This window comes from Pleurodeles waltl, chromosome 1_1, assembly GCF_031143425.1.
Source record: "Pleurodeles waltl isolate 20211129_DDA chromosome 1_1, aPleWal1.hap1.20221129, whole genome shotgun sequence".
In the NCBI taxonomy this organism is placed as follows: domain Eukaryota; kingdom Metazoa; phylum Chordata; class Amphibia; order Caudata; family Salamandridae; genus Pleurodeles; species Pleurodeles waltl.
In genome coordinates this window covers 865,289,192-865,433,370 of record NC_090436.1, presented here as the reverse complement: position 1 = coordinate 865,433,370, position 144,179 = coordinate 865,289,192, and the positions used below count along the sequence as shown (strand labels likewise).

At 45.2% G+C, this 144,179-nt stretch overlaps 1 protein-coding gene across 4 annotated transcripts; it reads left to right on the top strand.

The window, feature by feature from the left end:
- Positions 1 to 66,716: 66,716 nt before the first annotated feature.
- On the top strand, positions 66,717 to 139,606 carry QNG1 (Q-nucleotide N-glycosylase 1). Of its 4 annotated transcripts, none has more exons than XM_069229798.1 (7): positions 66,752 to 66,818; positions 71,989 to 72,178; positions 73,509 to 73,593; positions 77,564 to 77,907; positions 116,237 to 116,496; positions 118,628 to 118,823; positions 139,112 to 139,606. In XM_069229798.1, the coding sequence occupies exons 4-7, from the start codon at positions 77,571 to 77,573 to the stop codon at positions 139,342 to 139,344; spliced, it is 1,026 nt and encodes a 341-aa protein (XP_069085899.1). In that variant the 5' UTR covers positions 66,752 to 66,818; positions 71,989 to 72,178; positions 73,509 to 73,593; positions 77,564 to 77,570; the 3' UTR covers positions 139,345 to 139,606. The 4 variants fall into 4 exon arrangements, with proteins under 4 accessions (XP_069085887.1, XP_069085920.1, XP_069085899.1 ...); XM_069229809.1 differs by lacking the exon at positions 66,752 to 66,818 and adding an exon at positions 66,855 to 66,995; XM_069229786.1 differs by lacking the exon at positions 71,989 to 72,178 and having other exon boundaries at positions 66,717 to 66,818.
- The last annotated feature ends 4,573 nt before the right edge of the window (positions 139,607 to 144,179 follow it).

Sequence of the window (144,179 nt, the reverse complement as noted above, 5' to 3'; positions counted from 1 at the left end):
TTTGTCCCTACCAAGAATGTTTAATGTCAGGAGTTACCCACATTCTTTTGTTTTTAAATAACTACTTTCAGGGGCTTTCTGTCAGACCTGTTCATCCATTATTAGTCTACTGTAGTGTCATTTACATCTTGCTTCTGCCCACCACAACATATGGAATGCGGCAGAACGTAGGCCCACTTCGACCATTGACTTACCTGACTGTGAATAACGTTACTTTGCTCATGCACAGTGTGCACTGTAATGCTCATTCAAAATGTGAAAAAAGGGACTCCCTGTACACGCTTAGACAATGGGGCAGGGAACACAAAATTAAGTATCAAAGGAAAATCCCCCAGCCAGCCTATAAAATATTAAAGAATTAATCCAGTAGACCAATAGTTCCCAAACTGTGCACCTCGGCACCTCGTGTGCCACCAAACTCAGCCCGGGGCGCCGCGGTCACTACAAAACTATCAATGCTGCATACATTGTTCCGCAGTGAAACTTTGCAGATCGTTTCAAGGAACTGCAGTTCCTATGATAGCCACTAAATGCCAATATAAGCACACACCTCCAGACTTGGGAACAGGGGCTCTAGTTGCATCATTGTGATTGCTGAAGGACAACTCTATTTCTACTTATCTGTATTTCCCCTTTTGTAATCCAGCTCATCCAGACAAAAAAACAAAGTTTTTCAGAAGAATGGTACCCCAGCCCTACACACTCACGGTGACTCAGTTTTGTATTCACTGTTGCACTCTCTCAGCCTTGCCGGAGTACTGCTGATAGTTTACATCAGGACTCTCTTTTGAAGTAGTGAAACATGCTGGTGTCAACATGTTTTTATACATTCAGTCCTGTGTTTGTAATGGTCAGTCTGGCCTTTTAATTACCATAGTTTTTCAGGCTTACTACTGTAACAAATCGTGTGATAATTTTGATTCCAGAATGCATCTAGTAGAGATTTACATGTATCCTCTGGTAGTGTACAGAAACAACAAGCTGTCTGGATTGGATTTGGAATTTTAATATATTCTCTTTCCCTTCACGGTGAACAGATGATGCATTATCAATCATGATATAAGGTGTCTGCTAGAAGGCTGGCAAATGAGCATTGCAGTATCAGAGGAAAAAACACCTGTTCAGCCTATCAAATTTTGAAGAATTAATCATTGACTCATATTCAAAAGCCACATTAATTTATGGACTCATATTCAAAAAGTCACATTGATTTATGAAGTGTTATGTAATATCATTGAATCATGAATGAAGGACATTGAACCAACCAGATGAGGTGGCTAGAAAAAATGTTTCAGATTAAAAAAACACATTACACATTGAACTGTCATGAAATACTAGGATCAAATATGTGATGAAAGGAATCTGTAGTAATGTACATTGATAATTTAATTGAGGTCATGCTAATAAGATGGATGTCAATCTGGATGTCAACCTGTATTTTTCCATGTATGATGTTTACTATTGTGTTTGTGACTGGTAGGAAAGAGTGCAGTGTGGTGTGAGATGTGATTTTGTTAGTAGTTTTTATTTATCAGATATCCTTGTTAAATAAAAATGTGGTGATTTATAATAGAAAATGTGGATATACTATATTAACATGAAGAGATGTAGTAAATTAATATTCAATGGTGAACCTCTAAGCCTCGCTTTGTTTCATAATTGTTTAAGCAAAAAAATGCTGAGACCTTAAGTAGTAGAAACACATCATGAAAAACTAAAAAACTCTTGTGCTACAGATGTGGGTCAAAACTATATCTGGGCAATAATCCTAGTTGTCCTGCATTAGGGTAGAAGGGTAATAAATGCATGAAGATAGGACACTTCCACAGCATATGCAGATCGTCAAAGGGAAACCAATATGGTTAAGCTGTAAGAATGACTGCAGTGGATGATCTGGAGGTTGACATGGTCAATAACTTAGTGTTGACCATTGAAAGTGAGAATGTGGATATTTCTTTTAATAACACAAAAGGACGATGGTTGGAGTGCTGAACAATGCAAACACTCACCCCCAGTCACAGATCTGGGTTTAATCCATCATTCTTTTGCTCACCATGCCTCCCCAGTTTGGACCCAGCCATACCCTGAAACTGGGTCCCAGGATGCTTGTTTCCGGTCCAGGGAGGACCTGGCTTGTCAGTTTGGGCTGGACTGTTCCCATGGGGAAGAGGGTCAAGACTGATTTGCATATGGCTGGTCCAAACTAGGTTTGGCATGGTGAGCAAAAGAACAATGGATTACCCAGATCTATGACTGGGGGTGAGTGTTTGAAAAGTTTAAACACTCCGTCCATCATCCTTTTGTGTTGCTAAAGATATTTCTTTTAAATCACTTTTAGGCATAGTATTTAATGGAAAAGTCACTTTAGAACTATATTGTCTGGTATAACATTCTATAGGGAGAAGTTTGGTCACCAACTGATATCCATCCCAAGGCCTGTGGACGGCAGGACATCAATATGTTGGGGTATTTCCAAGCTACCTTAAGCCTCTCCGGTCATACCATTTCAACTACAATATATGTTGCCATCAGAGGATGGGGTGGTGTGATTCAGGCACTTTGGGCATCATGTTGAAACCTGGTAGTGCCAACCTCATTATTTTGGGTGAAATGCCTGTTGCCTCTATTGATGTCATAGCTGCTAATCAATGTGATGATGTTACAAAGGTATTGGACAAATACCTAGATATGTTTGAATCCAGAGTCGGATGCGTTATAGGGGTTGAACATGACATTAAATTGAAACCTGGAGCTATACCTTAAAAACACAAGGTCAGGCAAGTACCACTCAGGGATTAAGATAATTGGATAAATTGTTGAATAAGATGTGCAAGGATGGGCACCACCTCACAGTAGGTCGCTAGTATAGTTTTGGCAAAAACGAAATCTGGAAAATCGCACCTCTGTGCTGATTTGCATTCCCTTAACAGAAACATTGTGGTGGATTGCCACCCTTAGCCCAGGGTACAAAAATTGTAAATGACAATTGGAGGGTCTAAACTTGTTTCCATCATAGAGCTCAAATCTGCTTATCATCAAGTCTCCCTAACTAAAAAAATCACAAGATTTGACAACATTCGTGACACTTCTGGTGCCTTTAAATATTTGAGATTACCTTATGGTTTGGTGTCCCCCACAACCGTGTTTCAAAAGCTTATGGGCACATTGTTTAAAGGCGTCAAAGGTGTTTAGGATAATATTTTAGTTTATGTGAAGGCTATGGAGGAAAATAAAATTTTGTAGTGTGTCCTTGGTATTCTGAGTGAAAGAGGCATGACTGTATCGAAAGAAAAGTGCAAATGTTTTATGAGAGAACTTGAATCTCTGGGTCACGTTATCAGAGTTAATGGTATTAAACCCAAAAGGGATCTCATTGATGCCACTGTCAATCCCCCACCATCCACTGATAAAGATTCTTTGAGATCGTTTTTGGGTTGAGTGAGTATTACGCTCATGTTGTGAAAGAATATGCCAGCAATGTGGAACCATTAAGATCTCTAATTTATAAAAAAAAGAGACTTTTGAGTGGTCCATTGAACAAGATGATGCATTTCAAACAGCCAGGGACATGATTCTTTCTGTTCCTACTTAACAACCTTTCTCAAGTAATGAGAAATGTACTGTGGTTGTGGATGCTAGCTCGGTTGGTCTTGGTGCTGTTCTAATTAAGTCACACAATGGCATTGAATGGACCATAGCTTTCATCACATGCACTCTAAAACCACTGGAACATCATTACAGTACCGTAGAAAGAGATGCCTTGGTATGTGCATGGGATGTAGAGAAATGTAAAACCTACCTATGGGAAAATCGTTTTGATCTATTAACTGATCATAAATCCTTGATTTTTCTCATGTGTGGGAACAGCACTGGTATGGCATCTTCCAGACTAGTGCGGTTACTATCCAAATTGCAGGAATACAATTTCGAAATAAAGTACATCTGTGTGGAAAATATTTCTGAGCAGATTGTCTTTCACACATGCCCATTGGAGACAGTTGTGAGAAAAGTGCCAGTCAGGAAGAGGAGCGTGTAGTTTCAGCTGTAGATGCATATGCACTATCTCTAGGATGCGGGAGTGAAAAGGAAAGGATTGACGCGTATGAAAAGTATGATGTACTGTGTGAAGCTAAAATATATTTCACACAAGGTTGGCCACTAGTTAGGAAGTTGCCCAAAGGATTCATTCCTTTCCTGCATGTTTCTGCGAACTATTGTTTGAAAATGGAATGCTAACCAGACAAGGTTTGTTTGTGTACCCTCGGCTTTGAGGGAGAGACTGGTAAATGTGGCTCATGAGGGACGTCCTGGAATGTTTAATACAAAAACCTGTTGAGAAAGTAGTATTGGTGAAGAAGTATAGATACGTTGGTTGAGCAGTATGTAGACAAGTGTACTGAATGTTTGTTGTCACATGAGGACTGGAAAGATAGCAAAGTCAAACCTAGTGTTAATCATTTGCCTGCTAAACCATGGTCGAAATTGGCTATTCATTTTTCAGGACCTTACAAAGTTTGGCAGCGTGACATGAGATTTTTAATTGTTCTCCGAGACTATTACACCAAGTGGTTTTGTTATGTTTTCCTGTGCCCAATACAGACAATGTGATTGATTTTTTTAGATAAAGTATTTACTAATGAGAGAGTTCCCCAAGTGCTTGTTTCTGACAAAGGCAGAAAAGTGCAGAGTTTTTTTAAGTAAATTTGGCATAAAACATGAAAAGACATCTCTTTATTTTCCTGTGGCAAATGTTTTTTTGGAGCATTCAAATTCCTCAATGGAAATGTGAAGGTTATTCAAACTGCTCTAGCATCTAACATAGATGTGTGTAAACACTTGAGAGAAAACGTTTGGATCTACTTAACTACACCCCATTCAGTTACAGGTTTTTCACCTTTCTTTCTTCTTATAGGTCCAGAAGCAAGAGCTATTCTTACACCACAGTGGGGTAGTGAGTGTGATGATTTGGTAGGTAAAGCTATGAGTGGTCATTCTTGTGTGGATGAACGGGTAAGGAAGAATGTTGAAAGTAGATCAAAACAATGTTTTGGAATCAAAAGAAGTGCTAAGTCAAAAAAACACTCAATTTGAAGTTGGTGGGTGGGGATTAATCCGTAAACCCAAAAACGTTTGTAAATGGGAATCGATTTATTCAGAACCTGTTCTGATTGTATGGGTTTCGCGCACAGCTGTTTTTTTGAGAGGTAGAGGTTGGTGGAACAAAGGAGCTGTTGTGCAAGTGAAACCATTTCAAAAGGAGTTAATTGAGAAAAAAATTAAACTAAGCAAAGACAATCATTATTTGACTTGGGATTTGAGTACTGATAGCGAAGTGCCTAATTTTAATACAGACGTGTTTCAAACACATCAACTGTGTTGTGAGAATGTTGACAATACTGGGAATGTAACAGAAGTAAGTTCTAGGAAAACATTTTCTGGTGATGTTATTGCATAGTAATGATAACGTTGTGTCTGTGTCTTCAAATAGAAGAGCTGTACCTGCGAAATTTCAAGATTATCTATTTTATGGATCAAATCTGTTTATTGATTTTGGGATGCGAGAAACACATTACACAGCTGTGCGCCTACAACCTCATTGGCCGGCAGCGTATATGCATTATCTGTCACACAGTCCAAAATAAAAAGGGTCCAGTAGAGAGTGTTGTTATGGCATGGGCTTAAATGCATTATTGCTCTTCTCACATCAAACAACAATAAAAAAGAATGATTATCACAAGAAGGAAGGAAACCAACAGGAAAGAAAGAAAAGGGGAGTAAAAGGACGAATACTACAGAAAAAAAACAAGATAAAGCAACAAATCTCCCCTCATCAACACTCAGCGAAGTTCCTCCCTTTCGCCCTCTCAGGCTCTCCACCCCACTGTCCACCAGGGCCCAGGACCCATAACCCTCCCAGACAAGTCCGACCGCTTCCACACCGGTCAGGTATCGTGTAACAACCACAGGACCTTTAAACATGCAGGACAGGTGAGTTTGTTAAATTCAGCGGATAGAATCTGAATAAAGTGTCTCCACAGAGCAACCATTTCGTCTGCCCTCTGGCTGGCCGCCAGTATTAATTTCTCCCTCGCCAAGATAAACCAGAGTTTATGAAACCAGGAGGTGTAGCTCGGAACCCTGTTTGTGCCCCAGAGAGCGAGTATCACCTGGTGCGCCGCATTGAGGGCCAAGGCGATCTGTCGACCCCTCAAAGAGCGGAGGGGAAAGGTGAGAGGGTTGGGTAGGCCCAGAATAGTATATGTCGGAAGCCTTGGGATCTCTGTGTGGAATACTCTGTCTATTTCATCAAGGATGCTATTCCAGTATCTTGTCAGCTTAGGACAGTGCCACAGTAAGTGAATGAGTGTGCCCGTGTTTCCGCATCCCCTCCAGCAGAGCCCAGATTTAGTGGGGTCCCACGCGTGTATCCTCGCAGGGGTGTAGTACCAGTAGGTAGTTATCTTATAGGCTGTTTCAACCCCTGGTATATTGTGAGCTGTGTGGTGCGCCCTGAAGTGTATTCCCTCCCACTCCTCCTCTGTCAGTTCTCTCTCCACCTCGTTCTCCCACCATTTCTGCCCTTTAGTTTTGGAGTGTGGTGTGGCCCCCTCAGAGATGCGCATAGATTTCCAAGATCAGTCGCTTGTCGTCTTTTTTCCCCAAAAGCCATTTCTCGAATGCAGTGAGTGTTCTAGCTACTAAGGGCTTACCCTTTGGTTGGAGTACCCAGTGTCGAACCTGGTAGTATGTCAATCAATCTGCTTCCGTTAGACCATAGGTCTCTCTCAACTGATCAAAGGGGATAATACCGTCTACATCGAATAGACTCCCCACCCTTCTACACCACCCATCATGCAGATGCTGAAAGCCCTCTGATTTCAGGCCGGGGGCGAAATCGGGATTCGCGTATATCAGTGTCATGGGGGAGGGGAAAGTCGTCAAGCCACATCTGGTTGCCACCGCATCCCACACCCAGAATGTCACGCCAGTAATAGGTAATGAGTATAGCCCTATCGCTCTATGTCTGCGTCCCAGCCAAGGTTCCCTCCAGATATGGGACCCAGCAACCACCTGGTCCATGAAGCACCAGTGCTTCTCCGTCATCGGGCGGCTCCACTCCAGTATGAAACGCAACTGAGACGCCTGGTAATACTTTAACAGGCAGGAAATCTCGAGCCCCCCCTCTGTCTTCGGACGGTATAGCGTGTAACGTGATATACGTGCAGGTTTCCGATCCCAGATAAATTTCAAAAGCGCCGACTGAAGTGTGGCTATGTTATTGGGTGGCGCAGTCAGAGGAAGTGTCTGAAACAAATAAAGTATGTGCTATAGAATGGTAATTTTGATTGCAGCAATCCTGCCGAACCAGGATAATTTATGCTTCTCCCATGCCTCTAAATCTTTTAATACCTCTCTTGAGCGGGCAGCATAATTCATACGAGACATCTTTGCGGCCGTCATTGCGAGAACTATGCCCAGGTACAGTACGTGCGACGATGTCAATACAAAAGGGAATCTGGAGCGCAGTTCCTCCTTGTGTTCAGGAGGGACCGACATGTTTAGAATTTGAGATTTCTGTGCATTCACTTTAAACCCTGAAACCTTACCAAATGTGCGTAAGGCATCTGTGAGCGCCGGAAGCGAGACCATGGACTCCATCAGCATAAGAATCACATCGTCAGCGTATAGACTGATAAGGTGGTGGTCACCCCCAAATTTAATACCAGTAATACAGGGATAAGCTCGGAGTCGCTGTGCCAGGGGCTCCATGTAGAGAGCGAATAGGATCGGGGAGAGTGGGCACCCCTGTCTCGTCCCCTTCTTATCGGAAACGGCATCAACACCGTTCCATTGACGCGGACCGCCGCGCTGGGCTCTTGATAGACACATTTTATCCAGGTCAGGAGCGTCGGTCCTACCCTGAAGCGCTCCAACACCTGGAAAAGATAAGGCCAATGCACCCTGTCAAACGCTTTCTCCACGTCAACGGTAAGGAGGAGTGCCTCCTTGTGGGACCTGTGCATTTTGTCTATTAAATGTAAGATCCGTTTCACATTATCCCCACATTGTCGGTCGATAAGCCCGGGCATATATGGGTTGAGGCGCTGTGCTAAAATGCCAGTGAACAGCTTGGCATCTATATTTAGAAGTGAGATGGGTCGGTATTATCCACACTCCTGCGGAACCTTCCCAGGTTTGTGAATGACCGTAATGATGGCTTCGAGCATACTGGGAGCAAGGGTCTTGGTCTCTGTGAAAGAGTTGAAAAGCCGTGTAAGTATGGGGGCCAGTTCCGGGCAGTAGGTTTTATAAAAAGCGGGATGAAGCCGTCCGGTCCAGGCAACTTCCCAACTCTACGATGCGAGATAGCCGAAATCACCTCCTCTATCCTAATAGGTTGGTCAAGGAGAGCTGCATCCTACTCCCAGAGTGGGGTAACTACACAATCAGTAAGGTAGGAAGAGGGGTTGGTGCTAATTGTCGGGTCTGCCGTATATAACTCCCTGTAGAAGTCTGAAAAGGCTTCCGCTATTTGCGTATCTGTGCACGCCTCCCCTAGGGAAGGAGAAAGTACCATCTTTATAGTGTTGGCGTGCCTCTGAGAACTTAGTTTATGGGCCAGGAGTTTCCCGCCTCGATCGCCCCCTATGTAGAATTTATGTTTAAGCCGTGCTAACGCATACTCCGCCCTATCCCAGTCCAGGCTTTTCAGTTGCAAACGCATTTTCTCTAGCTCCCTCCAGACTCTGGGGGCCCCAGTGTGCTTATGAGAGCGCTCCAGAGCAGCCACTCTCTGCTCCAGCGCTGCTCGCCGGTCCCTCCGGGCCTTGTTTTCTTTGGCCGAGAGGGAGATCACCTCCACGCGTATGACAACCTTAAGCGCCTCCCAAAGCGTTTCTAGGCTTGTTAGCCCATTGTCATTCCGGCCAAGATAGTCCGTGATCACCTGTCGCACAGCATCTGCCATTTCCCGGGACTGCAAAATCGTGTCCTGGAAACGCCAAGCAGGGCCCCGGGTAGGCCAAGATTGAGTTGGGCCATCAAAGTTATAGGAGCATGATCCGCCGGGGCCCTGGGATCTATCGAGGTCTCCTGGATCCAGGATCGGAACTCCAAAGAGGCCAGGAAATAGTCTATACGTGTGTAAGTCTTTGAGGCGGCTGAGTAGAACGAACAGTCTTGACGGTCCGGATGGGCCTTCCGCCAAACATCTGCTAGGTCACAGTCAGCCAGCCTCTGCAATCCCGCAGAAGTCAGAGCCCCCGTCTGCCTGTGTCGATGCCCTGATCTGTCGAGCTCATTATCCATGACAAGATTGAAATCCCCACCCAGAAGTATAGCCCTGTCCGGGTTCGTGAGCGTCGAGGATTAAGCCTGTTTCATGCAATTTCTTGATGAGTGTTGGGTGCATATATAGTTGCGATTGTAAAGTGGAATGAGTCTATGCGCACTCTCAGGGCCAAGTGCCTGCCCTTAACCTCGTGAATCTTAGCAATGACTTTCCCGGGGAAAGATTTCGAGAACAAAATCACCACCCCACCTTGCTTAGTAGGAGCAGAGGACCAATACTGCTGAGGGAACCATTTGGAACGCATATAATATGTATCTTTAGCCAGCAAGTGCGTCTCCTGTATCAGGCAAATATGGCTCCCATATCGCTCCAAAAAGGACAAAACCGCCAGCCTCTTTGAGGGACTATTAAGGCCTCAGACGTTGAGGCTTAGGCATTTAAAAATCAAGTGTGTGGAAGTGGACGGGAGGCCGTGGCAGCTTACCCCTACAGTGAGGCTGGGTTTGGGAGCATCACCGGGCAAAGCAAGCATGGGGTATTATAGAGGCCGCAATAATAGAGTGTGATTCCTGCAAGGGGAGAGAAATATAACTGAACAAAAAGGCACAACAGGTGCACATCAAACAACCATTAAGGGGGTGATTCTCACCCTGGCGGGCGGCGGAGGCCGCCCGCCAGAGTTCCCCCCTCCAAAATACCGCTCCGCGGTCGCAAGACCGCTGAGGGCATTTTGGGTTTTGCACTGGGCTGGCGGGCGACCGCCAAAAGGCCGCCCGCCAGCCCAGTGCAAAACAGCCTTCCCACTAGGACGCCGGCTCAGAATTGAGCCGGCGGAGTGGGAAGGTGCGACGGGTGCAGTGGCACCCGTCGCGTATTTCAGTGTCTGCAAAGCAGACACTGAAATACAAAGTGGGGCCCTCTTACGGCATGGCATGGGCATTGGCATGGGCACTGCAGGGGCCCCCAGGGGCCCCACGACACCCCATACCGCCATCCTGTTCCTGGCGGCAGAGCCGCCAGGAACAGGATGGCGGTATGGGGTGTCAGAATCCCCATGGCGGCGCAGCGAGCTGCGCCGCCATGGAGGATTCTACAGGGCAGCGGAAAACCGGCGGGAGACCGCCGGTTTTCCCTTTCTGACCGCGGCTGAACCGCCGCGGTCAGAATGCCCTGCGGGGCACCGCCAGCTTGTTGGCGGTGCTCCCGCCAACCCTGGCCCCGGCGGTCCATGACCGCCGGGGTCAGAATGACCCCCTAAGTCTTCTATAAGACATCCACGAAGAGGCAAGGCTCCAAGCCAAGGTCCGGGACATTTTGCAAGGCCCACTCGTGACATCCAGAGGCCCCGCCGCCCAGGTCCAGGTCTAGCCCTGTTCACTCAATTTCCCAGAACGGTCCAGGGGCATCTCCATCAGCTGCCGGCCGCGATCAGTATCTATGAGTTGGCACCGGCGGTAATACTATTCAGTACGGCTTGTCTCTCCAGCGCTCTCTCCTTAGACGACGGCCGCAGCAGCTTCCGTTTCCTTTCCTTTCGCCGCCATCCCAGCCGGTCCTCAGGAGGATACCCCCCGGGGGACCTCGTCAGCTGCTCCGTCTCCTCCAGATTTAAAATCCGGCGAGCCTCCTGAAGCGACTTCACTTGTCTCATTTGGTCCCCCCACCGGAACACGAGTCTGAAGGGGTGACCCCAACTGTAAGATTTGGAGTTGGCCCGGAGGTAGTCTGTAATGGGTTTGAGTTCTCTACGCCTCTGCAGTGTCAGCATAGAGAGGTCCTGATGGAGCTGCAGGCTGTGCCCCCGAAACTGGATCTGAGGGAGATTTTGCGCCCTATGGAGAATATCTTCTTTAGTCGTAAAATTGTGGACGCACACTAAGGTGCCGGCCCGCTCTGTGGACCCGATCCAATGTGATCTCTTGCATGTCTTCGGGGTCTCGGAGGGAGCAAAACAAGGCTGTGACAAACTCTTTAACGTCGTCTCCCTCAGCCCCGCGTGGAACCCTTCTGATGCGTATATTGTGGCGTCTGGAGCGGTTTTCCAAGTCCTCAGTCGTGATCTGCATTTGCTCCTGGTGTTCGCGTAAGCGAAGTATTTCCTGTTGAAGTTGTTTGACTTCATCACCTCTGGAAATCTCGTTGTTCTCCATACTGGACACTCTCTCCCCCAACGAGGTGATATCAGCACGTAGTTCCCGCATCTCCTGGGAGATATGTTTCCGCAGCTCCTGCTGATCCATCTTCAAAGAGTTGAACAAGGAGGTGAGGAAGCCCTTTGAGACCGGGGCCTCTCCATCGGCCTCAGCCTCTCCTTTTTCTTTGGGCCCCCTCGTCTGGGCAGCCACCTCAACTTGCTTGCCCTGTGCCAGGTGCAATCTCGTTAGCATCACGTCAGCATCTCCCTGACCGACTGATCCCTTTTAGGTTTAGTGGATGCCATTGTCACTCTCAATGCCCTGTGAGGCCTACGCTTCGTCTCCCGTATAAGGGCAATGCCCAACAGCTCCTCCGTCTCCTCGCCGCAGGCCCGCCAAATCCCCCTTCCCTGTTGGGGCGCAGCACTCTTCGCCTCAGGGGTCACGGGCCCACTACTTCAAATGAGGGCAGTAGAATCCAGCCTCCCTCGTCCTAGCTCCCCAGGGCCCTAACGGGCCACTCCTGAAACTGTCAGGTCCCCCAGGGGCCAGAGGGCCCAAGCTGTGCTACGCCGCCACCTGCCGTCACCTCGCTTCGCCGCGGGCCGACCAGTCCCGCCGAACCCTCCACCTGCCTCAGCGCTTCACTTCCACCCTAAGGGCCACGGGCCCACTGCATCACTTCTCCCACTGTGGCCTCTCTGGGCCCCACTGGTCCACTCCCAGAACTGCCAGGCTCTCCTTGGGCCAGGGGGCCTAAGCCGCGCAATGCTATCACGTGCCGCCCCCTCTGCCCCCTGCTCGTTACCTTCGTGGCCCGGTGCATGCCACCGCACTCGGCGCTTCAAGCTGCTACGGTCACCGCCGCAGCCAGGCCCAGGTCCGGCCGTCTGCGCCACTCTCTGCCTCTCGGGCCCGGAGGCTCGGCCCGGCCGCCCACGCCAACCACGCGCGGTCCGGGCTCCGCTGCCGCCCGATCAAGCCTTGCCCCCCAGCCGGTCCCACACCAGCTCCAGGATGCTCCGCCCGGCCACAAGATCCTGCCAGCGCCCCCGATTACCCGGGGATGCTCGAAAAAGAGGGGGCCCGGGACCGTTGTGCCACTTCCTTAGGCCCGGGCGGCGGAGCTCTCCAAGACGCACCCGCTCACGCCGCCATCTTGGCCACGCCCCCAGATTATCTATTTTAATGAGCATTTCTTGACTATTTGCTTTATTTAATTGCTGTGATGTATTTATTTTCTGCCATAGCTTGAGGATTTTTATTGTACTAAGTTAGAGTATTGTGATTCTATTTGTTTATTTTATTGGGTAAAGGAGGTCATGTATAGATATGTTCGGGGATTCGGTATTGCACGACACAGTGTTTTCATTTGAAGACTTCTCATGCGTTCCTCTTCGTCTTTGCTTCTTTATGTTCCACTGCTGTCCAGTATGGCAATCATCCTCGGACTCTGAACCCGACAACAGCGCTTCACAGCCTCTCCTTGTTGCTCCGTCATGGGCTCCTTTACTGGCTTTCTTTGTGATTTTAGGATTTATTAATAAACCCTTACCAGGATCGTTTATGTTTGCGTCGCTGCCTCATTTGTGCATGGATACCATACCCGGCCATATGCACATGGCACACCATACTCCTTGACCTTGCCCTGAAATCTAGAGTCAAACCACACCGATCTAACCGTCCTAGACCGGTGATAATTATTGCCTCCAGCTTTTCAGTCAGAAATTCCTGGAGATATGGTTGCCCAACTTATTTTTCTTGTTTCTACTTCAGGGTGTGAAGTGACTACTCTTCTTTTTTCTTACTAGAACCCAACAAATCTCATTTGATACACCAGCTGCCCTTTGCCTTGTGTTTTGTGCAAACATTGTATGAATAGTTTAAAATATGGCTATCTTCTTGCATGGATCACTTGCCAGTCTTGTTTGCTATGTGGTAATCCCTTTGTATAATACTGGATTCAGTGGTGTACTCATCTTTGCAATAGATCTGCACTTTATAACCTAGTTATGGGAAGATGTTACACTGTTTCATTATAAAATTACTAAGTATCTACATGAAGATCAAAAATTGCCACTAGCAGAATTTAAAGGTAAACTGAGACTGGGTGAGCAACCCACATCTGACTTGGGACTGCATCCTGTCTCTTCTTCTGGTCCATCTCTCAAATCATCTTCCTTTCATCCTCCCTTCGTTACCCACCTACTTTCTGTCCCTTAGCTCTCAACATGGCTGTTACTCCAGCAACACTATCTTTCTGCCTCTCTCTATAACCACGTTATCCTCTCGCTTTTCCTCTTTTCTTCCTCTCAATTGTAGTAAGCTAGGTTCTGGTTGTGGTACAACCCTCTTTTCTGCCTGGTATTAGTATGTTTTGGACTGTAGTTCACTGGGATCCTGCTAACCAAGACCCCAGTGACTATGCTCTCTCCCCTAAATTTAGTTGCTAGTAACTTCTTACACCCAATATTGGCATACTGTTGCCCCTATGTAAGCCCCTCCTATATGGTACCTAGTTACATAGGTCATTGGTACACCAGGGGTCCCCCATGGGCTGTAGCATGTATTATGCCACCCATGGCAGCCCATGCAAACTGTACCTGCAGGCCTGCCATTGCAGTCTGCATGAAAGGATGCATGCACTTTTCCACTGCCGAACATGACCAGTGCACTTAGACATTATAAGTTACACCTCTGGTAGACCCCTCAGCCCGAGGGCAGGGTGCAAGTCTCTAAGTGTGAGGGTACCCCTGCTAGAGCAGGGTACCCCTACAGACCCCAGGTCAATTCCTGGATTCTGTAAGTGCGGGGAAGCCATCTTAAAATATATAGTGGACACTGGTATACACAAGTGGTCAAACTACAAAATGGCTTCCCCGAACCTAGGCATGTTTGGTATCAAGCACGTTGGAATCATGAAACTACACCGATTCCAGTGTTAGTTGCATGATACCATGTACTCTGGGGGTTCCCTAGGGGATCCCCCAGTTCTGCCTGTGCAGCCTTCTGGGGTCCAGCTGCCAGCCCGCACTGCTGGTGACTCCAGACACTGTTCTGCCCTCTTGCTGACGTGCCAGGTTCAGGCTGGAGGAGCAGAACAAAGGATTTCCTGCAACGGAGAGGTGTGATCTCCTCTCCATGTGTATTAGCTGTCTAAGGGCTTGGTGGGGTGGTCGCTGAGAGCCACCAGACTACTCTGAAGGGCACATTTGGTGCCCTCCTTGCATAATTTTTTTTTTTTATCAGTTCAGGAACCCCCGGTTCCCGATCTGGCGTGAAACTACACAAAGGACAGGGGAGTGACCACCCCCCTGTCCAGCTCCTCCCATAGGGAGGTGCCCACAGCTCTGCCATGTGGCCACTTGATTCTGCCGTCTTGAAAATAAGATGTGTAGAGGACCCTAGGAGTAGATGGTTGGTCAGGCCAGGCAGGAGACGACCCTGACCCCCTCTGATAGGTAGGTCACTTCAGAGAGTGACAAACCCCCTTTTAGAGTTTTTTAAGGGTCCCCTTGTGGATGGGTCCTCAGATTCATTAAGCAAGACTCTACAAGGAACTCTCTGCAAGACTTCTTCTGTCCTTGGCCTCTGGAATCCCTGCTGGTCTTTGCCTGGAACCGAACAAGTCTGGTTCAGGTGGGAAGGCTCCCATTACAACATTGTTTCTCCGGATCCTGCAGGAATTCTGCAACATCCAAGGCTGTGCATCCTCCAGGGTCACAAGGACTCTGCTTGCGCCAGGAAGCACTAAGGAATCTCATTTGGAGTAAAGGAGCACTCCCCTGCAACCGCAGGCACCTCATGGCAACGTCAACCGTTGGTGAGGTCTGCTGTCCCTGGACGTCCAAAGATCCTGCTTCACGGGTGGGGAGTCTGTGGCCTCCTCTGGGTCCTGCTTGTCTTCTATCCAGCTTGGGAATCTGTAGACCTTTGCTCCTGCCACTGGACCAGCACCCCTGTGCACTGCGACTGTTGCACTTGCCAAGGCTTGTTGTCTCTTCCTCCGGGGATCTTTAGGCTCCAAGAAGCCCCAGTCCGCAGCACACTGCAAACCAAGGATCAGCTTCTGTCCTGCAACTCCTGAGATGTGGGACTTATGTTTTGCTGGGCTGGTAAGGCCTCCTTGTGACTCCCAGTGTCCGGCACCTGTGGGCCACTCGTGGGTGCTCCATCGACTTCTGTTGGCTTTCCTGTGTGCTGAGGGATAGCTCTGACTCTCCCTCCTGGGTTGAGTCTCCTGGACCTTGCTGGTCCCCAAAACTCTGCAAATCCTTCTGCAATTCCTATTTGCACTTGCCAGTACTTGATGGTGACCTGGCTGGTCACTGACCCTCCTGCAACCCAGTGATCATTGAGGGACAGCTCGTAGGCAACTCCTGGGACCTTCAGCAGCTCCTGGACCCTGCAGCTGGACTTCTTCATCCACCAACTTGCAGGAACTCCATCTTCAGGAGGATGGGCATTACCACATGCACCACCTGGACACCTCCTTGGGTGCTGGACGCTGTCCCCTTTCTTGGCAGGTCCTCCACATCCAGAATCCGTCCCTGGGTTCAACTGGCCTGGTCAACGGGTCGTGACAGCAGCTGGACAATCCAAGGCATCCACAGTCTTCAGAGACAGTCCCATCTCCCCTCTGCATCTGGGTCCCGGGTGTAGGTACTCCTGTCTTCTGGGTATCTTGGGGCATGGGCACTCTCCAGCCATCCTCTTGCCTGCTAGCTTCCTCAGGGTCTACTGGGATGGGTTTTGAATTCCACAAACTCCAACCACTACTCTCTGTGTTAGCCTATGGGACAACTGGGTGGGTAACTAACTCCTGGCTGTTGGGGTCACTAACTGTACTTACCTCTGGTGTTCCTACCTGCCCCAAGCCCCTAACTAACCACCACACTTACCTTGGCTGGAGTCCCTCTTTCACATTCCACTTTTGTACTATAAAGTTTGGCCCTCCCCTAGAGCCTTGTAAATTTGTATGCTATTTCTGATTATTGTTTTATGTGTATATTGTATGTAATATCTCCAAAGGGAGATATACCAAAGTCAGTTTAGTAGTAGTGCATTAACAAAGTATCCTTTATTTTTTCAACACTTGTTTGGTTCATTCTTGTGACTAAGTCATTGTCTGACTACTGTGCTATTGCAAGTGCTTTACATTCCTCCTAGATAAGCTTTAGCTGCTCGCCTCAGCTACCCTTAGAGAACTTCTGCTATCTGGGCACCTATTTCCTATCAGTAAAGGTTGCCTGGACTCAGTATAGGGTGCCACACCATAGGTGTACACCATAAACTGAGACAGTCTTCTACATCAATGTCCCTCACCTCTCTCACCATACTCTGTCTTTGACAAGCAGCCTTCAGATGTAAGGTTTGCAAGTAAATACGTCTCTTCCTAACAATATAATTGACATTTAGCACTGTATTGCTTTTGCATACCTGGGTACACGTTTGTTTCAGACACACCAGGTGACCAAAGTCCACCCCTAGTTGGAGACTTTACTTCTTTTATGGAACATACAGAGCAAACTCCAACATTTCTTGGGATAACAAAAATACACCCACCCTCACATAGATGAGACCTTCTGGCTATAAGGGCTAATAGCCAACACAATGGCTTGGCAAGATAAATGCACCCTGCTCACACGTGTCAGCTGCAGGTCAGTGGTCTGAGTACTGTTTATTTGTAAGTGCTTAAAAATTAAAAACACTGATATGTCAAGCACTATATAAAACAGGTTTAATTGATTAAGGAGTAATACTGCTTAACCGATTGAGGGATGACTAGCCCCTAGGTTATGATAGCTTCTGTTTTTAATTCCGTTTTTTATTTATTTGAACCATTGCTTCCCAAACATTCAGATCTGCAACCCACTTTTTTGAACGACAAACTTTCACAACTCACCTAGCTTTAATGGAGATGAGGCGGGTGATTTTTTAATGTAACTAAGCATCATGTGGTAGCGCACCATCATTTACAGACAGAACATTTTCAATTGACCAAAATTTGCACAGATATACAGTTTTACTGATAATACTATATTGCGCACAAAGGATAATGTGTGGAAATCGTGTTTCAGTAAGTATTTATCATGTGTACTTCACAAAGTAAAGTGCCCTGATTTGTTTTGATCCTATTAAAATCTTTCTTTCCATCACACTTCACAATTACACAAAGATGTGGTTAAGTTTTGCTTTACTAACTGCTGAGTGTGTGCAGTTATTTACATTTTGTTATGTGTTACAAAATATTATATAGTACATTCTTTCCTTTCACTCTCCCTGTACCCCAGCAAGATTGTCATATAATTCACTTGACTTTTCTTTCTCTGATTGCGAAGTGACAGGAATTTAGCAGCAATTTGTTAGAAGACGTAACCTGACAATTGACCTTTGTCTATGAAGCGCAGCAAATGTGACAAGATAATACAGATTTTAAAAGCATCTTTTTTTATTGCTTGGACTTTCCCATACCTTCAGAAACTAACTTGCAACTCACCAGCAGGTCATGACCCACAATTTGGGAAACACTGAATTTAAAACTATTCTTCCTCTGCTACTGGCAGTAAGAAGGTAAGAAATGCAAAGTACCCCTCATTTGGAAATTACCATCTTTTGTGTAGTATTGCACCAGATTTCTGCCTTCTTTAACTGAACCCATTTTTGTTGGCCTCTGAACACTTTACCCCTGCTAACCAGTGGTAAAATGCCTGTGTTCATCTCTTTAAACATAGTAAAACTGGCATACACCTAACTGCACATTTAATTTACTTTTAAGTCCCATTGTAAAACATGTCTCTAGACCTGCCCTTGCATTCTGTGTGTGCAATTTTAAACTGTCATTTCGACCTGGCAAAATAAACCTTTTGCTAGGCCTAAATCATCCCTTTTGGTACTTATAAGTCACCCCTAAGGCAGGTCCTAAATGCCCACAGGGAGGGGTGATTGGTATTTAAAAAGCAGGATACGTATATTTAAAGTTTTGCATTTCCTGGCAGTGAAAAACATACAAACTTGTTTTTACTGTGGCGAGGCTGACCCTCCTATGGGAACATATTGGGATGCATTATAACAGTTTATAATGCTTAGCTTTAGTTTGGGAGCAGCTAAAACCATGATTCAAAGTCTCATTTTAATACTAATTTAAAATCCAACTTAACGGTCAGGTCAGATTTTGTATTACTATTTTAGAAATTGTACTTTTAGAAAATAGTCATTTCTCTGCCTAAGTCAAATGTGCCTTTCTGCCAGTGTCCAGTGTCACCTGAGTGTTAATGGTTTTACTGCGGTGTTATGTGTATTGCTCCCAGACAGTATACAAAAGACTTCGGTGTGGACGGGTGTTTTTCTTCCTTGAACAGATGGCCTGGGGTTTTGCCCCAGCCCTTCCTGAGCTTCCTGTCACTGGCAGATGGGGCTTACACCTAGATCTGCCTCCCTTTGTCTTCCTAGTCAGCTTGGCTCCAAACCCAGTGGGAAAATAGAGCTGTCTCTGAACTGGTTTGGAGTGATCACAAGGGAGGCTTTACTGATTATCACCATACAGCCATACCTCTGAGTGAGGGCAGGGAGCTCTGGCCATGGAAAACAGGGTACTGCCATTTGGATTTAGGTACAGAAGGGCAGTGTTTGACAGTTTACAGTAAAACACACAAATGAAGCCTGGACCTTCTTGCCTTGAACCCAGGACCCCAAAATGACTTCAAGGGTCAGCTGGATAACCTGTTTAAGCTACAGGGACACATCAAGCTTCCAGAGGCCTTTCCTGCAACTGCCCAGTTTACCTGTTCCAACTGGACCTACCTTGGATTCTGCTACTGGCCTCTGCTGGAGTGAGTTTTGACCCCAAATGTTGTTCCCAAGATCCTAGCCCCTATGCTGGTGTCAAAGTATAAGCCTTCTAAAGTTTCCTAAAGCCTCGAACATGAAATTGTTTTGCCAACATTTTGCTCTGAGAATCAATGAGGGACCAGGACCAAGCTGTTAAGCCGATCCTACAACGGTGCAACGTTGCTGGGTCAAAGTCTCAGGTTTCTACCACTCTGTTCCTCTCCACAGCAGCAATTCTGATCAAGCTGGACTTCTTGGAGAAGGTGTCCTGCCTAATGGAGCCCTCTTTGGCTGCAGCCCTGCTGAAAGAACCTGAGCTCCAGAAAAGTGACTAAGTTGGAAGGTAGAAATCTTCACCAGGCAAAGTCTTGCAAAGTATACAGTCGGTGAGGGACCTTCTATGGGCGAGAAATTCAAATATTTCCCACTCATCTCTTTCCCACCAAAAGTCAATAAGTTCACCAAGACCTTGTCCAGAGGCTATTTGACAATGTGGAGCCCTCTTCAGCCAGAGACTGCTACCCTGTCCTACTTGGAATTTTGATTTCCTTTCCAGATACAAATTCCAAAGGTAAAACCTTTCACCAGAAAGAATCTGGTCCCTGTTTTTGGCCCACGTTTCATCACAGTTGCCTTAATTTTTTACTTTGCCCTGGTCAAGCACTACCAGATGACTGTGGGTTTTTTGAGCTATTTTGAACTTTCATAACTACAGTCCTATGTATTAGATGGTTATTGTTTTGGTGTTATTTTATATATTAAAGTTGTCTTTATTTTGCTAAATTGGTTTGGGATTTTTCATATTTCCTCTTTGTTACTGTTTGACAACTGCATATATACTTTACACATTGCCTTGTGCACCAAGTTACCAGAAGGTTAACCACAGGTTTATTAAGTGACTTTTGGGGTTCATCCTGACAAGGGCTGTGATTATTATTTTTGGGGGTGCTCACCTCCTTAGCTAATACTCCGACTTCTGATCCCCTGCCTGTTCAGAGCAGAATTCCTAGCTAGGTCTCATTATGCTAGCCTCATTTACCTTTACTTGCCAGTTCCTTATTAGCAAGCCTAAGACCATTCAGTGCAAGGTTCATGTTTAGTTTGATGGACAAGATTCAATGAGCAATGACATGAAAGAAATCAATTAGTTTCTCATTGTCAAATGCATCAAGTTCAAACACCTTTGCATCGCCCAGAGGGCACTTCACAGCAAAGGGCTGGTATATTTTTCATACTTTTAATCATTACTCACAGCACGTCACGTAAGAAGAGGTGCATTATATCTCAGCATAACAAATCACAACTGTGGATAAGCACAAACCCCCTTTTAAACTGCAGTCAGAGCTACACAAAGACACATTTGTGAGCTTTGCTCTCCCACGCTTTCTGCCCATCCCACCTGCACCTGCACACAGGCACTTCCCCGCACACAGGGGAAGTTCCTTTCCATGCAAGGAAATTACACCCAAGTCAGGGCAGAAGTCTGGACACTAGAGCCTGCATACCTCAAAAAAAGCATGGGCAAAGCATTCAGAGCTCCAAAGAGAAACATTTGTGAGCTTTGCTCTCTCATGCTTTCTGCCCATTCCACCATCCAACTGCACACATGCACTTCCTGGCACACAGGTGCAGTTCCTCTCCATGCAAAGAAGTGATGCCTAAGTCAGGGTGGCAATTCGAACACTGAAGCCAGCATACCGCAAAATATGCATGGGCAAGGCCAATCATCATGCCTTTGTATGGAGGTGCCACACTGATGGCTTTGGCAATGCTTGTATGTAAAGTAAGGAATAAAAAGAGGAAACCAAAAAACTGTCAATCTAGCAAAAAAAGAAACAAATATCTTACGGTGCCTGAAAAATGGACAGTGAATTCAATGTTTTCAATCTTTATGAAAGGTGTGCTTATTTTTTAAACACTTTTCACGCAGGAAACTCTGAGCATAATTTAAGAGTTTAAGAAATTTTCAGAACGTCAGGGGCAGCTCCTTTATGAGGGCCAAGAAGTGTCAACCCCCCCACCCACCCCCCCAACCAGCAGAGGCAGCTGCAAAACCTTTACAAGGAAACGATAGCAAACAGTGTTTGTTATTGTTTCCTTGTAAAGGGGCGGGGCCACGGATTTGACGTGCTTTGAGGGGGAGTGCTGGGGGAATGCTCAGCACTCCCCCAGCACTCCCCCTCGGAGTGCATGTGTGTTTGGCAGGCCGCCTCCAGCCCAGCCCAGTCTGCCTGGGAGTGCCCTGGCTGGGCGCTCCGAGCCAATCCTGACGCTGCTTTGAGCAGCATCAGGATTGGCCGCAGGGCAGGCTGGGAGCCTGCGCCTGCAGCCAGCAGAGGAGTGGTGCGCAGCGCAGGAGCCAAGGTAAGTTTATTTATTTATTTTTAACATTTTATTACTATTCCCCCTCCCACCCCTGCGTGCGCCACCCACCCTGTCCCCTTTCACACCTGCGAGCTGTGACTGCAGAACTTAAAAGGAAAAGCTTGCCAAGACAAGGTTTACTTTCCAGCAGGATTCAGCCTCTTTTTGTCTGTAATTTACAAGGGAAAAATGTATGGGCCTCCGAGAGAGGCGCAATCCTAAGTACACCTTCTGCCTCAAAAGACAGCTGAGCGAGTGCAGCACATGGACGTTCCCCCACACCTTTGCGTGCCGAAACCTGTTCTTTCATGCAACATGTGGCATGCTTGTCATCTATTCCACAGTAAAAATATCTCTGTTGCTGTGCTTTTACAGGCAATCTCAGAGGGGTAGGGAGCAAGACAGTACAGGGCTAATATTTATAGGGGGGAAGCAGCACAGAAGAGCGAGGTAGAAAACACATGCCCTCTGATGTAGTACTCAATGAAGAAGAAAGATGTGGTACCATAATAGGGGGTTAGAGGAAAGACAATGTAAGGAGGTGTTGGAGTGTAAACATTATTAATAAAATTGGGTCATTAAAATATAATGTGAAATAACATGTATTAAAAAGCCTAACTGAAATCAAGTATTAGTAAATAAAAACGTGTAGCTGAAATGGTAGACACCATAAACAACCTATTAATATGAAATAATAGACCCTCATTACAACCTTGGCGGTAAATGCCGCCTACTGCCGTGCTGACGGCCGCCAAAATACCGTGACCGCGGCGGTAAACCGGTACCCATATTATGACCCACACAGAGAACTCCGCCACAAAACAGACACCCACACAAGTCCGCCAGCCCAAAGATCAGTGATAAAGTGGCGGTACCAAAACCCACACCGTTACGCCAACAGAAATACGCCCACAGTATCAGGACCCATGAATCCCCATGGCGGTTCTTCAACCGCGGTAAACCATTGGGGGTACACACTGCTGCGCTCAAAATACACACACTTACAAAACTACACCACATTGGACAATTCAAAATACACACACCTGACTCACATACACACACCACACCCACACCACTATAAACACACACCCACATTACCCACAACCATTTCACCAAAAAAGAAAATATTACTAACAGAGAGAGAGACAAGCCAGAAGCAACCACTCAATCTGAGCCACTAAACACCATCACCCATACACCATCCATGAACCTCACAGAACACACCACAACACATCACCCCACACATCTTCACACATTTCACTTACAACACACATCCATGGCACCCCAAAGACACCCCAGGTTTTCAGAGGAGGAGCTAAGGGTCATGGTGGAGGAAATCATCTGGGTAGAGCCACAGCTATTCAGATCACAGGTGCAGCAGACATCCATTGCAAGGAAGATGGAGCTATGGCGGAGAGTCGTGGACAGGGTCATGGACCCCCACAACTAACAACATGGGAGGAGCAAGTCTTGGCAATCATGCATCCTGAGGGTCTCGCAGGAGTAGCAGGAGGACTGGACTCCGGTAAGTCAAATCCTTACTACTTTATCCCCCTCACCTGCATGCCATCACAAACTCCTACCCCTACTCTCACCACCATCACTCCACTACCTCACTTATACCCCACCATCACAACCCACCCATCCCAATACCAAGCCCTGCATGCTACACCAATGCATGGACCCCCATCACAGACCTGCATGGACACCCATCACCACAGCATGCACACTAGTGACCATCACTTAGCCAACCGAATCACAACTCACACAACCCAAAGCTGCCTTGACAATAACAACCATAGAGGGAAACATACCCATGCACCAGATAGCAAACGCAGATACAATAACACTGCATTGTCATCCCCACAGGACCCCTACTCAATGTCACCGGAGAGGAGGTGCTACCAACATCAAGTCCCCCCAGAGGAGGCCCACAGTGATGACAGCAGCTCTGCATGCCTAGATCACGATGACCAACCTGGCCCATCAGGGACCTCTGGACAGTTGGTTACCTTGCCACAGTCCCATACCACCACAGAGCCTCCCCCCTCAGGAAACACCAGCACAGCACCCACCAAGCGGGCCCATACCACTGTCCCCAGGACACGTCAATCAGCAGTGTGTCCACCACTACAGGGACCCCAGGCAACCCAACAAACCCAAGACAATCAGGAACCTGGGGTCACTGGCAGTGGGCACACGGTTCAGGGGACAGAGGCACAGGACAACAGGAAAGCTGGGAGGACTGCTGTGCGACAGGGGGAGGATAGGCCCAGGGGACCCACTCTCCACGAGGCACTTGCAGGGGTCCTGGGAGCATACCAACATTCCCAAGAGACTTTGGGCCAGATACTGGCCAAGTTGCAGGAGACCCAGCGGCTGCAGGAGGGACAGTACCAGGGGATCAGGGAGGACCTCAAACACATCCACACCATCCTGGTCACCATTGCAGGTGTGCTGGCTGACACGGCCAACACTATGAGGGGGGCAGTGGCACAACAACTGGCCCCTGACACTAGCCACACTGATGAACAGCCCTCCACCTCTGCCGATGCTAGTCGACAGGAGGCCCCGCCACTGGACCAACAGGCCACCAGCACCCCACCCCCTGCAGAAGGAGAACCACCCTGCAAACGGTCCCTGCGATCCAGGCAGAAGCCAGAGAACACTGCCAAGACCCCAGCCAGGAAATAAGACTCTCCTGATTGTCACCCTTCTGTCCCACTCTGTCACCCTGTCCACCTTGAACTGCCATTGCCCCCCTTCCCATGCCCCACTGGACAATGCACCTGTGATACCAAGAGACTGGACTCTAACTGGACATTCCTCCACCATCACCCCAGCCCATTGCACACCCCCCTCTACTTATTAGCACTTAAATAAACACCCATGGAACAAATACAAATCTGGAGTCTGTCAATTGTTTAAAATAAGTATTAGTACAACAATCTGAAAACATTGCAATTCATATGTACTGTTATATATACATTAATATGACCTGTAGTGTGCAGCAGTAAACACACCAGGAGCCGGAGTGCGGCACAGAGATCTGCAAATAGGGATGCCGAAGGGTACAGTAAGTGGCCATACACAAAGGGAAATCAGGCTGCCCTGTACAATGTCCAACAGAAAACTGCAATGGAAGATGAAGTTACAGTGTCTTGCCTGTGTGTCACTGGAAGTACTGCTGTATGAGAGAGCTTCTATTGTCCACATCTTCATCCTCTGCCTCCTCTTCCTCACTGTCCATAGGGTCCACCGCTGCCACAAGACCATCTCCAGGCTCATCCTCCTGCAGAAAAGGCACCTGGTGTCTCAAGGCCAGGTTGTGCAACATGCAACATGTACCGATGATCTGGTACACCTTCTTGGGTCAGTAGTACTTGGATCCACCTGTCAGATGGAGGCACCGGAACCTGGCCTTCAGGAGGCCGAAGGTTCTCTCAAATATCCTCCTTGTACGCCCCTGTGCCTCATTGTAACGTTCCTCTGCCCTTGTCCTGGCATTCCTCACTGGGGTCAGGAGCCAAGAGAGGTTGGGGTAACCAGAGTCACCTGAAACTTTTTGAGGGATAGCTGTTAGACATACACTCACCCTTAGGGACAACCCCATACCCATATACCTACATCAACTGGGTGGGGACCATGGGATCACCTATTAGCCACACCCGGTGCCTCTGGAGTTGAGACATCTCATATGGGATGCTGCTATTCCTCAAGATGAAGGCATCATGCACAGAGCCAGGATACTTGGCATTCACATGGGAGATGTACTGGTCCGCCAAACACCATCTGCACATTCCGTGAGTGATAGCTTTTTCTATTCCTGAACACTTGTTCATTCCTCCGGGGGGGGGACAAATGCTATATGTGTACCATCAATGGCACCAATGATGTTGGGGATATGTCCCAGGGCATAAAAGTCAGCTTTCACTGTGGCCAAATCCTCCACCTGGGGGAATACGATGTAGCTGTGCATGTGTTTCAACAGGGCAGACAACGCTCTGGTCAACACGGTTGAGAACATAGGCTGTGACATCCCTGATGCCATGGCCACTGTCGCTTGGAAGGAACCACTTGCCAGGAAATGGAGCCCTGACAGGACCTGCACTAGAGGGGGGATACCTGTGGGCTGGCGGATAGCAGAAATCAGGTCTGGCTCCAATTGGGCACACAGTTCTTGGATTGTGGCCCTATCAAGTCTGTAGGTTAGGATAATATGTCTGTCCTCCGTTGTTGCCAGGTCCCCCAGGGGTCTGTACACAGGAGGATGTCTCCATCTCCTATTCTTCCTCAGCGGCTGAAGTCTAGGGAGAAAAACAGTGAGCAAAGGGACATATTCACACATCAATTGAATTAATGATGCATATCTTCCTTTACAGAAACTGTATGTGAATTAGAGAGTCAGTTGATGTGCCAATGTCTGCTGTGACGCAGTTAGGTGCCATGCCTGTGCCCCCCTGAAATGGCGGCTGCCTGACCTCTGTGGAGAGACAAGTGGAAATGAGGTAATTCCTCTGGCGTTGTGCACCGTAGCGGTAGGCGGTTGATGACCGCCACGCAACTTCGCATTGGTTAACATTGGGCCCTCTGGGTTCCAGGAGCCAATGGCGATGTACGCCGGCGGTGACGGTACGCGCCACCGCGGACGTGCCCGCCATTTTCTACATATTCACTCACTTGCTACCTGACCCTCAACAGGAGAGGACCTACACTACAAGTGCTGCTGTGACCTGTGTCTGGAAGCGACAATGTCTCATGTGTCTGGGGAAAGGGCTCCTGCCTTCACTGCAGAGGAGTTGGAGAGACTGTTGGATGGGGTCCTACCCCAGTACACTTTACTCCATGGTCATCCAGACAAACAGGTGAGTACACCATGAGCATGATGGCTGGGCCATGAATGTATGGAGTGCTGTGTGTGTAAGCCACATGTAGGGGGGGCTGAGGTGTCCTGGATAGAGTGCTGCATGCATGGTGGTCAATGTATGTGCGTTGGGTGATGGGAGGGACTTGGTGGGCCATGAGTGTGACGGTCCGGACGGTATGACTAATCCCTTTTCTGCTGTCTTTTTCCTGCAGGTCAGCGCCCGTCAGAAAAAGAGTATTTGGCGTGCCATCGCCAAGGAGGTGCAGACCCTGGGGGTCTTTGACAGGCAGAGCACCCACTGCCGCAAACAGTGGGAGGACCTGCGCCGCTGGGCAAGGAAGACGGTGGAGGCCCAGCTGGGCCTGGCCTCCCAATGAAGAAGGGGTGCCGTCGTACCCTAACCCCACCTTATGTTCCGCATCCTAGCGGTGGCCTATCCGGAGTTGAATGGGCACCTGAAGGCATCACATCAGCCACAAGGGGGTGAGTACAGGTTCAGAATCCTGACTTTGCACGCGTTAAGGTTTACCTGGGTGGGGGATGTGGGCTGTGGGTGCCCCTAGGCCAGGGCAAACATGGCAGGGTAGGTCCCTTGTTGGGCAGGCTCTGAAGCACTCCAACCCCAATAGTGTCAGGGGACATCTACTACTGGGCAGGGGTCCTGTGGGTTTCTGCTGTGCAGCTAATGACGTTATGCAATGTACTCCCTGGGCTGGTGACTAGCTTTGTAACTGGTAGTCCATGGCCCAGTGCATAGGGCAGCTCCCTGTGTGTTGTGTACGCCAACTGTAGATTTGTTGCTGGCATTGACCAAATGTATCCTCTGTCTCCCCCCCTTTTTGTTTTGTTACCCTGTCCTTGTGTGCATTAGCATCATCTGGCGGAGGAGCAGAGGTACCGGCGACGGAGGAAGCTGCATCCCACATGGGCCTGGAGGCCGAATCCACAGACTGTGAGGGCACCAATGGGATGGATGGCGAGGGGAGTACCACAACGGGGACAGGAGGGGACACCACAGACAGCGACTCCTCCTCTGATGGCAGCTCCCTGGCGGTGGTGGACACCTCTGTGCCCACCCCAACAACAGGTAGAGCCTCCACCCCCCCTACCAGCACCGCCCTCCTAGCAGCCCTTCAGTGTGTTTCCCATGCCCGCTCACCCAGGAGGGTGGGCATCTCCTTCGCCCCAGGCACCTCAGGCCCTGCCCCAGTAAGCCCTGCTGCCCACAGTGAGGAGGCTATTGACCTCCTGAGATCCCTCACTGTTGGACAGTCAACCATTCTGAATGCCATCCAGGTTGTTGAGAGGCATCTGCAACAAACAAATGCATACCTGGAGGGCATTCACTCTGGCGTGGCAGCCCAACAGAGAACATTTCAGGCTCTGGCCTCTGCACTGATGGCAGCCATTGTCCCTGTCTCTAGCCTCCCCTCTCCAACTTCCTCTACCCAGTCCCAATCCCCTCAACCCCAGCCTATCCCAAGCACACATTCAGACCAGCATTCACCCAAATCAACACACAGAAGTGGCTCAGGTAAACACAAGCACCACACTTCATCTCACAGGCACTCACACAAGCACCATCCCCATGCAGACACAACAACATCCACTGCCTCCACTGTGTCCCCCTCCTCCTCCTTGTCCACCTCCCTCCCAGTAGCATCTCCACTCACACCTGCATGCACTACATCCTCATCCACTACCTCCATCACCAGCACGCCTATGGCTACACGCCCCTCACTGGCAGTCACCACCCCCACATCCATGCACACGTCCCCTGTGTCCTCTCCCCCTGTGTCTGTGACCCCTCCTTCCAAAGTACACAAACGCAAGCACACAACCACATAACAGCCATCCACCTCACAACAGCATCCAGCTAATGCACCTGCACCCAAACACAGCAGACTGACACCTCCTACAACCACTCCCTCTTCCTCCACTCCCAAACCTTCACCCTCTTCCCTCCCCAATGTCCCTAAGAAGTTTTTCCTGGCAAATTTGGGCCTCTTCCCTCCCCTCCCCCCCGTCCTTCCCCTCGGGCCAGGGTGGCCAAAACCCAGCCCAGCACCTCAGCCACCAAGTCCTCATCCGCTGTGGTTCCTGCAGCTGTTAGAGGCTCAAAGGGGGCACCCGTCAGCCCAGCCAGTGTGGCACCAAGCCCTGCCAAGGCAAAGAACATTCCGCCACCTGGCAAGCTGAAGAAGGAGACAGCACCCAGCAAGGGGAAGGAGCCACAACCACCCAGCAAAGCCAACTCAAAGACTACAGCTGCCAGACCCAAGGTGACACCACCATCTGAAAAGGGCAGGAAGGGGCATAAAACACCAGCCAAGGCAACTTCAGCTGTCCGAGCCTGCAGGTGAAGGCCTGGTGGCTACCACCACAACCGCCAGATCCGTCACCTGCACGGCGGACAGCACCGCCACCTGCACTGCCGCAAGCACCACTACTGTCAGCAGCAGCAGCCCCAGTGGACAGCCGTCCGAGGCAGCAGGAGAAGGGCTGCAGCCTCCCCACCACTGGGAGAACCGGCACCTGCACCGTGGCCAGCACCGCCACCTGCACTGCCGCAAGCACCGCCACCTGCACCGCCGCAAGCACCACCACCTGCACCGCTGACAGTAGCATCACTGCCAGCAGCAGCAGCCCCAGTGGTCAGCCGTCCACGCTGGATCCTCCCCCCACCACTGGCCGACCCGGCACCTGCACCGCAGCCAGCACTGCCACCTGCACCGCCACAAGCACCGGCACCTGCACTGCCGCAAGCACCACCGCAAGCCCTAGTGGGCAGCCGTCCGAGGCTGCAGGGGAAGGGCTGGAGCCTCCCCCCACCACTGGCAGCACCAGCACCTGCACTGGCACTCCCACCACTGTGCAGCCATAGCCGCCGGCGGATGGACTGTAGCCCTGCCTCCATGGACTAGCATGCATCCTGATCACTGCAAATCTTGTGGCTCTGACACCCAGGTGAGGGACTGTGACCTGGCAACCCCCAAATGCTGCATCACTGGGCACCAAACCCCCTCCAGAACCAGTGGAGAAAGGCATCCACTCACCCTATCCTTGGCAGGATGAAGCACAGTGGGCACCAAGCCCCCTCCAGAACCAGTGGAGAAAGGCATCCACTCACCCTATCCTTGGCAGGATGAAGCACACTGGGCACCAAGCCCCCTCGAGACCCAGTGGAGAAGCCATCCACTTGAGAGACTGTGTCTTTGCACTACCCAGGACCAGGCAGTGGGCAAGCCACCCACTTGAGTGACTTGAGCGACTGTGGCTTTGCACTCCCCAGGACCAAGCAGTGGGCAAACCACCCACTTGGGAGACTTGAGAGACTGTGGCTTTGCACTCCCCAGGACCAGGCACTGGGCAAACCACCCACTTGAGAGACTTGAGAACCTGTGGCTTTGCACTCCCCAGGACCAGGCAGTGGACAAACCACCCACTTGAGTGGCTTGAGAGACTGTGGCTTTGCACTCCCCAGGACCAGGCAGTGGGCAAACCACCCGCTTGAGAGACTGTGGCTTTGCACTCCCCAGGACCAAGAAGTGCGCAAACCACCCACTTGGGAGACTTGAGAGACTATGACTTTGCACTCCCCAGGACATCGCTGTGGGCATGGAGCCCCCTCCAGGAGCAGTGGTGTCGTATCATCTTCTGGCTGAGGTGCCCCCCTGTTACCCGTCCCCCTGAGGTGCCTGTGTGTTTTTGACCTGATGCCCCTGCAGTGTTCTCTCCGTATTGAGGCAGGAGTCAAGTGTGGGCTTGGCCTATGTGTTTTGGCCCAGTGGGCCACGGACATTTTGAGTGGACATTGTCCTGCCTTTTGTACATATTGTATATTTTGTAAATACTGTTTTTGATATATTTACGAATTTCTGACTACTTCTAATATTACACTCATTTGACTCTATTCCTTTTGTCCTTGCGTTATTCATGAGGGTTACGGGTGTTTATGTAATGTTGTTGCATGTGTTTGTGTGTATGGTGTTGTGAGTGAGGGTGGGGGTGTTGCGTGTTGTGTGTGTGTGTGTCACTTTCTTTTTCCTCCCCCTTCCCCTATGTGCTAGGTGCAGTACTCACTGTGGTCGTCGCCATCGCGGTTGATACTCCTGGCATATGAGAAGATATATATGGGTGGGCATGGGTAACACCTGTAGTTTGGGCTCCATGGTGTCCTGGTTCTTCCTTGAGTGTCGAGAGGTGAGTGGTTTCCCTTCTGTGTACTGTTTCCGCCGTGCTTTTGATGGCATTGGTACCGCCCCGGAAAAGGTGGAGGATTGGCCTATCATAAGACAGTGGGCGGTACATTGTCTTCCGTCTGGCTGTTGGCGGTTACCGCTGCGGTGTTTGTTGCTACCCCTGTGGCGGTCGGAGTGTTAAAGTGGCTGGCTGTGTTGGCGGTTTCCGCCGTGGCCATAATTCCAATTTGTTTTACCACCGGCCTGTTGGCGGTATTACCGCCGCTTTAACACCAACCGCCAGGGTTGTAATGAGGACCATAATATTTAATGAAAATGTATTTTGCTTGATAATAATTAAATGTACTGAAAATGAATATTAATGTGTACTAAAAGGATTAATAGATTAAATATTATGAAATGTTTAATTCTTCATGTTTTAACATCAGTTTAAAAGGCCTCACATTTTGGTAATTTTCCAGAGGCAATGTTTTAAAAGTGTTAACTCTGCAAAATAATGTTTCTTCAAGCATCCTGTGTGACTTGCACACTGTGGAAAAGTAATGTTCTTTGCTTGACACTGTTGTTCTACCTTTGATGAGATAATAACGTACAAACTAAACAAAGAGCAACAGTGCTTTTCATGTAACATTTCATTTCTGTTTGAGTTTCATTTTTTGGCAGGAAGCACATTTTATGTTTCCACGTAGTTTTAAAATGTAATTAATCACAGAAGCTGATGTCCAGATAGGAGTGACAGTGTTAATCCAATCCTTGCTGAAGAAAACGTGAAGAGATACATTTAATGCGCTGATGATATTTTATTGGCTGCAAATTAAACCAATCCATAGCCATGACCAATAGAAGTTTAACTAGTAACTTTTTGGGACTTTAATATAGCAATGTTTTAGGTGATGTAGTTCAGTTGCCCTTTTCCTGAGTTTCTTGCTAGCTCAATATTTTCAGATTCCATTTAGCTTCAGCTCTGCTCAGATGCTGCATAGATCTTGCCTATGATTTGAATAGTTCAGTTATATTAGGCTCAACTTGTTGAACTGTTTCCCTTCATGTCCTGATGCTGTTTCCTGAAGATCTGATGTTTATGTGCTCTGCTGATGAGTTGTCAGCTGCTTGCTGATCCATTTAGGAGGGGTATAAACAATGTGCATTTTTCTTTCCTGCAGGTTTTTCTCCCTTAGAAAATCCAACTGCTTATTTAGGTCAGCGCCCAAGTTAGCTGTTTTCCAAATGAATTTTTGTCTTATTCTTCTTTCTCCATGAAGTCCACACATGCTTTTCGAATTAGCATGTTGGTTAGGGATGCCTGACCTAAATATCTATTTTTGAAACTTATATTAACTTATTGTGTTTCATTCAGTTGCACAAACTAAATCTTTTCTATTTTCCATTTGATTCTGCTGTTGCTCTGCATTATTCTTTTGAAATGTCTTATGCTTAATGCGTTAATTAGATTAAGATTTTTCAGGAGTTTGGGACAGCCTGTGATGTTTCTGTATTTTTATCATTTGGTCTTGCACGTTGAAGGAAAGTACCATCTTCCTTGGCATGTTACCCCCATTTTTACATGTATGTCACAATGTTTTTGCCTATCTCACTGGGCTCCTGCTGGGCAGGACCCCAGTGCTCACAGTTTATGGCCTAATGTGCATTGGGGAGCCAATTCCATGCATCCTGGGGGCTTCACCATGGACCCCCAGTACTGCCAAATTAGCTCTCTGAGGCATGCACTGAAGCTACACCTGCTGCCACCTCACAGACAGGGTTCTGCCCTCCTGGGGTCTGTGCAACCCAGTCGCAGGAAGGCAGAACAAAGCATTTCCTCTGGTAGCAGGGTGTTACACCCTCTCCCTTTGGAAATAGGTGTTACAGGCTGGGGAGGGGTAGCCCCCCAGCCTCTAGAAATGCTTTGAAGGGCACAGATGGTGATCTGAGTGGCCAGTGCCAGCAGGTGACGTCAGAGACCCCTCCTGATAGGTCCATACCTGATAAGGTAGTCAATCCCCCTCTCAGGACTATTTAGGATCTCTCCTGTGGGTTCTCTTCAGATTCTGCTTGCACGTTTCCTTCAGGAATCCTCTGCAACAACTTCATCATCCTCTGACCTCGGATCAACCGCAGCCTGCTCCAGGAACCACTGTAACAGCAACAAAGTATCCACAAGGGATACTTTTCCTCTGCAACTTCAGCTCCAGCCAGCAACTGCAACAGTTTCCACGGTGTGCCCACTCCGAGGGCTCCCTGTCTTCATCCTGCACCAGAAGGACCAAAGAAATCTCCTGTGGGGTGACGGAGTCACTCCCCTGCTCCGGCAGGCACCATCTAAGACGATAACTGGTACCCTTGGACTCCTCTCACAGCAACAAGCCTGCTCCTAAGGACACAGAGGTTGGACCCCTTTGACATAGACTGTCCTGAGATCTAGCTGGCGCAATTTGGAGGAGGTAAGACCTTGCTTTCCCTGAGAGCGACGGTACCCCTATGTACAGCGTCTTCTTCACCTCCTGAGGCCTCTGTGCACTATTTGCAAAATTCCTTCATGCACAGCCTGGCCCAGGTCCCCAGCACTCCATCCAGCGACGCTCAGCTCGCTGAGTTGTTCCCCGGCGGCGTGGGACATTCCTTTGTTGTGCTGCACCAACCGCATTTTGCACCTTGTTTGTCCCTGTGTCCTGGGACTCCCGTGGGTGCTGCCTGACATCCTGTGGGCTGTCTAAAGTGCTGAGAGCCCCCTCTTCCTCCTCACACAGAGTTAACGCCCCCAGGTCCCTCCTGGCTCCAGCCAGCGCCATTTTGATGCGAAATGCACTTTTGTCGTAACCAAGTCTTGTTGGCGACTTCCAACACAAAATCATGTCTGCATCCATCTTCGCATCGTGGGACATCCTTTGCATCAAGCAGGAACCCGCTGGCATCTTCATAGGGTGCATTACTGCAGTCTTCGACTAACTGTAGACTCTTCTTTTGCACCCTCTCCTGGGTTTACAGGGGCTCCTGGCCTTCCTGGAACTTCTTTCGACTTCTGGTCTTGGTCCCCTTCTTTTGCAGGTCTTCAGATCCAGGAATCCAGCAATTGTTGTTTGCAGACTTGGTTGATTACTGCATAATTCCAATCATGAGGTGTAGTGTGTCCTAAGGAAACTTGCAGTACTTTACTCCTGCTTTTCTGGGCTCTGGGGTGGGATAATTTACTTACATTTACTGTATTCTTAGTCTACCAGTGATTCAGCACACACTACACTTGTCTATGGGGGAATTTGTGATTCGCATTCCACTTTCTTAGTATATGGTTTGTGTTGCCCCTAGACCTATTTTCTCCCATTGCAATCTATGGCATTTCCTATTGTTTGCATTGTTCTATGACTATTTACTTGTCTAATTTTGGTGTCTAGTGTATATATTGTGTATAATACTTACCTCCAGAAGGAGTGTTGTCTCTAAGATATTTTTGGTACTGTGTCACCCAAATGAATACCTTTATTTTTGGTAACACTGAGTATTGTCTTTACTTGTGTATAAGTACTGTGTAACTATAAGTGGTACTGCATGAGCTTTGCATATCTCCTAGTTCAGCCTAAGCTGCTCTCCGATAGCTACCTCTATCATCCTAAGCTGCTAGAACACTATTGCATTTCACTAATAAGGGATAACTGGACCAGGTATAAGGTGTAAGTACCCAAGGTACCCACTACAAACCAGGCCACCCTCCTACATTGGTGGTGCAGCAGTGGGATAAGTACTTGCAATTGCTTTACTACTTTGTTACCTGTGCTTTTTACAAGAAAAGCTTGCTCCAATACTTAGAGCATATATAATATATACTTAGAAACAATGTTCTAACTTTCTAAAAGCTCTTTAAACTTTGCAACATTTTTACAAAGTTCTGAAAAGTTTTCTCTTTTCTATAAAACGTTAGCTCTGTTATTCTACTAACCTTTTACTCACTTTCCTAAACTTTTTTCTCTTTCAATATGTCTTCTGTAGAAGCTACCCCTAGAGTTGTCAAGACTACCTATGACAATCTAAACTTTAAAGGTTCTCTGCATTGAAAGAAGTTTAGGGATTGGGAAGAACCCCAATAAGGAGTTCCTCTTAAATCTTCTCATCCAAGATGACCAGGGACTCAGCACTGGTCCAGATCAGACAGGGGAAGAGGTAGAGGATGACTCCAACCAGGAAGGCTCAGAGGAGCAGAATGACAATCCTGGGGAGGGTCCTTCCATAAACCTATCTGTCAACTGTCAGGAATCCCCAAGGTGCCTCCTGCGTTACTTGTCAGCATCCCCAGGGATTAGGGTTAAATCATATCTCTGTTCTTGGTTAAACTTTCATGTTTCTAAGTAAACATAGGGGGTGATTCTAACATTGGCGGGCGGCGGAGGCCGCCCGCCAATGTTCCACCGACAAAATACCGCTCCGCGGTCACAAGACCGCTGAGGGTATTTTGAGATTTGCCCTGGGCTGGCGGGCGGCCGCCAAAAGGCCACCCGCCAGCCCAGGGCAAATCTACCTTCCCACGAGGACGCCGGCTCCAGCACCCGTCGCGTATTTCAGTGTCTGCTTTGCAGACACTGAAATACTTTGCGGAGCCCTCTTACGGGGGCCCCTGCAGTGCCCATGCCATTGGCATGGGCACTGCAGGGGCCCCCAGGGACCCGCGGCACCCCCTACCGCCATCCTGTTCCTGGCGGGAGACCCGCCAGGAACAGGATGGCGGTAGGGGGTGTCAGAATCCCCATGGCGGCGGAGCGCGCTCCGCCGCCATGGAGGATTCCCCCGAGCAGCGGAAAGTCGGCGGGAGACTGTTGTGTTACACAATTGGTTTTATCAATGCTTGTTTTACCAATGTTTATTTGCTAATGTGAGCAGGTGCAGATAAGTGCTTCTAATTGGGTGTGGTGTAGACATGTGCTTCTAATTAGGTGTAGTGACTCATCCACATGTGGAAACTCAACTGCCTTCCTGATTGGCTATAAATAGCAAAGTGAAGCATGCCTCCCTGCTTGGCTTTGCTTTGCTTCCTGATCTCAGCATCTGATTTGGCAGTCCAGCCCCTGCTGTCATCCTCATATTCAGGACTTTTGAGGCAATTATTTTCTTTGTTCCTGTACCAGCTGATACCAGGCATTCCTCCAGCACTCCGGAAAAGACTGCAGCTAAGTGCCTAGTATTCTCCAGGGAGTTTGTTCTCTGAGCGCCGCGCTTTCCTAGAGCAGCTGGTGTATTTCAGACCTCGTATTTTGGCAGAGTGCTTATCTTGAAGAGACAAATGCATTTCTGAACATTCTACATTATTATTGTAGTTACTTGCCTAAATGTGATTCAAGAAATCTGCTTCAGCTCAAGTACTACAAAAAGTGACAGTGCAATTGTAAAAGAGCATGTAGCCAGGTGACGGACTCCTCGGCTCCATTTCGTGCCAATCCCGGATCGGAATGGCACCCGACAGGTCCCGAAGAGGACAGAGCCCTTGAAAACGGGAATCCGGACATCCGGATTCTCATCGACTTACCTGTGGAGGAACGGGAAATACAACACCTGGAGGAAAAGAAAAAAGTCGTCGGAGCTGGGAACCCGGATATCCGGGTTCCCGAGAGTGTAAAAAGAGAAGAAGGAATGTGCGCGGCACACACAGGGGAGGAGAAGGACGCCGAGGAGAAAGACGCCGAGGAGGGAAGAACGGAGATTGCGGGCAGAGAGGACAGAGAAGGATACAAAAAAAACAGCGATCCACACCTTGGGGGAACAGAACCAGGGAACACTCGAGAGACTCCCACGGAGGGACAGGACAGTCCAGAGAAGCTCGAACTCCGCCACGTCCCTGGAGGGATGTGGCTAAAGCAGGTACGGTCCTGCTTGAGGAATAAATTACTGTATATGGTTGGAAGGGAGGAGGGTGGAGGAGAGGGGTAGAGGGAGGAGGAGGAAAGGGGGGGGAGTTTGAAAAGGGGAAAAACCACAAATAAAAGGAGCACCAACCACTGAGCACGGGGATAGAGTGGTTTAATAGACGGCAATGGAGACTGTGTCCACAGAGGTGAAGGGACGGGGTCCTATAGCCCTCACCATTAAATCCTGCCTCCTTTTCTTTTGCTTTTCTTCTCTTAGGAGAAGATACTTCTACCACATTCACTCACTCTCTCTCTCTCTCTCTACACATACACCCTCCCTGCACGTTACTAAATACAAACTCACTTACAGAGACACTACTTACCTGCCTTTCGTTCCTCTTTTTCCGGTCCTCCTGACAATACCACCGCCGGGAAACCATCTACAGCCACTGGGAAACCTGAGGGAGAAGAAACAGAGGAGATCACCCATCTTAAAACCCACAGATAGAGACTGTTATAAAGATACTGTTGAAATACAATAAAATCAGGTATATTCACCCTTTCACCTGAGTGTCGTTTTACTCCCTATCGCTACACCCACGGCTACAGTGGTGTCAGAAGTGGGATTACTATAGCGATAGAGGACAGTACACGGAGGACAACATGGAGGTGAAACCCACACTGGAAGACATGATACAGCAACTGGCCGAAGGTCAACGCCACCTGCAAATGGTATGGGAGGCCCAACAGAGAGAAGCCAAGGAAGATAGAGAGGCCCTCCAGAGTGCGTTAAAAAGTCATGTCACTATTATGGCAAATAATCAGTTGGTGCACAAGACGGCCATCCAAAAGCTAACGGACACCATTGCCGCCTGTAAGGTCCACCCTAATGTACCGAGTTCGGTTCTCCAAAAGTATCAAGAGGGGGAGGACCCCGATGCACTCTTTACAAACTTTGAAAGGGTGTCATCCTCCGCCCAATGGCCCGAAGAACGCTGGGGTCAGTATGTGGCTCCCCTATTAACGGGTATCCTATAAACGGCATATCAGGCAGCCAATCAGGATGGAACAACCGCATATAAGGATATAAAAAAGAGTATCCTGGAGAGAGTAGGACACGACACGGAGTACTACCGCTTACGTTTCTGGAAAATAAAATGGGGTCCTACCGAAGACCCCCGGACATTCTATTATAAAGTCAAGGACCTAGGACTCAAGTGGTTAGGTCCCATAGGAACAGAAAGGGAAGATGTTATAAAAGCGTTCATCCTGGAGCAATATTTGGATCCCTTCCTCCGCCCACCCGTGGTTGGATCCGACAGCACCCTAACGTCGATACAAGTATGGCAGTTGACCTGGCATGTGCCTACCACAGGTCAACCGAGTTTAAGAGTGGAAACTCTAAAATGACAAGTCTCTCGACCCGACTCCCGCCAGTACCCGTTCGGTCCTTTACCTGCAAAACTGTTGAGGACACTACTTGGCCGAAAGTAGGTGAAAAACCTCCTATGCAGCAACCACAGTGCTACAGTTGTGGCGAATGGGGGCACATAGCCCGGGTATGCCCTCGCAAGGAGGGCAAAACAGAGCCCATGGAAGTCGGGATTACTAGGGGAAGAGTCCTATGCACAGGAAAAGGCAACCCCAGATACATACAGGAGATAAGAGTCAATGGAAGAACCATCACAGCCCTGGTTGACTCCGGTTGTAGTCAGTCCGTTCTCAGAACCGGGGTGGTAGACCTGCCAGAACATCAGTCACCACAATGAGTTTCCATATGCTGTATCCACGGGGACAAAAGAGAATATCCCCTAATTTCAGTTCATCTAGAATGGGAAGGGAGACAGGAGGAGGTCCACATGGGGGTTATGGACCGCTTAGTGGAGGACTGTATCTTAGGGACAGACTACATACACTTTCCGGAGGTACTACAGAAAGTAAAAACTCAAATCCAATCAGACCCTTGGTGGGCAGAGGCTCCCTTTTCGGGTATTCCCATAGAGAATGAACCTCCCCGCTACAAACCTACTAAACGGGAGAAGAGACGCAATAAACAACTCTATTGGACACACGAGAGGGAAGAGATCCCAAGGAAGATCTTGGGCACTGTCCCAACCCCCTTTCCCTCCTTCCGGGGCAGTCAACGGGAAGACCCATCCCTTCAAAACGCATGGAAAGCAGCTAAGACAGAAAACACAGGCGAGGTGGGTCCTTATTTCCTTATCCACAAAAACCTTCTATACCAAATCATCAAACACGATAATAAAGAGAAAAGACAACCAGTTGTACCCGAGCCCTATCGCACACAAGTGCTCTATCTTGCTCACAATCAACCGGGAGGGGGACACTATGGTAGAGAGAAAACGAAAAAATATTTATTACGCCGGTTTTATTGGCCGGGAGTTTATGCACATATCCGACGCTATTGTACCCAATGTCCCAAATGCCAATTAGTAGACCCTGGACCCCAGAGGAAAGCACCCTTACAACCCCTACCAATAATAGACATTCCCTTTTCCCGAGTTGGAATGGACTTGATAGGCCCCCTCCTCCAATCCACAAAAGGGCATACATACATTTTAGTTCTCGTCGATTACGCCACCAGGTATCCAGAAGCCATACCCCTCACTAGCATGACGACCAAAAATGTGGCCCAAGCCATGATTGGCTTCTTTTCTAGGGTCGGGTTTCCCAATGAAATCTTAACCGACCAAGGTACCCCATTCATGTCGGCCTTGATGGCACATATCTGTAAGACTTTGGGAGTCAAACAACTCAAAACCTCAGTATATCATCCACAAACCGATGGCCTAGTCGAACGATATAACCGTACAATAAAATCATTGCTGAAGAAAACCGTCTCAGAATCAGGGCGGGACTGGGATCTGAAGCTCCCACTGGTCCTCTATGCTATAAGGTCCCATGAACAAGCCTCTACAGGGCATAGTCCTTTCGAACTTGTCTTTGGGCGACAACCCCGCAGTTTAATAAATATGGTGGCTGAGATATGGGAAGAAGAGGAAGAAGGTGAAAAACCCTTATTAGAGTATGTCCACGAACTGAAGTCCCAAATACAAACAGTATGGGAAGATGTGCACAGTCATATGGAGAGAGCCCAAAACAAGCAAAAGCAGTATTATGATCACGGTACGAAAACAAGAATACTCCAGCCCAACGAGAAAGTTCTCATATTACGCCCCAGTTCTGATAATAAACTATTAGCCAAACGGCAGGGTCCATATACAGTGTTAAAGCCAGTTTCTCCTGTTACCTACCTCATCGAATTATCAAAGAACCCAAAATGAGTACAAATCTATCATATCAACTTGCTGAAGAGGTGGGAGGAGCCCACTATGTCTGTTAACCCTGTTGTTACGGGATTCTTAATAACACCCGAGAAGCCCTTAGATATTGAGTTGTGTCCCATTAACCCAGATTTATCCCCAGAACGGCCCCAGATTAACCCCGAAATACCAGAACACCAACGCAGACAGCTGGATTGCCTCCTGGCTCGGCATACCAGCTTCTTTTCAGGAAAACCAGGTAAAACAACCTTAATACAACATCATATCAGAACACCAGAGGGTCAAACAGTACGTCAACGACCCTACCGTATCCCAGAATCCCGACAACATCTTATTGAGCAGGAAATAAAAACCACACTACAAATGAAAGTCATAGAACCACCGGTCAGCCCGTGGTGTTCACCGGTCGTATTAGTACCAAAACTGGATGGCTCTATCCGTTTCTGTATTGACTTTCGCCGGTTGAATGCCATATCCCTTTTTGATACGTACCACATTCCCCGAGTCGACGATCTACCTGTAAAACTAGGCAAGGCCTGATATATGTCAACTCTCGATTTAACAAAAGGGTATTGGCAAATACCACTAGCCCCAGCAGACTGGGAAAAAACGGCTTTCTCAACACCTTCCGGGCTTTACCAGTTCACGGTACTGCCATTCGGCCTGCATGGTGCTCCAGCTACCTTTCAAAGGTTAATGGATCATCTCCTAAGACCCTTTCAAAATTACACAGCCGCCTATCTCGATGATATAGTGGTTTTTAGTGAGACATGGGAAGAACATCTTGACCACCTAAACAGCGTTTTCCATGTCCTACGCGGAGCAGGTCTTACAGCTAATCCAAAAAAGTGTCATCTGGCCCATGATCACATAGCTTATCTCGGCTATTTCATAGGGAGGGGACAACTGCAACCCCAGAAAAACAAAGTAGAGGCCATCCAACAAGTACCTATTCCAACAACCAAAAGAGAGCTCCATTCCTTTTTGGGCTTAATAGGCTATTACCGACGATTCATACCCAGTTATTCCACCATAGCAGCACCCCTTACCGACCTGTTACAGAAAAACCAACCATCCAAAATATCAGCCTTGATAGAAGACCAACTATCTAGTTTCCGACATCTTAAATACTGCCTCACGACTGAGCCCGTCTTAAAGTGCCCCAAACTTACTAAAGTCTTTCACCTTCAAACTGATGCCTCAGACGTTGGATTAGGAGCTGTGTTGTCTCAAACAGATGAGAAAGGTTATAACCATCCCATAATATTCATTAGTAGGAAGTTATTGTCTAGAGAACGTCATTATCCAATAATCGAGAGGGAGTGTCTTGCAATCAAGTGGGCCATGGAGAACCTACAATACTACCTTTTAGGGCATCCCTTTATTTTGTATACAGACCAGGCACCCCTCACTTGGTTGGCCTCCCACAAGAATACCAACTCACGTATCCTCAGGTGGTTTATGGAACTCCAACCCTTCTCATTCCAGGTCTGTCACATCCCTGGGGATTTCCAATGTGTTGCAGACTATTTGTCACGATATCCAGGAAACACGGAACTCCATCAGTCCCGTCATTGAGAGAGGAGATGTAGCCGGGTGACGGACTCCTCGGCTCCATTTCGTGCCAATCCTGGATCGGAATGGCACCCGACAGGTCCCAAAGAGGACAGAGCCCTTGAAAACGGGAATCCGGACATCCGGATTCCCATCGACTTACCTGTGGAGGAACGGGAAGTACAACGCCTGGAGGAAAAGAAAAAAGTCGTTGGAGCCGGGAACCCGGATATCCGGGTTCCCGAGAGTGTAAAAAGAGAAGAAGGACTGTGTGTGGCGCGCACAGGGGAGGAGAAGGACGCCGAGGAGAAAGACGCCGAGGAGGGAAGAACAGAGATTGCGGGCAGAGAAGACAGAGAAGGATACGAAAAAAACTGCGATCCACATCTTGGGGGAACAGAACCAGGGAACACTCGAGAGACTCCCACGGAGGGACAGGGCAGTCCCGAGACGCTCGAAGTCCGCCACGTCCCTGGAGGGACGTGGCTAAAGCAGGTACGGTCCTGCTTGAGGAATAAATTACTGTATATGGTTGGAAGGGAGGAGGGTGGAGGAGAGGGGTAGAGGGAGGAGGAGGAATGGGGGGGAGTTTGAAAAGGGGAAAACCACAAATAAAAGGAGCATCAACCACTGAGCACGGGGATAGAGTGGTTTAATAGACTGCAATGGAGACTGTGTCCACAGAGGTGTAGGGACGGGGTCCTATAGCCCTCACCATTAAATCCTGCCTCCTTTTCTTTTGCTTTTCTTCTCTTGGGAGAAGATACTTCTACCACATTTACTCTCTCTCTCTCTCTCTCTCTCTCTCTACACACACCCTCCCTGCACGTTACTAAATACAAACTCACTTACAGAGACACTACTTACCTGCCTTTTGTTCCTCTTTTTCCGGTCCTCCTGACAATACCACCGCCGGGAAACCATCTACAGCCACTGGGAAACCTGAGGGAGAAGAAACAGAGGAGATCACCCATCTTAAAACCCACAGATGGAGACTGTTATAAAGATACTGTTGAAATACAATAAAATCAGGTATATTCACCCTTTCACCTGAGTGTTGTTTTACTCCCTATCTCTATACCCACGGCTACAGAGCATTTACGTGACTTTTCTTTCTCTAATAGCATAACTCTTGGATTTAAATTGTGTCATTCATGCCTGTGTTTCAGGTTTGAGGAATTTGCTTTTGAAGGGTTTTTCACACACACAGTGAAACCAAACCAAACCGTGCCACCCTAACTGCTTAAACCCAGAGTGGACATTTGTATTTCTTGGATTGTTTTTGTTCCTTTTAGTTTAACACTATGCATGCAGGAAAGTTATATGTGATATAATTAATGCCCTTGTTTGTCTTTCTTGTGCATGATAAGTGCAACCACAGTTCTAATTGTAGTGTACAACAGTGAATCTCTGTGAAGCCAGCCCTATTGTCGCAGTACTTATTGTTATGGTACTCAGTTTGGGTTTTTGGTAATGCAGTGTTATTAATTATGCCAACAGTTATTATTATCCAAGAAAAGTGCTGGAGCTTCCTGGTGTTCTTCTACTGCTCCCGTGCCCATAAACGAAAGAGAGATTCAGTTTCAAGGAACTTGGGTGCACTAACTCTACTATCACTCTTTCAACAACGACCTGCCCCCCGAAGATACAGGGTGCCTGGCTGGACCGGCAAGACGTGGCAGTGTTTTGTCTCTTTCTCTTCCACTCCCCCTTTCCTTTTGGGACAACTGCTGGGGTTTCTGTGTCCACCAGGAAGTGCCGAGAGGTGTTCCAGGAGGTCAGGGGGCATACCATCGCCCCTGCAGACATCCTGCTTTTCAGCTGAGTGGCCCCATCTCGACATCAACAAGCCCCCTACTATAAATGGTAGAGGGAAGGGTTCACATATAAGTAGGGCTCCCTTCACCCCTAGAGGTCAGGTCACTAGAGTGGCCCCTGTTAGAGATAGGTCTGCCTCTCCACACTCTCATGTTACCTCTGTTTCAGAGGATTCACATAATTCTAACCCTGAGGACCAGTCTCTAGATAAGGAACTCAGAAAGCTGAGGTTAGAGGAGGTCAGATGGAGGCAAATGCAGCAACAGTTGGCCTTAGACAGGGAATCCCTGGCTGTGGAGACAGAGAGGCAGGGTTTGGGGTTAGTTCCCCATGGTGACAGCAGCAGTTTTAGAAATACAAATGTTAGGGAACCTTCATTTGATTCTAGAAATCTGCACAAAGTTGTCCCTCCTTACAAGGATGGTGATGACATCTATGAGTGGTTTGCTGCACCTGAGAGGGTCTGTAAAGCTCAGAGGGTCCCTCATGTACAGTGGGCTACTATCCTTTGGTTATCCTTCTCTGGCAAGGGAAGAGGCAGACTTCTTATTGTCAGAGAGGATGATGCAGATAATTACCAAATTCTTAAAAGTGCACTCTTAGATGGTCTGGCCTTAACCACTGAACAGTACAGACTTAATTTCAGAGAGACCAGAAAGGAGTCATCACAGGAGTGGACAGACTTTGTAGACTGTTCTGTGAAGGTCCTAGAAGGTTGGTTAAATGGCAGTGCAGTGCTTGACTATGAAAGCCTGTATAACTTGATTCTGAGAGAGCATATTTTGAATAATTGTGTGTCTGACTTATTGCATCAGTATCTTGTGGACTCAGATCTGACCTCTCCCAAAGAACTGGGAAAGAAGGCAGACAAATGGGTCAGAACAAGGGTGAGCAGAAAAGCTCATACAGGGGGTAACAAGGATGGCAAGAAGAAGGATGGTAAGTCACATGACAAGGGTGTGGACAAAGGTAAAAAATCATCAGAGTCTTCATCAGGCCCACAAACCTCCTCTGGGGGTGGTGGGTCCAAATCCTCTTCTCACAAAGATAAGAAACCTTGGTGTTATATGTGTAAAGCCAAAGACCATTGGGCAACTGACAGACATTGTCCAAAGAAAAACACCAAACCTCCCACAACCACAACCCCAACTGCAACTATTAGTGCCTCTAGTAATAGCAGTGGTGGTGGGAAGAGCACTACTAATAGCCAGTCAAAGGGTGTAGCTGGGCTTACCATTGGTAATGTAGTTGGGGTTGGTCTAGTTAGGGAGATCACTGAGGCTGTTTTAGTCTCTGATGGTGGCATTGACCTAGCCACTTTAGTTGCTTGTCCCCTTAATATGGATAAGTACAAGCAGCTACTCCTGATTAATGGTGTTCAGGTTGAGGCCTACAGGGACACAGGTGCCAGTGTCACCATGGTGATGGAAAAACTGGTTGCCCCTGAGCAGCACCTACATGGTCACCAGTACCAAGTGACAGACGCCCATAGCAACACTGTGGGGGTCATTCTGACCCTGGCGGCCGGCGATTTGCTGGCGGGAACACCGCCAACAGGCTGGCGGTGTCCCGCCAGCAAGTATGACTGTGGCGCAAAAGCCACGGCCATACTGCCGGCCCCTCCATTTTCCCGCCAGGTTTCCGCCTGGTGGTCATAATCCCCAGGGCAGCGACCGCCAGCCTGTACGTGGCGGTAGACACTGCCATGGAAAGGCTGGCGGTAAGGGGACGCAGGGGGCCACTGGGGGCCCCTGCACTGCCCATGCACTTGGCATGGGCAGTGCAGGGGCCCCCAGGCGTAGCCCCGTCGCGCATTTCACTGCCCGAATTTCGGGCAGTGAAATGCGCGACGGGTGCTACTGCACCCGCTGCACATCAACATTGCCGCCGGCTCTATTACGAGCCGGCGGCAATGTTGATGTGCCATTTCCGCTGGGTCAGCGGACGGTAACGCTGTTACCGTCCGCTGGCCCAGCGGAAATGTCGGAATAGGGAGGCATGAATACAGCGGGCAATGGCGGTATTCTGTCTCCCCCGGCCTCGGCGGTCTGGAAAAAAGACCGCCGAGGTCGGAAAGACCACCTGTAAGCCACCCCACGGCTGTTGTGAATCTCAACTGGGGGAGAGGGGAAGGGGGTTTACTGGCCCAAAGAAAGTTGTGGCAGCCACTGACCTACCTATAGAATGTCTGCTAGGCAATGATTTGGAGACTTCAGCTTGGGCTGAAGTGGAGTTGGAGGCCCATGCAGCAATGCTGGGCATTCCTGGGCATATCTTTGCTCTTACTAGGGCTCAGGCCAAGAAGCAAAGAGGACAGGGAAACTTGGATCCTGGAACAATGGACCAAGTGCTCCCAAAAACTAGGGGTAAGAAGGGCAAACCCTTGTCCACTATCCCTCCTTCCACAGATGATTCCCCTTTTGAGGAAGAGGAATTCTCTCCCTGTGCAGAACCTACACCAGAGGAGCTGGAAGCTGACACAGCTGAGCTTTTGGGTGCAGGGGGGCCAGCCAGGGAAGAGCTGAGTGTGGCACAGCAAACCTGTCCCACATTGGAGGGCCTCAGAAAGCAAGCTGTCAAGCAGCAAAATGGTGATGTCACTGACACACACAGTTTACTGGGAGAATGATCTCCTTTATACTGAAGCAAGGGACCCCTGGTCATCCCCCTTCAGTACAGGAAATTCCTCCTAACTCTGGCTCATGACATCCCTTTAGCTGGGCATTTAGGCCAGAGTAAAACATGGGACAGACTTGTTCCACATTTTCACTGGCCCCATATATCAGAAGACACAAAGGAGCTTTGTCGCTCCTGTGTCACCTGCCAAGCCAGTGGCAAGACTGGTGGCACCCCAAAGGCCCCCTTAATGCCACTACCAGTGGTTGGGTGCCCTTTGAAAAGGGTAGGGGTTGATATTGTTGCCCCCCTTGACCCTCCAACAGCTTCTGGAAGTAGATTCATTCTTGTGGTGGTGGACCACGCCACAAGGTACCCAGAAGCTATCCCCTTAAGGACCACTACAGCTCCTGCAATGGCAAAAGCCCTCCTGGGAATCTTTTCCAGGGTGGGTTTCCTTAAGGAAGTGGTGTCAGACAGATGTAGTAACTTCATGTCTGCATACCTAAAAGCAATGTGGAAGGAGTGTGGTGTTACATACAAGTTCACCACCCCTTATCATCCACAAACTAATGGACTCGTTGAGAGGTTTAATAAAACTCTCAAAGGTATGACTATGGGACTCTCTGAAAAACTCAGAAGGAGATGGGATGCCCTATTACCATGCCTCCTTTTCACCTACAGGGAGACACCTCAAAAAGGAGTGGGCTACAGCCCCTTTGAACTCCTATTTGGTCACCCTGTTAGGGGTCCCCTTGCTCTTGTTAAGGAGGGTTGGGAACAACCTTTAAAAGCTCCAAAACAAGACATTGTGGACTATGTACTTAGCCTAAGAAGTAGAATGGCTGAGAACATGAAAAATGCCAGCAAAAACCTTCATGCCAGCCAAGAGCTCCAAAAGCAATGGTTTGACCAGAAGGCTGTCCTGACAGAGTACCACCCAGGACAGAAGGTTTGGGTATTGGAGCCTGTGGCCCCAAGAGCACTCCAGGACACATGGAGTGGGCCCCATCTAATTGTAGAGAAGAAAGGTGAGGTCACCTACTTGGTGGACCTGGGCACTGCGAGAAGCCCCCTAAGGGTGCTTCATTTCAATCGCCTAAAGCCTTACTATGACAGTGACAGGGCTGACTTAACCCTGCTCATGGCTACAGATGAGGGACAGGAAAAAGAGAGTGACTCTCTCCCTGATTTCTTCTCCACCACGGAAACTGATGGTTTAGTGGAGGGAGTAGTTCTGGCAGACTGCCTTACTGCTTAGCAGAAGGAAGACTGTAAAAATCTCCTTGATCAGTTTTCTGAACTCTTCTTCCACACACCTGGTACAACTACTTGGTGTGGGATCATACAATTGATCTCTCTCTTGCCTGTTCTCAAATGTTGGCATGTATATCAATGTACACTTGGCCAGAAACTTGCCCCACCCTTATACTGATACCCTGCCACAGGCCCCAAGGGTAACACATTTTAACCAACCTAACCTTAACTTTAAAACTACTTCCCAACTCCCCTAGACCCTACACCTCCTCCCCCACTCCAGCTGGCCCAACCGACCAGTAATGAGTCCAACCATGAATGCATCCTCAGTCTGAAATCTTGCCATCTGCCCATCTACAGTGCACTTGTACATCAGTGACTGAAAAACAAAAACCTGTCTTTCGTACCCACATTGCTGATTAAATACAGACCTGCCAATGTGAAAAAACACCCTCTGAACCAACAACTACAACTGTGAAAATCAGAACCCGTTCCCAAGACTTTTGGCAAAATAAATCATTCTGTCCTAAACAGATGCGCAATACACCTCAGCACCATGTACCCTTGCATAAATCTACCAAAAAGGTAGTAACTCCTCCAAAAGCATCCCCCTACGTCACCAGTGAATTTGTCCTTTGTCAGGACCAGCAACACAGCTTAAAAAGAAACAACAAAGTCATGTCACTCATGTGTTACTGCCCATTGTGGCCTCACATACCTTCTATAATAGTCAGATTTTCACCATCCCAATTCCCTGATAGCCTTTCCAAAACTCCCTCTTTCTGCTAACTTAGCTGCCCTCCTAAGCTTTTGCCCCACTAGTACTACATAAGCTCCTAAGCCTACCACTTAGGTCAGGCTTGTTATTCAGTACTCCAGGAAGAGGATCTCCCTAGACCAGTCTCTAAATGACCCCTGAACCTGCCCCCCAATACTCGACCAGTGCTAGTCCTGTATTCCCTGGGTACCCATCAATCAGTCAATCACTCAGGATTTATATAGCACAGCTAATCACCTGACAGGGTATCCATCACTTGTCTGAAAATCCCAAGGGGACTTCTGTGGGCTTGTCAGACCTTATTTGCTTTTATATTGTTAAGATAAGGTGATACGTATAGGGTAAAACATCTATTAGCCTCAGAGGTCAACTCAGGCCTTTTGACTCAGACAGGAGTTCGAAATAATCCAAATGAACAATGTAAAACTAACAGACATCAAATATAACATCAACATAATCAATAAGAATCAGTAATTTGAACACACCATGACCTATGTGGCCATAAATTACCACACCAATTTAGTAAAGGTTAAACATTTATTGCCCTTTAGATTAACAATGATAAGATCACGTAAATCATGTGTGTAGGAGGATGGCTTGGTTTGTAGTGGGTACCTTGTGTACTTACACCTTATACCAGGTCCAGTTATCCCTTATTAGGGAAATGTAGTGGTGTTCTAGCACCTTAGGCTGCTAGAGGTAGCTATAGCAGAGTAGCTTAGGCTGAACTAGGAGACATGCAAAGCTCATGCAATACCACTTATAGTTACACAGTACTTATACACAAGTAAAGACAATACTCAGTGTTATCAAAAGTAAAGGTATTTATTTGGGTGACACAGTACCAAAAATATCTTAGAGACAATACTCCTTCTGGAGGTAAGTATTATACACAATTTACACAATAGACACCAAAATTAGACAAGTAAATATTCATAGAACAATCCAAACAATAGGAAATGCTATAGATTGCAATTGGAGAAAATAGGTCTAGGGGCAACACAAACCATATACTAAGAAAGTGGAATGCGAATAACAAATTCCCCCCTAGACAAGTGTAGTGTGTGCGGAAGCGCTGGTAGAGTAAGAATACAGTAAAGGTAAGTAAATTACCTCTCCCCAGAGCCCAGAAAAGCAGGAGTAAAGTACTGCAAATTTCCTTAGGACACACTACACCTCGTGATTGAGATTATGCAGTAACCAACCAAGTCTGTAAACAACAACTGCTGGATCCATGGACCTGAAGACCTCCAAAAGAAGGGGAACAGGTCCAAAAGTCGAAAGAAGTTCCAGGAAGGACAGGAGCCCCTGCCAACCCGGAAGAGGGTGCAAAAGAAGAGTCCACGGTTAGTCGAAGACTGCAAGAATGCACCCTAGGAAGATGCCAGCGGGTTCCTGCATGATGCAAAGGATGTCCCACGACGTGAAGATGGATGCAGACGTGATTTTGTGTTGGAAGTCGCCAACAAGCCTTGGTTACGACAAAAGTGTGTTTTGCATCAAAATGGCGCTGGCTGGACCCAGGAGGGACCTGGGGGCCTCAACTCTATGTGAGGAGGAAGAGGGGGCTCTCAGCACTTTAGAGAGCCCTCAGAATGCCAGACAGCACCTACGGGAGTCCCAGGACACAGGTACAAAGAAGGTGCAAAACACTGTTGGTGCAGCACAACAATGGAAAGTCCCACACTGCGGTAGAACAACTCAGCGAGTTGAGCGTCGCAGGATGGAGTGCTGGGGACCTGGGCCAGGCTGTGCATGAAGGAACTTTGCAAATAGTGCACAGAGTCCTCAGAAGGTGAAGAAGACGCAGTACATAGGGGTACCATCGCTCTAAGGGAAGGCAAGGTCTTACCTCCTCCAAATTGCGCAAGCTAGACCTCAGAACAGTCTATGTCAAAGGGGTCCAACCTCTGTGTCCTAAGGAGCACGCTCGTCGATGTGAGAGGAGTCCAAGGGTATCGGTCGTCGTCTTAGAAGGTGCCTGCTGGAGCAGGGGAGTGACTCCATCACCCCACGGGAGATTTCTTCGGTCCCTCTGGTGCAGGATGAAGACAGGGAGTCCTCAGAGCAGGCTCACTGTGGAAACTGTTGCAGTTGCTGGCTGGAGCTGAAGTTGCAGAGGAAAAGTATCCCTTGTGGATACTTTGTTGCTGTTACAGTGGTTCCTGGAGCAGGCTGTGGTTGATCCGAGGTCAGAGGATGATGAAGTTGTTGCAGAGGATTCCTGAAGGAAACTTGCAAGCAGAATCTGAAGAGAACCCTCAGGAGAGACCATAATAGCCCTGAGAGGAAGTGCTTTGTTCTGCCTACCTGGGACTGGGCTGCCCAGACCCCAGGAGGGCAGAACCCTGTCTGTGAGGTGGCAGCAGCTGTAGCCGCAGTGCAAGCCTGGGAGAGCTGGTTTGGCAGTACTGGTGGTCCATGGTGGAGCCCCCAGGAGGAACGGAATTGGCTCCCCAATACCAGATTTGGATTGGGGGGACAATCCCATGATATTAGACATATTACATGGCCATGTTCGGAGTTACCATTGTGAAGCTACATTTAGGCATTGACCTATATGTAGTGCACCTGTGTAATGACGTCCCCTCACTCACGAAGTCCCGGGAAATGGCCCTGAACTATGTGGGGCCACCTTTGCTAGTGGAAGGGTGCCCTGACACTTACTAACTTTGCACCTAACCTTTAGCAAGTGACTTATAAGTTACTTAAGTGCAGTGAAAATGGCTGTGAAATAATGTGTGCATTATTTCACGCAGGCTGCAATGGCAAGCCTGTGCAAGGGTTTGTCTGAGCTCCCTGTGGGTGGCAAAAGAAATGCTGCAGCCCATATGGATCTCCTGGAACCCCAATGCCCTGGGTACCTAGGTACCATATACTGGGGAATTATAGGGGGGTCCAGTGCACCAATTGAAATTGATAAATGAAGTCACTAGCCTACAGTGAACCACTGAGGTTCTGATGAGCAGAGCCTCACTGACACAGTTAAGCACTATACAGACACACACATTAGGCCATAAACTATGAGCATTCGGGTCCGTCCTGACCATCAGGATCCCAGTGAGACAGGCAAAAACATAATGACATACAGGTAAAAATGGGGGTAACATGCCAAGGAAGATGGTACTTTCCTACACAACCCCGCCCCCAAACGAGGGACAATAAGGTTAACCTTGACTAGATGAGTCTTCATTTGCTAAGAGGAAATATCTGGAGAGTCCATCTGGATTGGAATGGGTACTCCCAGGTCTATGTTCCACTGCATAGTCCATCCACTGTAGGGAAATGGGCCACCTCAACAATTTAGGGTTTTCACCTTTCATTTATTTAAGCCACAATAGAGGTTTGTGGTCTGTCTGAACAATGAAGTGAGTCCCAAACAAGTAGGGTCTTAGCTTTTTCAGTGCCCAGACCACAGCAAAGGCCTCCCTCTCTATGGCAGACCAACGCTTTTCTTTAGGGGTCAACCTCCTGCTACTGAAAGCAACAGGTTGATCCTGGCCCTCTGAGTTCAGTTGTGATAGTACAGCCCCTACCCCTAATTCAGAAGTATCTGTTTGAACAATGCATTTTTGGAGTAGTTTGGGCTCTTTAAGACAGGTGCAGAGCACATTGTCTGCTTAAGCTCATCAAAAGCTTTTTGACAGCTAGCTGTCCATAATACCTTTTTAGGCATTTTCTTACTGGTGAGGTCATTAAGAGGTTCTGCAATGGAGCCATAGTTCTTAATGAACCTCCTGTAATACCTAGTGAGACCTAAGAAGGCTCTGACCTGGGTCTGAGTATTAGGAGGAGCCCAGTCCATAATGGTCTGAATCTTCTCTTGCAGTGGTGCAGTCTGTTCTCCACCTACCAGGTGGCCCAGATAAACCACTTTCCCCTGCCCTATCTGGCACTTTGAAGCCTTGATAGTTAGGCCTGCCTTTTGCAGGACCTCCAAAACTTTCCAGAGGTGGACAAGGTGTTCATCCCAGGTGGAGCTAAAGACAGCAATATTGTCCAAATATGCTGCACTAAAAGCTACCAAACCTTATAGGACTGTATTTACCAGCCTCTTAAAAGTGGCAGGTGCATTTTTCAAACCAAAGGGCATCACTCTGAAGTGGTGATGCCCTCCTATGGTAGAAAATGCAGTTTTGCTTTACCATCTTCTGACATCTTGATCTGCCAATACCCTGCAGTCAAGTCAAAAGTGCTTAGATACTTGGCAGATGCCAGTGTATCTATTAGCTCATCTGCCCTGGGTATAGGGTGAGCATGTATTTTTGTTACTATATTGAGACCCCTATAGTCCACACAAAACCGCATTTCTCTCTTTCCTTCTTTGCTATGTGGTTTGGGAACGAGCACCAATGGGCTGGCCCAGGGGCTATCAGAAGGCTCAGTAACTCCAAGGTCTAACATTTTCTGAACTTCAGCTTTTATGAAATCTCTGACATGGTCAGGTTGCCTGTAAATTCTACTTTTGACAGGTAAACTATTGACACTTGACAGTTTTTAATGTCCAGGAGCACTGTTAGTTGAGGGCAGGCAACCAAAGGAATCCACTCGCGCTCGGTCACTCTCCTGAAGAGCACCACCCCAGATCCTTTGAAGAAAGGAAAAACAGCAGTAAAAGGGAAAAACAAGCGTGCGCGCGCGTGTGTGCGTGCATGAAAGGGTCCGAGTCCCGAGGGACTAATAATAATTAATTACAGGCAACGCCGCGTAAATGCTCCCACTCCCACTCCACAATAAAAGAAGAAGTCAGCGTGGCGAACACTAGCGCTAATAAACACACTAAAAACAAAACAATAAAATGATCCCCTGATCGAGGGTTGGTCCTGTCCCAACTGCCCAGAGGACCGGGTAGCCCTATACGCGGATGATGTCCTACTGTACATTTCCAACCCGGCCAGAAGCGGTCCCTGTGTCTTACAAATTCTGAACCTCTTTGCGGAAGCCTCGGGACTGATCCTAAACCCTAATAAATCCCTACTGGTCCCCCTGCATCGTTTCCGGGACTGTATAGACTGGCAGCAAAACATCCCAGTGCGAAGGAACAGCTTTAAATATCTGGGAATATATATCTCACTACTACCCGAGCTGACAGTCATACAATTGACACTTGACTGTCAAAAGTACAATTGACTGTAGCCTTTGGCTACCCTGGAATTTACAGCCCTTTGGATTTCTTTACTATAATTATGGCTCACTCTTACTCCTATGAGGAGGATGAATTTTTTGGGGGTGAATCCCCATCTTTTTAAGAGAATCTTGTGGGTGCCCTGGATAATAGCGTCCAACTCTCAGTAAATAAGGCATTAGCAAAAGCTCTTGGCCCCCTCACCCAGCACTTTGAGAGCTTTGCAAGTCCTAAGGGATGGTTTCCTCCCATTACGCCTGCAGAAGAAGCCCAAGAGAGTCAACCCTCTACCTCTAAGGGTAAATCTAAAGCCAAAAAATGGTCTCATTTAGAAATATTTGATAAGCTGTCTGCTTCTATTAAAAAAAAGCATGGCTATAGCTCATCTCAACAGCATGACGCTCATGAGACAGACCAGTCTTCAGACCATTCCTCTTCTAAGCACTCATCAGATTCTGACTCGGAGGTGGATCCTGGTGACCGCCCCGGCAAATGAAAAAAGTCAGAACAATCAAAGAGCCCTGTCCCGAAGGTCCCTCGGGTGTTGACCTTTAACCCAGTGGATATTATCCACTCTCGCTCCTCGAGCTGGCCCCCACCTCCAGAAGTAGCTTTGTATTTACAGGAACACATCAGGGCAGGATTTGAGAAAGATGTATGAGCTAGATTACGGGCAGAATGCCCTAGACCAGACATTGAAGGTAAAGTCACTGACACCCCAGATATCGACCCTACAATGGTCACATTTATGAAAAATTGGGCCATGGATCCTAAAAAGGATCTTGGTCGCGCCTGGCGGTCCTGCCAAGATAAGCTTCTTGATCTTTCTGGACCCCTGGCTAAAATCCTAGAATTGGCATTTTTAGCGAAAGAATCTAACACTCCTATTGACCCAGATGTCCTTGTGGGTTGGGCTCAGAGAGCCATTTGCCACCTGGGTAATGCCGACGTGGCGATCTCTACTAAAAGAAGGTCTCCATCGTGATGCGCATCGACCCCCAGCTTAACGAGCTCGCTACCTCGGAAGCAGGTCAGGTATCCCAAGGCCTCCTCTTCGGAGCCCCTTTCATTAAAGACCTTTCAAAATTCGCAGCTACCTTCAACTCAATGGACAAGGCACAATTATCCCTCAAGAAGGTATTCAGGGAAACTCTTTTTCGGAGGGCCGGACGTATACGGGGTCGCTCGTCAGGCTGCCCCTATTACCAAGGCCCCAGACGTGATTTCTTTGCCCGCGGACGTGGGTATAACAGGGACCAACAAGCAGACTCTATGTTCTACCCTTCACGGCCCCGCGGAGGCAGAAGCCGTTATCGAAAAAATTATTACAAAGGACAACAAGGATCCTCCCAGGACTCTCCCAACTCAGGTGAGACTCATTCCTCCCTCAGAGGTGATTCTTGGGGGCAGAGTTCAGACTTGTCTTTTAGAATGGAAAAAATTTACCAGAGACCCCTGGGTGTTAGAAACTGTTGAAGGCTTCAAGTTAGAGTTTTATCATTCCCCTCTTCAACAGACCCTCCCCCCTCTTCCCCATTTTTCCCGTCACGACCAAGAGATCATAAGTCTGGAGGTTCAAGCTCTACTAAAAAAGGGGCAATCTGCCATGCTGTTCTTCACCCAAGCGGTTTTCTAAGCCCCATCTCTTTGGTAGACAAAAAGGGCGGGGATCAAGATTAGTTCTCAATCTCAAGGAATTCAATGCCTGGATAGTCTACAGGCATTTCAAAATGGAAGGAATTCATCTTTTAAGAGATATACTTCAAGAAGGAGACTGGTTGGTACGCCTGGATTTAAAGGATGTATATCTGAGCATTCCAATTTTTCCTCCTCATCGCCGCTTTCTCCAATTCTTTTGGCTAGACCAATGTTTCGAGTTTCAAGTCCTTCCCTTTGGGCTTTCTTCCGTTCCTTGGTGCTTTACCAAGGTGATGAGACCAGTGGTAGAGTCTCTTCGTGCCTGGGGGTTGCGTCTGATCGTTTACCTCGACGATCTAATCCTTATGGCTCAAGACACCTCAGTCCCTCAAGTCCACTTGACATGGGCAATCTACCTCCTTCAGAGTCTGGGCTTCTTGATCAACCAACCCAAATCTTGTCTCCTGCTGACCCAGCAGATAGATTTCCTGGGTTCCGGATAGATTTGGTAAAGGCCCAATTGATTCTCCCCACTCAGAAGGTTCGCAATATAACGAAGGAATTGCGCCTTATTTTTTCCAAACAGAAGGTGTCCTTGAGGAACTAAGCCCGGATGGTGGGGCTTTTTTCTTTGTCGATCCAGGCAATATTCCCGGGTCCCCTCCACTACAAAGCCCTTCACCGTCTCAAGATATCTCATATGCAGAAGGGCCTGTCTTATGCGGACAAAGTACCTCTCTCAACGGAGGCCCGATCGGAAATAGTTTGGTGGCTAGATCACATGGAGGCCTGGAACGGTCGTGCGATATTCGGCACTTCTCCAGATGTGATTCTGGAATCGGATGCCAGCAGGTGGGGCTGGGGAGCCGGTTGCGGGTCTTTGACCATGGGAGGTCAGTGGTCAGAGGAGGAACTTCACCTCCACTTCAACTGCCTGGAACTTCTGGCCAGTTCCTTTGCGATCCGAAGTGTATCTCCCCTAAAATCGGCCTGCTGCATTCTTTTGAGAATGGACAACATTTCAGCGGTCAGGTATATGAACAAGCTGGGTGGCCCGAAATCTCAGACCCTGGCTCGGATAGCCATGGAGTTCTGGCAATTTTGCCTCCAACAACGCATTTCAGTAATACCTTCCAGGGGTGAACAATGCAGTAGCGGACTGGAATTCCAGATTCCTTCGGGATGGCAGCGATTGGAAACTCCTTCCAGAAGTGTTCTGTCATCTGAACCAGAGCTGGGGTCGTCAGCTTCCCCTCTTCTTCAGCTGGAGACCGGATCCGGAGGCAATGGCCACGGGTGCCTTCCTTCAGAATTGGTCCCTTCATCTGGGATATGCCTTCCCCCCTTTCAGCATGATCCCTCGAGTACTGACTCAAGTTCGGCGCCAGAGAACCAAGATTGCTCTGGTGACTCTCCTTTGGAGAGCTCAAGCTTGGGTCCTTCTAGCTCTGGAGTTGTGCGATTTTCCCCTTCTGATTCCTCCATGGTACAATCTATTGCTGGACCCTCTTGGGATTCCCCATCTTTTAATTGTATCAGGCAAATTACGCCTGGTGGCATGGAGAATTTCCGGCAATAATGGCTCTTGCCAGGCATTTCTGAACAAGCTTCCAACTACATTCATCAGGCCTGGTCCTCCAACACACATAAACGCTATGCCTCTTCCTAGAAGCGATGGGTTCATTGGTGTGCGGAACGGGATTCAGATCCCTTTAATACTGATGTCAATTTTATAGTTAATTTTCTAGCATCTCTTGCTGCGTCTGGTCTGGCCCACAGATCTGTAAATAATTATAGATCTTCTATTTCTGCCGGGCATGTTCCAGTCTTGGGTAAACCGGTTGGTGAACACTTTGTGGTTTGTAAGATGATGAGAGGCATTCACCTATCTAATCCTCCCCTGCCACGGTACTCGTCTCTTTGGGATGTTAATGTGGTGCTTTCTTCTATTTCCTCATGGACGGACAATAGATTCCTGTTACGTAAGCAACTGTCAGCTAAGCTTACCCTGCTCCTGTGCCTCATCTCCTGTAAAAGGGTGTCAGATGTTAGATCTCTGGACCTAGCAGGAAGGAGTTTTTCCCCTAATGGAGTTTCTTTTTCTATCTCCAGACGCACTAAAATAGGCCCTACGTCTGTGTCCTATCCGGCTTTTCCCCACAATTTGTAACTGTGTGTTGTTCAATGCTTAAAGTCTTATGAGGCAGCTACGGATGAATTCAGGAGGGATCCTAGGGGTCAACTGTTAATTGCTCTTCAGAAACCTTTCAATCCAGTCTCATCGGCTACCTTGGCCAGATGGATTGGATGGCTACTTTCTGAAGCAGGAATTGATGTTTCCATTTTCAGAGCACATTCAGTTCGAGGAGCTATGGCCTCAAAATCTTTTAACTTGGGAATAAGACTAGAGGATATCCTGAAAGCAGCAGACTGATCCTCGGAATCGACATTTAAGGCCTTCTATTACAAACCCATTGTAGATATTGCATCGGTGGTGGTAAATCAGCTTTGAACTAGCATAATCTGAGCCTCTGGTCCTGACATTGAATAAAAAAAAATTGAGCTTTTGTGTCAAGAATTTTCAAATCTATTAAGGACACGGAGGCGAGGATAATCCCTCCCTGATTGTAACAATAAGACAGCATCTTATGAGTTTAGTATCTTGATATATAATTTTATGGCAAGACCGGAGGCTCCTATTATGCTTTAGTCTTTTCTTTATTTTCAAACAGCAGCTGCAGTCAAGAAACTTCAAAACCCATAAGGCAAACAACAGTAGCCAATGGGAAACAAATAGTAGTTCACCAAAATACACCAATGGCCATCGAGCTGACCCAATAATACGTATCTTGACTGAGAGCAGCCCTCTTTTCTAGCTGCTCGCAGTCAAGATAAGTATTATTTATTTCCTTTACTTCACAAGACTTACCTTGTGTATTGAATTCTGTGTTTGTTTTGTTAACACACGCTTTGCTTTTCGCGCGTTTGTTTTTCATTAGACGGCTTGTAGCAGCATTCACCGCCTCGCGCCCCGCGTTCCGTGTTCTTTCTCACCGTTTTTCCCCTCAACGCGCGGTGGCCATTTTGAACAGCAGTTGAGGGGAAACATGTGACCAGCTTAGCGCCTCACCGTTGTTGCCCTTGTTCTTCGTTTGTCCTTTGGCAGCCCAGTGTGCCTTTTCATGTCCTTCGACAGCCGAGTGTGCCCTTTCATCCATATGATCCTCGGCTTTCATCTAACCTTTGGTGCACGCCTCTAGGCGGGGCCTAGCCTCTGTTGTGAGGAAGTTAACCCCTTCCATCCTGTTTTCTTCCTGTTAAACGACCAATACTGCAATTATTGCTACCATGGACAGCTCCCCTATTTCCCAGCTTGTCCAGGAGGAGGAGGAAGAAGTCCTTAAAGATAACTTAAATGATTTTATTTATTTTTCAGTTGAACAAGCTGTTTCAGCTTCTTGGGAGAAATTATCTAAGAATTTAGAGAACTCTGTTGTCAAGTTGGTTTCAAAAACCATGCTGGCCCAATCTGCGGGGAATAGCAGAAAGCGTCCTGGCACTTCAAAAGATTTAAAAACGACGCTATTGGGAAGTGAGGTTTCCTCACAAAGGACAGAGGACGTGGCTCCTCAAAGGCCTGCATCAAAGGAGGGGTTAACATTATCCAGACCTTCTAAAAAGTGCATCAAAAAATCTAAAAATGTGTCTTCCCCAATTATAATTACAAAAATTCTTGACACAGATGATGAATTGCATGATCGTCATTCGGATTTGGATAATTCCGACAAGGACAACAGAGATGTTTTCTCCCCTCCTCCTCACAAGAAATCTAAACATGAGAGCCTTGAGCTCTCTGGGTCATGCAAAATAATGGATGCGGAGGGGGTTCCAATGTTTGACCCCAACGATATTCAACACCCACACTCTAGTGAGTGGTTACCTGCTGATCATGTGGCGGATTATGTTACATCCAGATTGCGTACCCCTTTAGACAAGCAAATACGAGCAAAACTGAAGTCTGAATGTCCACGTCCTGCTTTACCCTCTAAGACTACCTCTACACCTACTATTGACTCATCCCTGATTACTTTCTTTACAAAATTTGAGAAGGGCCCTCGTAAGGGAGTGGACAAAGCTTGGTCTACCTGCCAAGATTAACTCATGGACATTGTAGGGCCCTTGACCCGTATATTTGACATGGCTGAATCAGCCCGTTTGGAACACGCCACAGTTGATCCCATGGAATTGTCGCTATGGGCTCAGTGTGCTTTATGTCTCCTAGGCAATGCCAACTTGGCAATCACTCATGAACGTCAGAAGGGTCTCCTGCTCAAACTAGACCCCAAGTTAGTAAATCTTGCAGGTTCAGATCCAGGTACTAAAGCCAAGGGCCTTCTTTTTGGTGACTCATTTATAAGGAACTGAGCAAATATGTTGCAACCTTCACATCCCTGGATAAGGCTCAGCAGTCCTTGAAGAAGATGTTTTCATCTCTGGTTTTCTCCAGGCAGAGGCAGGAACCGCTTTGCCGCCGTGGCTACTCCAACCAAGGTTCCCATGGCTACTACAGCAACAACTGTTACCAGGAGTACAGGCCACAATTTTATCCCCAGAGAAACAGGGGGTTCAGGAACAAAGGCAATCGCAGCTCCAGATTCTCTTCTCAACCCGGTAAGTCAAATCTGTAGTAGGGGGCCGTATTGCTCTATGTCTTCCAAAATGGTGAGATCTGACAGCAGATCCTTGAATTTTAAATACGGTTCAAGGTTATCTTATCGAGCTCTACTCAGAACCTTTTCAAGCATCATTCCCTCATCCTCCTCAGTTTTCTGTTCAAATGTCAGAGTTGATCTTCTTGGAAATTCAATCTCTTTTACAGAAACAAGCAATTGCCCCTTGTTCTCTAGATCCCTTGGGTTTCGTCAGCTCAGTTTTTCCAGTCCAAAATAAAAACAAAAAGATGAGTCCTGTTATCAATTCAAAACAGTTCAACCAATTCGTCGTATATCGCCATTTCAAGATGGAGACTATTCTCCACCTCAGAGATTCCTTGCTCCAGGGCAATTGGATGCTGCGACTCGATCTTCAGGATGCATACCTCACAGTTCTTCAATTTCAATGGCACGACCAAACTTTTCACTTCACTTCCCTACCCTTCGGCATATCGTCCGCCCCATGGTGCTTTACAAAACTAATGAAACCGGTAGTGGCTTTTCTCAGAGCCACGGGAATCAGACTGTCTTTAATAAAATTAAGACTTTCCTTCATAACTTACTAGGAAAATCTACATTTTCCTGTCTCATTGTATTACCCACCCTGTTGATATGGCATTTTAGGCATGTGTGCTGACATTACGTTTCTGGCCATGTTCTATGATTGTTTTCATTTCCCTTTTTTCCTAGGGTTCGACCAGAAATAATGCTATGTAGCACTCGTTGGTTTTCTTGGCTGTTCCTTCCTTCTATGGAATGCTGTATCTCCCTTGGATGTTTGGATTTGAGTTTCCTTGTTGGATCCGTTCTTTTGTAGACTTTATGTTGACTTTATTGGCTGAGACATTCGCAAAGAAAGAGGAAGTATAACATTTTCAAGCTTACGCGTTAAGAATTTTCAATTCTATTAAGGACACGGAGGCGAGGATTATGCTTCTCTTTCTATGCTTTATTTTCCACAGCAGCCAATGAGAGAAGACAATATCAAAACTACATATCCCATAAGTCAAAGAATACAAAATGACCATAGAGAACATACTATAAAACATCAAGAGGCCATAACACTTCCTCTTTCTTTGCGAGAATACAGTCAGTAAAAGTCACTAAATACAACTTGATCCAATAGAAAAACAATCCAAAACCAACGTAGGATCCCCGGAACTGGGTAGATGTAACCATCTTGCTCTGAACCTCCTTAGAGCGAAGAATTTCAACTCTGATCCCCTCCTAAAAGGAAACAAATAAAACTAATAATAGTATGTGTTATAGCAACATTGTATACACTATTACAAGCATTCATAAAATTACAGGGTGGGAAAACAATGAGACATCAAATGAAAAAAGAGTACTTAACTCGTAAGCAGAAGTCTTATTGTCCTGGGAGGGATAATCCTCGCCTCCGTGTCCTTAATAGAATTGAAAATTCTTAACGCGTAAGCTTGAAATTTTTTTATTCTATGTCAGGACCGGAGGCTCAGATTATGCTCGTTCAAAGCTGATCCACCACAATCGACGCAATGTCCACAATGGGTTTATGATAGAAGGTCTTAAACGTAGATTCAGACGACCAGTCTGCCGCCCTCATAATATCCTCCAACCTCATGCCTAAGCTAAAGGATTTTGAAGCCATAGCTCCCCGAACTGAATGAGCTCCGAACATGGAGACATCAACTCCCGCTTCAGAAAGAAGCCACCTGATCCATCTGGCTAGAGTAGCGGACGACACTGGTTTAAAAGGTTTTTGAATAGCAATCAACAATTGACCTCCCCGGTCTATACGGAATTTGTCTGTAGCCGCTTCATAGGCTTTCAAACACTGCACCACGCACAATTTGGGGTTATGCGGGAAAGCCGGATACGAAGCTGACCTGGTACCCGTCTTTGTCCGTTTAAAGATAGAAAAAGTGACTCCCGAAGGAGAAAAAATCCTGCCGTGTAAATCAAGGGAACGAACATCCGAAACTCTCTTGCATGAGATGAGACATAACAAGAGGGTCAGTTTGGCCGAGAGTTGCTTACGAGAAAGAAGTTTGTTATCTGGCCAAGAGGAAATGAACGTAAGAACCACATTGACGTCCCACAAAGAAGTATATTTGGGACGCGGAGGATTCGACAGACGAATGCCCCTCATGAGTTTGCAGACAATATTGTGCTCACCGATCGGTTTGCCTTGAACAGGGGAATGACCGGCGGAAATTATTGATAGACCTGAAAGCTAGGCCTGAAGCCGCCAGAGAAGCCAGGAAATTGACGACTAGACTGACATCTGCACTAAAGGGATCGGAACTCCGTTCCGCACACCAATGACTCCATCGTTTCCAAGCCGAGGCATATCGCTTGAGGGTCCCAGGGGACCAGGCTTGGAGGATGAACTTAGCAGCTTGTTCTGAAATGCCTGGCAGGAACCAATGACGCCTGAGATTTTCCAAGCTACCAGACGAAGCTTGCCCTGTGCTATCAACGGATGCGGAGACCCCAGAGGGTCCCGGAGAAGGTCCTGAAGAGGAGGAATTAGGAGAGGGAAATCGCACAGAAGATCGAGCGCCAAAGGCAACCATGCCTGAGCCCTCCAAAGAGGAGCGATCAACACAATCTCTATTCCCAGCCGATGCACCTGGGCAAGAACCCGAGGAATCATGCTGAACGGAGGGAACGCATATGCTCGGTGGGGGGACCAGTCCTGAAGGAAGGCATCAGTGGCCATTGCTTCCGGATCCGGTCTCCAACTGAAAAATAGCGGCAGCTGACGATTCAATCTCGAGGCAAAGAGATCTATCGTCAGGGGGCCCCATCTGAGGTTGAGAGAGGCAAACACCTTGGGGAGTAACATCCAGTCGCTGGAATCCCGGAGAAACCTGGAATTCCAATCGGCCACAGTGTTGTGAATTCCCGGAAGATACTCCGCAATCACCGATATCCGATGCTGAAGGCAATACTGCCAGAAATCCTTGGCAATGCGGGCTAGGGTCGGAGATCTGGTACCTCCCAGCTTGTTTACATATCGGACCGCGGATATGTTGTCCATCCTCAAGAGAATGCAACAATCCGCTTTCAGAGGGGACACACTGCGTATTGCAAAAGAGCCGGCTAGCAACTCCAGGCAGTTGATGTGTAGGTGGAGTTCCTCCTCCGACCAACGGCCCCCGGTAGTCACATCCCCGCACCGGGCTCCCCAGCCCCATCTGCTGGCATCCGATTCCAGAATGACATCTGGGGCAGAACCGAAGATGGCACGACCATTCCATGCCTCCATGTGCTCTAACCACCAGGTTATCTCCGAGCGAGCTTTCGGATTCAGAGGGACCAGATCTGTGTAAGACAAGCCCTTCTGAAGATGAGAGATCTTGAGCCGTTGAAGAGCTCTGTAGTGTAGGGGACCCGGGAAAATAGCCTGGATCGAGGAAGATAAAAGACCCACCATCCTGGCTAAGTTCCTCAAGGACACCCTCTGTCTGGATAGAAGTAGACGCAACTCCTTCTTGATATTGCGCACTTTCAGAGGAGGAAGGAATAATTGAGCTGACACCGAGTCTATCCTGAACCCGAGAAACTCGATCTGCTGGGAAGGAATCAGACAAGATTTGGGTTGATTGATTATGAAACCCAGGTCCTGGAGTAACTGGATCGTCCAAGATAAGTGGACCTGGAGGCGAAGGGGATCTTGCGCCATAATTATCAGGTCGTCGAGGTATACTATCAGACGTACACCTCTTGCTCGAAGGGATTCCACTACTGGCCTCATAACCTTGGTGAAGCACCAAGGAGCAGAAGAAAGCCCAAAGGGGAGAACCTGAAATTCGAAGCACTGGTCTTGCCACAGAAACTGGAGGAAACGCCGATGAGGTGGGAAAATAAGGATACTTAGGTAAGCATCCTTTAAGTCTAAACGCACTAACCAATCCGCCTCCTGCAGAATGTCCCTGAGAAGATGGATCCCCTCCATCTTGAAGTGTCTGTAAACCAACCATGCGTTGAATTCCTTGAGGTTTAGAACTAAGCGCGAACCTCCCCCTTTCTTGTCTACCAAGAAGATAGGACTCAGGAAACCCCTGGGATGGGGAACAGCTCTGCAAATAGCACCTTTTTTGAGGAGGGCTTGAACCTCGGAGTCTATGATGTCGATATCTTGACGGGAAAAAAGGGGAAGGGGAGGGGGACTTTCCTGAACAGTGGTCTGGTAGAATTCCAAACGGAACCCTTGCACGGTCTGCAACAGCCACGGGTCCCTGGATAACTTTTGCCAATTTGCCAAACAAGTTTGAACCCTGCCCCCAAGAACCACCTCTGACGGCTGTATTAGTCTCACCTGAAGTGGCGTGATCCTGAGCGTCTCCCTGTTGAGTTCTGGACAGAGACTTGCGGAAGCGACCTCTACCTCCACGGGGACGTGTGGGGTAGAAGGTAGAGCTTGCTTGCTGCTCCCTGTAGAAACCGCGCCCCCTGGAGAGGGCCTCGCGACGAGGGCCTTGATAGAAGGATCGGCCAGACGCACGCCCCCGCAGGCGCCCGGCCCTCCGAAAAAGAGCCTCCTTAAACACCTTTTTCAGCGACAGCTGCGCCTTGTCCATGGTATTGAAAGTCGCTGCAAACTTGGCCAGATCCTTGATGAAAGGGGCACCAAACAGAAGACCCTGGGCCGCCGGACCCACCTCTGAGGATGCGAGCTCCGTAAGTTGAGGGTCAATTCGCATGAGAATAGAACACCTCCTCTCTGTAGACAGAGCCACGTTGGCATTACCCAAGTGGCAGATGGCCCGTTGAGCCCATCCAACCAGGATGTCAGGATCAATAGGGGACTGCGACTCCTTGGCCACGTAAGCCATCTCTAAAATCTTGGCTAGAGGGCCCGAGAGGTCAAGAAGCTTGTCCTGACAAGCGCGCCAAGCCCGGTCGAGACCCTTTTTTGGATCCTTCGCCCATTTCTTCAAAAAGGTGACCATAGTTGGGTCCACCTCTGGCGTATCCGTAACTTTACCCTCCAGATCAGGACGAGGGCATTCCGACCGAAGCCGGGACCTTACCTCTTTGTCGAAGCTAGCCCTGATATGCTTTTGGAGGTATTCAGCCACCTCGGGCGGAGGAACCCAGCTGGAAGAGCGAGGGTGAACTATGTCTTCTGGGCTGAAGGTCAGCACTTTAGGAGCTTTGGACGGAGGGGCCTTGGAAGACTCGGACTTTTTGCGCTTCCCCACGCTTGACTTGGGACCAAGATCCTCCTCCGAATCAGACTCTGAAGCTTTTGAGGGTGACTGGTCGGAATCCGAACCGTAAGCTTCCTGAACCTGGGAAAAACTGTACCCGTGGTCCTCTTGAATTGACGAAGCCAATTTTTTGAAAATATCAGTATGAGGCCAAGATTTTGCCTTTGGCTTACCCTTAGAGGTAGAAGGCTGGTCTGAGAGAGCCTCTTCAGAAGACGCGATAGGGGGTAGCCAGCCCTTCTGGCGCGCAAAATTCTCAAAATGGACCGACAGGGGGCCCAAAGCCCTCTCCAGAGCATTATTTATGGAAACTTGGACCGTATTGCCCAATGCGCCAGCCAGCGTCTCATCAAACAAAGGGAACTGATCCCCGAAATATTCATCATCTTCATAAGAATTAGCCATCTTGACACTGCCACGCAGTGAACCTGTGAACAGGCAAACTTCAACCACGCAAGAGACGTGCAATAGGGGTAGCCAAAGACTACAGTCAGGGGGAGTGCGCACCCCACCAGGCTGACAGCAGTAGAAAATTCCTTCAAAACTGCTGAAATTTAAATTTTTTGAGTGTGGAGGGAGCCAGCCTGCAGCACTCTAGGCAGCGCCTAATTTAATTATCCAGCCCTGGTCAAGGGGGAACCACAGGGCGTCTGGGAGTACAAACAGGGCGCTCCGGTAGAGCAAGGCGGCAGTAAAAGTTAAGCAAAAACCTTGAAACGCTTGAAAAAACCCAAGCGCAAGCTCACTCTGAGGAGAGAAATCGACCGCGACCTCCCGTTGCACTGACAGCGCGTCAAAGACGACAGTTGTCAGGGCAACGAGAGAAAACGCAGGCGCCTGAAGGAGAAGACGCGTGCGACGCAGGGAGAGCGCGCTAAGCGTCTGCCGCCGGATCGCCTCACCGAAGCCCCATAAATCGGGCAAGCCGACACTCCTGCTCCACTAAAAAGGTTAAAATGCGGCGTCGCTGAGGAAAAAACCACAAACACAAGCCACAATCAAGGAAGAGTACTTAGCTGACTGCGGAAGCAGCAAAGAAAGAGGAAGTGTTATGGCCTCTTGATGTTTTATAGTATGTTCTCCATGGTCATTTTGTATTCTTTGACTTATGGGATATGTAGTTTTGATATTGTCTTCTCTCATTGGCTGCTGTGGAAAATAAAGCATAGAAAGAGAAGCATAATCTGAGCCTCCGGTCCTGACATAGAATTCATATGCCTCAGTTGTTTATATACTGTAATCTCTATGGTTATGACGTGTGTATCCTATGAATGCTGGGATATGTTGTTCTTTATTTCCACCTTCTCTGATTGGCTACTGTCTGTAATAAAGCATAGAAAGAGAAGCATAATCCTCGCCTCCATGTCCCTAATAGAATTGAAAATTCTTGACGGGAAAGCTCGAAAATTGTTTATTGTACTGCATACCTGCTTCATAAAAGGGGCCTTTTCCACACTATAAGTGTCCTTCTTGAGTTCATGCCACCTTGCTTGAATGTGAGCCAGGGAAGGCAGTAAGCCAGCCAATCAAAAAGGATCGTAAATAGGTTATGTTCCAGGGGAGGGCCAAACACAAAAAGTGGAAAGCCAGACATCGAATAAAAAGCAAACAAATTAGGGGAACAATAACCAACCAATGGTAAGTAATAGATGGACTCTAAGACCACTGTAAATTTACAACAGGGCTTTCGAAACCAGAAAGCTTGCGACGCCTGATAGGCGAGAATTAACTAGGATCATCAAACTTATACAAACCAAGTAAGGAACATCTTAACCCCAAGTTACCACGATCAAAGGAAGAGCTGTTGAGCTTTATCACATAGGAAATCTATATACCTGAGCTATGCAGACAGTATGTCCTCCAATAGGAAAAGCTCTAAACTGATGTGTTCAATTATGCATGTCTGTGCATTTGCATAATTTTGCTTTTTCCTCGATTTATTCCCCATGGCGCTCAATGCGACCTTGTTGCGAATGGTCTTTATTCAATTAAATAATACAATTGGAACATATATTTTATGTAAAACAATAGCTCAACGTTGTTCTGTTGTTAACTAATTAAGACTTTACCTTGTAAGTGAAGCTGACATTGCAGACACACATGGTAAGGATATTCACACATTCGGGAAAACTATTTCGATTCAATGTGGTTTTCACGTTAATTTTCGTCTCCACATCAGGAACTACAGTTTGAGGCATGATGGGATTACTTCCTCCCGCCTTCCCGGAAGTGACTTTTCGTCCGCATCACAAGCTGCACAATTTTCAAGGCGCCGCAAGGCAAAGCCGACGAAAAGGTGAGCATGAGCACTGCGAAGAGTGTCGCTGGGATTGTGATGTGTAGCTGAATCTTGCATTGTGCTGGCGGTTTCTCTTGGGAAACGATTTAAATTGGTTTGCAAGAGAATTAGTTGTTTTAATGTTCGACCAGCACCCTTTGGACTTAGAACTGCTGTGGCTTACGGGAAGATGCAGTTAAGTGTTCTGTGTTCATTGCCTCGGTTAGGACTCTGTACTTAAGCACAGATGAACTCGTAGATCGCAGTGCAGGCGATGGCAGCTAAGGGAGATGGACGGCTTCTTGTTTGATATTTTCACTAATTGCGGTTTACATTTATTCTCTGTCACAAAAGGTTACCTTGCCTTGACTATATCATTATAAATGCAGGTGATTAATAAAATGATCGCCAATACAGCTGTATCCGCAGCTGGCCTTAGATCGTGCTCCGGTCCCCACACTTGTGCCAGCAGATACTGACAGATATGTTATTTAAACTGAGTTTTCGTAGTATGGGGGTCTCCTCGGGTTATTTGCAAGAACTGCTCCCTGGCCCCTCATAAAACACAAGCATTGTCAACGCCAGTAGCTCTGGCATGTTTTATGTGTATGTTTTGTTCGTTATAATGGGTGTATGCTGTATGATCTGCACACACGGAAAGCACATATAATGGGGCTCATATGCACACTGACCATACCCAGCTACAAGTCACACACAGACTACATGTATACAGACACATGCATTTGTAGTCAGACAATTCACGTGGGCAGGTGAAACCTCGGGTGGGTGTCTGTTTGAAGTATGCACGGATGGATTAATGTATTTAATTTGTGGTCAGAATGAACTGATCACTGGGTGTGGATCACCCTTAGGAACACTATTTGAATATGTAGAGCACACGCACACATAAAAAAATCACTCTTAAGTGCAAAATGCTATGTTTGTACAGCATTAACTGCAGTGAAGAGACACGTTTAGCAATATAAATGTGCTTCCATTGGAGTCCTGGGAACGTTGCATCAGGAGGCCCTCTTTGGGCAGGGGGACTGACGCAGCCAATAGAAAATGATGACTGACCCTGATGTACTCCTCTAATCTTATCCGAAATGTGCATGACACTTTATCCAAGCAACGGCTGACCCAAATAAGCCATTGGTTTAAGGAGTCTGACCCAAAACTTCTGTTTGCATATGTTCTTTGTGTTGTTAACACGTGATTCGACAGGTAGCTAGACCTAAAAAAGCAAGAAGATTATTATCAGAAGTGCATTCATATCTTTTCTGTTAAAATTTGGGAAGAAGGAAGGTAGTAGCCTCATTTGAGGAAATGGGGTGTATTATATGGTGTGGTTGAGCAACCTCCCCATGTATTACACTTACCAACCTTTGTAGGACCAGTAGTTTTTATTTGTTAAACCTTTAGCAGAACACTGGATAGCTGTAGTTCTGAGTACTCACATTTACACGAAGAAACAAGTGTAAAGCAGTTAAACAGCACCAAAACAATTGCAGAGGAAATACAGAATACACTCAACAAATCTGACACCAATTTATAAAAAACGGCTGTATTTGTATGTATTTTTAGATACCAGAACAAAAAAGATCCACCAGAGAGTTCCAAAGATACAGATTTTACAAAGTATAGCAGATATGCACTTTTTACTATACCATGAACAAGCATTAGCAAATCCACCAAATTTGACACCGAAACTTTAAGAAAAAAAAACGTGGATTAGTATCAATGCGATTACTTTAAGTTACATTAGGTGACCAACTGTGGCAGGGAGCCAGTTAGTGGGGCCAGCAATGTCCACAAAAACAGTTACCTCGAAGTAAGAAACAGTCTTCAGTGAGTTCAAGGCACTTTTAACTCCTTGTCCTTGACTCCTATGGAAGTGGTCCTGATGCAAGGGATACCGGATGTGCTCTAGGATGTTGTGGCGATGTGGTTGACAGGGGTTCTTCCTGTGCCTATTCCTTGGTCCACTTGCAAGGTGAGGCGATCCTGGCCACATGGGTTTACATTTCTCAAAGTCCTGGCAGAAGTCCAGTCACTACTGGGCTACCAGTAGCACAGTATCGCAGCCACGGGCAAATACTTCCTTGGGTAGTAACTTGCCTTCTGAGCAACCAAGCTGTGATCCCCAGAGTCTCATGGGTCCAGCAGCCTGTTGGTTCCTGGTCCTTGGTGCTGCACGGTGGCGAGGAGAAGCAATTAGAATATTTGGTTAGCAACTTGCCCCAGCAGGCTTCTTCAGCTATTGTGACCCTGTGCTGCGAGCAGGTAAGCCAACTGACCCTTGGAGTCTCTTTGCTTTGGCTGGGCTCAGGAGTTGTCTTCTTCACGAGCAGAACATAGGAGGCACAGTCCCTTCTCCTTTGCTAGGCACCAGGCTCAGCAGGTTCAGTGCATGTTAGGTGCAGCCTTTCTTCATCGGGTCCTTGGTGCAGCAGGGCAGCCCTTCATTGGTCCTGTTCTCCAGTCTGGTGCCCTTTTTATGCCCAGAAAATGCCCTCATGTTAAGTCATGGTCAGTAGCCAATGGGCTACTAGGTTCCCTTCCTCCTGATGACCACTTCCTGCAAAGTGGGGCATCTGACTACCTCAGAATTCTCCGTTCTCCCCACTTCCAACATAGCAGAACCCTTCTCATGGTATGTAGAGCTACCTAGCCCAACCCAGCGTTGTGGCTACCAAGGGGGCTACACACCCCTGAAAAACCTGTTTTGCAACTGTTTCCCCCCTGCATCCCGAATGTCAGCTGTTTACCTAAACAATAGGGCAGCCCCTCTCCCAAGTGTTCCCTATTTGGCATTTAAAGGCCGCTTCTCCTTTGAAGCTTGCCTGTTGGGCTAAAACCTGTATGGCTTCCTTCTAGGAAGAAGTAACACTTCTCTCATGTGCAGGTGTCTATTGCCTCCTTTCCTGGGAGTGATTTGCTTGTCTCCCCTGGGGGGCAGAAAGCTGTTTCAGGGATAGACCCTGTGTGCAACAGTGGATAGGCACCGAGGATTGAGGGGAACAAAGTGGCTACTTTGTAAAGGTTGCACATTGCAACAAGTTACACTAATTACGACTTGGGCATCAAGCCAGGCTTAACGAAACAAGTTGTTTGATACCTTTCAGAATAAACTTTAGTAGTCCCAGTCAAAAGTTACATGGCTGATGTGACAGCCTACAATGGGACTACTAGGCTTTCATTACATTAAAAACAATAATTGTGGGTTTTTACTGTTGGAGCATGTAAACATACACGTTTCACTTCTTAATACACAATTCCAGGCCTTAGGGCTCCCTAGGCCTACCTTAGGGGTGAGATACATATAATAAAAGGTAGAACTCATTGTGACAGTTATACGCTGTTGTCAATCGATATGCTTGTCTTTTTAAATATCCAATAAATGTGTTTTAAAACAATCTAAAGGTAATATTTGGCTTTGCCTTTACTTTAAATGGCAAATTCGAGTTAGTAGTTTAAAAGTGCCCTTCCAGTCTGCAGTAGCAGACTAGGAGCCATGTTTTATCTTTGTCACACTCAGGGTGGCACAACCAGTGCTGCAGTCCGTGGGTGCCCCTCTAACGTTCAGGACCAGGGCACCCGGAGTACTATATACAATGGACTTACAAGTAAGTTAGCTTATGCAAAGTGGGTATAAGCCATTAAAACATAAGGTCAGGGCACAGGCACTGATGTCTGTCTGGCAGGCCTCAGTGCACTGTGACAGTCGAAAAACCAGCAGCATCAGTCCAAAACTTTGGGGTTGACCAGACAAAAAGAGTAATTTCCTTTGACAGCCAGACTGCACGTTGACAACATAGCTGTGCCTTGCAACCTCTTCCTCAACCGGCACCTTTCTTGTTTACAATGGTGGAGGTCAGTTCTATCCAGACAATTGGTAAATGCTGCTAACCTCCTTTTGGAATTGCCCTTAAACTGGGCATTTGACCTTATAATTTGGTTTTTCAAAGACACCTCACCCAAACACAGCAAGATTATTTTTTAGCTGTGTTTTAGTACTTTAAGCCTGCTCTTTTTGTGTCATTTGAGTATGTGCTTTAACTTCTTTCGATTTGTTCGAAAATGGAAGTAGAACAAGAGCTTGCCAGATTGCTGCAGCCTGCCTATCAATTAATTAACTAGGATGGACATGTGTGCTGGCTAGTGGGGGACAGGCCAACAAATTAACAGGGAGAGTTGAGCAAAAGCTAAGAGTCTGGCTTGGCACCAAGAGCTCATCCATGAACTGAGTCTGGAGAATACTTGGCATGTAAATCATGCAACATCATGTAAAAAGTATGATAAAGAATCCTCAAAATTCCCAAAAGTGTATTTCTTTAATGTGCAGAAGAGTTTCACCTTAGGACATCAAGTAAAATCACTGCATTGAGACATAATTTTTAAAAGTGATAGTTTATAAACATGACCTCGGAAATGTTGCTGCTCTTCGCACTGACAACAATGTCATAAGTGAACTAAGCGGCAAGTCAATTGTCATGTTCATCCTTTATGTGGCCTAGTTTCTTATTCTAAATGGGAGGCACATGATAGTCTACTAATTGAAACACAAGAGGTTTTTGTACAGTACACATCCTGAATTCGTGTATTTGAAGGTGGTCTCCTATGTGATAATGAAGAAAAAGTTAATTGAGTCGGAAGCTGGGTTTCAATTTTGCAGTACAACACTAGATGGGTATCTTTTTTCACTCTTTTTTTTATATCAAATGTAAATGCTTTGTGTTTTAATTCTTGGCACATGAGATTAGGTAGTGGGTGGCATGCACAAGCCTTAGATCATTTCGGGCTCTGTTGAAGTTGTTGTGTCTCTGCTCCCTGCATGCCTGAGAACTGCAGTACGCCAAAAAGACTGCAGATGCAGACTGTTATTTTCACTCACCTGTGTCCGCTGTCCCTTGTGCTCCTGGGCTCCTAGCTGCTCCTCTTTGCTCTTCCAGCTGCAAAATGGCAATCAACTGTCCGAGTGTTTGCAACTGCCTTTTAAAGGTCCTCCGAAGCTAGTCTGCTTCTGTTTTTTGTTCTGTTTTCTTTCACGACATTTCCTTTTCCTGTTCCTTTCCTATATAAAGGTTTCAGTCTGGTTGGAGGGTGTATTGCTTTGCTTGTCTTCTCGCTGCCTGTAGTTGCTGATTCTGACTTTTCATTCCTTAAGAATTTCACTTTTGAATTCCAGGTTCCTGGTTTTCTCCAATCCTTAGAAGACTTTGTCCAACAAGTAGCTTTTTTACTCCTTTGATGCATAACTGTTTAGAAGGTCACTGCTTCTCAAAGGAACTTGCATACCACATATTCCAGTTTGTTGTGACATCGTACCTTCCAGAAATAGTCACCCATACATCAGACAGCAGAGGACCAGATTACGGGTAAGTGCCCAGACCTGATTAGGCTCTAGGTTTCAAGGGGACCTCGAGCTGCACTAGAGCCATACTCCTCACGTGAGCTTTTAGTGGCTAGCCCACCTTACTGCTAGCTGGAGGCTATTGTGACATCACTAGTTACTAATGTAAATAAGTTCAGTTGTTCTTTTTTTTGGTCTCGCATGTAAACAGGTAGATTTTAGCTGTCTATTGCATTATACATATTATGGACAATACCTGTACATGCAGCAGGCGGTGGGTAGTGCTTAATTTGTAAATAAAAACGTGCCGCTGCCCAAAGCTTTCCTCTAAAACACAAGGCTGCTGCAATTAAATGTGGGAGCACAGAATACAGAGGCAGCTGAACCCTAAAGCTACCTCAGGCCTCTTTAATCCATTTACAGCCACTCCCTGTCCCGTCAGCTCACTCTTGCAGTTTTCTGCTGTTTCTCTTTGTGACACTTTTTCGTCTTTCTATTCTTACGTCTTTCCCATATGTGTGTTTAACTCACGGTAAATGTCTGATGTCGAAAAATGAGTGCCGCCTCTCAGAAATTAGTGCCAGAGCCCCCCCACCGGCAACTACTGGCCCAAATTAAGCACTGGCTTTGGGTCAGCTCATTGTATACCATTTGTTGGTGTTCTTGTCAGTCTCATTTGCTTGCTTCTTATTTGTTTCCTTTACTTTATTTGTTTGTCTTTGCCTTGCAGTTTAGCTTCTTTGCCATCCCTTTGATTGGATGACATGCATCCTTCCACTGCTTACATTCAGGGAATATTTTTTTTTCTATTAATCAGCAATCCGTGCTAGAGCATGTGTTTTCTTGCACTTTTTCTCATGTGCATCTTTCTCTCTCAAACCCCCTTCCCCTGGCTCTCTTCATGTTACCTCCACCCAGCTCGTATATTGCTTCCCCACCGCTCACCTCCATCGCAGTTGCCTCTCTTTAGTTTTTTATTTTTATTTCAACAACAACCTCCCTGCTCCAGGGCTGCTCCTCTGCTGCATCTGCCTCTTCTTGGTGGTTATTTAACCCATTTACCTTGCCCCCACTCTACGATTATTATTTTTTAATGTTTAATTTTTTGGATGGACCGCTTGCCGCAATTTGCGGGCAGGCTACTTTTATATTTTTAAATATGCTTTGCAGAACTTTTTAATTTTTATTAATTTACCTCTCCAAGATGAGTGTACGCCATCTTTGAATGGAACATTAAAAAAAAGCTTGGTTCGTTTCTGCAGTCATGATGATGCATTTTGTGTATGCATGGTAACACTAGGGCCAGCATGTGTGCATATGAATCATTGCACTTTTTTCTCTTGTTTGTTTGCCAGAGTTTTTCAGCATCAGCAGTGAACTTTCTTTTTGGGGCTAAACAGCATCTGTAAAAATCACTGGCAAAACAGCCAGAAACTAAAGGTGAGAGTGGCAAAGTCCATCAATGCATATTAGCACAAACAAATGCAACAAGCTGCCGTTAACAGATATGTTTTATTTTTTATGTACTACATTTATTTACAAATGCTACCAGTGCTTATTTTGTAAAAATACTTAAATTCAGGGGTGCAGAGTTTTCTTAGGAAGCTGCTGTTGGCGCTGCGGAACGCATGTCACTTTCTTACACCAGCCTAAACTTTGTCTCTCTTATCTCAGGTTTTTTATTCAGCAGCATTCCCTTTCTATTTGACAGCAACAAAATCCTGTAATTGTCTTGATTTGTCAATGGTCCTATTGGCCTTCTGCCTACATAGCAGCACTGACAGCATTCAGTGCACTCAGACTAACCTTAATGGATAACATTCTGAAACAAATTGGTAATACTATTCATCCTCACCTATTTTAAAACTAAAAACATTGTTTATTTTGAATGAGCAGACCTAACTGCGAGAAAATACTTTGTGTGGCTCTTTTGTTGATATAACTGATGTTATCTTTGAACTGTATATCTGGTTCACATGATTCAAATTACAGTCCAGTCTTTTTGGATTAGAAAACAGCTTACTGTGGCAGAAAACGGTCATAAATCATAGTCCATAATATAATCAATTTACATCATCGTTTTAAAAGAAACGTAACAGTCATTTCAAAATACTGCCCTGTGTTAACATATATTTTCCTCTTGGTATTCCTCGAATAGTGCATCAGTTCATTGATTGTTGGCACTGCATACATATTTCTAATCACTTTTAAAGACTCAAAAAATTAAAGCTGATTCAATGCATAATCCCAAGAGAAAGCACAATTGTAAAGCCCTCTCCATGCTACAGTGATGTCAAGTACAGATCCACATCAGAACAGCATTGCATCATTAATGCAACATGACTGTATCCTACCAGACTCAACCACTTCTAGGTATAGCTCGATGGATCTTCTAGTAGTAGTTATTGCAATATTTACTTAAAAAACAAGTAGTTCACACCCATTTTAGCTAGTAGTTGGATTTTGGTAGTATTCACATCATCCAAAGTACCTTGAAAGGACAATCTCCCCGACCATACTGCTGCCATTGATAGAATCCATTTTAGTAAAGTCTTTAGGCAGCAACTCAGTCAGGGTGGTGCTTTACGCATATTTGATATCGTACAAGGGTAAAATCAAACTGTAGTAAAAAAACAAAAACAATTCTGCATGAATGAGAATTTATTTTCTTTGCCTTGAAGACACATTCCACAAAGGTCCTTTAGATAGTTAGAATGTTAATCTTAGTTCTGCAAGCCATGATGAATGGATGAAAAGATGAGCCTCCATCCCTTTAATTAACCTTACAGAAGCTAACCATTGCTTTTATGGCCAAACTTTGTTTTGTCCGACAGTGGTTTTGAAGTCTGGCAGACTCGAAAAAAAGACATAAAAATCAAAACATGTGCAGAATTTTCAATTTTTTCACACCTAACCACCTCCTCTTGTTTTTTTTCTACAGCCAGATATCTTGTTCTTAGTCTTATTTTGATTACTTCATAAACTGTTTTCGTTGTATTAGCTCTTCATTTCAATCAGAGAATGCTGGAGCCCCAGCGATGAATAGCCTAATAACATGGTTTCGTCTGGCTAAGAAAGAGTTGATACATGCACCATGCCTCGTCTGCAAGCAAGTTGTTAGGTTGGTGCAGCTCAGGACCCTAACCAGAAATAAAAATGTTAAATAACAAAGGTGATAGACAGCAACATTGCTTAGTACCTTTTTGCGATGTGCCTCTACAAACATGGAGTTTCTACTGATTGGTGATCCCTTGCTTTTGCTTCAGAGTATGTGTTGTAGACATCTGAGCAGCGAATTTGTAAAAATCAGATTCTTATGTTCACACCAAAGATGGTGCCTATATTCTGTAAACACCCAAAAGGTGATGAGAAGAATGCTTTCAAATAGTTTTAAGCCACTAGCAATTGTTGTGGGCGGCATTCCATCCCATCATTTATCACCCTCTGTGGCAGCGTCCCACCTTATTCAGATCAGTAATACCCACCCACAGTGCATCCTGAACTACCAGACGAGGCTCCCTCAATAAGGAAAAACAAGCAACTCCATACCAGTTCTAAGGCCTCCTAAGTAAGGTATAGCTTAGATCATTTGGGAGAGTGTCAAGGGGCCCACATTTGGGCATACCCTTGTACACTTAGGGTGTTACATCAAACAAACAAAATGTGATAGAAAGAATGCTTGCAAATAATGTAAAATACTGGCAATCACTCTGGTTATTATTTCAACTAATCGTTTTTCACCCACCACCTAGAAGAAATATTTGACAGAAAAGTGGCCCAGCCATGAGGACCACTAGTTTAAGAAGGTTTGAGACCATTGGCAGGAGTCTGAATAGTTTTAAGAAGCACACAGAATGCATTTGGTTCAACATTCTCCAAAGTATCTTGATAAAATTGGCAAATTAACTCTTTTCCCTTGAGGCTAAAGATTGTTGTGTTTCCATGTTTTTTTGCTGCAAAGCTAACTTTAATCATTTTCCAAAACACCTTTGAGTTGCCACTGCTAATTATTATCATGATATCTCCTTTTAACAAGTATTTGAATCAAATTCTCACTTAATTTTCATTGGATTCTTTTACACCTACAACTGGCCTTGTATGTCATAAGAGCACTTTTAAAGTCCATTTCCCACCATTTAAATTTCATAATATTGTCATTATAATTAATGAATTCCCCTAAAATCAATTTGAAGTAGAGTAACTGTTTCTGGAGGTAACCAGTTAATTAAAGATAATAGCCAATAAATTCAATTCTGTAAGTGTTCTAGCACACATTCTTAATCTAAAAATGCTCGGAGTAGTACTCTCCTCTCTTGTGTAAGACCACTGGCAGACCATAAGTATTTTTCATCTGGACTATTGGACTTTGGATTTTCTCCCCAACCTACAAAGAGGTGCCTTGTGGAAAATTATAGCTTTCATTGTGATCGAAAATTCTGAATTGCCTAAGTACCTCGGGGTACTCATCCTTAGAAAATCTATAATCAAACACAGAAGCATAGGCACCCATTAGCTGAGTGTCTTGTCCTGGAACATCTCCCTTAATGCTGCTGTTAAGCATTCTGTAATTAGAATGGCTCAAGAGCCATAATACGTCTTTACTATTGGATTTCAATCTAGAATTCAGGACAATGTCACTCTTCACTGATATAAATTATGGAATTGCTAAAACAGATTTTAACATTTTCCCATTGAAGTAATTAGCAGAAGGGTGATCAATAGCAAGACATTCCATAACATATTCTAGTTGATTTATAATTTTCTGATTAATTTTTTCCCTTGAGGAATTAGGTATTAATTACAATCATATAGTGTAACTAGCTTTACTACTCAAGTGAAGAAAGTGCAGTTAAACTGTAAACAGTTCAATAGAGCTGCAAATTCAATCAGGGTTTAATTCCAATTTAACAGAGATAAGTATTTATAAGCCAGACAGGAAATAAGTAGCCTGTCTTTTGCATGAAAGAAATCACTAGTAGCTCATTCAGCTATGTTTTTTGTCTGTACATTAGTTTCAAATTATCTAATGAAATAGATATTATCAAACGTCTTTATTAAACCATTGTTGGATCATCTTTATATCGTTGAGGGGATATGAAATGCTACCTTTATAATACATTGCCACATGAATCCACGATCATTCCTGTAGGCTATGAGACCTATCATTCCATGCTTGCATTATTCTCTTTGTCAGATTCCTCAAATCAATTTTCATCTCACCATAATATTTAAGGAGAATAGCTTAACAGAAACAGGATAGCATTTACATTGTAAACCAGTTTAATTTGCATGTGGTTGTTTAGGGCAATGCTAACATTTCACACCTTCTGTCATTGTTTTTTTCAGATTTATAAATGTCTTTACCTAGAATAATATTGTGTCATAACATTCTAATTCTGTCTGTACTTAGAGCAAACATGGAAACTCTGATGTGCCCTCGAGATTCTGGAAAGTTCATTGCAGAAAACAGCAAGGATGTGTTCGTCGACAGTGAAGGCGTGAAAAATGTTGCAGAAATGTTGGTTACCAAAATCACTAACAATCAGCTCACTTTGGCAGGTTGGAAATCTCTTCATGAACTCAACCCTCAAACAGTGGATGAGGATTCAGTGAACTGGGTGTTCCTCTCTGATACACTTAACTTTTCGTTTTGGTCAGAAAGCCAGGACCACAAATGTTTAGTGACATACAAGGGTAAAATGTACAGTGGGTACTGGTCACTGTGTGCTGCAATCAACAGAGCTCTGGATGAAGGTACGCAATTGATTATTATCTTTAAAATCCGCTCAATCGTATTACCTACCCTCAACATTATATGTTTGGAATGTGTATGATACAATGGTTGTGTTTGCAGTTACTTAATTAACGAAAAAGTAGCACAAAATGCCGCCCTTTGGCAATATAGATTTTTGAGAGAGTATTGCATTGGAAGTGTTAAATTAAGCCGATTTTGGTGGTTAGTGTATTAAATAGTTCAAGAGCTAGAACTGCGTTATTTTACCTCCACCGACAATGATAAATGGTGTCTTGTCTCTGAAGCTTTAAAGGAATGTGATGCTTTTGGCTGGAAATAGAGTACAACAATATAGCACATTGGTATTCTGCAAAGCAAAATAACAACACAACAACAACATTGCATGGCAAAATACAATAAATCAGGCACAACTGAACACAATAAAGCAACCACAATAAAACACAATAACAATGTAATACTGAGCACAAATTATCACAAAAATGCATAACAAATAATGACAAAAATTCTCACCACACATTAGTAGCTCCACAAATCTGACTTCATAATTTAATGGTTAAAGGGATTTGCAGCATGCAGAGGCTTACCACTAAGGGACAGTGTCAGTCAGAAATGTAGTGTGATCTGGCACGTTATGTTCTGTGTTTGATCAGAGCTCTGATTGAAAAACGATTGTGAACTCAATGTAGTGTGTCAGCTCTGCTCTATAAAGAGTGTACACTCATTATGTGATATTAACTTATCAGATATTATTTCTACTTCTCAATAGACAAATAGGAGTGTGTTTCCTTCAGCTCCACAGCAAGTTCTAGAAATCTAGCTACGTAACAAGATATTTTGCAATGGGTGTGTACAAAAATGTTGAATTTTTGACATATTTCCTTTCCTACAAACCACACAGTGCAACCTTAGGTTTTGTGTCAGGTGTATGTACCATTTTGCTTTACAAGTGCCATGAATTGAAGGCTATTTCCCAAACAGGAATCAGACATGGACATCTAGATTATTTTGTGAGGAGAGTTTGCAGTATTTTGGATATCAAACCAAAATAATTATGCTCCTTGTAGCCTTGACAGCTCTGCACTGATCTCCAGAACATATTACTTTTAGTGAGATGCAGAGTGCCTTATAAATATTGCCAATTTTGCTGGTGCAGGAGAAAAGTAGTTTCCTCCATGCCCAACCTCATTATGGCACTGATTTCCCTTGAAGCTTAATGCGTCTTTCCCCCTATCTCTGCTACCTGTCTTTTCTAATTTTCACCCCCTCTCAATTGCATCTCTTTTCTACTTGTCAGGCTCCATTCACACCTTGTTACCATAGCCTTCAGTTAGCTGTCTTTACTCAGTAGCCACAAAAAGGTATTGAGTGGCAGGCACATTAGTAATAGTGGAGAATGCTTTCTTCGTCTAGAGAATACTATTCAGAGAAAACACATTATTCGATAACAAGATGAGGAGCGGAGCAGACTCTTTCAAGGAGTCACTGATTCCGCATCTAACAGAGTATGCTCAAGTACCGGGAAAAAAAAAAAGAAATGATGACCAGTCTTCACAACTGCTTCAGAGGAATATTTTAAATCTCTCTGTCTCATCTTTGATGTTCCTCTTGCTTACCAGTGTTTCTTCTCTTCCAGGCTTACCTACAGTCTTCCCATTTTCACCAGGTTCTTTCTCTGTTTCTACAAACTGCAAAAATATTACTTTTACTCAGTAAATGACTTATGTTTGTATGAGAAATTACCTAATCACAGCTGTGAAAGTTTACCATCCATTGCTATTGTCTCTTACAGCTTTTCTACCTCTACCTCTGTGCCGCAGCTCTTTCACTGCAGTCCTATGCAGAAAAACTCCACACCTGCTGGGAGAAAATGGCCAGCTTGTGTGATACATTATTTCTGAAGCTGAAATTACCTCACCTGCTTGTAGAAAATAGCCACCTTGTGTTCTACATTATTTCTGAAGCTGGACCTTTGGCTTGAGTTGGCGTGGCAAATGTTGTGCCTACGCCACACCAGCAACATGGCAGCCGCCCCACCTAACATAAAATGATTGCCTTAGTTTGAGTCAGAAGGCTGATGTCCATATTTCCATGTTGCAATAAAAGGTGCATATTCTGTGGCTGTTGTTTCAGAGGGGACATGCTAAGACAAATGTGAGTGTCTTCTGCATAGCAATGAGAAAGTAAAATAGTGTCTTCCACCTTTACAAAGTCCTATTGAATCCGTATAATATAAAATGGTAGATAATAGAGGTGGTTCTTGTGGGACTCCACACTTGAATGGCAAGTTAAGTGATATGCATGACTGATTTTGAATGACTATGATGAACATTTCTGAAAAGAAGCAAACAAGGTTAGGACTTCCATGGGGGTGTTCACTTGCTTTTCTTTAACATTCATAGAAATGTTGCAGTAATGTGACTTATCAGTCAAAATATGAAGTTGGTTGTTTAAATATAGGTTTATGCTCTCCCCAATGAATATTAGTCTTCTAAGTAGGCATTGTTATTGACTTTGGATGTAAGAGGAAGTTATACATTGTATTACAAGACTGGAGGCTCATAGTATGCATTCTTTTCTTGCTTTAATAACATAGCAGCCAAGAAAACTTCAATACCCAGAAACCCTGGGAGAAAAAGGTACAACGTTACATCACAATAGCATGACCAATCTCACGTCTAGTAAGACCATAACAATCTTGTCTGAGAGCTACAAGCCCTCTTTTATTGCTGCTCGCAGACATGTGTATTATTGAATGATCTTCTGAACAGGATGTCAAGTAGAAGCACAGGCTATTTGGCCAGCCATGAGTCCATAATTAACAGGACATTTAAATCATGCTACAAGGTTAGTTCAGATAATTCAAAATAACCATTGTCAAACCTAGTAGGTCCTGCCTGTGATACCAGGATGCATACTTGTTGGCTTTGCCAATATTTTTTTCCCAGATGGCTGCTGTTGTGTGTGCACAGGTATGGTGGCCATCTTGTAATGTTTTTTCGTAAAGCAAAAGAAAAGCATTACAAGATGGCCACCATGCATGCACACTTAAATATGACAGTTGCCTTCCCACCACAACAGCATGTTTTCTTGGACACCATTCCCTGTGTGCCAGCCTGTGACAGCTTCCTCCTGTAGCTTAGGCTTTGCTTGAAACCTGTTTTAAATGTCATTATGCAGGGATATAGAATTCCTATCACTGGACGCCTGGGACATATTGTTTGGGGTCAATGGGAACAAGTTTTCATGTTTATTTTGTCCTTGGGACAAGTAGGCCTAGCCCCGTGCAGCACAAACCCTTTGGCTGCCAGTTTACAGAGAAGCAAACTGTCTGCAGTTGAGGTAATATGTGTGTCCATATGTTAATGCTGTTCAAACTTGTATTTATGGTTCATTAATGAAAACCTTAATTATTAGGGTGAATGCTGTAAATAAACATTTTAAGGCCACACTGCACTACTTACAGTGGTTCCAGTAAAAAAAGTACACCCTCATGTTTAAATAGGTTAACAATATGAGGCTAAGGATAATGACCCCAGAATGCTCTTTGATTATAAGCAAATGTTTGCAGAAACTTTTAAGCAAGAGTGATGATTCTTTGCTTTCAAAATAAAATGGTCAGAAAAAAATGCAAGTAGGAAAAAAATGTTTCACTATTCTGAAATGTTAGGTGCTATCTCTTTGAAGCGTCATTTAGTAAAATGTGCTGATGCATGCTAGCATTTCCAAAAAATATTCCTGATGGAAAATCAGTGTAACCATTTACAACAAGATTATGGGAAGCATGAAAATAAACAAGCATTTGCAAAGCCAACCGATCACACACATTTTGTGAGATATTTGGTTTTGTCAATGCGTGTCTTGTTTTGATATGGCTTTTGTAACACTTTGTTGTTGTGGGAGCTGCCAGCCCCTCATCATTGTATGAGTCTTTGGGGGGACACCTCTGTATTCTTAGCAGGGGGGCACCTTCCAGTTTCATTACGTCACTGATTCCCACAGTAGTTCTTGGCATTAAGCAAAACTACTTTGTGTGCCAATATACTGCTTGTGGAAGAGCAGAATGTGATCACTCACAGTAAAGCCAGCCAATATGTAGAGAGAGAAATAGAAGTTTAATAAAAACAAAATGTTTTTGTTAACGCCAGACCTAATTAGAAACCCCATTCTTAAAGTCACGAAAGTGCACCCATGGTATAGGTCTTTGAATTAGTGGTTTCCATAAATTCACAAGAACTTACAGAAGTAGACCAGGGAATCATACTCCTAGAAAATATTTTAACTGTATTTTAGCACGAGCAAATATGCATGTGTAGATTTGCTCATGTGAAGAACTGTTGAGCGTTTACAAGTTCACTTTCCCTCCAACCACTGTTTTTCCCGATCCTGGAAGAACTTCTACTTCTGCCATTGTCAGGAGTAAATTTCCAACCTTTCTCATTATGGGAAAATATTAGAGAAGAGCTGGTGAAAATCCTTAAAATAGGCTAGCTAGTAGGTTTGCAGACTCAAAGGCATTCCAGCCCTGGAACTATTGATTACTGCTTCCTCCAGCCCCAGTATGTAGAGCTGTGTAAAGGTGGCAAAATAAGGAATTTGCTATAGTAGGGATTTAAATTGCAAGTATGCAAGTCCTACTATAGTAGTAGCCTTGGCATAATCAGAGAGGCTATTATCAGAGCTCTTACAAAATAAGATTGGTGCCAAAAATTGTCACCGCACTATGTGGCACCCATGGGACAAGTAGATTCTTTTGCAGGACAAGTAGATTTAGGAAGCAACCTGTCCCATGGACAAGTAGATAATTTATTAAATTCCACACCCCTGTGGTGACAAAGAGAGCACATAACTTGTACCTTATTTTTTAGCTATTGCAAATAGAAATGTATGCTCCTTAAGCCTGAGGAAACAAAGAAAGAACCAATAGAATGAGCCAAAAAATAGGACGCTTTATGGCCTGTTTTGTTGACAAGTGAAAAAGTGGGAACTTGGCTTGGGAAGGTGGTGATGCATTGATAAGAACACGGCTCATGGAAGGGAGCGTGGTTAGTTCATGGTGTTCCATTAAAACATTTTCAAGTGACAGTATTTGTTTACAGAGGTTTACCAGTCCTGAGGCTATGCCCAAGTAATTGTAAACAAGCAGAAGCAGAATTATCTGAGGGATCGTGTCCATATTCTGCACTATATCCTGCAAGGCTGCTGTAATATGCGTTTTTTTCCCCACAATCAGCAGGGACCTGGCCAGATCAGGTTCTAGCACACAGTTAAAATCGCCCAACCAGAGCATGGGCGAGTCCAAGATTTGTATAATTTGGTAAAGTCCTGCCCATATAAACTACCCTGCAACAGTACATTATCAACCCCCCACATCAGCCTCAAATATGTGTAGAACGGGTCATCCGGGACCACCCATATTAGTGTTACCCTGGCATACGACAAATAGGAGGAATGAAACATCTGCCCCCTCCAATTCTTGCCACTGGAGTCAAGCTAGCCTGGCTGATGAAGGGTGATACCATGAAACCGGTCCTAGGATGCTTGTTTCCGGTCCAGGGAGGACCTGGCTTGGCAGTTCGGGCTGGACTGTTCCCATGGGGAACAGGGTCAAGACTGATTTGCATATGGCTGGGTCCAAACTGGCGTGGCATGGTGAGCAAAAGAAAGATGGATTAAACCCAGATCTGTGACTGGGGTGAGTGTTTGCATTGTTCAGCACTCCGTCCATCATTCTTTTGTGTTGCTAAAGTTGCCCTAAGTGGGAAGGGTATGCCCAGACGTGGGTTCCATTCTCACTGTGCCACTGGATTCAAGCTAGCGTGGTTGTTGAAGGGTGATACCCTGAAACCGGTCCCAGGATGCTTGTTTCCGGTCCAGGGAGGACCTGGCTTGGCAGTTCGGGCTGGATTGTTCCCATGAGGAACAGGGTCAAGATTGATTTGCATATGGCTGGGTCCAAACCGGGGTGGCATGGTGACCAAAAGAAGAAGAAAAGGATTAAACTCAGATCTGTGACTGGGAGTGAGTGTTTGCATTGTTCAGCACTCTGTCCATCATCCTTTTGTGTTGCTACAGTTTCCAAGGTGTGCACGCTCTGAGGACTGCCTGTCTTGACCCTGCACCTGAAGAACGGCCGGTACTCTGGGACTCCTCTCCTGTCGACGAGCGTGATCCCTGGCACACAGATGGTGGACCAAAGTCCAGCTGTCCAAATTTGGTGGAGGTAAGGGCTTGCTTTCCCGTGCAGCAACAGTACCCCTGTGCACCACGTCTCCTGCAGCTCCTTGGCCTTCTGTGCACTTCTTCCAAAAGTTCTTCATGCACAGCGTAGCCCAGGTCCTTAGCACTCCATCCTGCTATGCACAGCTCTCTGAGTTGTTCTCCGGCAGTGTGGGATCCTCCTGTGTACTACTGCGATGACCGCACTTTGCAACTCCTTTGTCCCCGTGTTCTGGGACTCCCATGGGCGCTGCCTGGTCTTCTGAGGGCTCTCTGGAGATGCTGAGAGCTCCCTCTGTCTCCTCAGTCTGAGTTGAGACCCCCAGATCCCACCTGGGTCCGGGCAGCCCCTCTTTGACGCAAACTGCGTACTTGGTTGAACTAAGGCTTGTTGGCAGAATCCAGTGACGCAAACAGCCTGCATCCAACAACTCGGCGTGGGGCATCTCTTGCACCATGCAGGAACCTGCAGCTATCTTCTTTGGTGCATTTCTGTACTTTTCTTCCAACCAGAGGATCCACTTTTGCACCTTCTTCCAGGTGGGCAGGGGCTCCTGTTCTTCCTGGACTCTTCTTCAATTTCTGGACTTGGTCTCCTCTCTCCATAGGTCGTCAGGTCCAGGAATCCACTGTTGGTTGCTTGCAGTCTTGCTTGATTCTTGCATAATTCTTCATCACGACTTTTAGTGTGTTCTGAGGAAACTTGCTGTACTTTACTCCTGCTTTCCTGGGCTCTGGCGTGTGGTACTTTACTTACCTTTGGTGTTTTCTTACACTTCCAACGCCCCTCTACACACTACACTTGCATAGGGGGGAATTCGACATACGCATTCCACTATTTTAATATATGGTTTGTGTTGCCCCTAGGCCTATTGCAATATATTGTATTTTCTACTGTTTGCACTATTCTACGACTGTTTACTTACCTGATTTTTATTTACTGGCGTATATATTGTGCATAGTACTTACCTCCAGAAGGAGTATTGCCTATAAGATATTTTTGGCCTTGTGTCACTAAAATAAAGTACCTTTATTTTTGGTAACACAGAGTATTGTCTTTTATTGTGTATAGGTACTGTGTGACTATAGTGGTATGGCAAGAGCTTTGCATGTCTCCTAGTTCAGCCTTGGCTGCTCTGCTACAGCTACCCCTAGACAGCCTAAGCTGCTAGACACTGCCTACACTTCACTAACAAGGGATAACTGGACCTGGTATAAGGTGTAAGTACCTTATGTACCCACTACAAACTAGGCCAGCCTCCTACATTGGTTCGGTACTATCTGAACATCTCTATCTTTTCCTTAAAGTCAGTATCATTTTTTAACGTGTTTTCTCTCTACACTCGATCCGATTGTAGCGTCTGGATCGACTAAACACCCTTTCTGGCCTTCTCGGGCCTACTGCATCACAGGCTCATGGATCGGACTCCATTTTGATTCTGCCCTCGGTGCCACGCCAAGTTCCCCTACACTGACCAACACTCGGTGTGTAACCTCTGCTTCTCTCCAGATCATAAAGAGGAAACCTGTGAGGCGTGCCGATCCTTCCGATCCAAGAAGACTTTACAGGTTCGAAGAGCAAGACGGCTGGAGATGCCATTGAAGTCCACAGAGCAAACCCCGACATCTCCAGTGAGGAACAGGCGCAAACTGCAGTTTCCATCGCAGACTCCGACCGTGACTCAGATGGGGACAGTCAAGTTATTCTTGCGGCACAGTACGTGAGCACACCAGCCCCTTTCCATCACCAAAAACAATTTAAAAAGTCACAGAAAGCCTTGGGTCCACCACAGCTTGCTGGCCCTGGTCAGACCCAAAAACCACATCTCGACGGACCCTCTGGTTCGGCGCCAAAAAACGGCCAGAACGCACTCCACCAAACAGACTGCCACATCTGTTTTGGGATCGAGTCGTAAGATCGAAGCTTCCACGTCAGAACTGAAACGGCTACATACCACCTCGGAGCTGAAACATTCAAGCTCCTCTTCGGAGCCAAAAAAACTTCCATCTGCTTCAGAGACCACTTTTCTGCCCTGTTTAAAGCAGTCTATCACCAAGCTTTTGGAGCATTCATTTGTCGGAAGTAAACCGGTTCCATCTCCAGAGGAGTCAACGGACATTAGACCTATTCTTGAGGTCATGGACCATAAGCAGAGGAATATACAGCTCAAAAAGGATATGGGGAAAATTATTGCCTCTCCTCCTCGTATAACCAAAAGGAATCTGTCATTCCAAGAAAGTTTGGAACCTGGCCCTTCACCGGTGAAAATATTTAAACCCAGGTAGAAGCCAAAGACAGTCCATCAGCCATCTCTACCACATTTGCCTTTCCTTTCCAGTTCTCCACCACCTCACACTCCACAACCACCACCTTCACCCCCACAGTTTTCGGCACAATCTCCTGTTTCCTCACACAGGGAGCATATGGGTGATAATCCTTATAATATGGATCCATGGGATTTGTACGATTCTGATCCAGTCCCATCTAACGACCCTGAATTGTATCCCACAAGGCCATCTTCACCCGAAGACACCACGGCCTATAATCAGGTCATTGCCAGAGCAGCCACATACCATAATGTGCAGATGCACTCTAACCCATGGAGGATGATTTCCTATTCAATACCCTCTCCTCTACACATAAGCAGTACCAATGTTTGCCAATGTTACCAGGCATGTTAAAACACGCTGATGACATTTTTAAAGAGCCGGCAAAGGCTAGGGTACTAACACCTAGGGTGGATAAAAAATATAAAGCTGCACCAGCAGACTCAATTTTTATATCACAACAATAGCCACCTGATTCCATTGTGGTCAGTGCTGCTAGGAAAAGGGCAATTCACAGGGGATACTCCTCTCCCTGATAAAGAAAGCTGCAAATTCGATGCATCAGGCAAAAGAGTGGCACCTAATGCTGCAAATCAGTAGAGGATTGCCAACTCTCAAGCTCTTTTAGCCAGGTATGACAGGGCCCATTGGGACAAAATGCCGGAATACCTTCAATTTCTCCCTACAGAACATAGTGGCAGAAGCACAAGCTATTGCCAACAATCAGATTAGATCCGCACTAGACGCAGCTGATACCGCAGCTAGGGGATTTAATACTAGTGTGATGATCAGAAGGCATGCTTGGTTGAGGTCCTTGGGTTTCAAACCTGAAACACAGCAAGCGGTCCTTAATATGCCTTTTAATAAAAAGCAACTATTTGGACCTGAGGTGGATACCACCATTGAAAAATTTCAAAAAGGCTCTGATACAGCAAAGGCCATGGGTGCCCTTTACGCAACAACTTTTCGGGGCACTTTTCCAAAGCCTCAATTCAGAGGAGGTTTTAAACCCCAAACATCAGAGGCCTCTACCTCCCAACAAAAACAGGGACAACAGTATTATTCCAGGGGGTCTTTCAGGGGTTCCTATAGAGGACACAATTTCAGAAGTAGGGGGCAAATCCACTGCCACAAGAGGTGCCTCCGCCTCATCAAAGCAGTGACTTTCTATTCATCCCCACATAGCACACATCTCCTGTGCGAGGAAGACTGCAATATTTCCACTGTTATTGCAACAAATCACATAGGGTCAATTGGTACTGTCAATTATCCACAATGGTTATTGCCTAGAACTCATCTCCATTCCACCAAACATTCCCCCTCGTTTACACAGACTTTCTGCAGAACACTTGGTTCTGTTAAAACAAGAGGTAGAATCTCTTCTACTCAAAGGTGCAATAAAGGTAGTACCCATCAATCAATCAAGGAACAAGAGTATATTTTCTATACTTCCTCATACCAAAAAAATGTGGCACTCTCAGACCAATCCTCGATCTCAGACCTCTCATTCAATTTATTCTGTTATGTCATTTCCACATGGTCACTCTTCAGGATGTTTTCCCTTTGTTACAAAAACAAGACTACATGGCAGCATTAAATCTAAAAGATGCTTACTTCCATATTCTTATACATCCAGCAAACCGCAAGTACCTGAGGTTTGTAATAGCAGGAAAGCACTACCAGTTCAAAGTGCTACCCTTTGGAGTAACAACAGCCCCAAGAGTATTTACCAAATGCCTAGCAGTGGTTGCAGCATATCTGAGAAGACAATGCATACATGTTTTTCTCTATCTGGACGACTGGCTAATAAAAGCCAGTACCATTCAAACTTGTCAGCGACACACTCAATACACGATCAATACCCTACACAGTCTAGGGTTCACAATCGATTACCAGAAGTCTTACCTTCAGCCAGCCCAAATACAGGCATATCTGGGAAGAATTCTGAACATTCAGTCAGCATTAGCTTATCCAAACCCACAAAGAATTCAAGCGTTCCACACTCTCATATCGCAACTCCAATACAATCAAACTTACACAGTAAGATTTATCATGAAACTATTGGGAATGATGTCATCCTGCATATCAATAGTACCCAATGCACATCTAAACATGAGACCCCTGCAACGGTGTCTATCACAGCAGTGGTCTCAGGCACAGGGTCAACTTCACGATCTTGTGTTGTTGGACCGCCAGACTTACAACCCTCTTCAATGGTGGAATCACACCAACTTATCAGAGGGACGGCCATTTCAAGACCATGTGCCACAGACCATAATCAACACAGATGCATCAATTACAGGTTGGGGAGCCTATCTCGACAGGGACTCAATCCAGCAGACTTACCACATAAACCACTTGGAATTGCTAGCAGTGTTCTTAGCAATCAAAGCATTCCAACCACAGATTACACACAAAGCGGTCTTAATAAGGACAGACAACATGACAACAATGTATTAACTGCAAAAACAGGGGGGGGGGACATTCATCCCAATTGTCCCTTCAAGCACAAACATTTTGGAAGTGGGCAATTCACAATCGCATTCACCTAGTAGCAGAATACATCCCAAGGATACACAACCAACTAGCGCACCTCTTAAGCAGGACGCAGCAACAAATACACGAATGTGAGATTCACTCAGAAGTAATCCAACATTACTTTCACATGTGGGGAACAACAAACATAGACCTTTTCGCAACAAGCGAAAACACAAAATGCCCACATTTAGCATCCAGGTACCCACACCCTCGATCCAAGGCCAGTGCTCTATGGATCAGTTGGTAAGAGATATTTGCTTACGCTTTTCCCCCTCTCCCTCTAATTCCGTTTCTGTTCAACAAGATCCGGCACACTTCCCTCACTGTGATACTCATAGCTCCCACGTGGGCACGTCAACACTGGTACACAACACTATTGGATCTATCTGTAGTAGCCCATCACAAGCTCCCTAACAGACCAGATCTCTTGACTCAAAACAAAGGTCAAATCAGATATCCCAATTCCAGTATGCTCAACCTGAGGTCATAGAGTTTGGATATCTACAGCTTCCATCAGAATGTATGGACATTCTCAGGGAAGCACGTAAACTTATAACTAGGCAGTGCTATGCAGCTAAATGGAAACGTTTTGTGTTTTACTGTCGACCCAAAAACATTGATCCACTTAAGGCATCTGCACAGGATATTGTATACTATTTGCCTTACTTAAATAAAGCAAATCCTCCATATTCATTTATTAAAATTCCTTTAACAACAATATCAGCCGACCTTCAAAATAGACAGCATATCTCTTTGTTTAGAATTCCTGTCATAAAAGCTTTTATGGAAGGCCTTAAAAGAGTTATTCCAACTAGAGCTCCACCAGTTCCATCTTTGAATCTTAATATTGTGCTCACAAGGCTTATGGGTCGCCAATTTGAACCCATGCATTCTTGTGCACTTCAGTTTCTCGCATGGAAAGTTGCTTTCCTAGTAGCAATAACTTCCTTAAGGAGAGTAAGTGAAAATCAAGCATTCGCTTCAGAAGAGCCATTCTTCCAAATTCACAAACACAAAATAGTATTTAGGACAAATCCTAAATTCCTACCCAAAGTAGTCTCACCTTTGGACATCAGTCAGTCAGTGGAATGGCCAGTCTTCTTTCCACAGCCAGATTCAGTTGCTGAAAGAGCTCTTGATCTCAAAAGAGCTCTTATGTATTATGCAGACAGAACAAAAGATTTTAGAAAATCTAAACAACTTTTTGTGGCTTTTTCAAAACAAGGATTAGCTAGATGGATAGTAAAGTGTATTCAAACTTGTTATCTTAAAGCTAAAAGACAACTTTTAGTAACTCCTAAAGCACATTGTACTAGGAAGAAAGGTGCTTCAATGGTATTCCTAGGAAATATACCAATGGTAGACATATGTAAAGCAGCCACATGGTCTACACCACACACATTTACAAAACACTATTGTGTAGACGTGTTGTCTGGCCAACAAACAAATGTTGGTCAAGCAGTGCTTAAAACACTATTTCAAACTACTCCAACTCCTACAGGCTAGCCACTGATTATTATAGGAAGGGACTGCTTTTCGGTCTATGCACAGCATGTGTATCTGCAGCTCCACATGCCATCAAATGGAAAATGTCACTTACCTAGTGTACATCTGTTCGTGGCATGTAGTGCTGCAGAATCACATGCGCCCTCTAGCCTGTACCCGTTCTGTAAATATCTATATACATTGCATGGACATCTTCTTTACTTACTATATATGTGTACATATACAACTCTTCACTCCTTACTTCACCCTCCTGCGGGAAAACAGTCTAACAAAGAACTTGATGCCCATGCGCACTATCACTGAGAGGAGGAGCCACTCTTGTGACTCGAAAAAGCTTTTTCGAAGCAAAACGACCTGTAAACCTCCCAGCCCAACACTAGATGGCAGACTATGCACAGCATGTGAATCTACAGCACTACATGCCACAAACAGATGTACATTAGGTAGGTGACATTTTCCACATATACATATGACTTTACTGCGGTCATCAACCATAAAAGTATATTAAAAAAAAAAATAGAGAGAGAAAAAATACACCCCACATAAATAAACAACAAGTTCCTCACCCTAGATACACATAAGTAATATTGACAACAATGGCCTCTTGAGAAGCCTACAAATGATTATAAAAGGTCCACTATGCTATCTAAAAATTCCCTTTCTCCGGGAGATGCTGGCACCCCAAATCCAAATATCGTTGCCTAGAACTTTTTAAAACTCATAAAAATCAATTGACACCACAAAGGTTAGTCTGTAAATCATAAGAATCAAAATCTATACTGTACAATCATCATAATTTCTGGATTGTAGTTTCCCTTAGGGCATCCCCTTCCATCTAATCCACCTAGCTTGTTCTACGTATTTTGCTATAGCAAAAACTATTGATGCCCATGGATCATATTTAAGGCCTTACAGCCACAAGCTTACAAACAGCAATTATTTATTTCCTGCGTGGCTATGAGTACTAGGGGCAATAAAATATAAAATTATCTTTTTCCAATGGGCAGTAGGGACAAAAAGTTGAGGAACAATCGTGCTTGTCCCATTTAGCTGTTAACGATCTTAATGGCAAGGATGCATACCTAAATTGGAGATACAACCGTTTAGCAATAGGTGGATAAATATCATCCATCAGATCTTTGTAAATGTGACATTTAGAAACTGACTGGCCTGGCTCTCATTGTCTTATTTCAACCAGATCTGTTCCAAAACATAGTCCCAATAAGCTCTTTTCACTCTCTGTCTGGAACCCTTAGCAGCTACTGCTGGTGTATTCCAGATCTGCCATTCTCAATTTCTCGCAATGCATCTTAACATTTTTCAACCAGGGAGAAACGACCCGTGAATCACAGGACATTAGATCAACTTAAGAATCCGTGTGGGGTTTCAGCTCCTTGGTTGTCCATATCCTCACCTAATACATTAGACAGAGGTTTTAACAACACCTCCAGATTTATAAAACTAAATGCTAAATCTAACCTCTGTTGGACCACAGGGGTGCCCTTTGGCAAATTAAACAAACCCCTAATACAATTGTTCTCCACCGTTGAAAGGACAGAAGCATCAACAAACCCTCATATCTTTGCCCCATAAGAGGCTGCCGATAGGGCCATAGCTTTATATATATTAAGGACTGGGAACACTGCACCTTCACCTATTAACGTCTGTTTCCTGCTAATTTGGTATGCTCTCCCCTTAAGGACAGTTTTACGTTTCTCCATCTGGTGGGCCCAAGTCTTTCTATCTGACAGCCCATCAGAGTTCTAGAGATAAGCAGGATATCATCCGCGAACATTAATATCAATAGTGATACTCTAGCCAGCTTTGGTGCGTTGTGCATACAGTGGGATAAACACTTTACTGCACCATTAATGTAAAGGCTGAAAATTGTCGGGACCACTATGCAGCCTTGCTTCCCTCCCCGCCCCCAGCAAATGGGAATTGAGCCCATTACATCCCTGCCCATGTTCCACCTCACTTTTTCATAGGTGTTTGTGTAGAGAGCTCTTAAAATCCACAAAAGATCACCTTGCAACCCATAATCTTCGAGTACCCTCCACAAACTAACAAACTATCCCTCGGGACCAGGTCAAAGACTGACTTCATATTTATGAAGATGACGTACAAATGTTCCCTCTCCATGATAATGTACTTCCAACACAGCAACTTAAATCGGAAGACCTGTTCGAGGGTACTGATTTTACTCCTAAATCCTGCCTGAACATCCTCAAGGATATGGTTGTCTGAGACTCAAGATTGAAGTTTTACCAAAACCTGTCTACAAAAATCTTTTGGGAATTATCCGGTAGACTTATTTTTTATAATTGAAGGGTAAATCCCTTCTCCCTTTTTTAAAGATTGGTACAATAACAGCTCTGAACCAGGTAGATGGAAATTTCTTGCCCCTCATAATAGCATTGCTTAGCACATTGAAGTAGGGAGCCCAAACATCAGGATGAGACAGGAAACGGTTACTGGGAATTACCTTCCATCTCGGGAGCCTTTTCCTTCTCCATTTGCTTTAGGGCTGCCCACATTTTGGTCAGGGAGAAATAGTATGATTCTGGCTCTGCATTAGGTTCCTCCCCTGAAGAATAAGATGTACCCACTGGGCCTTCAGGGCAAACCCCCTTGATATACTCCTCCTTTGTATTTCCATCAGGTTCTTGCCCCCTCACACTATAGCATGCCCCAAAGTGTCAACCCAATCTTCAGGCTGAACTACCGCTTTTGAGTGATTATCAACTATGTTTGAGCTATATTCAGGCAGTTTCCAAAAGGCCTTCGAATTCTTACTCTTGAGTACATTAGTGAACTCAACCCATTGATCCATCTTCAAGGTATTTTGTAGCCTTAATCAAAATTGCCTTATAATGTTTCCTTTCAAAAGTGATTTGAATCTTATTATCCCTCTTCAGAGCATCTAAGAGCCTAGTCTTACCCATCAGGCATTCCTTACTAAACCACCTGGAGCAGTTTTAAGGGGGCACCCCCTTTTCCTAACTTTAACAAACAGGGGTCTTATTTGTTCCATTAATTGACAATGCACAGAAGCCATGTCCAGCGTATACCCTCGGGTTAATTTCACAAGTCCTCTTTTAAAGGTCGGCACGGTGGGAGTGTCAGAGCAAGTATTGCTGTTTACAATTTTTAACCCATATTCTGCAATTAGATCTTCCAACTGGCCTGCAACTGCACTTGGATTTACTGTAATTTGATCAGGCACCTTTGAGCTAGCCAAAAGCTTGCAGTGGATGATCTAACAACATCTGCCCTTTTCCAAGTCTTGTGTTGCAATCACCGGCAATAAGTTTTGAAGTATTGCCTTTTAAACACTGGAAAATATCAGCAAGTTTGGCCACTGTAGGGGAGCAAATGTTCGAGGTAACAGATCTAATGTAAGTATTATTAATTACCCCCAACAAATCTTTACTCCCAATTGTGACTTCCTTCACTGTCTGGGGAAGGTCTAATTTCAACCAAATTAGTAGGCCCCCAGACGCTCTTCCTGATGTAGAGGGTACAGAGTTTGCACTAAAAGTAATATAACCACTTCTGTACACTGGGGTCACTGCCCACGTCTCCTGCAGGAGCATAATCTGATGTTGATCGAAGCAAATTTTCAACAGATAGCCCCCTATCAGTCCTCAACCCCCAGCTAGTACCCCCAGCTATTACAAGCCTGGGCTTCCAGAATAGGCGAGTTCATCTCAACCTTTGCGGTTGTTTATTGAAGACTAGTAGTGACCTTGCACTCCCCTGCAGTCAATCAACCTCTGATAAATTGGAGCACTCGTCTACAATGGGGGGGTTAATGTTGATGAATTAAAGGTTTACAAGTTGCATTGTTCAGAGGTTCTGCTAAGAAATTGGGAGCATTAAGTTTGAGTCTTATTTGTGAGTTTGTTAGGCCTAAATCTTAGCTCCATGGCTATCAGCTTGTCCACCAAATTACAACTCTTGAGTTTCAACCCAATGTAATCAAAAGTTGAGATCCGTTTGGGCTACAGCGAGTGGCATACAGGATATCACCCCTAATTATAGATGTGTATCCCCTGGTGTGCCGTAAACAATAGATTACTTTATTAACACAGGATTTGTAGGTTTCTCTGCCCCCATGAAAAAGTCTAGGGACATTTGTCAAATAAATGTCATGAGATGAGCGCTTAGCCTCATTGAATTTCCTCAAATATTTATTTCCATAAGGAGTACTGACCTTTCTGACTAGAGACTGTACAGTTGTGTGATGTTCTAGTTTGCTTATGTATATATCTTAACTCAATGAGACTACCTTTAACAAAGTTGGAAGAACTTACCGGTACACTACCAGACAGGCCTCCCTTACCTGAAGCTGAACCTAAGCCCATTCCATGTGGTAAATTTATGAAAGAGACTTCTTTGCTATATGGGGCCAGTAATTTAACACCACCTGCTTTGGTACATACATTTTCTACTATGCCCGATGATTTGGCCACTTTCTCATTTAACTCTGTAGCCAATCTACTCATACACTCAAGCAAACTTAGCATCTCTCCCCTTAGTATCTGGAACTGTTCAAGAGATTCCCCATGCCTAACTTGGCTTACACTTATAGAGTCTACAGGTCTTATCTGGCTGGTGTAGTACTTGATTACCTGGTGAATTTACTCCTGCAGTAATTAAAGGTACAAAGTGGTTAGAGCTTTATAATGTTAATTATAAATGTACTATCCTTCTGAATTTGCTTCTTACAATAGACCTGGTTGACTGCCCACGTACGTTCTGTTAATCTCTCTACACAAGAGTTATGACTATCATTGTGCCTTGAACTGGCCACAGTGCCACAGCTAGATGAAGTTTTTTAAAAATATGAATGGATACCCTTGAATTAAGTCATCTGTTTCATTTTAGGTTCAGTTTTCATCCGAGTGCCTAGGGATCTTACTTATACCTTCTGCCCCAATGGTTTCTCTGGGGCTTTACGCTTGCCCATAGTAAAACAAAAGTAAAACAATTACACACGCAATCACTTAAAACTATAACTCGGTCAGAGGGACCGGCGCCTAATGTATTTTAATTATCCACAGGCTCCCATTTGGGATTATAATTAAAAGCTAACTGACCTGCACCAAAAGGATGCTAGTAAATACTTAAAGAAAATACCCTAGTAATCGTCAAAAGACTTAATCTTCCTGTACTGGAGCAGTCCAGACACTTAATCAATCCCTCGTGCTACATATGATGATCCACTTTGTAGAACAAGTACCCACCTGTGATTTGGCAGTACAATACTAAATTAATAGGGTCCAACCAAACCAATCACAATACTGTTCCCACGAGGAATGCCGCCCACTTCCGCACGGCAATGATGCAACTTGGTACGTTCAGACATCCAACCCCTGATGAATAAAGCTGCTTAGGCTGCAGGCAGTCAAAGTTTCAGAGGCCAACGTATCGCTGGCTCCTCAATTAAACGCAGTCACAGAGCAACCAAGTTCAGAATCAGCCCCAATGAACTCCCGTTACCGTCCCCTAAGCATTCTTCTGTTATGCAGCACAAGAACACGTTTGTGGAGGGCCAAGGGGGTGGCCCTGCCCTGCCTCTTCCTGTCTCTGATGGGCACAGGACAGACCTGCCCTTGGTCTGGGTGAGGCCCACGCCCTTCCCGCGCAGCAGGAGAGTCTGCTGGGAACTGGATCTCTGCAATGCTGACAAAGAACAAGCGCGTCCCATGATGCGGGAGAGTCAAGGCGCTTTAATAGCGTGAGCGCTGGACAGATGGTGGGCAAAGGACTGCCTTCTAGGACCCAGTGCCTACTGGATACTGGAGTCCTCTCCACATTGCTGACAAAGATAAAGCACATCACAAGGTGCAGTATGTGCAACCAGAAGTAAGCTATCTGGGCCAACTAGTGTTAGGGACTGGACGGCGGATCACGCCGGAACACATAGACTCTAAGGGCTATGGCACCCCAAAAAACAATTAAGAATATGCAGAAGATTATGGGACTATGTAAATGTGTCCAACAGTGGGTCTTTGACTGCAGCATGCTCGTCGCCACCTTACTCAGGGCCATGAAGAGGCAAGCTATGAGCAACTAGCATGGATGCTTGAGATGCACAAGACTTAAAAAAAAAAAAGCTGAAAACAGAGATATCACACTCTCCCGCACTAGGAACACCTGACTACAAGAAATCATTTTTCTTATTTAGCCACAGTGGCGTGCGCCCTAACGCAAAAGTACCCCCTGAGACACAAGCCCTTTGCCTATTACAGCGGGCATTGGACCCAGACATGCAGGGTCATTTCCAATGCGAGCAGGTGCTGGTAGCAGCAGCCTTTGCCATCATGATGGGGGCACTGCTGACACTATGTGCAGAACATTCAGTGTTTGCGGTCATACAGAAGAGCAAGAGCACGCTGACTTCACAACAGGTGTCGAGATACGAACTAATGCTCTCTATGCCATCTTTAAAAATAGTACTGTGCCATCTGGTGAATCCAGCCACCTTTCTAGCTCACAAGGTCAAGGAGGGAGAGGAAGCCTATGACTGTGCCACCTACACCCCTGAAGGGGTTAGATGGGCAGAGAAGGATCCAGTTGTCCATAGTGAGGCATTATTCATCGACGAATCTTCCACAATAAACCAAGAGACCGGAGTAAGGCACACAGGGGCAGCAGTAGTAACGGTTCGTAGCCACGCAGCCTCAGAGACGTTGCATGTCACTTCGTAGCCGACGCTCCTCCCCCACTTGTCAGCACAGGTGGCGGAGCTGACAGCACTAATTGAAGACCTCACCCAAAGTTCAGGGCAAACGGTAACCATCTACTTGGACTCTGCTTATGTCACCACCACAGTGCACTCTAGCATAGGCAGATGGAGAAGACAAGGGTTTCTAAAATCAGATAGCAACCCCATTGCACATAGGGATCTCCTAGAATTACTAGTAGATGCACTAACTTTAACTAAACACGCGCACCATGGTAAAATGCACATCTCACAATGGGGGCAAGGACTTCATATCTTGAGTGAATGCGTTAGCAGACCAAATTGCAAAGAAGGCTGCTTGCCGAATGGTCGAACACCCACACATACTCCTGTCACTGCAACCTGCATAAACAGGGCCATCACATGACAAGCCTGAGACAGCAACATTATACTTGAGGAGATCGCCGGAAACATCACTTCTTGACAAAAAAGGGCATTGGTTACCCACAGGTTGCATACAAACTGCACACAACCGACACGTGCCCACAAGGAAACTCGTCATGCCACAGACCCTAGCCTACGTGGCCTTACCTCAGTTACACTTACCAGCACACACAGCAAAGGATAACATGATAGCTGAGCTCCAGAGCGACTGGTTTATCCACAACATTACTGAGGTGGTAACCATGTATTTAAATGGGTGTACCATCTGCAAGCTATAGTCACCCAAAGCTACACTGAAAGTCGTCTCTTTGGCTAAACCTGATCTACAGGACCATTCCAAGCACTATATACATCGGTTTTAATAGATATGATTGAGTGGTGTGCTAACTATAACTACCTAATAGTAGTGGTCTGCCCATTCTCCAGCTGGATCAAAGCCGCCCCCTGCGTCCATTGTGACGCCAAGGCAGTGGCCACTCTCCTTGTCAGGGAGGTAATACCGAGATGGGGGTACCAGATGTCATCCGATCAGACAACGGCAGGAACTTTGTCAACTCCATTTTTGACTACATCTGCAGCACCCTTTTGGGCATAACGCACAAATTAGCCTCAGTATATCATCTCTAAAGCAACGGTGTCATTGAGAGGCTCAACGACTTGTTAAAAATGCAAATTGAGTGAAATTTGCACCAGCCTTGACAAAAAGTGTCTCCACTGTCTGCTCCTAGCCCTGTTCATGTTAAGAAACACACCTAGCAACAAGCACCACCTTACACCACACCAGATTGTAACCGGCAGATTGATAGGTACAACTATCCCAAAGATACTGACCAAACTAAGCTTTCAGGCACTAGGGGACGAGTTGAATGCATATCTCTGTAAGTCAACCAAAACAGCCAAGTTCCTTTCCAAACAGGTCAGCCACCGGAACTCTTAAGTGCACCATCACCAAGCAACCCTACCAAACACATCAAGTCGGTATCTGTAACTTCATGAGGAAATGGAAACAGGCCAAGTTTGAAGGGCCTTACAAAGTAATCTTTGCAACATGTACTGCCCTTAAAGTGAAAGAAAAAGAGGCCTGACTCCACCTCTCCGATGTGCGACTAAAAACTTCACCGGCAAATCCTCCATGAACTACACCACAGACTGTTTTTGGACTGTTTTGAATGAACTCTCTTTCCAAAGCAAAGACACCCCGGTACTGCAGCATATGCCAGAGCAGAAACATCCCCGATCTCCAGAAGACCACAGATGTTTGCCCTGAAAGCCATCCCAAGTCCTGCAAAATTCCAAAAGTTATGTATATTTGCACTATTGTATACCCTCTGTTTGTTGTGGGTCTGGCCACATCCATCCATAGCCAGGAATCTGCCTAATCACACGGTGCCTACCTCAACATTACTACATCGCTTGCTTAGGGCCCTTTCCCACATCACTCACAATTACACTGAACCTAATGTTAGTATTCCTCACCACTACACAGTGCACTCTTTACACAACACATGGTATCTGCACATGATTGCCATGGGCGTCCAGACATCAGCCAAACTGCACTGTGTTGTTTGCTGTTGCCACATGCCGTAGGTGCAGATAGCTTTATTTATTCCAGGAGGTAGCCCCTGAGAAAGCAAAATGTCTCATCCACCTGTAGCTTTGTAGAATCAGGGCCAAGATAAACCTAATAGAGTAGTAGTAAGCGTCACTCAGTATGACCCAATCCCAACACACTGTACTTTTCCACCAGGCCTAGTGATATTTAAACAGAGCTAGACAGGATGCACAGGCGAGGCACTGTAGGGAGGTCACTGTTTAGCCCGAGACTTTTCAGAAAAGATGTTCTTGGAGGTAGCAAAACCAGTGCACCAGTGCACAATCAGTCTGCCCCTGCCTTTGTCTGTGACCCTCTTAGTGTGTCTGGGGCAGCCTTCTTTAATACCAAATAGACCCCAAACATGAAGTTCCTGTGTAGGGCCATCCACCTTAATGATACAAGGGGAAACGAGTCTCGTAGGAGGAGTGAATAACAGCATAGATAACTCATGTCAGGATATCTAGGATACTGAGATTGGTAACAGGGTTGGAGGGGAAGGGGCAACCCCTAATTATACAGACACTTACACTGTATTCTTTGTATGTCAGAGGAGCAGGGACGATCCTGCTCAGCACGATTGGGACTGTGAAGCAGCACTGCACATACCAGACATGCACTTCAGCACCTCTGCGCTGATGGACTTCTACTGACAGTGTGGAGAATTAGCCTACGCTCAACTCGTCCCTGTATAGCGGGCCCCTTCTCCCTCATGGTCATACACACCCCGCCCCTGGTCATCCCTGAAGAAGACTTGTCCGAATTGTGTCAACATCCACTACAGAAGAAAACAACTCTATTGCATCAGGCTTGAGAAAAAAGAACTGATGATTATTATGGCTGGGCTCAGTACAAGGGCATTCTGGAAGAATTCAGACTTTTCACTAACACTTGAATAAACGCAGCAGGGTCCGTACCCTTCACCCTGTAGACAAAAGCGAATGCCCACTGGTTGCAGAAAACAAGGTGGCATATGTTGAAAATGATCAACGATACTGATCTCTGCCTAAACGCTATCAGTGAAGATCTAAGAGCCATCCACCTGATGGTGATGCACCATTGGTATGTGTTGGACTTGTGACTGCAATGGAGGGTGGGTATGCACCAAGATCGGTGTGTCATGTACATTTATCCCCGGTAACAACCTGAACAATGGGACACTAACTTCTGTCATCCAAACACTACTTTGTCTACAAGCCGACCTGGAGAAGGAGGGAGGTGCCCTTGAGTAGGACTGGTTATTAGATTAGATTTCCTGGTTCCCCTGGTGGGTGACCCGACTGTGCATGTCATTGCTTCCGATCCTCAATCTTGTGCTGTTTTTGTGTTTTTTTTTTTTACAAGTGGGTGTTTTCTGCTGTAAAAACGCATTCTCATATTAGGTAGAATGCAAGTAACTAGGGAAATAGTGTACACAACAGAAACATGTCACTGTCATGAAATATGGTATTAATGAAGTAGCTGAAAATTCAACTAGGGGGAGGAATGTTGATAGAGATAAAAACAATGTCAGTGTACACCATGATATATGTGCGCATAACAGACTCTCATTACTATTGTTGATTCCACCCGATCTGACCTCCTCATCAACCCGAGTCAGAAATACATGGTCGGGCAAGCCCTGTGACCTAGGCCTGAAGCTACTGATTGACTGATCACAGGTGGGGTGACACATAGCTGGTAGACAAAAGCTTGAACAGGAAAAACCCAGATCGATCCCTCAGACAGGCAGCAATACTACAATAGTCATATGAGATTGGTCCCCAATAAAACACATTTGGACGGAGGGGCACGCATTCTCAAATAACCATAAATGTTGGATGCCACATAAAGTTAAGTAAACTCAACCAATCAGCACACAACACACAACCAACACGCAGTGATCACATGCTCCTCATGCCTGACATCTGGACTTGCTACCTACTGGCCTGCAATTTTGTCCATTGAAGTTTGAGACCCACCTGAGCACTTTATCGGATGGTCAGATTTACGACTCTGTGACTAGGCCCGGATTCCATTCTGCAAAGAATGTATATAATTCTTTTATAACCCTTCAAGAATGGTATAAAAGGGCGCTCAGAACTCTGCAACTTTAAGAGACAGTCATCAAACCCCAAGTCTGTGCTGCGTTCTTCCAGCCGCTACGTTTAATTAAGCCAGCTGTTCCTATTTTGCCAAACGCCTCTTGTCTTTATTTTTTTTAAGGTAAATATGCATTCCAGCAACAAGACCACTCGCCTGTGTGGTGACCTGGAGTGGAGAAACACTTGGGGCAGTAGGTCATGGAGGATTGCGGTGGACATACTAGAGGACCAGGTAGGACGTGTGGCATTGCCGTGCTTCCTTAGTGATTATTTGGACATAAACTTGTCATCCACGGCTATCAGATCCACAGAGTATAAGGTCCTTAAGATGGTGATGAGAGGCGCCTGCCTGGGGCTCACTTGAGGAGATCGCCGCCACCTTCAGGTGGAAGTCCAACTGAAAGAAGCCAAACTGGAGAGACTAAAGATGACGACTTTGGACTTTACTGACTTAACTAACAGGGAACATCTGCTCAGTAGGCGAGTAGCAGAAATCTGGGACCGCCTGGACAAATACAACCTACGGCAGTATAGGCGGTTTATACACCGGGAGGGAGACAAGTCAGGTAGGCTACTAGCCTGACTATTATGCACAGAACATGCACCACCACTAGTGACTCTCTTGAAAACCCCTGAGGGCCATAGTGTCACCTCAAGAGTGCACACTTTCCAACAGTACCTGCAACAAGTGTGTAAGGCAGACCCTGGCATAGACACACAGCGCTTCACTCCCTTCTTGGACGGTTTGGGTTTCCCCAGGCTGGAGTTGGAGGTAGTGGAGGCCATGGATGCACTCTTAGAGTTAGAGGAGCTTAGAACAGCACTACGCACACTCCTGCTTTTAAGGCACCTGGGAGTGATGGCTTCTCGCCTAAACACTTCCAAACTTTTCCAGAGACGCTAAAAACAAAGACTTTTGGATGTCTTTCTAGAGGCTTGTGACACAGGTATCTTACCACCGACTATAAGAGAAGGGGAAATATGCATATTACTTAAACCGGGCAGGGAGGAGTCTGATACATCAGGCCACTCATGATGATCAACTCAGACATTAAGTTCTTTTGCAAGGTTCTCGCAGCACAGCTGGCCGCCCATATGCCTTACTTGATCCATGAAGACCAGTGCGGCTTCACGCCGGGTTGTAGCACCAGAATTAATCTGCAGCGATTGTCTCATGTTTTCTCTGAAGTGCAACATTGGGAGGAGGAAATGGCAATGGTGGCCCTTGACTTAGAGAAGGCCTTTGACACGGTAGACTGGGAATATCTCCTGGAATTCCTGCGTGTCATGAACTTTGGACCTCAATATCGCGGCTGGGTATGCTTGCTATATACTGAACCCCAAGTCAGGGTGCAGGTGGGCCGTTATTGGTCAGAAGCCTGGACATTGGGTTGGGGGACACGTCAGGGTTGCCCACTCTTGCCTCTCTTTTTTGCACTTGTGATGGAACCATTGGCAATTTGGGTGCATCTGGAAATGTGGGAGTGGGTTATCCGATCTGGCGATGTGTGTCATATCATCTCACTATGTACAGGTGAAGCGTGGTTCTATCGGTCTTTCCCCGAATTGCAGTACCAGTGTTTCTGAGACTGTTGTAGGAGTTTGGGACTTATTTCAGGCTTCAGCTGAACCGTACCAAGTCTCTGTTATTTCCGCTCACAATGCTGCCCATGAATCCCAGTTTCAGTACTTAGGGATCAAAGTTGCTCATACACAGAAGCTCCAACTTTGCGTCAACCTAGACAGAGTATTGGGAGGCTTGAAGTCCTCATTTTTTGGGGGAAATTGTTACCCCTCTTGTTGAAGGGCAGACTGGCTATTGCTGTGATGGTCCTGCTCCCCAGATGCTTATACGTACTGCAGAACTCACTATGTCCACTCCTGGCATGGGCATTCTGGCATTTGGACTCCATCCTAATATCCCTCTTGTGAGCGGGTGTTGAAAATGGCCCTTTCTGCAAAGTTATGCCCAAACTTTGTGCCTTTCTCCTCCTATTTTTCTCACCCTCTTTTTGTTGGCTTTAGGACTCTGGGCACTTTACCTCTGCTAATCAGTGCTAAAGGGCATGTGCTCTCTCCTCTAAAACTTGGTATGATTGGATTACACCTATTTGGCTTTTTTAATTTACCTGTAAGTCCCTTGTAAAGCAGTATACCATATAACCAGGGCCTGTAAATTAAATGCTACTAGTGGGCCTGCAGCGCAGATTGCGCACACACAGAAGTAGCCTTTCAAACTTGTATCAAGCCTGCCACTGCAGTACCTGCATGTGCATTTTACTGCCACATTGACTTGGTGAGTCAAAGTACTTGCCAAGGCCTAAACACCCTTTTTGCTACACCCTAAGTCTTCCCTAAGGGAGTTTGTAAAAGGCAGGACATATATTTTTATGTGTTACGTGTCCTATTAGTGACAAACAGCCTATTTCGTTTTTCACTGCTTTGAATGCTGCTCCTCTCATAGGTTTACATTGGGAATTCCCTAATATATGTCTAATTGGTAATTCCTGATCTGTGAGTAGTGTGGGCATGCTGGGTATGTTTGGAATGGTGGCAAAATCGTGCTAACTGGTGTTGTTGGTGTTTTCGTTGCTGTTTTAGAAATGACACTTTTAGAAAGTGGGCATTTCTCTGTGCTTATAACTCTTGCAGCCTGACTCCATTCCACGTCTGGGGCAGAGTGATAGCTCCACCTGGTACATACCTTCCAGACAGCCATCACACAGGAGGGACTGGATGTGGCAGAAAATGCATCAAAACCTCAGCTTCACCCTAGACTCCTCACTCTCCATGTCAAAGCAGGTCAGCGCCATCTCCACCACCTGCTACAACACCCTCCGCATGCTTGGCAGAGTCTACAAATGGATCCCAACAGAAACAAGAAAAACAGTAACCCATGCCCTCGTCAGCAGCAGACTCGACTACGGCAACGCCCTCTACACCGGTATCTCATCCAAACTCCTCCAACGCATCCAAAACGCCTCCGCCCGACTCATCCTCAACATCCCTCGCCACTGCCACATCACCCTCCACCTAAGAGACCTTCACTGGCTCCCCGTCAACGAGAGGATCACCTTCAAGCTCCTCACCCACGCACACAAGGCACTCCACAACACCGGGCCATCATACCTGAACAACAGACTCCGCTTCTACACCCCCACCCGGCATCTCCGCTCCGCTTACCTCGCCCTCCCCTCCATCCCCCACATCTGACGCAAATCTTCCGGCGGCAGATCATTCTCGTACCTCGCCGCCAAGACCTGGAACACCCTCCCGCCGGATCTACGACCGGCCCAGCACCTTCATTCCTTCAGAAAACTCCTCAAGAACAGTAGCAGCACCCTCCCCCTCCCCCCCAGCGCCTTGTAACCCTCACGGGTATAGAGCGTGCTTTACAAATTGATTGATTGATTGATAGTGATGATCATCCTGGGTTGGGGAAAGGGAGGATTGTTCACACCTTACTTAGAAATAGGCTGTGTCCTGCCATCACACAATGGACTGATTACCCCCTACTGATGTCTGGAGACAGGGCTGGGTTGAAAGAGTGTTGTGCTTCACTTGAAAGGGCTTTTTTGAAGGTACCCTCTGAACAAAGGCATTTTTGAGTATAAGTAGAGGGGCTCTGACCCCATGCTTTTAAAGCAGTTTTGGAACTGGAAATGAACCTCTGCCAGAAGGACTGCTGGGCTGCACAAAGGACTCATCTGGACTGCTCTTCTATGTCTGCTGCTGGGTGGCATAAGGGACATCCTGGATTGTTTTCTGCTTGCTGCCCTGCTGTCAGCTACTCCCTGACTTGGACTTGACTGGCATTGCTGGACTGCCAAGAGGAATCGCCCCTACTTGCCCTTATGGTGCTGGACCCTCCATCTACTGTTTCTTGTCTTGTGTCCCCTTATAAATGTTCTCCCAGGGGCCAGTGTGGGATCACTGTTGTACATTGGCTGCTCTCGGCTCCGCAACTGTAGCCTCTGGGGAGGCGCTATATTGGGTATTGGCGCTGGAAAGTAGCATATGAAGAGTGCTTCATTGTGTTATTACCCTACTTTTGTTGTGCTGTTCAGGTGAGCACTTCATGCTCATACTATTGACTCTGGGGACCCGCCTCTTGGGAGCCAGTTCCACCTGCCAAATCCAGCACGTGGGGAGCGCTTTGCAGAGCATGTAGCAAGTGCATGTGCTCTGCCTTACAGGCAGACGAAGTGAGAGGTAGCACGAGCACTCCACCCGTCCTCGCACTACCCCTCAGCGTGCCTCCAGGATAGAGAGGAGCTGCAGTGTCGCTGCTAGATAGCACCTGCTTGCCTCCAATGCAGAGGAGCAGCACAGCCCGCAGTAGGGACCCAAGGAGGTCTCTCACTTCCAGAGCTCCCCTTGGTTACGGGAGATGCCAAAAGCCCCAGCCGCGAGGTCGCACACCCAGCTGACGAGAAGGACCAGGAGGGAGGAGAAAGGTACAGAGCAGGTGCAGAGGTCCTGTGCACTTGCAGCAGCCATGCTTGAGTCCTGAGCGTGGGGGACCCAGCGAGGTTTCCCCGCTAAATCCACCATTGTGTGTGTACTCACACCCTGTTGGGATGTACCTGGGGGGCGGCATTCGTTCTTCAGCAGCTTCATGAGGCGGAACCTCAACGGAGGCCTTCTGCTGCCACTAAAGACCTAGAATTCGGAGGGCTTGGATCTACCGTATGACCATTATTAAAGGCGCAGGTGCTCCTGTACCCCATGTGTTTTTCCTGTTAACCACCATATTAACCTTACCAAACTTACTGTACCACCTTTAATATGCATGCGGGTGCTCCTGCGTCCCAATCACTGCCTGATTAGTGCATCGCATTGTACAAGGGCACAGGTGTGCTGAGGCATAGGTTCTTCAGGGATTTATATGCCCGATGAGTTCTGTCCATTACCTGTAGCATTATCTGCCTTAGAAGAATTTCATATGTTGTCTTATGTCTTGCACTGTTCTGGTCAACGGGTGCTGTTTTACATGGCCGCTTAGTATGCACCAGAATGAAGTTTTCGAATGTTTGCAACCTGTGAACCTATTTCTTACTGTATGCACGGTGATCACTGACTAGTTGGCCAAGTAATTACTGATTTATACTTCTTCTGGTCTAAAAATGGATGACATTTTTATATATAATTTGATGTGGAGCCTCTTTTATGGTATATTTATTGTGTCGCTGGTGTGAGTGTGTTGCGTGAATACTTTACACGTGACCTCTAAAGATAAGCCTGACTGCTCTATGCCAAGCTACCAGGGGGTGAGCACAGGTTATCTTTGGTGCGTAACTTACTCAGACTAGAGTGGTGGGTTCTGCCTTGCTTAGGTGCATAACTTAGCCAACCAGAAACACCACTTCTAAAAGTGGGTAAGCTCAGTAGAGTAGCTTTAGCGACACTTACGAGACAGTAGGACGATGGAGGCCTTGAGGTCCCAGGCTTTGACCTATATTTTGCTGCTAAGTTACAGCATGCATCCCATTGGTTGGACCCAGCTACCAATTGCAGAGAGCGATTGATTACTGGCCGGCAGGATGGCTGTGGGACGCCTGCCTGAACTCCTGATGGAGAGCGCATGCCTCCTGCTGGATGTCCCTCATCTTGTTTGTCTTACGACCATACTTGCATCCCTTTGTTCGTACAGTGTTAAAACGGGCTCTGTTCCACCAAGAACTTCTATTTGGATATTAAAGTCCGTCAGGCGAATAATGGACCATTTGTCCTTTCAGTCATGGCAAGAGGGTGACTGCAAACTTTTCGGGGACATGTACCCTGGTAAGCACTTAATTTCCTTCAAAAAGGCTGGCAATACATTTACACTCCTATCCTGCTGTCCCATGCCACTGCACACACACTGCATCTTTTTGACTTGCAGCGTAAGTTGCCCTTTAATGTCGCTGTTATATAAAGCCATGTGTATGAATGCTGTGGGACCTAACCTGCGATCTCGCCTCGCCTGGGACACTGATTTAGATGCTCCACTCACAGAGAGGGACTGGGCACAAGTAATTGACCTCAGACATACAGTATCCTGTAGCGCATGCTTTAAGTTAGTTCACGATAATTTTCTGCACAGGACTTACCTCACTCCCAAAAGCCTTCATTGTTTGACTTAAACTCTCCCTGCCATGTGTCCCAGAATGAGAGGGACCAGGAGGGAGGAGAAAGGTCAAAATGCTGCAGGCAGAGGTCTGTGACTTCAAAGTGAGAGCTGAGGATGCAGAGACGTGCTCCATGTGCATTAATGTCCGCTTCATGGGCTTTCCCGAGAGAGTGGAGGCTCCCAATTTGGAACTTTTTCTCGAAAACTGGCTCTTGCAGACGGTATTAGCCAATGGAGTACATGAATACTTCTCAGTTGAAAGAGCGCACAGTATCCCTGGCTGCCCACCAGCCCTGGAGGGCTTGCCACGCCAAGTGATTACGTGGCTGCTCAATTACAGGAACAGAGACCTCTTCCTGTGGGGGGGGGGGGGAGCCTGGTTCAGAGACCTTCGATGACGACTCTACGATCGCCTCTCTGAAATCACCACGTAGAGAGATGCATGGACAGTGCCTCTATCCTTCCTGGTGAGTGAGCCTGGGATCCTGTTGGAGGATAATGGTCGTCTGGGCGATGGCTCTGTAGACACAATGGTGTCTTACTGTATTAAATTGTACTGCGAAGGGGGTATCCTGAGAGGCGTGCTTGCCTTCCTTGATGGCCAGGGCTAGATGGAAGCCATTGAAGATACCTCTTTCTCTATTAACGAGGCCAGACCCCAGAAGTCTGCTGCAAGGACTAGTTAGCATTAATGTCACGTTCTATGGCGCTAATTTGGGATTTTGTGGCATGATGCATGTTAGAGTCCAAGTCAAGGGAGTGGGTGTTATTGTACTGAGTTGTTCTTTTTTGGTTTATGCGGGAACACAGTAGAGCGGTAGGGAACTGGTTGGGGTAGTGATTTACATGGTGTTTGTGCTTATACAGTTGAGGTCAGCGGTTGGGACACAACATGTTGACTATGGTTGCCACCTACAACACCTTAACATGGAACATAAGGGGCATGGCGACTCCTATCTGGTGTCACAAGGTCTATGCTTACCTGAGGTGCAGGCATATACACATAGCGTGCCTTCAGGAGACACACCTTACTGCATCCGAGTCAGACAAGGTATCTAGGTGTTGGAGTGGGCAGGTGTTTGGCACTAAGTACTCTGCTTTCGCGAGAGGTGTCCTGATCTTGATCGCTCTAAGAGTCCCCTATGTGCATAGTACATTATTGGTGGACTCTGACGGTCAGTATGTGCTAGTGGAGGGGGGGTCACTAGACGGACATCCATTATCGATAGTGCCACATTACGCTACCACACACTTCAAGGCGCCTTCCTATGCACCTTATTTACGGCCTTACTAACAAGCTCCCAGTCTGTGGGGGGACTTTAACTGTGTTCATAACATTGATTTAGATTGCTAGGTACCCCTCTCCCGAGGCACTGGGCCTTCAAGCAACTAAACACTTTCAACACTGGATGAACATGACTAGGCTACATGATGTCTGGTGACTGGGGCACCCAGGAGACGTAGGATTCTCTTATTATGCACTGGGCCAACAAGTACACACTAGACTGGACTACATCTTTTCCAGTGCGGAGTTTAGCACCTGGTGATATCGGATCACAGCCCCCTTAAGGTGACTTTCTGATGAGGTGCAGAGAGGGCACTGATAACCTGGCACTTGCTGACAGATGCCCTTCTAGATACAGTGTACACAGACACTATTAAAACCCATTTACTTCAATATTTTGAAGAGAACAAGGAAACTGCGGGGTCCAAGAGTGCTGAGTGGGATGCTATGAAGGTGGTCATGGAGGGCCACTGCATTAAACCCTCCTGGAGAGAAAGGGTGTCCCTCCTGCATCGGGTACTGGCATTAGAAAAGCAGCTGTGCTGCAGAACTAGAGGCTATTTCCTCAATTAAGGAGCACTCAAGATTGCAGGACTTGTGGAGTCAATATAGAGAGAAAGTGTGTTGTCTACATAACGTAGATTATAAAGCATCTCTAGCGTGCCAACCGCAGAAGGGGATAAGCTGGGCCGTATGCTGGGGTGGTTGATATGATCCGTGATGCCTAGAACAATTACTGGGGCGATTTGCACCCCTATGAGGGATATTGTGAATTCACAGGTGGATATCTGTGAGACTTTTGCCCAATATTATGAGACGCTATATGCCCCTCCTCCTCACCCATCCCAGGACTGTCTCTGGGAGTACAATGGCCAGAGCCGTGCTCCACTGGATTGATCCACTACAGCTCCTAGAGCTGGAGCAACCCCTCGATCTGCGATCTGTTAGATGGCTCCACAATAAGGTCTCAGGAATGGATGGGTTCCCCGTGGAATATTACGCATCATATAGGGCCACTTTGGCACCCCAGTTTCTGACTTACAACTCTATCACAATAGAAATCAGTAATATCTGGTCAGTGGACACCAACTCTGCACACCGGGCTACAGTGTACATTAACTCATGGCCTGGGGAGAAGGGCTGTTACAGTGCTCTATGTGGCATTGCAGGCTGCGGTCCTTGCGTTACTTGGCAAGCCAGCTGAGATGCATCTCTAGGGACAGTCCTGACTGCCAAGTAATGGGGGACGGCATTTGAGCAACAGAAGCGTGTCTCTTGCAACGCTCATCTGAAGTTCACCCAGTTCAGTTACTTGCATCACACTTATAGTACATCGACTTCAGAAGATGTGTTCTTGGTGTGGCCTCCATGATGCAATGCAGTTGGACTCTCGCTTCGTAGCGAGACTGCTGGTTTAGGGGTGACAGCACTTTTGTTTGTAGGCGACTGAGTCACTCCTACAACAAGTTGCAACTGTCGGCCCAACCCTTCCAGCTCATAAGCAGTACCTCACCAAAACTCAGACAGTAATGGTGATTTCTGGCAACCTTACGCATGGTCTCTAGATTGCGACTTGTCAGGGGAGTCGTGGTGGAAAGAAAGTTATCCTTTTCTCTTGTTAGCAATCAGTCTCATACACACTTAGGCAATGAAGGAGATGCAGGAAAGTTTTCAATATATTTATTGAAAAGACTGCAGTCTGCGATAAAATGCATGTGCTGCAATGATTAGGCTAAAGAATAATAATGAAAGCAGAACTGTGATGATGAGACTTGTTAATATGAAAACCCCACTGTCTTACAATAAACATAAGATATAAGATTCCTAACCAAGAAAGCCTAATCTCTGCCCTAAAGAGAGCTAGGTGTGATAAACATACTCTGGCAGTACCATGTCCATGAGAAATACCACCCAGCCCTCGTTACCTTAGAATGAGGTCTCCATGTCAGGCTCCGTGGTGACACAAAGGCTGAGTTCTGCAGCAAGGTGACATGTAGCATAGATGGCATCTGGAAGGAACCCCTCTAATGACCTTGCTTGTGTGAGGTGTATTTATACAGATCATGTAGGATGTGTGACGCAGGTATGTTTCTAGACAACTGATAATGTGGCACACATGTCAGCAATTGCATATACAATTCCTAACAAGTGGGCATGATGTTCCTATCACACATAAGTGAGAAAGGGACATGATGACAATACTTATGTACATCAGTGATCATGACGCTTTCTCTCAGTGGCACTGATAATGGAAATCAAAACATTTCTTATAAAATCTAAGGAGTGGCAGCAAGTTAAACGAAATAATAAAATAAATGGAATAAAACAGAGCATACTAAGTGGGCGAAAGGTCACTTTCACCTACTTAGTATGCTCAGGGGGCAATAGGCCTGCAAGCCAAAGGCTAAGCTAACTACTGTGCCCAGTGGAAAACTAAAATGGATTCACCAGACAACCTTTCTTCATATGGTATGGGACTGCCCTCCAGGCATGGATATGGGTGCAAGTCATGGAACATATATCGACGGTGATCGATGAACGACTACCGTCAGACCCATTGTTCTGCCTCTTTGAGTCACTAAGCATACAAAACGCACTAAGCACTATTTATAACTAGCTGATCTGGCAGTTGTCCTCTTTAAGTGACCTACAGCCATGGCAAGGAAGTCATCACAGCTGTCACCAATAGATAACTGGCTGCGGGTCACACTGAAGTGGGTGATGGCTGAAGAAAATAGCATGTCACACGACCTACACACACCAGTAGGCACTGGGGGGGCTACACTATGGTACACATGTGCTCAAACTGTAGGACGCAGTAGACGCCCTTGTGGTGCTGCAAGCCTAGCTTGCCACAACTCAGGAACAATGCACCGCAGACAATTAGTCGCCCTGTAGCCTGGCATGTTACACCACTACCAGTTGATCATGTTCTACCCTGCAGATTTGTCAGGTAGACCTCATACCCAGGCATTACGGGGAGTGAGGGAGTAGGAGAGGTTCACTTTCCTCTGGGCTAAATGTTCATGGCCCCCAGTGGCTACTACATACATATTTTCTCTGCTTAGCCACACTTAGACCTCACGCCAGACCCGCCCCAACCATCCCCACTGCACTAATTCCCCAGTTGAGTTCACACTCTGTTAGGTTTGGCTTTTGCATCCATTATTGTCAGATGGGCATGTACCACAAAGGGCTGCCTGGAGACAGTGTTTTTTTGACTCGCTTCCCTTTCATAAAGACTGTTCTGTACGCTATGGTGATGAGAGTGTTACTTGTGCTTTCACTTACAAAAAGGACTGTTAGCTTACAATGATTTGTTATGAGTCATTGCTTCTCATAGGAAATGCTTGCTTCCTTCTTATGTTTTCTAGCACATATGCTGATTCATTCTCTAATGTCAATCTGCTACTGTTGCTGAAATATCGAAATACAAATAAATAAATATATATTTTTTTAAAGAAGTATTTATGTAAGGGTGAGGGGTTGCCAGCTGTGGGGTCCAGGGGAAATATGTGGACTGTATGGTAATTTTCATGCATTTTAGCGGTATGACATTTCCTCCCCAAAACTGCTGTTTTGTTGTTTATTATAAAACTGTGTGTGTGTGTGTGTGTGTGTGTGTATATATATATATATATATATATATATATATATATATATATATATATATATATAATTTAGTGGCCGTCACCTCTGAGTAGTTATAGTTTGCCCCTAGTTTCTTTATAAAAAGCAATTTATATACTTGCCTATATATTTGGCGCGGCTTGACCAACTTTCCAAAAAACATAGCCAATCAAATCAGCTGCTGTCTGGAAAGTTTCAGGGTGATCCGTCCAGTGGGAGCCGAGAGAAAAGTTATGCCCCAAAACATGTTTTCCCCATTAATTTTTCCATAGGGATTTTGAACAGCGAAACTACTTGATGGAATTAACACCTAATTTGGCAGAAAGGTAGGTCCTGGTCCAGAAAGCGAAATTTTTCTTGTTCTGGTGTTAATCCGTTCAGTAGTTTTAGAGCAATTAAAGAAAATCCAAATTTGTATTTCTAGGGACGCGAAGGATTTGCAACCCCTCACGATCTCTTGCTGAGATCTGATTGGCTGCCAACACTTCAACAAGGAAGCCGTTGAAGTGTTGGCAGCCATCTTTGGACTCTGCTGAAGCCGAGTCCCTGAAAAAAAGAATAAAAAATACAAAAGGGTAGAGGGTACGAATACCCTGACCCCTTAGCTCTGTCCTGGGGTCCCAAAGCACCCCCTTTCTCCCCCCCCCAGCTAAAAAGCATTTTTTCAGATTTGTACCGCTTTTTCACAACAGGGTCCCAAATCCGTCATGCACAGTTTTTTCGTTAAAAATGTTACATTGATATTATCAATTATGTTATCAAAGATGTCATGAGTGCTGTAATTTGTGACATATTTGATATGGAATTGTGCATAATAACTCTGGTTGTTGTATGTTGTTAATACAAAAACTATTTAAAAAATGAACACTATAAATAGATTATGATTGTACTTTAGCATTCAGTTTGCCACTCAAATGCACCCTAAGTATGATAAATCTCTGACAACAAAGAAGAACAGTTTCCCCTTAAATAGTAACATGTTGACAAAGTAAACTTTCTGCCTGGTGTTCTTAACTGCAGCTGCGCATAGGTTTCCCTCTGCTTAAATCCTGAAGTGGCTCCAATGCAGGTCACCTTGGCCTCCGCGGGAATCATGACTTACGTTAGGAATGCCCTTTTGCGAAATATTTGACTAAGAAACACGATGGATCATGGATAATTTAAGTCTACCTGCATGAAAACTCTGTCGCAGCTACACCAGGCCTTACGCTCCAACCAGAAAGATAGGCATCTCATAAGGAGGTTGCGTAGAGCCTACAAAGAGGCTGGAGCCACCAGAATAAAGGAGCTGAAACAAGGGGTATGGCAGGACCTCCAGGAAGCTAGCATGAACAAGGATTGTGTCCGTTTTTGAAAGGTGTTAAATGCCCCCCACTTTAGGGAATCCACTGATCCAACCTTAGAAGTACATATTGAGGAACCAGCGTGGATAGAGTATTTCTCTGTGATTTACGCGAGTGGCTCAGGGGAGCTGGAGAGGGTTGATTCCAATAAGCATGGGGGGGATCCCATGCCTTTAAGTTTTGATCAATCTGAGGTACGGTGGGCTTTGGGAAGTGTTGTAGTGGCCAGGCCCCGGGTCCAGACGGTGTCCCAGTGGATGTCTTCATGGAGTGTTGGGCCCTATTCACCACGTACATGAAAGAGTTGGGTTTAAATGAGACCAAAACCTTTACCATGACCTGTGGCAGAAGGCCCAAAAAGCGCACCATATATACAACCAATAGTTGTAGAGTGAGTGGTGCCTCAAGCTTCTCTTACCTGGGCATTCTTTTTTTACTCCAAGTACGTGTGGAAACCAGTGGTGTCAAATAGAGCAGTCATGCTGGAGAAGTCAGTCTTGGCTTTGCTAAATTTTTGCAGGAAGCTAGGTGTTAAATCAGTCCATGGGATTCTGACCATTTATGCAGCCAAATCTGTGGCTATTGCCACACAAAGGGCAGTGATGCGGGGCATGGGGGACATTCATGAAATCTAGTATGCAGAGGACGTCTTCTTAAAAAACCTTTTAGCTGTCCCACTGACCTGTTCCAACAGTGTTTGCCATGACGAGTTAGGTTTTCCCCATATTAAGGTTAGAATTAAACTTGCCCCTCTATTATTCTGGCACTCAATTTGGATAAAGGAACCATCTAAGTTGATTCATCGGGTGCTCGAGGACTGTCTGAAATTAGATGCAGGCCTTGAGATACCCTGGATTTCGTATGTGAAATCGACCTTGGAGAAAGTTGGGCTATTTGTGTTATTTATCTCACCTCATTCATGCCTATCCTAGAGTAAAACAAAGCTGAAGCAGGTGTTTTTGGCAAAGAGTGAAGTCTAACAAAAATAAAGCAGCAGTACATTTATACAACTAAACTCCCTCGCATGAGATTCTTTAACCTTATTTATTAGGTATTCAGAACCTACAGCACGATTCATCCTCACAAGGTTCTACTTAAATTATTTACCTTTAATGTTGGGCTATCTGCATAGGTGTCACTCTCCAAAGGAGTTGGGTCCCTGCCCCTGTGATGGCACATCCCTTCAATCACATTTACACTTCATTTGTTTTTTTGGCTTTACAAGGTCTCTCGGAAAAATCTTATTGCGCTCTTCCTAAGAGGTTATCATTTTAGTCAATGCAGACTGGCTCTCTCCTTGTTAAAGAAACTTGGCGCCCTGTGGTTTGGCAGGTGATGGCTGTTTTTATCTGGCACTGTCTAATGTTGGGGAAAAGTTAATTGCTTTGATTATAGTGCATTTGCGATGACATGTCAACTGTATTTTTATTTTTTGGTGCTTTAATGAATGTGCTTTATTTGAACTTATATAACCAATATATGCAAGATTAAGCTTCCCTGGGAGGTGGAAGCTCAGCGTTGAGATATTTTAATGCGTGGGAATAGTTTTATGAATGTGTTATCGCTTCACCTAACTGTCTATGATATAATTAATCGTCTTGTTATTTTTAATCTTTTTATATTTTATTTTGTACTTTTATGCTATGGAACTGTAGTGAATAAAGTTTATTGACTGACTGATAAATCGCTGTTAATTAATGATTATTTATGCACATTACTTCACTAAATCACACTATTGATTGCTCCCTTACCTTTGCCAATATTTTTCATTGTTGTTCAGTTGTTGTTTACCATTTATATTTCTATACAAATGTTGGTCATTACTCACAAGAGGTTGTGTACCCCTGTTATAGAGTATGCCAAATTGTTCTTAGTTTTGCTTTCCAAAATTCATGCAGTTTACACTGTACCCATCAAAAATAAGACCTTCTTAGTTAGTTTGCAAACCTGTTTTTGGAACATGGTTTATTTTAACCCAGAGATATGGATTGCTGTGAAATTCAAAAATTTGGTGTGGCAAGATAATGAGATTCTTATATGAATGATCAGTAGGTAAAAGTTGTGAGGAACTTCAGCAGATTAAAGGGAATCCTAAAGAGAGTTACTTGGGTGTGAAGGTTTCAGATCATGCACTAATACTCTTTGGGATTTTCCCTTGGAAAAGTGATTGAATACAAAGAGCTATCTTGAAAAGGCCATGGAGCACTGTGTAAAGAAACATGTTTTTCTTGGATCCAAAAGTGATAAATTCATCTTCCACAGCTTCTTGCATCCTTAATAGGGAATACAACCACTTTTGCATAGAATATGGCAGGACACAATCATATGGCAACCGTGGGACAGGAAAGTTGCAAATACAGTTTTTCAAATGTGAATTGCACTACCAGAGTTGTAAGGGAAATTGGTACAATGGATGTGCCTGGTGTTTCTTCTCTGCCATCAAATTATATTTCTCTAACTCATAACTGGTATTCTCTTAATTTTCAATACATTTATTTGGTGATATCAGTAGAAGCAGAACTAGGACAACTTCCTTAAAAAAAAAAATTTGTTTACTTAGGGATACCTTTCACCAAAGCATCATATTTCGCCACCATGACTCTTGAGGAGCTGAAGCACATACTTCGTTCTGATAGTGAAGAGCCCATGCCTATGATTGAAGAAAGACATTGTGTCCTCAAAGAAACTGGAACTATTCTGCTGAAGAACTTTGGAGGCTCATACCTGAACTGTGTTAAAGCAAGTGAAAAGAGCGCACAGAAACTAATACAAATTGTGGTCGAAAACTTTCCTTCTTATAGAGATGAGGCAATGTTTCAGGTTAGTTTTGCTAACTCATTTCCTTTTTTTCCTATGCCTTGAATGTAAGGATGACTGACGATAAGACTAGATAGTCAAACAAATTCTTCTTATTTAATTGAACTTAGTATTCTTAGTGGTAGTTAGCAAATTCATCGAACATTGGGATGGTATGCTGTAGAAGTTGGTCCAGATACCCCTGTGTCATTTTTCTGACCAGTCTATCATCCTTTATACAGTCAGTCACAATAGAGTGATAATCCTATTTTTTGATGTTTTGGTACTTTTTGCTTAAGATGTCACAACCCCCCACCACATCCCAAAAGATATCCAAGCCAAATGTTTGCCGTTTTTTCCCACATGTTGCAGATTTTAAACGTACCCATGGTCTGTGGATTCCCCTAGAGAGGACCAAGAAAGTTGCCTAAATGTTGTAAAATTTGAGGGTGGGGATGGGAAGGCAATTGTGGAAAAATTGTAAAAATACTGTGCAAGAAAATATGTTTTATGTTTCTGAAATGTCATCAACAAGAGGCTTGCTATGTTATGATCATCCTCTCCCCAGCTTTCAGGTACAGGTAGAATTGTAATCATTTTTACCACAGCTTATGCATATTTTAAATTGTGTTCAATGTGTTCCTATTTCTTTTAATTTGTACCTTTGTGCAGCTTGTAAAAGGAACAGGTATGAAACCCATGGGTGAACCCAGAAAGCTAAACATTGATGACAAGTAGGCAAAATTCGAATTCATAATTCAGCACAGGTTCATTTCTTTAGATCACTTATAGGTTTTCAAAAGAAACCAGACTTTGAAATCAAAAAGTTATAAAAATAAGTAGGAAAAAAAAGAAATGGGTAACATTTTCATCTGTCATTTATTTGCTCCATTGGGCAATTTACAGAAGCAATATACTGTTACACCAGTTAGCCTTTCTGGTTGTAGTGATATACAGTGGTTGTTGGTTGTTCTAAAACTTTGACTGTTTGAAGTCCAAGTAGTGTCAATGAGGCACATGGTTGACATGTGTTAAGTCAACCACACAAAGGAGGCAGCATGTCAGTCATGAAAAATGTGGGAATGCAAGGTGGTAAGACAATGGCCTTTGGCATTTAAGTGGAAATTCTGTCCCTCTGACCCCCTCAATCCTCCCCCTTGCCAGATTTAGGGTAAGCCCCACAGCCTTACCCCTGTTTTTTTTTTAATGACCTTATATTTAGTAGTCTTTCTACTTCTACATCACCATCCCCAAGAAGGCTAGTATAGGGGTTAGCCCCCAACCTGCCACCCCCATCCCATTCTTATTTTATATAAAACCATCCCTGGTGTTCTAGAGGTCTTCTGTTCAACTCGCAGCTCTTACCCACGTCTGGGAAGCCGGTTCCCTCTTAGCTGGTGTCTAATGGGTGGATCCTTGGATGAGGATCGCCCTCCTGTGACAATCCCCAGGTCAGGCTCCACTAGGGAAAGTCCTGGTCAAATGCATTTATCATCAAATGTGTTGATCATCTTTGCCTTCCCTCCATTATCTCTACTTCCCATGATTGTCTGCAAGCTACAGAGTAGCAGAGCATTCAAGTTATTATTGGAGTTACTTCTAATATGTTTTACAGGGCCAGCATGCTACACGATCATTGGGCAACATTCCATAGCCAGTGCTTTTTGGATTGACAACTGGAATGAAATACAGTGATTTTGTGGCAGCTTTTTATAACTTCCAGAAGTTCATTGATCGTTTCCACATTAATTACTGCCAACTGCACTATGCCGGGTATGTGTTGTTGTATTGCACTGCAAAATTGGTCATATGTATCTTTTGTGAAAGCAGTATGTTGTCATTATCAATTACTATTAGGAAATGAATCTATGAATCAAATCTGCATACTTTTATTGAGTTGGCAGACTTTGAAAAAAAGTGAGTGACAATTTGAGAATAGTTATTTTTCATATTTGATCGTTCTAGGAGCACAAAACAAATTGGCTCTTTTATGATCTACATTATTGCCAATGTTGTAAGTGATCTTGAGGAATTTTGAAGAAAATCCACTATGAAGAATATTAATGTAACTTTATCAGTACTGCTTTGATGATTTGCTTGATAAATGAAATTCAGAGTACAAGTGTGATTGAAAATTGTAACTTCTTTATACTAGGGGAAAAGAGTGGCTTTTTACAAGCGGGCTCAGATTCTTGTGGCTGATACATGGAGTGTTTTGGAGGGAAAAGGAGATGGGTGTTTTCACGATATTTCCACTGTGACCATGTTTGCTGACTACAGGATTCCACAAGCCCTGGTACACTTAGGGGCAATGAGATATTCTGAGGAACTCATGGAGAAACTTACAAAAGGTTTGCAACAGCTTTTATTCATTTATTTTGGTTTGTAACAGTGGTTGCTTATTTATTGTATTTATTTATTTGCAGTTTTTTCATAGCATGATCAGGCCCCCAAGGGTAGCAGAGCACTTTACATAGGAATAAGAGGTACAATACAGTCAGAGCAAAACAATAAAATATAGGATAACCTACGGTATAATGTCCATGCCCAAAAATAATGGACTTGGATTAGGAGTTTGTTCCAGTCACTGTTGAAGATTAGTGCTGAAACAGTAGGATTTTAAACTTTTTCTTGAAGATCTCATGATTAAGATGTGTTATAGCGGTAGGAGGGATGGCATTCCAGGTTGTGTGAGAATTTCCTGAAAAGCTTCCTTCAGGGTTTTTGCTTTCTTGAAAGAAGGTGATTCTGGTCTTAGAGAGTCTGCGCTTCCAAGAGAGCGAGAAACTCCTGAGATGGCTTGTTTGTGTTTGTATGTTAGATAGTTAGCAGCTCCTTCATATATTGCCTTGTGAACTAAGCAGGCCAGCTTGTAAATGCTCCTAGTTTCTACAGGAAAATATTTTAGTGCGTTCACTGTTGTGGTTATGTCTCCAGATCTTCTGGAACTGGAGACTAGTCGGGCCCAGTGGAATTAAGGTCTGCCTTTAGTGGTGTAAGGTGAACTCAGAGAATGGCAGTCTATAGGAAATTGCTGTAATCAAGTCTTGAGAGGACTAGTGATTGGACCATTATTTTGAAGTCATCTGCTGGCCTAAGAGAAGTGCTTTCCCTAAGAAGTCTATCTTGATATTGAGCTCTCTTTGCTACAGCATTAATGTGGGTTTGTAAAGGTTTAGGTTTTTGTCTTGAGTAAATTCTAAATATTTGGCATTTTCCACAGTGGATTGCTTTCAGTCAAGCAGGATTGAAGAACCCAGCCAGGATTGCACTGATATGGAGCCATGTGATGGAGAGAGTAGATGGAAATTGGTTCTTGTGGTGGCGGGTGGTGGTTAGTTTTGGATGATGGCATGCCATTCAGGAATAGAGGTTACTAAGGGTTTCTGCATGATTGTGTATGTCCTCTAATGTGAGGTCTTTCAGGTACAGCTGTGTCATCTGCGTGTAGGTGAAAGGAGATGCTGGAATTTCTCAGAAGAGAGTTGAAGGATTCCATGTACAGACTGAAGTTGTTTCGGAGAAGAGGGAAGCTTAGGGTACCCCTTGGTGAAGAGATGAGCGTCCAGTGAGAGACTTTTACAATTTTATTTGCTGTGAGCAATTTGTGAGATAGCACTTAACCATCTAAGGACTGTTCCATTTTAAAAGTGGGGGGTGATTGACTGTGTTGATTGCTGCTGTCAAGGATACGTAGTGGATCATCCATGACAGACATGCAACATAACTGCAACCAGCCCTGCAGCCCAATTACTGGTCATCAAGGAGGTTATTTTCTTTTATGTGTTTTTTAGTGGCTGTCAAGGGGAAGGGGAGGTTGGATATGGGATGGAAGTTTTTATGGTCTTCGGGGGTCAGCATCCAGATTTTTGGAGCATCTTCTGCCTCATTGAGGAACCCCCATATGACCTAACAACCCACTCTGCTAAGCCAGGATCTGGAAACATTATACACTAGTACTACTCATAGAGAAACTCTGGCAGTCATTTTGGAGAAACACTCATTGGACAGTGCCTGGGCGCAAAACACTCCAGTGTTATTGGCAATGGAATGTGCTGAATTAGCACTAGAAAGTATATTTTTCCAATTCCAGGAAAACATTTTTCTTTTATATTCTTTTAAAATGGTATTTTTTAACTGACATTGTCACCTAAATATATTATTCTTTTAACCTTTGTTTCAGTGAATTTCTGAAGTTTTTTTTTAATGCAAAGTAAGATATTATTATCATATCTAACAGTACTGTAACTTTAACCTTTGTTTTTTCCAGTGAATTTCTAGGGTATTTTTTTAAGACAGTCATATTTTACTTTTTGTTTAAAAAAAAAAAAAAAAAAACTAGGAGTGATTTGAACAATGTGATATTGTTTTTGCACATTTGGAACTCGGTGAGAGCCTAGACTCCAGTGAAAGGTGCCCACCCGCCTAATAATACTATGTACACCCCTTCTACATGATTAGGACCTGAAAGGTGTTCTATAGCATTTTGTTGCAGAAAGAAGGCTAGGATTAAATCTCATACCATCGAAAGCACTAGATTCCCGACAAAGGGTCCCTATTCCAGGGCATGCAGCTGGTAGTGGAGCAGTCTACCAATGAATGAATTATATATATTTTTTAACCCAACTTATACAAAAAGGTTCTCCTGAAACTGAAAGGATAAGGCTACCTCAGATGAAGTTAGCCAGTTGGAACAGCCAAGTTTTCAACTTTTCTGTAAAAGAGGAACATTTGTAAACTTCTGACTAGAGAAACCTACCAAATGGCAAAGATATATGATAGGTAAAGCATCTGTGAAGAAATCTAAGATGCACATGTCTGGAACAAGAGTCCACATACTTAAAGACTTGAATTGGTTGAGTCTAATGAGAAGGCTGGAACTAACACATAGTAAAGAAATAACTGATTTCTTCAGGTCTTGGGGGTGCCTGTATGTTTCCACACAAAACTGAGGCTGAAGCCCACATGCTGGCTGTGAGTACTTTGAGTCAGATAAGCATGATGGAGCTGAGGTTAAGACTGCGTATGAATTGATTAATCTCCATGCTAGTTCTACAGGTCATTCGTTTTACTGGCTGATTTGGAAGTTGTACTTCTTCCCCATTCTCCTCTAGGGTTCAGCAGAAAAAGGTGGAAATGAAGGTCATGGTCTCTAGATAACTGCATTACTCCGCTGCAGGCTATGCTGGAGGTTGATGGGTCCTTGTTTGCTTTTCATTACAATGATTTTGTAATCACTTCTCTGCCAGTTGTATGCAAGCCTAACAACTTGGTTCTCAAATTCAAAAACCAGAAATGAGTGCAAAATGAAAAGCAAATTATACTAATTGCTATCTAGCCCAATCACGTTCCCTGCATGCTGAAGACTTAGGCTGTCACTGAAGTACTTGGCAGTGTAGAAGATGGCCCCTTGAGGACTTCAGGACACATTCTAAATGTGTCTTTACAATTTGCATACTGTACAGCTGACCTCCCATAGACAGTATCATTCTCAGAGTTATAGGTTATATGTTGAGTTCAAAGACTAAGTTGCCTAAGAGTGTCAGTGTTCCGACGATTGCCAGTTTTATCCTTTTGGAGGTTCCTTGCCCAGTGCTCACCCTGATATCTCCCTCTGAGTATCATCTAGGCACGAATCCAGTATAGCTGACACTCTGCACAGTTCAGTCCGCTTGAGGATCACATCTTTTTCTCATATTTCAGAAAAATCCCTTAGGTTTTCCCCATTTGCGCACATCATAAGACCACTACATGTTATGGTTGATGCTTTGTTTGTCCCAGCACAGTGCTACATTGCCGAATGGGGGTACACCTAAAGGGCACATCCACACCTAGTTGGTGAGAATACAATGTCGCCTGTGGTGAGACTGAAGGCCGGTGGCAGTCGTTTATATCCTGGAAGATGCCTTTTTACTTGCACCTCAAGGAGAGGAACCTACTGAATTTTTTAGTAAAACTGTGTTAAGTCATGCATATCTGGAGTCCATAATTCCCCTAATAGAATGATTTATTCTGTGCGGTTCGTGTGTGTGCCTATAGTAATTATGGCATTCTTTGTTCACAATGCTGTAATGCAGGGTTGTATTTCCTCAGTCTGTTCTTTGCAGCTCTCGCTGGGGTTGGTAATATGCACCCAGCCAAGTCGCTGCTCAGGAACACCCTCTCAAACACTTAAACTTCACCAGAAGACTGCTATCTAGCTGATAGGGCCGTTGCCAGTATGGTTGCCATTTCATCAATGTTAGTTCTAAGCTTGAAGGATATGAGGAACTATCTAAAGCTTCTTTGTCCTGTAGAAGGAAGAGGAGCTGGTTTATTGTGACTGTTGCTTCCATTGACCTTAGCACAAAATTCATGACCCAGCTGAAACTGCAACTTGTCTGGAGGATTGATTCAAGGAAGTGATGCCCTGGAGTCACGATAAACAACCTCGCTGTAAACGTATGTAAAGATACAGGCTAAACGTTAGCAGTGAGGCTGCTTTTCTGAATGTTTTGCTTTATCACAGCCAGTCAGATTCGCTGCACTCACCTCTTCCTTTTGTCAGTGGGTGGTGGTGTTCTTCATACACATAAGTCTCTTCTCTGCCTGATCATCCTTGTAGTTAATAAATCCCTTTTAACTTGGGAAACCTGTATGCACAGTTTTGTGTTCAAGAGGAACATAAGGCTTTTTACCTTTCACACATGACCCTAGGGGAATCATGCAGTGTGTGAACCTGGATGACGTGACCTCTCGATTGTTTAAACAATTTTTTTACGACACAAAGCTTCTAAGTTATGGCTGGTCAAACATTTTCTGTCACACTGACCATAAACTAGTCCCCATTTATTGGTACTCTGTGCACCATTCCTAATTTATCTCACCCATTCGAGGCACAAAATTGAAAATCTTGACTGTGACCAGTAGACCCTGAAGTTTGCTGACAATCTTGTGAACCAGACAGTACTAATCCATGTCTCAACACCAACTAGCTGTCTTAATTGGATCCTTGGAAAGTACATGATGTTACAAGTGCACTAAACTACTGTCTGTTACCATGCAAATATTACTGGTCTGAGCTTCAAGGTCCGGTGCACCTGAACACGCTTTGAATATTACTGGGTCTGAGCTTTGGCTCCTGTGCACCTGAACAGGCCCAGAGCAACATTTGTGCAGGGGTGCTTATTTCCAGTCCCAGTCCAGCCATTGCTTTAATGACTTTTTTTTAGTTTTTGGTGACACCTGAGACAATCAACACAGCTCAGACTGAACTCCCTATATTTGATGTTATTCACAACAAACTTTAACCATTTCCACAGATCTTACATACTTATTAACGTTTATTAATTTGTAAGTTTGGTGCAACAGGAACCACCATGCTACGCCGATTCGTGCTGATGCTAGGCGTGTAAAAGGTGTGCGTGATAAATGGACTGACTTAAGGTCTTCAATAATAAGCCATCTCAATTTACTTCTTCTTCAGAAGCTTTGCACATGTGATCATTTGACTTACCGATTGATTGCATCAATAATGTACTTGTGCAGTGTTGTCCACTCTTCATTGCTGAGATACCATAGGAAGAGGAGAGATGTAGGAGTTTACTGAAGAAAGCAGGAAGTTTAAATTTAAAGGGCAAAACTAAAGAAAGATTTCCAGGTGATGCTTGTTTTCTGAATTTCTGACTTTGCAGCCGAATATGATGATTGTCATTGGTGGATAGCTCATACAGTTGTTATAACACTATCTTCAGGTGTCTTGTTTTGGTGATATGATCTGTTTTTTAGTCAACTACAAATTGCTTGCAGAGGTTTTTGAGTCTATACTTATAATGTTAAAAGTCAAATTCTAAGTTGAAAAATGCCACGGGCTGTTGACTAAAAACCCAGGACTGCCGCCTTAAGGTGCACCCAGATGTGGCAAAAGAGCAATTCATAGGAATGGGCATTATGCAACCATCCTTTGTAAATGCCCTGTACAGTCCATTCACAAGCGGGACAGAAGAAACCCATACAAAAGAGCATTATACAACCAACCACAGTATATACCCCGATAGTTTCTCCCTAGAGTGACAGAAACAACCATTAAATGACCAGCCACAGAAAATAACTGAGGAGTCCACCCAAATGAGGCAGGAAGTAACAGAGAGGGGTGGGCATAAGTCCAAAATTAATCGAATATGGATGTTCCATGAGTGACCGATCACAAAAGGACACTTCCAGCCCAGTACACAGCAGGGAGAACTGAGTCAAACGCCCACTCTCAGAATAAGACCAAATGGTTTTAACTCCAGTCTGCTTGAGAGGACATGCAATAGGAACTAAAATAAGTTGGCCGTGTATTCCACAGGAAAACCAAGTATTGATCACTGTATGAACATTTACATACAAATTTACTGGTGATGCAACAAAGTAAATAGATATACAAATTACTGACCATTTTGATGCGATATCATACATATGCTTTGGAAATCAGATACCAGCTTTCTTGTTATGTAAATGGGTAAAAAACTATTTTGTGACCAAGCTGTTGCCTGCTCCAAGTAGAATTTGAAAACTTGTAAGTTGAAAATGTGCTGATATGTTAAGCATGTTAACTATTCCGCATATGTTCAAATAACTTCTATCTTGCTTTTAAATTAAGGAAGATAACATACAGAAACACTTTTGAGCTGTAAAGAAACAGAGATTCAAACGTTGCTGTCCTCTCGTAAGTTAACGAAGCAGATATCTACTCTCAGGAAAACAGATGCACAGAGCAAACCTGACATATTTATTCCAAAATATATAGAAGTCACATAACATGGCTACTTAGCGGCTGGGTGACATTGCAGTTTTTCCTTCAATAGTGACTGAACGTTTTTTTTTTTTTTTTTGCAATAAACATGAACAAGGTTTTAAGAAAGCAGTAGCCAAAAAACTTCCACTAAAACTAAGTATTTTGGGAGATGTGATAATGTGTAAACCCCTAATTCAAACTTGTTCTTTTAAGTGAGAAATAGGATCAATCAAGCAGAAACAGCAGACACCCCTTCACCAATGTGAATAATTTAATAAACATTAGCACAATTATAAAAGCATCAATAATATCCAATATCTGTAGCATACATTCATACAAATCAAAGAAAACACAAACATTAACTTGACAGTTCAGACAACAAAGATGAAATCTCTTACGTACCAATATGCTAGAGAACCCCATTCTTTTGCGCAATCAGCAGCAGAAACACTGTCACTTCTGTGTTATACAGTCATTTGCTATATCTTACACAAAGTCTTAAATATGTTGAGAATCATAATCTTTTTATAGATAATACGTTGGCAATCATTCTCATTGATCCATTGTAGATTACTCTGGTTGGCTCCAAAGTCCAGCGCTCTGACTGGCTGACAACTTATGCCTATACTGCATCACAGTGTGTCATTGACATTCACTTATGGAATTTAGTGCTCTAAACTTCATAACACAAACTTCTGTCCTTACCGGTGTATATGTTGATTTCAGGGTGCCATGTTGCCCTCAGGAAACGCACCTGGCGTTTGAGTGACTCTCCATGAGATAGGATAATCTGGCAATACATTTTGCTCTTTTTCAAAACACCTTTCAATCGCGCACCAGGGCACCATGGCATGGAACCAAGAAAAAGTTAACAGCAGTAGAAATAGAATAATTAAATTGAAACACGTCCTCAATCAACGGACCACAAATGTAGTAGCCTCCTTGTAAAACAGTAGCACCCCTGCTTCACCGTATGACCTTGTTTGCTTAAAAATACATTAACATCAGGAAGATGCACAGGAAAACAGAATTGTGACTGATTTTTAAAAGGCTAAGGTTTGATGTGCAGTGTAGAGATCGATCCAACAAGCATGTTTAAATGAGGGCTGAGTACACATTAACACACAGGAGACTAGTCTTGTTGGCAGTAAATTGCCATTTTCTTAACATATATAACCGTGATACAGTTTAGTATCTCTCAGTAAACCGAGAATAAACATCTCTTACCTCCCCTGACACAACATCATCCTAGACCAACTCGTCTCCCACACATTTGTGTTCGAAAATTCTTTCCAAACGGAGACGCTGTTAGTTCCACAGACATCTTCCCTGCTCTTCAGGAGTATGGTTATAACAAAGTATAATGAAACAGACATAGGGATCGTAGATTAAGAGGACATGGCAACTCTCCCCGCACTTCTTCCATGTAAACTAATTCTGGATGCCAACTTCGTAGAAAATTATCCTTATCCTTGGTAACGTGGAATATCAAGATTTCTGTTGACATTGTTCACCATATATGCCAGTATCACATATGTAGAGTTGGACTAGTCATTTTTTATAGTGTCTGGCAAGCGTCATTCATGCCATGATGAGTATTAGTTTCACTTCTAGTTCCCCAACAGAGCCCCCGCCCGCTCCAGACGTTGCCTACCCATGATTGTTATGTCTGGATTGCAGGTATTGGATCCACTACAATTTCCTGAATGGTCGCTAGAACCTCCTTCCAAAAGATGCATATTCCAGGACAATCTCATCAAATATGTAACAGTGTTCCCTGTCCATCACAGTCCCACTAGCATTTATTTGTGGTGTGTGGGAACAGCTTGTAAAGCTTATCATATGCTAGGTATTAACCCATGCTTACTTTGAGGGCAGACACTCTATGCGGGCCCTAATTAGGTCTGGTATTAACCAGGACCTTTTGTTTTTTATTACAATTCTGTCTCTCTCTCTGTCTGTTGGCTGGCTTCACTTTGAGTGAAAGCATTGTGCTCTTTTGCAAGGAGCCTTTCAGCGCACAGTTTTGTTAAATATCAGGAACTCCTGCAGCAATGTGTGCTTTTTGAGACTAAAAATATTTTTGCTTTTGCCAATGTTTGTTACAATAGTGAGGGCTCGGCAGCTCTGAAAACAATAATGTTTTACAAAAACCATGTCAACACAAGACCCGCATTGACAAAACCAAAAGACTGACAACCAATTTTGAACGTACTGACTTTGACAATGCTTGTTTATTTTCATGTTTCCCATAATTTTATTGAAACACGTTACACTGATTTTTCTGTTATGGATACATTTTTTTGAAATACTAGCATGCATCAACACATTTTACTAAACGATGCTTCAAGGAAATAGTACCTAAACTTTCACAGCAGCTTAGCAAAACATTTCATTTTTTTAATGAACGTTTTGATTTTGAATTCAAAGAATATTGAATATTGCTTTCAAGTTTCTGAAATATTTGCATCTGATCAGAGAGTATTCTGGGAGCATTGTACTTAACCTCATATTGTTCAACTTTGCAAACGTGTGTACACATTTTTATACTGGACCTACTATCAGTAGTGCTGTCTGAGCTTACTACATTTCCCTAGCGCGTGTTCACCCTAATAATAAAGGATTTGCTTTAATGAACCATAAATTTAAGTTACTCCAGTATTGGAACTTTCATAGATTCACATGCTTGAATCATTCCCCGTCATCGAGATGGGAGTCCCGGTACAATTTTCATAAGTAATGTTAAAACATATTGAAGAGAAAAAGGCCCTAGGCCTCTTCAATTTCATAGTCTATCAGAGTCATTTTGTGAAAAGGACCAAACCTGATCCTCCACCAATCAGGCTCAGAACCTCCTGAGAGAAGCTCTAGCACCTCAGATTTTCTACCGCACGTCGTGCTAGGGAGTCTCCTCAGAGCTCTGCTCTGTTTTCACACCTTTATTCAGCTCTTTTTCTCTCAGAGAAACTCATTTATTTGGATTTGCCAGATATTTTTCAACTATGTCTGACAAGGAAAAGAAAAGTCTCTTTAGAGACTGCAAGACTTGTGGGAAGAAAAGACTTCATTCTGAAGATCCTCATCAAGACTGCATTTACTGCCTGTACCCAGATCATTCAGCCAAAGACTGTAAGATTTGCCGTACTTTTTCTTCTAAGACCTTAAAGGATAGAGAAGGCAGATTATTAATATGGCTGCAGAAACTGAAGCATAGGAAGGATCCAGTTTCTGATTCTGAGAGTGAGGAATCATCAACATCCAAGAGATCAACTAAAAGGGCAAGATCACGCTCTAGATCTCCCTCACAAATCTCAAGGAATGCCCTCAAAAAGACTGCTTCAGGGTCTTATAAGGGTCGCAGCCCATCTTCTTCCCCAACTAAACTCTCAAGTAAAGAGGGGAAAAAACATGCTTCCAGTTCTGAGAGGCACAGGAAATCCTCATCTGTTCCACCATCTGTGCCTTTCAAAAAGCCATCCTCTGTGACTGGAAAGAAGGCCTCGTCGACGGATTCCCCGTCGACGGCACCGTCGGTGGGCGCATTGCCGACGACAACAGCTACTTCAGGTTTTCCATCGTCAACGGCTCCGTCGGCAACATCGTCGACGAGAACAAGTACACCACCGTCGACGAGAACTGCAATGACGACATCAGCGTCGACGACCGTCTACACCTAGTCATCGTCGACAGCGCTGATGTCAGTGTCAGCCCTACCGTCGTCGACGGTAGACTCGTCGGCGAAGATTTCTGCTATTAAAATAACGGTGCGTCCAGCGTCGACGGCACCGTCCACGACAAAGTCAATCTACACGTCTCGACGAGGGAAAAACATCAAAAAAGAACAGAAAAGTTAACCCCAACCCACACTTCACCTAGCAAGGTATCCTTCCTGGTACCAGTACATCTTTTGGAGGGAGATGAAGATTCAGATGAAGATGGGCCTTTTGGAACAGCCCACAGCCCCTCTGAATTGAATGTAAAATACCAGGAAGAGGAGGAATATGAGGAAGCTTATGATCCCCAGGCTTGCTCGGAGCATCAGCAGTATCAGCAGGGAACGTATATTCCTTCTGACCTGCTTACTGGCCTTAGAGCGATGTTAGTGGATTACAACAGAAGGTTTCCTCCACAAGGAGAACAGCCTCCTCCATCGCCCATTTCTGGTCTTTCTACTCCACATCAAAGACCAACGTCTTTGCATCTCACATATGTGGCCACCCCGGACATGACAATTCCCCAAGACACTGACATTTCAGAAGGAGATCAGGAGGAAGGAGAGCTCATAGATACTCACTCAGAGTGGGACGAATATATTATTCCTGCTCCATCTTCTCCTTCGCATTCGAAGGTGGAGTCCCCACCTGAAGACATTGGAGGTTTTCACAATCTCCTAGAGAGGGCAGCCAAGCGTTTTGCTTTACCGCTACCTACGAAGCAAACAGATTGTTTCCTTTATGATTTTAAAGAGCCCTTCCAGAAGTCTGTGCGCTCTATCCCGATGGTGAACTACCTGTGGGAAGAAGGCCTTAAAGTCATGACTAATCCGGCAACAGTCACAGCAGTTTTACCACGTCTGGATAAGAAATACAAAGCTCCTGATGATGCACCAACATGCTTGACAGGACATCCTCCTCCAGATTCAGTAGTAGCTCAGGCGGCTCAAAGAAGATCAAAAAATCCTTCTGCTCCGATTTCCGCGCCCCCAGATAAGGAGGGTAGAAGGCTAGATAACATAGGGAAAAGATTTTCGTCTATGGCCAGCCTAGTGCTTAGAGCTGCCAACTCCTTGGCTATTTTGTCTCGATACGACAGACAGCTTTGGGCGGATATTGCACCGTTTATTAATCAACTGCCAGAAGACGTAAAATCAGAGGCAAATAAGACTGTACAAGAGGGTCAACGCACGTCTGCAGAGCTTATAGACTGTGCAATGGATATAGCGACCACTGCTTTCAGACAGCTAGCAGGTGCTGCTGTATTGAGAAGACAGGGCTGGCTCAAAGCCACCTCATTTCGCCCAGAAGTCCAGAATAAGATCCTAGACTTACCCTTTGATGGCCAAGCGCTATTTGGGAAACATGTGGACGAAGCCCTACAGTCAATTAAAACGGACACGGACACGGCAAGGTCATTAGGGACCCTGCAATATCGAAGATCGTCCTTTCGTCCTAGGGGGCGTGGCCAGCCCTCTTACAGAGGGGGATATCAACAACAGAGATACTCTTCCTACCCATCATCTTCACAACAATATCGGCCATACTACTCCCAAAGGCAACCGACTCAACCAGCCTATACTAGACCGGCAGGCCGTGGACGTTCAACCCGCCCGCCAAAGATTCAGCTCGTAGAACCTGATGTTTTCGAGGCGCCGGCTACGCTCAGTCCTCCTCCTATCACCGGGGCGGGAGAATTTCCTTATTTCTCAGTCAATGGCAAACCATTACGTCAGACAAGTGGGTCCTACAATTAGTGGAACTGGGCCATACTCTAGAATTTGTCCAGATACCTCCCTCCAACCCTCCCCGCAGTACTCCTTCAAGATATCCTCAACAACTCAAAGAAGAGGTCTACAAGCTCCTTCTCAAGGGAGCTATAGAGAAGGTACCTCGGGCTCAACGAGGAACAGGATTTTATTCCAGGTTCTTCATCATTCGAAAAAAGTGGAAAGATTGGAGGCCGATCCTCGATTTAAGGCAACTAAATGTATACCTAAAAAAGCAGTTGTTTCGAATGATCAGCCTGCAAGACGTCCTTCTGCGTCTCAATCAAAGAGATTTTATGTCATCACTAGACCTCAAAGACGCATACTTCCACATACCAATCCACCCTGCCCACAGAAAGTATTTGAGATTTACTGTAGCCGGGAGCCATTATCAATATTGCGTCCTTCCCTTCGGGCTCAAATCAGCCCCAAGAATATTTACCAAATGCCTAGCACCAGTTGCAGCCTTTCTCAGGAGAAGAAAGCACCAGGTCTTTCCATACTTAGACGACTGGTTAATAAAGGCAAAGACTTACGCAGGAGCACACAAGTCAACAAGAAAGTGCGTTTCCTTACTGACCAATCTCGGATTCACAATCAACTGGGAGAAATCCAACCCTCTACCAGTACGCAGTATTACTTTTCTGGGAGCAAAACTGAACACGGAATCCGGCATGGCATGTCCCACGTTAGAGAGACAACAAAGATTACTAACCCTAGGGAGTTTCATACACAAAAGACGAAAGGTTACAGTCCGTCTCTTCAAATCACTATTGGGCATGATGTCTTCATGCATACCTCTGATCCCTCTGTGTCGGCTAAAGATGCGCCCCTTGCAGGAGCAGCTAAACCGTCAATGGCTCCAAGTATCAGGCACTTTCGAAGACCAGATACAAATAACTCCGATAATGATCAAAACTCTCAAGTGGTGGTCTCAAAAGCATCATCTGTCAATCGGTCTCTCGTTTCTTCAACAGCCAGCCCCGTGGACCATAACAACAGATGCCTCACTGGAAGGCTGGGGCGCAGTATTACAGGACCTGAAAATAAGTGGCAAATGGCCAACTCATCTGGCATCAATGCATATCAGTTGGCTAGAACTCAGGGCAGTGCACCTCGCCTTACAAGCGTTTCTCCCAAGAATCTCTGGATCGCGAGTGGTGATAAGAACGGACAACACCACTACGATGCACTATCTCAACAAACAAGGAGGTACAAGATCTCTCACCCTCTCCAGGGAAGCCCAAGCGATCTGGAACTGGGCCTCGCAGCAAGGCATCACACTATCGGCGGTACACTTGCCGGGAATAAACAACAAGGCAGCAGATGCACTCAGCAGACAGAAATCGGACTGTCACGAGTGGGAACTAGACCAGACAGTACTGACCCAGATTTTTTCCCAGTGGGGAACACCAACAGTGGATCTGTTTGCGAAGAAGGACAACGCCAAATGCCAGTTCTTCGCAAGTTGGCATCACCAAAAGGGATCTTGGGGGAATGCGTTTTCGATAGTCTGGTCAGACATCTTTGCTTACGCTTTTCCTCCCATTCCGTTGATCCCAAGGGTCCTCACGAAGATGAAAACAGAACCGTGCACTCTCATACTAATAGCCCCGTACTGGCCGCGCCAACATTGGTTCACAGAGCTCCTCATTCTGTCAGTCAAACCTCATATTCCACTGGAGCCGTTACCTCATTTACTAACAATGAACAACGGCCAAGTTCGGCACCCCGATCCGCACTCAATGCGGTTATCAGCATGGCTCCTCACCACAGAGAATTTGCGCATTTGAACATCCCGCAGGACTGCAGAGATATTTTGTCAAAGGCCAGAGCGGATAGCACTAACAAGGCGTACCAGTGTAAATGGAAAAGATTCTGTGCCTGGTGTCATCAGCGTCAAATCGACCCTCTACTTTCACCACCAGAAGAGATATTGCCGGATCTCTTACAGTTAGCTCGATCTGGCCTAGCACACTCGTCCATTAAAGTTCATGTAGCAGCCATAGCTGCATACAGACGTTCAGATGAGACACCCTCGCTCTTCTCTTCTCGGCTGATTAAGAGATTTCTGAAGGGGCTGTTCAGGGTTTACCCTCCTTTCAGACCGCCACCTCCTTCGTGGAATTTGAATATTGTTTTGGCACAACTGATGAAGCATCCATTTGAACCGATCCACCGTGCTTCCCTCAAATACTTGTCGTGGAAGGTTGCCATATTGATAGCTCTTACATCAGCTAGGCGGGTCAGTGAGGTGCAAGCGCTGTCCATCCAAGAGCCATTCCTGCAGCTTAAACAAGATAGACTACTAATGCGCACTAACCCGCATTTTATTCCAAAGGTTCCGTCAGACTTTCACATGAACGAACCTTTTGGTCTTCAAGTCTTTTTTCCCTCATCCATCTACTCCAGCGGAGAGGGCATTACACTCTTTAGACGTGAAAAGAGGCGTTCAATTTTATTTGGACAGGACTAAAGCTTTTCGGCGCTCTAATCAGCTATTTGTGGCGTACAGTGCTCCTAGGAAGGGGTACCCGCTATCAAAGCAGAGTATTTCTAGATGGATCGCCTCTGCTATTCGCTTCTGCCATCAGGCAGCGGGCAAACCTTTGCAGTCATCTGTGCATGCTCACTCGACGAGAAAAGTCTCATCGGCAGCGGCACTGTTTACCGGAGTGTCACTACAAGACATATGTAGGGCAGCAACATGGAAGAGCTGTCATACCTTCACTAAGCACTATTGCTTGGAGTCCCTCTCGCACGGAGAGGTAGCAGTGGGCCAGGCGGTTCTCAGGAATCTCTTCAGGTGAAGGTGAGCCATTTCTTCTCCATCCCTCCATCCTAGAACAGGTGGAACATTGAAGAAAAAAAAAGAAATGTATCTAAAGATAAAAGAACGCTATCATAATCCCATAAGTAAGCTGGTTTTCAGACATTGATCATGTTACAGTAGTGTCTTATGATGTTTTATTACTGGTTTGTTATTCAAATTTCATCATGTATCTTCACAGGTATATCTCTATAGATATTAGAGATAAGGAGATACTTATATTTATATAGATATATAGACATGTGTGTGTATATATATATATATATATATATATATATATATATATAGAGAGAGAGAGAGAGAGACATATGTCAGTACACTCATATACTTCATCAATTTATGCATGATGATAAGAAGGGTTTGTGGTTTAAGATAATTTGTTTATTAAAGATGTTGTCATTTTACAATGTGCATAGTTATTGCTTTCTACTCTGATTCAAGCATGTGAATCTATGAAAGTTCCAATACTGGAGTAAGAAAATAAGTTACTTACCTGTAACTATAGTTCTCCAGTATTGGAATCTTTCAGAGATTCACATGCGACCCACCCGCCTCCCCGGAGAAGCTCACTTCACCTCTTTCTTTCTATTTATACATATATTCAACATAATATAAGCACTTGTGCTTCGAAAATCTGAGGTGCTAGAGCTTCTCTCAGGAGGTTCTGAAGGGTGCTGTCGCCTGATTGGTGGAGGATCAGGTTTGGTCCTTTTCACAAAATGACTCTGATAGACTATGAAATTGAACAGGCCTAGGGTCTTTTTCTCTTCAATATGTTTTAACATTACTTATGAAAATTGTAGCGGGACTCCCATCTCGACGACGGGGAATGATTCAAGCATGTGAATCTATGAAAGATTCCAATACTGGAGAACTATAGTTACAGGTAAGTAACTTATTTTCTTCAAACAGCATTAACATATGGAAACAAGTGTTACCTTTGCTGTAGACAATACCCTTCCCTGATCCATAGTGTGGTACAGTAAACTGGCTGCCAAAGGGTTTGTGCTGCAGAGGTTTGGGTCCACTTGACCCAAGGACAAAATAAATATGAAAACATGTTGCCCTTGACCCCCAGCAATATGTCCTGGAGGTCGGGCTATAGGAATTCCAGACCCCTGCAGTGAAGGATTTCACTTGTGGAGGAGTATGAGTGTGTCTCCTATATAATGAAGCAGAGTGGATTTGGTTGCTTCCCTGAGAAATGGAATGTTATAATACTATCTTGGGTCTAGTGTTGATAAACATAGGTTTAGGGCCCACTCTTTGTGCTCTTTCATTCCCTACAGGCTGCCCCTTCATTTGGAGGATTTGAGCAGACAGCATGGATATAGGTGATGACATCCATACTTTCCGTGTCTTCAGTTACATTACGGATTCTGGCATTGTCTGTACATGCTCTGTTTTCTAAATCCTCACATTTTAGGTATAGGATATCCACCTGTGTCTCCGAAAACCTAATCATGTCATTTGTGTTCTGTTCTATTTTGCAACAGATCTTGTAGATCAGTCTCTGCTTCAACAACACTATTGCCAATTTGGTCAATATCTCTACTAATGGACAAAATGAACTCATGGATACTATTTGTTATGTTTTGTCGTTTGTTTTTCAGGTCCGCCCTCCATTCCTCCTTCAACTCCTGGAGGCATGTCTTAAAGTCGCATTTCGTGAGGGAGGGTTTGTTGTTTTCAAGGGCCATGTTTGCAGTATACTGGGGACCATCCTGTCTGGTCTCTATCTCCTCATGTTGAGAGGGACCCCAAAATGACTCCAATAATTTACCCCATTGTTTTATTGTGTTTCAGTGGTGTTCAGATTAGAGGACGTCACCTCTGAGGGAGGGTGTTCAACACAGGCCACAGCTCTTGTGTCTTTGCGTGTCACAGGTTACAATTGTCACTGACGTTCCCTCTTATTATCATGGAAGTGTCCCTCGAAGAGATCCCTGGAGGAGCCTTGTGCTTAAAGTCTGTTTGTTGGCACTTGTTGGTTTAAATGTAAATGCTTTGTACGGCCTGTGACAGGTACACATTGACCTCCTGCAGGACTTTTCACTGTTGGCCCTTGACCTTGATCCTCACCCCTCTTTGAGCAAGTCACAGTCAGATGCCTTTATTTGGGTGGATGGTGTAACTATTTTATATGCAGCAGAAGCCTTGGTGGAGTTCCTACTTTGGTTGCCGTTCTCTTACAGTCTAGGTATTAATATTTAACAAGAGGAGGAGGCCGCATTACTGCAGAGAATATCATATATGTGGTTTATGCAGTGAGGGGCTCTCTTCTTCCGGCTGCTCCAAACCTCCCAGGATATCTCTCTCTGATGTCTAGGCCTCCTGCTTTCAGGGGCGCTGGCCACAACACAGCGACGGGGCTCCAGTTTCCCAGAGTGCCTGTGCTGTAGATGTCAACTGCTCATCCACGGTGCCATTGCTCGTGGAAGGGTGTTCCCTCTCTCTTGGCTGCTATGCTTCTCCAATCAGGCACCACACCGATCAGGTCCCACTTTGCAATGTGGGCCCCACCAGCTTGAATTCGCGTGGTGTTGGAAAAGTTCTTGAACAGCTGCTGCTTTCTTTCTCATTTCAGTGCTAGAGGTCGCTTATGCCCCAGGAGAGCGGAAGCTGCTCTACAGGGTTTCAGCGCATTTCACCTCCAGTCATTGTTGCTCCAAACAGGTAATGCTGGAGCTCAGTAGCTCACGTCAGCCATGGTGACTTGTAAGCCTCGCCCCCTCGGATTGGTAATTTTTAAGATATAAAAAGTAGACTTTAAGGTGTCATTTTCTCACAAATGATTGTCCCTGTCGGACATGTGCTGCTAGCCGACATCTGCCTGCAATGACAGAACAGCTTCCTGAAGGCTTTTGTATGGTGCTGCATGGCAGTGGTTTGTGAGGGCTCTCCTTGTCCTATCAGTGCTGTCCACTTTTATGCTCTCGCCCAGTAAACATTCAGAATGGAGTTATACAAATTACCGGACTCTCCAAATACAGAATGGCTGCAACGTGATTTGAATGATACGTCAAACAGGGTAATTGCTGGAGAGCTGACTCATTCCTTTACTGTATTTATATTGTCTTGTGGACTGAATCATCCTTTTTTGGCAAACTAACTGAGCAATGGCTGAAAGAGGGTAATCCTTGTAGGTTTGTGTTAATACTATTTCTATAGCCAATACTATTTTTGTTATTTTCCTTTAATGCAAAAGACAAGAAAGCAGCTAAAACGTTTAATAGGCCATACATAGAAAGGACGGGTTATGCTCATGCGCAAAAACTGGCTTTGCTCTCTAAACTGTGGGGGATGATTATAGAAAGAAAGAAATGTATGGCATGATTTGCTTCTCAGTTCCATAACAGTTCAGGAAAGAATTAGTTTTTCAGCATGGAAGACTCTACAAACCTTTGCATGCCAGGGTCACTGTCACAAAGGTCCAAATTGGCAAGCCGATTTACGGATCAGCGCCTTGCATGATTAAGGTTTCCCCAGACTGTAGATCCGGGTCCTGTCAGACCAACGGTGACTTCTCTGCTGTTCCATGTTGTAGAGCTATCTGCTCCGATATTGGTGTACATGTGGGTCTTGCTAGTCTGACTTACATTGGCCTACAGACTACAGCCACGGTGAGGGTCGGGGATGTTGTGTTTGATATTAGCTTGGTTATGACATGGCAACTGCAGAATAGCCGTGCCCTTGCAGATGATTTTTTAAGTAAGGGTGCTAGCTGTCTGCGTTTCAACTAGCGCGGACAGTCAACTCATGTAAGTGTGGGAACTCTTTGACATATTTAGTTTATATCAAGCTACATCTTTTCTGCACTAGGAGCTCTTCTTTGCTTCTCATTAGAGACATATTTGGCTCTTGTCTGAAACCTCAGATTAGATTTCAACTTATTTTCTGTAACTTCTTGATCATCGTTGCCAACCTGACACATTATCAATTAGCATTGCTTTGCTTGTTTCAGTGCTTATCCTTCTATGCTTGCAATACCATAATCGTTTACCCAAAAGTAACTTTCACGGCTGCAATTGAGTTATTCTGAAGAACTGTCTGGTATTCTGTTTTTTTGAGTCACAGTGGATCCCATGTCAGTTGCTTATGTCTGAAATTATCATCCAGTGTAAGGTTGTGTGCAGATTCCCTAATACATCACAAGCATTAGACACACACCCCTGTGTAACAGGAGGGTATTGCATGGTTCTAGAAATATCCAGTTGAAGTATATTTTATTGTGTGCTGCTTTTGAATATTTACATCCAGCCTTACAAGGGCATTTGTGTCTGTGGCTGATGGTGTTCAACAGGCGCTTGAAGTTAAATTAATTTATACATTCAAAGTGATAGATGGACTTATGCACCCTCACTTGAGGGGGTGGAGACTCGTAAAACTATATAGAGGTGTAAATCTACTCAGAAAAAGTGTGTTCCATCTATTAACCAATTTACACCTAGGTGTAGGAGTAGATCTACATGTGAGAATAACTAAACATGCAAACTTATCTTTTTGAATAGGTTGCTTAGTGTTTAAATTTGGTCGTACTGTTCTATTCAAAACTGCATGCTTTGTACCAAGGCCGGCTTCTGGCAAGTCCAGGACAATGGTGGACCTTTAGTCTAGTATAGAAAGAAGTAGAGGTTCTCTAGCCTGTGAATAACTTATTCAGGTACCAGGTATTTTAGGTTTGTAATTGCCATCGGGCATTATTCCATATGTTGTTTAAGTGACTGGAAAATCCACACACATGGCTCCATGTCCCCACAGTTATCCTCTATTCTGCAAGAGAAGTTGCAGGAATTCCATGCAGATATTCTTATTGTTGGTAATTTTTGGCCACCAGGAATCTCATCGTGAAATTTTGTGCTACCACAGTGTATGTATCCAAACCATTGAGTAGTATGACTCTTCAAAGTTTGCATTGATACCATGTCTCCAATGGTAGTTATAAGGTTTAAGCCCCCCTTCAACAGACCTCTCACGCAACTAGTGCCAATGGATGCTGTACTCAGCGCCAATGTAACATTAGCTTTCCCTAATTTCTGCTTCCCTCTTTGGATTCCCACAATCCACCCTGCTTTTGTGTAGATTGCCTGGTATTTCGGCCAGTTTCATCACTTGGAATTTCAGCATAACAAGTGGTAGCCGAGATACCCTTCCACGGAGGTGATGACTTCATTAGCGACCACATTCAATCAGTTTCTATTGATGATTTATTACAATAACTCCCATTTGGATCATCTGTATATCTTCATCTGTATATTTTCATATTCCCAATTACTTTTACAATCCAGTCAGAAGTGAGGGGGTCCAAAGGGGAGTTTTGTCTTATTAGTTATTTCTTTTACAGAAAATAGCATTTAAAGTCCATGTGATTTGTTGGTGTACACTTGGGCGTAGGAAATGTTTCTAGTATTTCAGAGGTAGCACACGAGCTATTGTTGGGGAAAATGGACATTGCAATAGGTTGTTGTGTCTTAATTTTCAAGATGGGTACTAAAATTGAGCAGCTTTGATCTCCCATAAGTAGACCTTAAGCATTTTGAATATTCACAAATATATGTGTTTCCCCCAGGTGTGATGTTTCATTCTGGAGAGACCCAAGAGGTGGAGATCAGAGGCTGTTCCATTTGGTGTGTCGAGCTGATTTGTGAACGTTTGTTAGAGCTTTTTGAGAAAAAGGGGGAAAAAAAGAGCAAAGACATAAATCCTGTTCTACTTGATCACTATCTGTGGGACTATGCCAGAGACCACCTTGAAGAAATGAAACAGATTCCCTTCCACCGAGTCCGCTGCATATATTATTAGGTATTGCCACGTGTCGGTGATATGGACATGAAGATGCTGGTATCCTGGCATGACCGAGTCAGTAAGGAAGAGTTCGGACTTGTATTAAGCTTTCATAAAGCGACTGAACAAAAGCGTCTTCTCTATCCCTGTAGTTGATGGCATTTCTAAGCTGTTTCCTATTTGATGATGATTTGAATTCCTTCACAGGGCAAGAAACAGGTAGACCAATATTTTTTTCTGGATCTGTACATGATGAATTGAATAAACTATTCTAATAGCAGTTTTTTTTCATTGTACACGTTGAATTTAAACCTATTGGTAAAACTGAAATATTTGATTATGTGCATAGTCTGTGTGTGTTTATCATTTACAATCCACTTATAGACAGTTATAAACATGCTATGTGCTTTTCTAGGTGTTATACACAATTGTTTTATAAGATAATAACAGTATATTGTTTCGTAGCACTGAGATTGACAAATTGTTAGTACTATTAAACTTAGGGCCTGATTACAACTTTGGAGGAGGTGTTAATCCGTCCCAAAAGTGACGGTAAAGTGACGGATATACCACCAGCCGTATTACGAGTCCATTATATCCTATGGAACTCGTAATACGGCTGGTGGTATATCCGTCACATTTGGGACGGATTAACACCTCCTCCAAAGTTGTAATCAGGCCCTTAGTGTCATACAGTCGGCTCTGCCGGAATGTGAAGCATTTGCCTTCGGGTTATATACAGATGACTTCGATGAGCAATAATCCCACTGAGACATTTCATCAGCCAACAGTTACATTAGAGTATGTAATTCCACTGAGCAATCTTAATGGTTTATCATAACATTAAAGCATGTAATACTAAAATGGCTCTCTGTCCCCAACTAAGGAATGCAGTTAAGGACAATAAACTGATACTTACACCAAAGATCCCTCTTGTAGTCCCATTGTACCATCTGTCCCAAAAAGGCTATGAAGTGTGGATATAAATGACCATATGATTACAGGCTTGGGCGATGTTTGTTTTAGACACACTAAATAGATGTGGAAAAGAAGCTATTACTGTCCCCAAAAAATCACAGGGTGCGTGAATGAAGAAGGTAAAGTAAACAAACTTAAATAGGACTAGGGTCAACCAACGGCCATGTCTATTCATCATTATGTGCCTGGCAGAGTAGACCTGAAAAGGGAAAACCTTATATAGATCAAATATCTCATAACAGTATGGAATCAACTGGATTGTATATTCTAGCAATATAAGACCAACCTTAAAGAACCTGGAGCCACATGTAGGAAGCCTTTTTGAGGTTGCAAACAGGTTGATTTGCAGAATCGGCCCGGTTGCGAATGCAAAAGGACTTTTTCACATGTACCAAGCCCAAATAGCGATTCAGTAACCTGTTACCAAATTGCAATCTGGGTTTGCAGTTCGGTATTAGGAAGGGGCGTGTTGAGGGTGTCCCTTCCTAATACCGAATCGCAATGGTATGTATGCATGTTTTGAGATTGAAATGCAGTCTCAAAACATTTGCGTTTTAGCACCAACTTAAAGTTGGTGGTAACCCATTCTCAAATGGGAAGGAGTCCCTAAGGGACCCCTTCCCCTTCGAGAATGTTTGCAAAAACCTTTTTTAAGGGCAGGCAGTGGTCTTAAAATAAAAATATATATATATATTTTTTTAAACATCCCATTTTCCTTTAAGGAAAACGGACTGCGTCTAAAAAAAAAAAAAAAAAAAGAAAGGATTGCTTGGTTTAAAAGCAATGACGGACATGGTGGTCTGCTGACCCCAGCAGGCCACCATCCTTGTGATTTGAGTGATTCCCAGTGGGTCGCAAAGCAAGAACTACCTCATTAATTCTCATGAGGTAAGTCTATTTGTTACCCACCGGGAATCGCAAAATGTGTCAAAGACACATTTGTACATTGGTGTTTGCGATTACCAAATAGCGAATCACTAGGATTCGCTATTTGGTAATCGCAAATGATTACTTTCGTAAATTTGGCCCTTTGTCTGTTCACAGGACTGACTCTGTCCCAGCGAAACTATTTCTTTGAATACTTCTCAGGTGCCTGAACGTAGAATCCCTGTTATGTAACAGGAATTTCACAAACGTTTTTCTCAAGTTGACGGCTTATTTTCTGTGTCAAAACTTTATTTTACCTTCTTAAGATATTTTTCAGGAGAAGGACCATATATTCAGCATATCAGGACTTTCAAAAGAAAAAGAAGCATTGAACAATGTTTATTACATGGTATATCGTAACTTCCTGTAAATAAGTGAGGTACTCCGAATCACTGCCTTTAAATCAGAGGGAGGAAGCCAGCATGCCTAGATATGAGACATGCTACAACTTGTCATTAAGATAAACAACCCTGATGCGCTGGAGGTAAAAGCTGAACCTGAAAAAGCATGTGCAGAGGCATGTGCCAGAGCTAACCTATACTTGTAACTGGTGACCAGGGCTTGGAGACGAACAAGGGAGATCAGGAGTCACGGATTGAGTGCATTGAGAAAGCACAGCCTTTCCAATGTAAGGGGCTTGCATGGCATTGTCATACTTACATCAAACGTTAACAGGCTGTACATCACTTCCACACATTGCGTGGTTGTCAATGTCTGATGAAGGTGACTGGAGAGAACTTGTCACGTTAACAGCATTCGTGATCTGGATCCTGACACTGTCCATGTCCAAAGTTCTTAATACATTTTCATTCGGGCAGTTAACATGATGTGGGGTTATTTTAGTGCTTTGCATGAGCACACTTTTTTTTAGCTCTGGGCCTACAATTTTACCTAATTCATTTAATTTATTCCTTTTTATTATGTTACATGGCTTCATTTTAGCAATTATGTTTTTTTTATTAGTTGTAATTTCACCAGAATTTGTTGTTAGTTCTTTTCATTTTTGTGCTCTGCCCAAGGTTGTACATGACAATTGTCTGAGTATTGCCTGTTTAAGAGTACGATGTCTACCCTACACAGAAAGGAAGCATCATCACATCAGGGCAGTACTCAGGACAACAACTGGTTTTGTTATAAAACAGCAAATTTTAGACTAGGTTCTTCAAGCTTGTACTATAACAAAAGATTTTTCCATAATTGGTGTTTCTATCACTGAACTGATCATTTTTAATTATGGCGGATCCTCAATGGGTAGCAATTGCAGCAAACATGAGACTCCGTCTTACAATACATTTAGTAAATAGGGGTTCACCACTGTGGGCGGTGAAGTCACATTCGTTGTTGAGGTACACAAAGAAAACAGAACTGAAATGTTCTATTCTTGGGTCACTTCTACAGCAGCAGATGGGAACACACAAACATTTCACCATTATACAATACCAAATACACCTGCACAATGCAGCCCATATTCATATTTAGAATACCATTATCCTTTCAGGAACACTGTAATTGGCTCGATGGCACGTTAGCGCACGTTCCACAACACGTTAGACTAGGTCCATTAAGTAATGAAGGTCCTATGTGGTCAGAATTGGCCACATACATACCACACATTAGTATAGGAAACTTATAAGTAGCGGTCGAACACCGCCTATATAACCATTTAGTAGAATCATATAGACGCTTAATACAATTTGTAATAATGCAGACTTTAAACACTGCCCCAGCAAGGGCTGCTCCAGCGCAACCACATTTGGCTAAAGCATGAATACATCCCTCGACCGTGCCTTCAGTAATGGGTAAGGTACCCACCAAACGTGAAGAAATTCCATTTTGGTTAGCACAATAAATAAGTGCTTTGGAAGCAATGTTTCCCCATACGGGACCCCAAGGTAAACATAGAATTCTCACAGTGTACTTGCCCTTTGGAATGGTTACCTCAGAGGACAATTGTGCCACACAGGGTGCAGTTTTTACTGCACTGTATACTACCGCACATGTTACACAGACACTTGCAAATCTTCCGGAAGTGTTAAAACAGATTCAAGACAATTAGAGGGCAGCTCCAGCCCGGGACTTGGGGATGCAATTAATAGACAATTTTGCCACAGTATCCTCAGTTATATTGAGTAATTTAAAAAGGGGTAGCTGTAGCATTGGCAGTAGACTAAAGGCTCCAGGCTGTTCCTCAACAGGAACAAGAACGCAGGCTGGCTTACATTATCGCCGAAACCTATAACTAGTATAGGTAGGGATAGTCTGGGAGCCAGACTAGGTAAACTACAAGGTAAATCTAGTAAGGGCTCTACGAAACAAGCACAAGAGCGTTCTAAAAAACGCTAGGATAAACAAAAACAAATAAAGATAGTAAAAAAGAAAGAGGAGAATCTCCGCGGTCGGACCTCTGAGAAACACTATAATCTTAGAAATAGGGAAAGTTTAAAAACACCTGATAGATACCAATATACTGACACTCGCCAATCTCGTTCCTTCCAGGACTCACTGACCAAAGGGAGTGAGAGCGGAGGGTGGTCAGAACACCGAAACGAGTATGTGAAACTGAGAAAGGAGTCACAATGCTCATCTGAAGTGTCATTACAAAAAGGAAGAGAAACTTCCAAAACAGAAACCACAATGCAAAAAGAAAAAGGTGGCAGCTATTTTGGTGAAAAATTATGCAAATAGTAACAACTTTACTGAAGAACAGAATGTGACAGTGACTGCTAGACATCATGGCAGAGGTCACTGTGGTTCATCAGAATCTTCAAGAGCTTCTGGATGTGACAGCAACTAACGACTTTCTTGAAGTCGAAACTGCGGACAGGTGTGTGTCCCCACCTGATGGGGTTTATAAATTGAAAATACAAATAGAAGGAGACATAGAGCCACTATTAAAGTTATATTTTGGGGAAGATTAACACTTAGTTATAACATTCTCTTGGCAGAAA

Excerpts from the sequence above, each read along its gene's own strand:
- QNG1 (XM_069229786.1), top strand. The coding sequence starts at position 77,571 with ATGGAAACTCTGATGTGCCCTCGAGATTCTGGAAAGTTCATTGCAGAA. Across the intron at positions 116,497-118,627 it reads GAGATGAGGCAATGTTTCAG|GGGAAAAGAGTGGCTTTTTA; the intron begins GTTAGTTTTGCT and ends TCTTTATACTAG. Across the intron at positions 118,824-139,111 it reads CATGGAGAAACTTACAAAAG|GTGTGATGTTTCATTCTGGA; the intron begins GTTTGCAACAGC and ends TGTTTCCCCCAG.